Below are 135,068 nucleotides of genomic sequence, written 5' to 3'. Positions count from 1 at the left end.
CTATGAAATTATGCAACTTTGAGATAAAAAAATTCAACGACTCTAAAATTATATTGAATATTTAGATGTGATTATTCAAGTTGCAATAATATTATTTTATGATGTATATGAATTTTGGAATTTGAATTTTTACCCTAAAAATCTATTGTTGCATATTTTCGGAATAATAATCAATTGGTTGAAATGTATAATGATTATTGATGTGTAATTATTATTGGACTTGTTTTGTGATTTTTCAATTTATAATAACCGAAAATTGAATAAGTATGAAATTTGAAAAATAATTCTTTGTTATAAAATTTTGAGAATATTGAATTTTTCTAGTTAAGTAACTAAGAGAATGAAGAAAATAAAACTGTCAAGTTATTTTTAAACCAAAGAACATATATCAAAAAATAACGGGCAAACATCAATTACAGTCTATGAGTGAATAAAATATCGATTTCAACCAAAATAATAGATCGAAATGAATTAATTTCAAAATTTGGTTCGGTGTTGAGGTGCAATAATTATCCCTACTAGATAGAGCGATCGAATAAAGTTTACAAGGATATAAATATTATAATTTCTAATAAAATTTATTATACAATAGTACTATATTTAAAAATATTTTTTAAATAAATAACATTTAAATTTATTTAATCCAATTTTTATTTAAAACACGATTATTTTAAAAAAAAATTCTAAAATTTCGGTTGATTGTGTTACTGATCGAAACAATCGATTTTTTCGATTTGGTTTGTTAGGTTTTCGCAGTAAAGTTCGGTCGGTTCGGTTTGTTAGAAAAAAGTTCGGTTAATTCGATTTTAGAATATTCGGTTCAATTTTAACTGAATCTATTATCTTTTAACACATGATGGAGCCAGCCCCAGGTATTTAAAAATCCTGGCTCCGCCCCTGATCATATGTTCTTTTCTCAGCTGAATGGTGGAATGAGTATGGTGAAGAAGCTCCCCACTTGAGAAAAATTGCAATTAAAGTCCTTAGCCAGACATGTTCATCTTTTGGTTGTGAAAGAAATTGGAGTACATGGTCTTTAATACATACTAAGCTTCGCAACCGTTTGGCAATGGAAAAGTTGCATAAATTGGTATATGTCCATTACAATATGGGATTAAGAGTACGAAATTTGATGCATAAAAGTGGAGATGATGATTACTACAGTCCTATAGATCTTGATCACATATTCACAGATGATGATATTTTAAATGAATGGACAAGAGATAATGAACCCTCTGTTTTGCAAGACGATGACTTAGAATGGTTAGATCAAGGCCATGAAATTTCAAATGCCCAAGAGCACAACAAGACACTTGCTGGTCAAAGTTACTCTAAGAACAAAAACAATGAGGGCAGCTCAAGATTATCAAAAAGCCAAGGAATCATATTGAGTGAAAGAGATGAAACTGAAGATGACGACAAAAGTGACGACAGTAATGATAGTGGTGATGGGAACAATCGAGAAAGTGGCAAAAAACATCACGATGATGATCAAGAACGTCAAGATGATCAACATGATAATGGCATGTCATGGGCACGGGGGAAAGAGAATTATTATGCCACACAGGACACTGATCATGGGTATCGCCCTGGGATAGAGGAACAACGTCGTTTTTTAGCAAGTTTGTAGAGTGCTGAAGATGATGAACATTTTAGTGGATCTTCACATTCATATATGGCTGTCGAAGAGCATATAAAAAATCTTGGCTTGGGGGGGACACCATCAATTTCAATTTGAAGGGTATTCTAATAGTCGACGAAATAGATATCGTAACCCTCAATCACCCGCAGCAACTGGTATTAGACATGATGACCATAGATACACATCTTCAAGTGAGGCTAGTAATTCTTTGGGATATCAAGAATTTGGAGGCTACCATCGTTGTGACGAAACCTTATTAAATCCACATTCATTACACCATGTCCATTCCGTTTCAATCCCTTATTCAATGAATATCCACATGGGCAATTCAACACTTATTTATATCAATAACCATATGGTGGAGATCAATTTTCTCAACTGAATCCCGATGAAGAGTACACTGATGATTTCGTTCCTCCACGCCATTCTTCATGGTATTAATCTGTATTATATAAAATTTACAGGTACTTTTCTATGTAAATATTATTCTTCATCAGCTTATATTTAATTTATTATTGTTATTATATTCTCGTATGATATGCATAATTTAATATGTTTAACATTAATTTCAGGGATATTGGAAAGCAAAGCACATCGATTGATGTAAGATGGTGAATCTCGAGTCTTCTTTCCGCTTCATTCATCAATGGAAGATTAATAAAGTAAAGACTACGAGTAAGCTATTTCTATTGAGAAATTTTCATTAGAAAGTGTGATAAAAAATAAGTTAATTCTAAAATATTTGTATTATAATTGATGTTAAATAATCTTTAACACTATTTTATGTAAGATTTTAATTTCTTATTTACATCAAATAATCTATTTAAATGATATTCATTTTAATTTTCATATTTCTAATTATTTTCCAAAATCTTCAATTTTTATATATTTATAATATTTTAAAAATAAAATCCGTTCCGTGACCGTTCCTTGAAATGTCATCGGAACTGGAACGGTGGACTCCGCGCCGTTCCCCGCGACGGCGATTGCGAACCATGGTTAGATCTGATCTTCCATATTAAATTGATCGAGTGTTGCAGCTGTAGTAGTCTCTGGTCGAGGCAGGGCATCACCTTCACATTCATACAAAGCCCAAGAGCAAGAGCATCCATCTCGAGCTGACTTATCACGACTACATCATCTCTGGTTTATGGACTGTGAGGATTAAAATTCTCTCTTCTTGTTCAACATAATCCACAGAGTACTTTCTCGCATCCAAACTGTGAGCTGAAACACATATAGACAAGGATACGTGTGCTAAATATTTGAAAATGTAAGGAGTTAATGTGGGGAACCGGACGCTAATCATATTCTTCATCGTCATTAGGATCAATATACTAAAAGAGTAATTAGGGTCATAAAATTTTTATTTTTCTAAATTATATGAGTGCGCAACGATGAAATAAATATTATTTCATATACAAAATCAATATTCAGATCTAAAGTACAAATCTAGTACAATAAGTATTCAAACTAATACTAAGGTTCAACTACTACAAATCCAGAGCTGAAACCTATCTACATCGAAGTCCGGAATCACCACGCTAAACTCGTCTTCTCTCATCTTCTTCATGACCCTGATCCGGTCCCACCTTTTGTCATGCACACATACAAACAAGACAACAGCCGGATAACTTTGGTGAGAATTAAATTCCCAGTATAAACCAAGTATACATGCAGTCATATAAACAATATAAAAGCATGCATCAGATATACATACATGTATCTCAATCAAAACATGAATCAATACTCTAAACAAGTACCAAAATCAGGAACATAATTCAATAGCAAATAAGAAATCACACACTGTGGCTCTCAGACTCAAACTCGACTCATTTCTAATCTAGGGATCCCGATCTGAATAAGAACGCAACAATCTCCCACCTACTTTCCCGATCGTGGTGGCGGTACGTTCTTATTTACGGACTTTGGTCCTCTCTATATCGATTATCTACAATAGAAGTCGCTCTTCTTCTAAGCACATCGATATGACCAAACGTCCGGTGTCTTGGCTGTTCTGCCAAAGACTAGGTATATCTACCTAAACTCTACTCTGACAATGTGCAATGGGCCATTAACAACTCTGTCCTAATCTGGCCCTTCCGTCAGTGACTCTCACTCAATAGCTATCTACTACTCTATGCTTTTCTATAAATCAACACACAAAGCATATTCATTCAAACTATATAATTGTATGAAAAGCGATAACATACAAGTATGTGATTTAGGGAAACTCAAGTCCAATCTGACTTAAGTCGATCTCCCGATTCACATTGATTTATACCTTTATCTTCTCGATCTGACGAAGACGAAGTCTCGCACTCCAATCTGTCCATACCCAATCTGGCAATGACAATATCAATATGCACAATATCAATGTATAACTCAACTTACGACCTGTTCTGATCAATACTCAAATCACAATATAATCTGTCAATGTCAACAATATAACGAAACAATCTCAATCAATACCGAATCTGATCAATATCAATTTACGGATGTTTCGACGGCATAACAATACAGTCTCGATAACCCCGTCAATCTCAACATCACAGATATACTACCAGAACTCATACTCAATATCGGTATAATTCATACTCTCAACAATAATAGATCATACTCTCAATTCTGTACAATCTCTATCATAAAAGTTTTGAAAATCATAACAATTACAGACACAGTCCGTTCTTCGATCTGACTTCAATTATACGATGTCTATTGTATCAGAAACACCATATATGATTCTTATTCAATTCTGACAATATCATAATTTCAAATCATATCCAAACGTAACAAAACTTACGTCCATTTGTAGCCTCTGCTGATAGAAACACAGTACCGAAGTCGGATTCAAAATCAGACGGACGGATCGAAATATAAAGGCGTAAGGATTTTCTTCAATCCTTCCTCGATTCCTTCTTGTTTCTTCGTTTCTTTCCTTTGATTGCTGAAGAAGGAATGTTATATATATATANCTTGGACTGATCCGTCTATAATCACATCAATTCAAAATCAATAATCTCAGCTTAACAGAATCAAAACCTCAGGCCTTACAGTTAATAGATCATTTTTTTTACATGACAGATTTTTAGCAATCTCGAGATTTCACATACGTAAATATTATATGCAATTAACCCTAATAATTAATGATAAGGCCATTGTTATAGATTACAAAATGATTTAACCTATAATAAGTAGTTTAGGAACTTTAAATTATATTAAAAAATGCTCAAAATATTTCATTTTTGAAAAAAAATAATCAAAGTTTAAAATTGATCATCCAAACAGAAACGTTTAGGTTTGTGGATTTGGTTTTTAGTTCTTAATAAAATTTTAAACTTGCTATTCATTAAAACAGATACTCTCACTTTAGTTCGAATTTATATATATATAAAAAAAACAACCAATCAACATTTTCGTGTCCCAATCAATATAAAGTAAGGAGTTCTACGAGGGAGTAGAGGAATCAATGAATGAAGTGACAGTCATATATTAGATGTACAACATGAATAATGACGTTTATAATGTCACATCAGTAATCTCGATGAAAAATGACTAAAATTTCTATAAATAAGAAAATATATGACTAAAACAGAAATTTAATATTATATAAGACCAAAAGTCGCAAAATAACAAAATTAGGAGACTAAAAATATGGTTTTCCCATTAGATTATTGTATGATAAGCATGTTCCGTCCAGAACTTATTGAATCTAGTTTGAATGAGCGTTGTTGCCTCATAATACTTGGGCGTTCCTGTGTATTACATAAAATTAATTTTTACATAGAATTTTTTTATTTAAAAAATATATCAACAAAAATATTGATTTGTAATTTTTTATTTTAAAAAAGTAATATTATTGGCTCTTGTCATTCTTTTTATAAGATATTATAATTTATTTAAATAATGTTGTTTAAAATAATAATAATGAAAAGTAAGAAGATATATTATAAAAAATATCAATAAAAGATCAATTGTTTTGAAAAAATTGAAAATAAGGCACAACTTAAAATGATGAGTTTTATGAATAATATTAATACTTTATATTTGTGCATTTTTCTTTATTTACGGATTTAATGAATTTAAATATAATTTGGAATACCTAAATTTTATATGAATTATTCTCAAATTTTAGAATAATTCATAAATTATTAAATTTACTAAAAATTAATTAATAAAAAAATTATTAGTGGCAAAAAGAAAAAAAATAATATATATTAGAACACTTTCCATGAAGTGGACTGGCCCATAAAGAGAAGAAGAATGAAGGCTCAAATACTAATCTTGCAGCCCCTCCACAAACGACCCATCCCAAGTATGGATCTTGGGTCGTTCTTGTATGCAAATTCGAGCCTACAATTTGACTGAATCCTTGTGAAAAATGAGAATGATATCAAGGGTTTATGGTTTTGCTTAGCTCTGTGGAAGAATTTTTTGAGGTTATTTTCCAGGTACGAAAGATTTTTGTTGAATTTGAATTTCTTTATCTATATATGTTAGCTCTTGGAAATGGTACTGCGTAGCCTGTTGTTGTATAAAAATGTCGGGCATTCAAGAAACATATTTCAGCAAAGTCTTGTAAAGCTTCGATTTTTACCGTTTTGGAGTTATACCAGTTCAAATCCATCGTTGGTCTCAATCTTTTTTGGGACAAGTGAGCGTTATTACTGTTCCGGGAAGCGTGGTGGTGAAAAGCCCAATGAGTGGACGGAAGAAATAGACTATTTGGATGAATCGGGCAGTGTTATTTACTCTGGTAGGGGAATAAGGTCTGTTGAGCCTCGTGTTGATGACCATGTGATGGTAGGTGGATTGAAAAAACCCATTTTGAACGTCTCAGCTGTGGCTAAGATTGTTGAGGTTGTGAGAAGGTGGCGGTGGGGGCCGGAAATGGAGACACAGTTGGATAAGCTGCAGTTTGTGCCAAACATGACACATGTTACGCAGGCTTTGAAGATAATCGATGATAGTGATGCTTTGATGAGTTTGTTTAGGTGGGCCAAGAGGCAATCTTGGTATTTTCCCAATGATGAGTGCTATGTTATGTTGTTTGACAAGTTGAATTTGAGCAGAGATTTCGATGGTATTCAGTCAATTTTTGAGGAAATGGTTAGTGATTCAAGTGGAAATGGGACACCGTCTTTTGGTGCATACAGTAGGGTGCTTCAATATCTGGCTAAGGCTGAGAAATTGGAGGTTACCTTTTGTTGTTTCAAGAAAATTCAGGAGTTGGCTTGTAAACTTGATACTCAAACTTATAATTCCCTCATAACTTTGTTTCTTAATAAAGGGCTACCTTACAAGGCATTTGAAATCTACGAGAACATGGAAAAGGATGGGTGTTCTTTAGATGCATCCACTTATGACTTGATGATACCAAACCTTGCTAAGTCCGGCCGCCTTGATGCTGCACTGAAGCTTTTCCAGGAGATGAAACAAAAGAATTATCGACCAAGTCCTGGGATTTTTGTTGCCCTTGTTGATACAATGGGCAAGGCTGGGAGACTAGATACATCGATGAAAATTTATATGGAAATGCAAGGTTTTGGGTTAAGGGCATCGGGATCCATGTTTGTTTCTCTAATTGAATCTTTTGTTAAAGCTGGAAAGCTGGAGACAGCACTAAGACTCTGGGATGAGATGAAAAAAGCTGGATTCAGACCTAACTATGGACTGTACACATTGGTTGTTGAATCCCATGCTAAATCCGGGAAGCTTGAGATAGCTATGTCCATCTTCTCAGACATGGAAAAGGCTGGTTTTTTACCTACTCCATCTACTTACTCCTCTCTCTTGGAAATGCATGCTGCTTCTGAGCAAATGGATGCTGCCATGAAGCTCTATAACTCCATGATAAATGCTGGTTTGAGACCTAGTCTGAGCACTTATACAGCTCTTTTGACTTTGCTGGCAAAAAAGAAGCTAGTGGATGTGGCTGCAAAGATTTTGCTTGAGATGAAGGCCATGGGTTACTCTGTTGAGGTGAATGCTAGTGACGTTCTTATGGTTTATATAAAGGATGGTTCCATTGATCTTGCTTTGAGGTGGCTGCGCTTCATGGGTTCATCTGGCATTCGAACAAACAACTTCATAATTAGGCAGCTATTTGAGTCGTGCATGAAGTGTGGTTTGTATGACTCCGCCAAGCCTCTCCTTGAGACATATGTTAATGCCGCTGCAAAGGTGGATCTTATTCTTTACACATCAATTTTGGCTTATCTTGTAAGATGCCAGGAAGAGCACAATGAGAGGCATTTAATGTCAATTTTGAGTGCTACAAACCATAAAGCTCATGCATTCTTGTGCGGACTCTTTATCGGACCTGAACAGCGGAAACAACCAGTTCTGACCTTTGTGAGGGAGTTTTTCCAAGGTATTGATTATGAGTTGGAAGAAGGAGCTGCTAGATACTTTGTCAATGTCCTCCTTAACTACTTGGTGCTAATGGGACAAATTAACCGTGCTCGGTGTGTATGGAAAGTCTCTTATGAAAACAAGCTTTTTCCTAAAGCTATTGTGTTCGATCAACATGTTGCGTGGTCTCTCGATGTTAGGAACCTGTCTGTTGGAGCAGCTCTTATAGCGGTTGTGCATACACTTCATAGATTCAGAAAAAGAATGTTATATTATGGTGTTGTTCCAAGACGGATTAAGTTAGTCACTGGACCAACTTTGAAGATAGTTGTAGCACAGATGCTAAGCTCCGTGGAATCTCCATTTGAGGTCAGTAAGGTTGTCTTAAGGGCTCCGGGTGATTCCGTGCTAGAGTGGTTTAAGAAACCAATTGTCCAGCAATTTCTTTTAAATGAGATTCCATCAAGATCCGACATTCTGATGCATAAGCTTAACACCTTGTTTCCTTGTTCTGCACCTGAAATCAGATCCTTGTCCCCTCCTAAACCGCTTCTTTCCGGAAAGAAATTGTAACAGTGAAAGCTAATGAAAATTGCTTTCGTGTGTCTAGCAAAATTGTTGGACAAAGGACATTTTTAACCATGTGCTTCACATTTCTGTTATTGATAGGAACACCGTTGTATCTTGATGTCTCTGGAACACCCAGAGTTTCTTGTTACATCGGGTGATCAATCATTTGATGGCTTGCCATGTGTTATATGTTTGTTTTACTATATAGTCTAAGTTCTTTCTGTTAAGCCGTTTTTATTTGGTCTGATATTGCATCGGAGGGGCTTATTAATCCAAGCCCATCCAATGTTTGGATCAAATTAAGGTCAATACGCCAAACCGTTTGGCTGTTCATGTTCACTTTGCATCGGTGATTTGACATCCCTGTTTTATTAAAAGGAAACAGTGTGTGATCTATGGATGAACAGGTGCAAAAAGAAAAAGAAAAAAAATCCTAAATTTCCCTTTGAAAATCGGTTGCAAAACCATGCCATCTCGTTCTAACATTTCATTTTCAGTAGCTCTAGGTGAACATTCCCTTTTGGCTTCGCTGCATTGTAGTGATGTTTCATGGTCGATTTGCATCAACCTGTGAAGCCATGGATTCTTATTCGGTGTCACTGAGATCTCCTAACCGCGGTGATGGAGGAACTATTTTCAGGCTGGTAAGTACGTTCATTGTTTGAGGATGTTGAATCAATTGTTGCTGAAGAAATAGTGCAATCCGAATGGTGTGGGGATATGTATTGTTTGTGCTGATCAGTTGGAACCACTGCTCTTAGCTTAAATATGATATATTAGTTTGTAATGATATGAATATTTTGCATTTCTTGTTTCTTATGCTTTGCCAATGATGATATCGAGTGTTCCAATAGAATCTCAGGCACATTTGCTAACTTTTAAGTATTCCCCCGATGAAGCGATACCAAAAATCATTCAATTCATGCAGCGTCCCTTCGGTCATTTTAATATTAATGTCAGCATCTTGCATGTGGTATTTGTAACAACTCGTTAGGTGAGTACAAGTGATACATACAGACCGAACCAAGTTGTTTTAACTCAAGGTAACCAACATTTTTCCGAATAAACCAAACCGACCGGAGTTATTCATCTAAAACTGGATAAATCGAACTGAACTAAAATCGGCACCAACTGAAGCCTAATGTTTTTGTGCATCTTTGGGTTAAAAAAATCAAATATGCTGCTAACATATCAAAAAGCGCCATGTAAATCAAGATATTCCGAGTCCGATCCTAGTTCCCGGTGGGGGTGGTGACGAGTCAGTGAAAAGTGGTCATTGGCCTGATGATCGTCCAAAAGGTAACTTGGTAACCAGTTATGTGCTTCAAGAGATTCTTCAATCATACTTTAGATTATTGAAATGGGAGATTCAACTTTGGGATGGTTTTGAAAAAGGCACATGAATGGCGGTGGGGACTGGAATATCTTTTGTGATATCGTTGGAATAAAGGATTGAAACATATTGGAAGCATATGAAATGATGAACACATTATGACAACATTTTCTTGCTCTTGATTCCAAAAATATGCACTGTATTTATAGGGAAGTTATTAAGGCCTGAGAGATGCATCCATCAAGATCCATGCCTTTAAGCAGCTGTTGGAAAGACACAGCAGCTAGAAGAGCCTTTACTTTACCTGGGCTCGTCGACGCCCCGAGGCAAATCCCGGTGATCACCGATCGCACCACTATTCCTGGTTCCAGAACCTACATTATCATCCAACCAAGATCCAGGAAAAGAAGAAAGTCACTCTCCCGAACACTTGCTACATGTCCTCGACAAAGAAACTCAAGGTTAGACATCAGTCTTCGACAAGATATGAAGGTCATGTCATGGACATGTAGGATCAAGACTCAAGAGTTTGTCGTTTTACTAAAAGTTATCATTGGTCGCAATAGTACTAATCATGCTTTGATCGCTCTTTCAGTAGGAGCGATTATTCATTCCCAAGAGGACGGGATGACAGCTCCATGAGCATGTCTATGTGTTTGTATTTGTACACGACCTGCATTCGTGATCATCTTGGAACACCACTTCATCCATGCTCAATTGCTTGGCCTTGCTAATACGCACTTTCTTGTAAAAGGTGGTCGCAACTGTATCTGTCATCCATTTATCAAAGGAAGCCACATCGCCATGAATCCCGTAAACCAATGTTTACTCCCATGGATTTGCATGAAGGCAATGGAGATGTCAAGATGCGGAATGTGACAGGAAGGATGCTAATACATCCAGTTACTGAGATCACACCACCAGTGGCAAATGCCTTGATCATGAAGAATTAGTCATTTTCAGGCCTCAGAGCTGCAAATCTTTTGCCTAGAAATAGGACGCTCACTCCAAGCCAACCTGCAGCAATAACTGAGGCAATAGCTCACAATTTGTATTTGAGAGCTTCACTCTTGTTGCCTTGTGCAGATTCATTGCCACACTTGCACTCTCCCTAAACTTTTTCCGGGATCGAAACCAAGATGTTAGAGGATATTATGATCTTATGAACATGATTAAGAAGATTAATCATGATGGAACTAAGGGAGAAAATAGAAGAAAAGCTTCTGGATTTCTGAGTTGTGGAGCTTGTGACCTTTATAGGTTCATATCTACATGAAAGGATATCTATGTGTTGGTTGCACTTAGTCCATTAGATGAACACATTTGTGAGTATTTGTATGTAAATATTGTAGCAAGTCTAACGGTCTTGGTGCATCTGATACAGATTTATCCGTACAAGAAATAATTGGAAAAAATATTCTCATATTTTATTCCAATAGAAATTGCAACGCACCTGACAATTCTATATGAAAAAAATTAGTTAACCTTGTAAATGATAGTGATAATTGAATATTCTTACTATTCATATATTACATACTCAAATGCCATTTACTTTTCACAAACAACATATTTTAAATTTTAAATATGTTAGTTTTTGCTTGCATATTTTTAAATTTTTTTTTTTTGCCTTTTTTCTTTCGATGAATATAAATATTTCGATCATATTTAGATTATGTTTGACAGAGTTTATAAGTTCTCCACACAACTTATAAGATATTTTAGAGCTTATAAGCTCTGAAATGTTTTTTTAAAAATAATTTACACATTGTTAAAATAAGTTATTCGATAATTTATAAGCTATTTCAAAATAAATTGTATACCCTCAACTTATTTTTTAAGATCTTATTTGAATATCTTCTAACCAAATTATATTTTTATATTTTATAATATATCGAATTGTTATAATTACTACGTCTACTTATATTATCATTAATACTATTACAATTGTTGTTAATAATAATTAATAATATTACTATTACAATTGTTGTTAATAATAATTAATAATTATTATTGTTACTATTATTACATGATTAATAATTTATATATTTATTGTGTTATACTTTATTCTGTTTTGGTAATTATCATAACAAAAAATATCTTATAATACAAAACACGTCAATACCTTAAAGTTTCATTATCTTATTTTATCTACACATTTTAATAACTTATTTTTAAAATAATAATATCATACAGCTTATGTAAATATCGTCAAACACCCTCTTAATCTCACTCATTGTACTTTCTTGGGAATCAATGCTATTCATCTCTTTTCTATTTGTCACATTTGATTTTCAAAACATTCATAATTATTTTTCCGATGTTTCAACATGATATCTCATTATATATATTTAGTTAGTTTACCTACTTTAAATTCTTGTTTGTAATAAAAAAAAATAATTGTTAATTATAAATTTGAATTTGTAAATGACTTCGCTGACTATGATATGATCTTCACATATCATTCAAACGTCAAATAAATCAATATATTATTATATTTCTTTATTGGATAGCCAATATGAAAAATAAAATAAATTTGATAATTTCATTATCTATCAAACCACTATCGCATGTTAGATTACTTTGTCACTCTATTATCTTTGTATTGTTGCCATTATTCATTCAAATTCTCTCTTTTTTTCCCATTCAAATGCTACACATCATGATAATATATAAATGATTCTCTTTTTTCGTTGTGATCACTAACAACATCATATCTACATATATTTTAGTAGGTGAGACGGTTCAATCCTGCTTCTAATTACAATAATAAATAATATTTTTGATATAAAAAAGTAATAATTTTTCATGGGTGATTGTAATACTCTATTGTAATTCATAATAATCGAACAAACGATCTTTTTAACTTATAATGCAAGTTCGTACGCATCGGTCTAAATGGTTAAATTCCATCTACACTAAAGAAAGCACTAATTGGTACAACAATACAATTGTATACAACATAGACTCCGCACGATAAAATGGCGTACACAATCAAGGTAAACAAATTAATAAACTGGAAAATAATGCCTGCCTGCATGCTCTCTTGAATGAATTATGAGAGGTTAAAATGAATGAGTTTACAGTAAAACAAGAATATTCAATTGTTCACTTGCCATGCTGATGCTAGCATTATTGGTCTCCCTTTCCATCCAAGCTGCAGGAAGCCCTTCTCACTTCCCACGGTATAACCATCACACCCATAATCAGATACCAGAACTTTAGCTTGGTTCAAACACTTCAATCCCACCACTTGGAAACCGGCACGACCGAGTTGCCGTCGCCATTGATCTGCCCTTTCATGCCTCTCAATCCTGTTAGAGCCTTCATAGGCTACAACATTTCGGATTTCCTCTGCGAAGTGAAATTCTTCGATCATGATCCTTTGTGGGCTACTTCTTGGGTAGCTGGCCTCGAGGGAATCAAATATGGCTGAATAGTAGTGAAGAGATTCCAAAAATCTTCCAAGAAAGAAAGGTCCATTGTGGTTGGCATCTTGCTCAACCACAGTGAGGAGGGATGGATTCAGTTTCTTGATTGATTGAAGAATGGTTTTCAAAGACCCTCTACTTTCCTTAACATGCTTGTGCAAGTGCATCATGGCGTTCACAAACAAGGCCTCGCCTTCTCTTAGTTCTAGTTTTTCTCGAGTCAACGACGATATCGACACTTTCTCTGCCAGCAAATGGTACTCAAGGCAAATGCCAAGAGAATTGGCTTCTTCACGAAGTCCATTCATACTACTTTCAAGATCCATTGGGTCTTGATCCCCAATGATACCTGTTATTCTGATAAATTTCGGGCCGCCTTCGCTTCGACGTGCCAAAGTTCTCACCAGAGAAGGCCATTGGAGATTATGCTCCATCCCTAGATCAACAATGTGCAAAGAGTCTTTTCCTATTGCTGCTTGAGATATAGCATCATTTGCAGCCAAGAAACCAAAACCGATATAAGGAGTCATTAGGTGTAACAAAGAAAAAGCGTCACTCTTTTCCTCTCTTGTAATCAAAGACACCTCACCAATTACACTCGTGAATGAACCATTCGGGTTAACCTTCTGCAAAAAAGATAGCCTAGAACTCAATCCCTTTGCAAAATAGTGGGAAACTCTCTGCAGAGAATCTCCCCAAGGATTAACACAAGGCCAAATCTGTGCTAATATCGAAATCGCTAGTTGTGTGTCCCTACACCCCACGGCCTCGGCACATGCTAATAGCAAATGCACCAGTTGTAGCCCTTGATCCACTCCATCTGTCATCTCATATCCTGCACTCTCACAAGGCACGAAAAGCCCGTAATCTTTGCTTTCATCTTCTTCAACCGTCAATGGAACATCTGCCTCATAACAAAAATCATCAAGAATTGAAAACTGTAAGGGACTCTCTTCTTGGAATCCATCAAAAATATCATTTCCTCCATCTGAGGACTTGTTGGCATTATCTCTTTCGAAGCATTCGACGTTAAAGAAAGTGTCGACGATTTCCTCCACCTCAGTTGGGGGCAATTCAATCACTCCATCCATACAAGTAAGCCACATATCCATCTCTTCATCTTGTGATATTCCTCCCCACTCTTCTCCTTGTTCTTGCTCAACTCGAGCAGGGCAAAACTGTCGAATGGCCGAATCTTGATCGAAATTTTCCAACGTAGGAAAATATTGCCATCCATTCATCATGGCTACCTATGATCAAGTCTTCTCTTTACTATGATGCTGATTTAAGGTTGCTATGGCTTGCACACTTTTAAAACTATCTCGGACGAGTATATTCTCTTCGGTTGAGGTGAAAGACTATGGAGGACAAGTTGAGGTCTTATGTTTTAAATAGTAATTGAATGTCGAGTTTTTATTAAATAATAAATTTTTAAATAAATAAGATTAATTTGCATACACAAACAAAAGACTGAAGTTTCTTATTTTATAAAATTATTTGAGTTCGATCAATAAATTATAAGACAGACTTACATGCATTGTCAAAAGTGAGTTGTATTTTATTGTGAAAGACCAAATATTAATGAGTAGGTCTCTTGTGAGACGGTCTCACTAATCTTTATCTGTGAGACGAGTCAATCACACTTATATTCACAATAAAAAGTAATACTCTTAGCATGAAAAGTAATACTTTTTCATGAATGACCTAAATAAGATATCCGTCTCACAAAATACGACCCGTGAGACCGTCTCACACAAGTTTTTGCCTTGTCTTAATTAATCTCCGGAAATAAATGAAAGACTTTTGAAAGAAAACGTTAACTTGACAGATTACAATTCGAGGAATTATTCCCCAATGTTTACATCTAAGCAACAACAATTGTTGTTGATTAAGTTATTATATTTCCATTCATTAGTTAAACCAAAAAGCGTTAGGTGACAAAATTCAAATATTACAATAGAAGCTACAACAACAAATATATCGTAAGAAGAACAATGGAGACGTGGTGTTTGGACTAGTATACAGACGTGATTCTATGTACCATAATCACCATATGTAGGTTTTCGTAAAACAAGAAATGTTCGATCTTTAATGGATATGATAAGAGTAACGTCGGCATACATATCCTTAATTTTTGCGAATGACATATGAATAAAAATAAAAAAAAAGGATTCCGGAAATGGCAATGGAGTTGAAATGAAAGAGACATTAGCCGGCCTTGAATAAGAGAGGCAAATCAATTGGTCTATGAGGAATTTTGGAATAAAAAGCAAATTAGTTTGCATGAAATAGTGGTTCATGTGTTTGTCAATGTCACAACTATCCAAGGTCGGCCAACAATAAATGAGACAACATTGGTTGGCCTATGCTTGACAAACTCCATATTGGCTAGCTGGATTTCTTTTTTTTTTTTTTCCNTTTAGCGACGGTTAGTTCATCATTTTCGTCGCTAATATTTTCGGTAAAATAAAAAAAATTACTTTTAACAATTTAATAATTCTAAAAAAACTTGTAATTTGAATAGACTAACAATATATGAGATCTTAACTAAAATTTAAAAATTTAACAAAAAATAAAACGAAAAAATTTACCCTAAGTCAGAACTAAAATCATGTAAGAAGAAAAATTTCAAGTGTTGTGAAGTTGTGTGTTAAAATGGACCGAATGAGCGGGTATTTATAGAAGATTCGCTTAGTTAAACTGTCGCTATTAGCGACGGTTTAACCATGAACCGTCGGATATTTAAAATTTGAGACGGTGTTTTTTGAACAGTCGCTAAATTTAGCGACTGTTTTGCTAAAACTGTCGCTAAAATTAGCGACGGTTGTTATTAAACCGTCGCTATACCGTCGCTAATTGAAAACATGCCACGGATTTATTTAAAATTGTTGCTTAATATAGCGAAGGAAATGATACTGTCGTTAAATTTAGCGACGGTTTTAGACGAAACCGTTGCTAGTTTTAAATTAACGACGGTATTTTGTAAACCGTCGCTAATTATAGCGACGGTTTTAGCAAAATTGTCGCTAAATACGTTGTAAATCACACTTTTCAACAAAAGTTTAAGAAAACCGTTGTCGATTGTCCAAAAAACACGCTAATAGACAACGTTTCTATAAATCGTTGTCTTTGACCCTAAAAAACGCTCAAAGACAACGGTTTTATAGAACCGTTGTCATTGACCCTAAAAACCGTTGTCTTTGACACCTAAAAGACAACGGTTTTTTTAAAATCGTTGTCTTTTATTTAAAAAATACACCTACGACAACGGTTTTCTCTAAAACCGTTGTCAAAATGCATACGACAACGGTTTTAGTAAAAACCGTTGTCGTAGTGTGTTGTTGATTTTGAATTTTCTTGTAGTGCGGGCTGACTCAGGAGGTATCTGAAGAAGTTGGCTCTCAGCCAAGTCCAGATGATGAGTAAGTCGAGGCACATCCGTCTCGAGTATGTTTTTGATCTTGCTAATCTTTTGCTTCTCTTGTCTCTCCTTAGCAAGTTGCGCCTTCAAAGTCACAATTTCCCTAGCTTGATTATCTAACGTGAGTTGGCGCATAGGAAGGGCAGCTTGAGCATGAGCCCGTGGAGCAGCCATTTCTTAGAATGAATCGAGGTAAATTATAAGAACTGTATAAAGGATAGAAAGGCACAAAGTTGTCGTGCAAATTTTGATACTAAAAATTTAAAGAATGATTTAAGGAGTTTGTCTTTGAGTTTCGAAGGAAATTTTGAGATGACGAAATAAGATGCGAATGAATTCGATGGGTGAGTTTACTGAAGATAGGAATGCACTAAGCTTTTGGCAAAATTTGGCCAAATTTTGCCTATCAAAATCCCAGCGGGATTATGAACCTACCGGCTCTAATACCACTTAAATGTCATGACCCGAGACCGAAGCGTCGGTGACATCCCACATTGTTTAACAATTACTTGAAAACAATAAGCCTTGTATCGAAAAGCCAAATAAACTAGTCTTTTTCATAAATAAAATATTGTCTTTTCAATTACAACATAATAAAAAAATACATCAGTGTTTTGTGGAAGCTAAACAAAAGAAAAGGTAAAAATCTTTATTCTTGTCGATCGATCACCATCCCCATGAAGCTTCTTGTTCCTCCTCATTCAGTTGCTCTTCATTCTTATCTGAAATTTGTAAGGGGCGAGTGTTTTGGGAGACACTCAGCAAGTGGGAGTCGATCGATTTCCAATGATACATATAGAACTTAATCTTTAAAGCATATTTTTTAAAAAAACTTTCAAAACTTATTACCTTTGACTTATCATAACAGAACTGAATCAAATATGAGACTAGGATTATCAGATGATTCAGAGCAATTCAGAAGCAAATCAGAAACAAATACAACACTATTACACATCTCATTTTGATGGTCAAATTGTCCCCAATATGTTAGTCCTCTAAGGGGCCAGACATAACAAAGTTTTATACCCACCGATGGGGGCCAGAACACGGTTTTATACCCACCGATGGGGGCCAGAAAAAATTACAATTATCGTTTCATATACAAATCGATTTGTAACAGTGTATTACAGAATTCAGATTTATCGAACAGATCTTATCAGAATTTTTGAACGAATACAGCGGGATCAAAGAATATCGAAAATCGAAGAACATATCATGGATCGAAATTTTAAATTATAACACACTGATTTTAAAAAAAATATGGAAACACATTCATGCATGTCATGTTATATATATCCAAGTTTAAAATTACAAATGAATATATATCAAAAACCCACTTACCAATTTGAAGCTGTGGTTCGAAACTTGCTTGATTCTTGAACGAAAACTTAGCCGAATAAAGACAACTCTTGGGCGTGAATTTGGTACTGTCTTGAGAAGGTTTTGGATGAAATTCTTGAGCAGAATAACCCCTTGGATATCCCTTAGTTTCTGCCTGAAACGGACTAGCACAACAGCTCCTTCCTTGCTTGAGAGTGGCCGAAATTTGGGATTTTTGTGGGAGCTTTTTGTGTGTCATTTCTCAACACATGATGGGATATTTATAGGTGAAAAAAATGACTCTTCCCCTACCCATACATCAGCCGAAATTGGCCTTCCAAATGCCCACAAGTGATGGTCCAAATAGCCTCCAAATGGTCAAAGTTTAACCAAATCCAAGGGTCACTTTGGTGTACTCAAAGGTCACTCCTTACACATTAATTATGTCCCATTTTTAGCTCCTCTCATGGCTGAAGTTTTGTCTTCTTTAGGACAAGCATCAATGAGCTTCCTTGAACTGAGGGTTTAAGCCCATGAGCTAGGGGTTTCCTCCCTGACAATCAATGAGCTTCCTTGAGCTGATGGTTTTATCTTATGAGCTAAGGGTTTCTTCCCGAGAATCAATGAGTTTCCTTGAGCTGAGATTTTTAGCTTGTGAGCTAAGGGTTTCCTCTTCCGAGCGACGTCCCCTCAATGATTAGGATTTTGCATTGCCTCGACTTCTTTTTGAGCTACTTTACGAGCTTTTGAGCTGAAAATTTACGTATATTGTTGAGTTTCTTTGATTTCATTGCTTACGTGATTTGCTTTGAAAATTTGGATCCTCACATCACACCCTCCTTATTGGAAGTTTTGTCCTCGAAACTTGAGTTTTCTTAATCTTTGAAAAGGTAGGGATACAGGGTGCTCATCTTCTCCTCTAGCTCCCATGTTGATTCTCGCTCAGTATGGTTTGACCATTGTACTTGTACATACGGAATGGTCCAGTGTCGTAACATTTGTTCTTTGGTGTCCACTATACGGATAGAGACCTCTTCATATTTAAGTTTTTCATTCATGTTGTCGTCGAGTAGCAGGGGTGCGACCTCGAGAATATGACTCGAGTCGAGAATGCATATTCTTATCTGCGAAACGTGGAAGACGTTGTGGATTCTTGACATGTCCAGTGGCAAGGCTAGTCGATAAGCTAGAGTTCCAACTCTTTCAAGAATCTCGAAGGGTCCGACGTTTCTTGGGTTTAATTTTCCGGATTTGCTGAAGCGGACTACTCCCTTCATAGGTGAAGCCTTGACATAAGCCTTTTCACCGACTTCTAACTCTAACGGCCTTCTTTTCAAGTCAGCGTAGCTCTTTCGTTGATCTTGTGATGCCATGATTTTATCCTAGATGATTACTATTTTATCAACAATTACTTGAACAGTTCATGTACCATGATAGCTTTCTCTAGGATTTCAATACTTCTACGATAATTATTGTTATCAAAAAATTCAATCAAAGGGGAGTGTTTACTTCAATTTTCTTTGAAGTCTATGGCATATGTCCTAAGAATATATTCAAGAGTCTGTATTTTTATTCTTAGTTTTGTCATCAGTTTGGGATTTACAAGCCGTGCTGATAGTGATCTTGGTACTCATGGCTTCCTGAAAATATTTTCCAAAATCGGAAAGAACTTTGGGTCTCTATTGGACAAAATTCTTGCCGTAACACTATGTAGTCCTTTTGGCTTAGCGCATTAGCTATCTTCTTAGCCTTAGGTCATAATCTTTCAATAGTTCGATCCATCGTCTTTACCTCATGTTTAATTCCTTGTGTGTGAACGGTATTTGAGGCTTTGATGATTGGTACATATCTTACGTTCGAAACCAAAGAAGTTGATTCTCCGGATCTTTGGCACAAATATAAAAACCAAAGCTCTGATACCAAATGGTATGAATCCACGTACGTAAGAATAGCAAACACAATTAATATAGAATCGCGCCCTCAATTCAATAACGAACAAGGAATCGTTGTTGTTGTCCCGACCTTTTGAATCAAGTATTACGTGATATTCACCTCTAAACTATGAAAAGTTTAGCAACAAATAATCACAAGAAAACAATCGACACTCGAACGAACCTTCAAAGAACTCGTCTTTGACAATCCGCATAAGAACAATCGACAAACACCACAAAGTATAAACTTTGATAAGTTTGATTTTGAACAAAGCAAAAGCTTCTATTGTTTGAGAGAAAACTCAAGAACAATTTTATAAACTCAATAATAATCTGAATTGTGTTCAAATTTTCATCCATATATTGTTTACAAAATATAAAAGATATCAAAATCTAGTTACCTAACTAAGTTGGACTCTAAAATAGGAAAATAAAATTTATTCACGCAGGCGGCGCGCTGGGGCGATGAAGTTTGGCCTCCCTAGCGCGAGGCGTTCTGGAATCCTGCACTTCGGCAGAATGTTTGGCGCTGGGGCGGTGAAGTTTGGGCGCCATAGTGCGGAGCTTGCACTGGGGCGGTAATGTTTGGCCGCCCTAGCGCTGAAGCTACTGGTCCGGAGTCATTTTCTTCATATTTTAGCACTTGAACCTCCTTCCACTGATGTCACGCCCCGAAACCGGGGTTGGTCGACATCGGCGTTGTTCATCAATCACACAATCGAAAAACAACCAGCCTCGTAGCACAGTGTAAACCGAAACCAGTTTATTTCATAAATTCGCAAAGTTTGGACATTGTCTTTACAACTGAAAAATAAAGAAATGCGGAAACGTTTTACATGAAAATTAAACTTCTAAAATTCGAAAATAATGAGAACATGGCCAAGACTAATCTCGAGATCACCATCCCCAGAATTGTTCCGACTCTTCTTCCTCAACATGTTCTTCTGATTTATCTGGGGAGGGGAGAGTAAGGGGTGAGTATTTTGGGAAATACTCAGCAAGTGGGTGCCTTTCTAGTACACAACAACATGCACATATATTTTCGAAATACACACACACGCACACTATGCATATTTGACTCATACCACATTCGTATCCTTGACCTGACACTGAGATTCCTCTACTTTCAATGGTTTACTGAATTCAGTCCCTAATTTTTATTCCTCTAAGGGGGCGAGGCCAAATCGGTTATATCCCCACCGTATGAGGGTCATATCATAGTTGGGATTCCCTCCCATATCAAGTTGAATCCTCACAGTGTCAACATAAAACCCATGCAGAAATCATAACCAGAAGGGGTAGAAAGAGACTTGTACTCGACCGAAATTTCAAGAAAACGAAAATGCATACACCGAAATTACACATTGAAAACAAGCCCACTTACCTGATCTTTGATGAGAAAAAAAACGTGAATAGAAAGGAATCTTGCACTGGAATTTCGAACCCTAGCTTCGGGTTTGGACTGCAGCAGCGCTTCGCTTCTTCGCACACGGAGAGAGCAAGCTCTCGAAAATCCTAAGAAAACTAGGAGAGGAACTCGAAAATTTGGAGTAGAAAATGGTGTGAATTTTCTAGTTATAGGTCCTCCTATTTATAGGGGTTGGCTGCTATCTCGATCGAGTTTATCCGCGCGTTTGAATTTGTATCAAATCTTCATCTAGAATCGTGATCTAATCTAAATCTTTATCCCTGGTCCTAGATAATAATTTCGAAATTTGGATATCCTCCTTGGATGAATTTCGAAATTATGCCTTGTCCAGGCTGCAACAATTTCGACTTTTGTGTCTAATTCTCAATATTCGGTAGACTTTTTATTCCCCAATAATTATATTTCTTAAGTCCCAATTATTTCCCTACCTAAATTCGAAATTCAGTGGTATTTTTCCAAGATAAGATTTTGATATTTTTCTTTTTTTTTTTAAAAGCCTGGTAGTTAAACTGTTAAATTTTTCCCAAGCCTGTATTTTATATCGTGTATACTTCCCTGTAGTGAACGATTTTCGAAAATCCATAATAAATTATCCAATAAATTCGAAAATTCTATGGTATATTCTTCAAGATTTTGGAATCCAAGATTGAGTCATCTTCTTGCTTAAATCTTTATCCAGGTATATCAAATATTAGGTCTATGTCCGGTGTATAACTCAAATTTTGAAAAAAAATATACACGATATTATTATCCACTCAACTTTTGAAAAATCTTGCAAATATTACATCTTAAAATGAGATAAATCCTAGTATCCAAAAATATACTATCCTGATTACAATATCTAGGATTTTACATCCCTCCCTCCTTAAGGGAAGTTTCGTCCTCGAAACTTGGGTTGGCTAGGTCTACGAAGAGGTAAGGGTATAGGTTCCTCATCCTTTCTTCTAGCTCCCATGTGGCTTCTCTTTCAGTGTGGTTAGACCATTGCACCTTGACGTAGGGAATGATTCGTCGCATTAGTACTTGGTCTTTGGTGTCCACAATCCTGATGGGAATTTCTTCNCTGACTCCCAAACTTGCTCCCGTGAATCACGAACCCCTCGGGACTTGGCTCCTTGCTTGAAGTTCTACTTGACTGCTCATGAGCCCATGCAATGCTTCCTTGAACTTCTTCATTCGCCCCTGTGTGATTGGTCCCTCCGGCAACTCTAAAGGGTCCCATGCCTTCTTCGGAGCTTGGATTTCCATGATCGCATCAGCTTCATTTTATTGTTAGTTGATCTTTTAAAGGTTCATTTAGGAAATTTGGTTAATTGATGATTTAAGATTTATTTTATGCACTTGAGATTTCATATGTTAAATTATTATGATTCATGATTATTTTAAATTATTTTATTTAGTAATTTAGAATTTATGATTTAAGATTATAAAAAAAAATCGAGGTCGTTTCAGCTCTGTGAAGGACTGAAGAAAAACTATGATCCTACATGCCAAACTGCTCATCTTGACCGATAAAATTTCACTCAGTTGGATACAGATTTGAGTTCTCTTCAAAGCAATGTAAAGTTCTGGGAAATGAATCAACAATTATACCTTTCAGTGGATTAGAAGAGCAAGAAATCGCACAGGACTTTACCAAAGAAAAATCTGCGCAAGGAGAAAATCCTGAAGAGGAACAATATGAGAAAAATTCTTCAGATCAAGTCTTGAAGGAAAATATTGATCAAACTGAACAAGACTCAAGCAAAGTTGGACCCTCAACCAGTTCAGTTGAGCTAATTTTGGACCAAACTGAACCTTCAATCACTCAAGCACCAGAAAGTCAGAAATCAACTGAACTAGTTGAGAAGATATCTCTAGTTAACGTTGTTGAAATCTTGAAAACAATAACTGAGGCCATGGAAGAGGTCCATGATTAATAGATTGAGAATGTTTCATCAAAAATGAAAAATGAGGAACAAATTGTAGATGCAATAGAAATAGTGAAGTCGGGAGAAGTTCAAATTCTTTTAGTTGAATTTCCTAAAAACAAAAAAATTTCTGCATCTATGAGGAACCACTTGGCTCCGAACCCTCCAACAGTTGAAGAGTCATTTGCAGCAGTGAACCAAATGGTAATTCAGGAAACTAAAACTGAAGTTGTTGAAGCTGTTGAACTAGTTGATGTTGCTGGACCGATCAGCCAGTTGATCATCTTACCCGATCCCATAGCGCATATGATTGTTGAATCACAATAATTTTACATAGGTGTTGATCTTCCAATGGAAAACATCATCTCAAATTTGATTGGTATAAATGCTCTTTTGTGACAAGTCAAGACAGGTTAGAAATTGACTGATTCTGATATTGAAAACTTCAAAAATAAAGTGGTTAAGGATCTAAAGAATCTATCCAAAAATGTCCACTCTATGTTCATCCAACTAGACTCCATGAGAAAGAACTGCGCTTCAACGTCACAACTATCAAGTTCTCATGATGCTCTCACTCAGAAGATGGATCTAGTTCATGAAAATTTGAATTCCAAGATTGATTCAGTTCATACTCAACTTTCAGCCAAGTTAGACACTATGTCAGCCCAGATGATTTCAGTTGTGCACATTATGAAAATATATGTGGTTGTTTCTGGTGTTGATAAAAAGGGGAAAAAAGTCTAAAGTTGAATCTGCAGCAAAGAAATCTGACAAGAAACAACAGATAGTTGATATTGTTTACAAGATTTATCAAAAATCGTTGGAACATTTTATTTCAGTTTATCAGTTTAACAAACTCAGTTTATCAGAATTGCTTATCAGAATTTAATTTTTCCTAAATTGGTCGTATTGCTTAATTTTGCCAAACATCACAAAGGAAGATATTGTTTGAACAGAACATTTATGTTTTGGTATTAACAAATAATTAAGACAAAACTGATTTGACCTAAACTTAAATCTAAACTAAACAAAACTGACTATGTCCATAAGCTAAACTGATATATATAAATTGGATTATTCAAGCAGAACTGACTCGGACCAAAACCGATGTATCTCTTATCAGTTTTCATCATTCAGTTTCAAGGAATTCGGGTTAAACCGGAGGGCTAAATTGATTTTTGGATAAGTTTTCATGTACCTTGCAGACATAGCTAGAATCAACCTTTGTATGGATGTCAGGAACGATGACTTGGACAAAAGATGCAGCAATGGCTACATTATTTGGAACAGATCATTTTTGAAATTTGTGACCGTTGTAGTATAGAAACTATAAATACAGATGCAGTTCAGTTGAAAAGTGGCTACCCAGTCTCAAGGTTATCAGTTACGAAGTTACAACCAAGTTTCTGGATTTCAAATTCAAGCAAAAACTACTCAAACACTAAAGCATACTTTACAAAGTATTGTATCTGATCATTGAAGATCATTTGATATGAATCCTCGTACGCAACAAAGGAAAACAAAATTAATTGGAATTGTGCCTTCAATTCAATAACGGTTAAGGATCCGTGTTGTGATGTTCCGATCTTTTGAATCAAGTAATGCGTGATTTTCACCCCTAAACTACATGGTTTAGTAATAAACAATCACAAATAAAAATCGACACTCAAACGAACTTTCAAAGAACTCAACTTTGACAATCAGCATAAAAACGATCGACAAACACCACAAAATATAAACTCTGATAAGTTTGATTTTGATGAACAAAGCAAAAGCTTTGAAAAAGTTTGAGAGAAAAATTAAAATATTTTGTATAAACTCAAGATCATCTAAATTATGTGTCAAATTTCATCTATATATTGTTTACATATCAAAAGATATTAAAAAAAATAAGTTCTCAATTAATCTAAGACTCTAAATTAGGTAAAAATCTAATTTTTGTGCTACAACGCTGGTCAAGTAGCGCCTAAACACCCGTAATTCGTGCTCCATTCGCAGACTCAGCACTACGACGCTTGTTAAGTAGCACCTAGGCATTAGATGCTTCAGCGACCCTGGCGCAGGCACTATAATGTAGCGCTGCGGCGCTTCTTCCTCGCCTTAGTTGAAACAACTTCGATTTTTTTTATACTAAAGCATAAATCATAACTCAAAAATACTAAATAAATAAACTTACAATTTCTAACAATCATAATAATTTAACAATGTTAAATCTCAAATGCATAAAATAAAATCCTAAATCATCGACTAACCAAAATTCCTAAATCTACCTTTAAAAAGATCGGCTAACAATAAAATTAAGCATAAAAATATCTCTAATAAAAATCCTTAACATAAACTTTAAATCATTTATCTATCTAGCTAGTGCGGAAACATAAAGGTCCTCGGGTGTGTACTGCTGCACTCGATCGACTCAATCGTCACCGCCTCCATAAATCAACAAATCCTGCATCATACAAACTTAGTGAGTCTAAAAACTCAGCACGTTCTAAACATGAATAACAAATAATACATATACATTCACATGCATTAAAATCATATTTTTATTTAAAATAGCTTTTAAATATAAATAAATCATTTAAAATCATTTTAATATAATTAAATCATAAATCGTAAAATCGTTTTAAAATAGTTTTAAGTATAAATAAATCCTTTAAAAATAATTTAAAATAAGCTTTAAGAATAAATAAATCATTTTAAAAATAGCTTTAATCCTCATCGTAAATCATATATCATAAAATCATTTTTATCATAAGCTTTCAATCATATATCATTTTGGGTGAAGTTTGATCCTTCAAAGTGACTAGTTTTTATCATTTGATCGACTGCAGTCTTAGCTCCACATGGTCCATGGGGGTGGGCACTAGGCTCCATAATGAAAATACGATCGTCGGGGCTCCCTTGAAGGCCTTCTCCCATAGACGGGCTCCCTCTGGAGCCTTTTTCCATAAATGGGCTCCTTCTGGGGCATTCTCCCGTAGATGGGCTCCCTCTGGGGCCTTTTCCCCTCACGACATCCCCACAAAATCATATATCATATATCATATCGTTTGTCACAGTCAATTCACATCCCTCAAAATATTTTTTCTTTTCTTTAAAAATCATAAAATAAGACAGCTTTCCAAAAATAGCATTTTAAACTGTAAAAATTACACAACTTTACCTTAAATCGTAAAAATACATATTATCATCAAAATAAATATTTTAAATCATATAATATCATTTAACAAGCATTATGATAATTCGAGACGCTGCCAAGCGTTTATCGTATTTTCTTAAGTGTAAAATTATCGTTTTACCCATGTATGTAAAAATTCTCCAATTTATCTTTTTCTCACTTTTAATAACATGTGATTATTTTAAATAATTATTTAAGTTTAAATATAATTTTTCATAATTTTATGAAACTTAAAGCTAGGCTTTTCAATTATTTATTTAATTAGCGTTTCGTTCGGCGATAAAATCTTGGATAAATCCAAAACTCAATATTTTGATCTCAAATTTTAAACATAGCATTTTTATTATTTATTCTACCCCTACAAGTCATGAGCGACACCCGTGGACCCATGGATTCAATTTTAGTTCTTTAATTTTCGAAATTGACACATAATCGAACCCACCGAGCCATCTCCCAAAATACTCGAGCCACGCCCGAGCCACCTCGAGCCAAACCTGAGCCAACCCATCTAGGAACCCTCTTGACCAAGCCCAAACCCTGGAACCTAGCCCAAACACGCTCAAAATTGCCTGGAACCGGACCCAACCTGCACATGGCTTGAACTCACGCCTATAGATTCTTAGTGACATTAGGACACCTCAAATCGAGCCACCACCGAGCCCACCTGACCCTAACCATCCTTGGACCATGCCCAGACCAGCCTAGCCCTTGGACCCTGCTCACGAAGCACCTGAATTCAGTAGACAGCAGCCGCGCTCCTTGGAGTAACTCACGCCTCTCACAGTTTCCATCTTCTCTCGAGCCAGCTACCAACCAAGCCACACCAACCCCTGCCCATGCCCCTAGGACCCTAATGAACCTACCCTGAGCCACCCAGCCCCAGTCGCCAGTTCCCTTGGCTGCTGTCACTTCCACCAGCCCGCGAGAGGAGTCCCTGCTCCACGGGACTCCTCCTATGCTACGCGCGAGGGTCCTACCCATGCTAGGACCTTTCCTGACCCATGACCAACACGAGCCCTCCTTGAGACCTAGTCGAACCCCTAAGCCCCATGCATAGTGATCGATCAACTTGAACCACAATAAGCACACACTCCTTATGAAAACTCTCGGCCCTTCCTGCTGTTCTTATTTTTTTCTCTCTTGTTCCTTCGGTTGCCCAGCCTTATAACCTTTAAATTTATCATGTTTTGACTATAATTCAATCATAATTTATCATGTTTTGGCAGCGCACTCGTTGGATTCAAAAACGTTTTCAAAACAAGCGTAAAATCGACGTATTTTTGAAAATAAACGTTTTACCGTAAAAATTATGGAATTCCTATTTTATTCAAGCATAAATAATTAAAACACACATATTATGATTTGTATGATGTTTGAAAGGGTTTAGAAGCGTTTATAACGCTCGAATATACGATCTTCGGCGAGGGTGTGACGTTGGACGACCGGACGACGAAGAACACAAACTTTTCTTTTCTTCCTAATTTTTGAAAAATCTGAATTGTATGTGCAAGGTGTTACACGGCTAATTGATATCAAATTGTGGTGTTTTTGAAAGCTTGGTAACTTATTTATAAATAAATTAACATACTAATGGGTTTTGATTTTGGGCTTGCAAGTTTAAGGGTAATTGGGGCTTCTTTAAATAATTATATTGTCCCAATAACACTTAATTAATTAAAACATAAAAGTTTATAAAATAATTCTCCAAAAATAATATTTTTGATATTTTAAAACTCCTCGTTTTCCCAAAACCGACTTCACGGGAAAAATCGAGCTCGACTCGTAAAATAATTCGAACTCCAACATTTTTAGAAAAATTAAATAATTTTTAAATCATATTAGGAAGCCTTGCCATTAATTAAATAAAAATATATGTTCTTGTCTTGGTCGTCTCGGGTCTCTTTTTCACTGCTTATTATCGAATATTCGGGTAAAATCCTTAATTCATGAAATCGTGTAATATTATCATTTAATCATGTCATCACCTATTTAATCATATAATAAAATAGCATGCAAGCATTTAAAAACAATTAAATAAAACAATTAAGCAATTTAAAACAATTTTGCATGCATGTGGTTTACGTAGGTTGGTTTTTCGGACGTTACATTACCGCTGCGAAGCTTCGTCCTTGGCTCTGCGACGTTAGTCCATCAACATTGCTCAACAATTGAATAACATTCATATGGCCTCCAAACTAACTCCCATGCATCACAACTCCCTCGAGGCTTAGAACCTTGTTTGCAAGCTCTTCTTGATTGTTTATGAGTCCATGCAATGTTTCCTTGAATCTCTTCATCCGTCCTCTCGTGATTGATCCCTCCAGAAACTCTAAAGAGTCTCACGCCTTCCTCGGAGCTTGACCTTCTTTGATCGCATCATCATTAAGTGCAAGAATTTCTTTGTAATTCATTGCATTCAATAACCGTTTGTATATTGTTTTTCCGTTTAGTTGAGTTGATTACGAGTTTCAGTTTTAGCAGTGTTAAGTCCAAACTGAACTAGGTTTTAGTACATTTCTTGTAAAGATCAAAGACTTCTAGTGCAAGCCTTACAAAAAGAAAAAATGATGACGTAGGAGCTTGTGTTCTCCGAACATCTAGGAACAAACGTGAGTACATTTTATCATTCAGTTTATCAATCAGTTTACCATTAAGTTTACATAGTCAGCCTATTATTTGAAGTGTTTTAATATATTAGTTTGGTTTCTCTTCTCACATATTTTATTAGTTAACTGACATTGACAATCGAAAATAACTAGTTCAATTTCTAACCAGATTTAATTATTTTTTAACAAAAAAATTTTAGAAAGTTTCTATTTAATACCTATTCTAAACATTAGAACTGATCTTATCGGCTAAAACTATAATTAAGGAAGAGTTTAATTTTAGTAAAATTGAGTGTTGTATACACACCTAATTCAAGACAAAATAATAAAATGCTTGAGAAAATATTTTATTAAACATATTAAGCTCTCAAAACCCTATTCACCTTTGTAAACATGTCATTCATGTGAATTTTTTGTAATCAATGTTTTCATGATTTTTGAGCACCATATTATATTATATTATACTTCGTTTCGATCGCGTTTTCAAGATGATATTAAATATCATGTTAATCAAATATATGTATAGTACCTATTTGAGGTAGAAAAAATTGGTTCGTGGACCTGGTAGACTGAAGGTTCGTGGTATCGATAAAGTCTACAGTTGTGGTATGATTGGGACAAGCTTCACGAACCATCAACGACATAGTTCGTGAGCATACTTTCCGCAAATTTTACTTTCAAATTTTACTTTATTTTTCAATTATATTAATGCAGTTGTCACGCCCCAAACCGAAGTGTATGACATCCAACATCGTTGAACAATTTAATATTGAAACAATAAGTTTCATAGATATTATATAACCAAACCATTCATTTTCATAACTAAACATTGTATTTACAATGATACAAAAACAAAATGCAAAATGCGTGGAAGCGAATTAGATATGAACTAAAAATAGAACTTTGGGATTGATCACCAGCCCCATAATATCTCTTGTTCCTCTTTGTCTACTTGTTCTGTGTTCTTATCTGGGAGGGAATGTAAGTAGTGAGTATTTTGTGAAATAATCAATAAGTAGGGGTCGATCAATCATAAAAAATAACAAAAATACATATGTATTTATACGATTTTGAAGAAAACCATGTCAAATACAAATCGGAACATAATGTAACAAATGACACTGAAAATCATATTATTTTTCTATGGTTAACTAATATAATTCCATAATTTTTAATCTTATAAGGGGTGAGACTATGATTACAGTTATTATATCACATTGCATCAAGGGGTCATATCATTTCAATTATAGGAAATTCTTTTTATCATTTTCAATGTAAATCATAACAATGTCCTTAATCTTTCAAACATGTTTTTGAAGGTTTCAAAAGATAACAACAAAACAAAGTGAAGTGAAGAAAAAAGATGACTAATCATATATAAAATTGAAATGATATATCAAGTCGATCGAATTTTCGAACACATACATATACAATTTAAAAGCATAAGCTCACTTACCTTTTTTTTGAGAAAAAAATGAAGAAACTTTTTTTGGAACTTTGGACAGAATGTTGCTCAACTTGGACAACACTTGAACATGGCTGTTGCTCGAAAAATGGATAGCACTTGGATAATAATCTTGCTCGGAAAATGTTGCTATAGCAGCTCGAAAATATGGAGAGAGGGATTGCTTTGGTGTGGCTTCTTTGTCTGGGATATGAGGGTATGTATAGGGGAGTTTGGGAAGTTGAATGGCTGTCTCTTCATGGCCATTACAGCCCTCTTTTAATGCATTAAAAGAATGATCAAATCTGTCATTTATTCCCTTTTCAAATTTCTAAAGTTGAAGAATTGCATGAGGCTATTTGCATTCTGAATGGTGTGAGGCTTCAATGCTTGGTTAATATAGTTCAAAGTTTCGAATTTTATGGCTGTCAAAAATTTCGAGCTCAAGGGTTGTGTTTCATGTTGGTCCTGTCTTGGTTCGTTGGTGCTTGTCTTGGCTCAAATGTCGGACCTTCACAGCAGCCACCCCCGCTTATTTTATATAAGCAGGAACTTGTGGGAGCCTTCTTGTTTAATTTCATGTTGTCCCTCCATCACAAATCTTGAATCTATTGCTGAATGTCTATAATACGTGAAATGATTAATTAAAACATATTTCTATCTTAATAATTTATGAAGGAAGATTGTTTATCTGAAACAATTGCAAAACAGAAAACATAATGACTACATATATATTCTTCAAATGGATTGTCAAATTGTATGGTAGTAGACTGAAAAACATGAATAATAGAATGATTTTTAACTCCCAACTAGAGTATAACTCGAGCCAACATCGAATAAAACAAGATCGTAAAAAACTAATATCTTATTCTTTTGCAACTATGCCTAAAAATAAACCTTGAATACATAGAATCAGAAAGAGTTGACGCTCTCCCTTGCAAAACCTGTGAGTGAAACCAAGGCAGGAACATGAAGTACTGCCTCAATAGTCCAGCAGTTCTCCCGTTCAAAAATATCGATTCTTGAAGTAGTTTTATTCCTGTTGGAGTAATAGAACAAGTAATAATCACCCCATGTCATCAATATATCCACATTTTCCAACACTTTGATAGGGGAAACAACATCAATGCATGTACCAGCAAGATTTGGTATCTTGCTGATTACAAATTCTCTAGTCCAAGATTCCTCAACACCATAATCCTTCGTTATCCAGACAACAATATTGTCAGAAGTGTTGTCGCATACGGATAAGCAATTCCTCAAAACCACCAAGCTCGCCAAACATTTGGACCTGTATCCTGGCAGAGGAGGAGCAGAGAAAGTACTGTACAGTTCTTTATCAAGATCCAAGCAAGATATCACCCGGGAATCCTGTAGATCTCCTACCAACCAATGAAGATTTCCATTTACAGAAGCTCCGATCGTATAGCAGGGGTAATGTAATGGAGGGCTAGAAGCAGTGCATCTCCACGTCCCAGCTGTTCCAAGCGTGTAAACATGGGAATCAGACCTTGGAATATCTCTTGCACGTACACACTCCTATCGGATCGCGCTCGGACTCCTGAAAAGTCACGACCACCTTGTATTGGCCACCATTCGTGCTTACCCCGAACCCGTGCGAGACTGTAAAAGGCAGCCGCGAGACCCTTTCAGGTGTTTGGAGCGAAATATACTCGTGCGTGATCGGATTGCATATGTAAAGATAATCAAAAGGCAGCCTGGAACGCAAGCAAAGGAAACCATTAACTGAGCCTACTATTACAGGACGTCCATGGAATATCTTGATATCAAAATTTGCAACTGGAATGTAGTTGGGCTCGTGGCATTCGACCTCGAGTTCATCTTTGAATCCGGATAAATTGAAAAAACTTGTCTCACACGACTGCAGTTGATGAACAAGGAGGCCAGGAGATGATTTAGAAAGATGGAGCTTGCCGAACTCGGGTGACTCGATTAACTCGAGCCATGGCTTGCAAACGCATTTGAGACGCAAGATGTTAAGGATCGGAAGTCTTGAAAGAATGTCGGAGATGATCTCTAATGATAGATCTGAATGCTTCATTTGGTGATTGCTTGAATCAAGTTTGGGGGATTTGGCCTTATTTTATTGAAGGATTCTTGATCGTGGACGCGTTATTGCATGTAAGTTGGAATTTTCTTTTTAGTCTTCGTCAACACTTGTCGGGAAAATTGAGTGTATTGACTTTGTTGGGAGTAATTTAGTGTATTACTCCAATGGGAAGGAAAGAGTTGAGTTGTCCAACCAGACAGTGGGGCCGGTCCGGAACCCACCAAAAGTCGTCGTTTGACGGGATATGGTGGCCAGTCATTTAGACGGGTTGGGAGATTGTCAATTCAACTCACTAAAGTCCCGTTTGGTTGAGTATATTAAATAAGGATAGATTAATAGTCAAATATTTATCGTTAAAATTTTAAGATGTTTTAATAATCATTTTGACTCGATTTAAGATCCAATTTTATGGATAACTATTTGGTCAATAGTATTAGATCTTAAATCGGGTCAAAATGATTATTAAAACATCTTAAAATTTTAACGATAAATATTTGACTATTAATCTATCCTTATTTAATCCACTCAACCAAACACACCCTAATTTGATAGGACGAGACGAGTCAGACCGAACAATTTTTAGTTATATTTTGTGGGTCGGAGTCGACCCTCAATTTGGACGGATTGATAAATTGTCAATTTTACGTGTCTATTTGGAGGATGTGGCGATTCGACGTGTCCAACCCATTTTTACGACTCCATATTTGAGGCACTTGTGAGGGTTATATCCAAAAAAAAANGATTGATATTATTTCGTTAACTACCCCGTATCCCGGATTGAAGGACAGGGGCGATGGAAGTAAATTAACAAGTCTAGAAATTCTTATGTCATAAGTAAATTCTATAAATTATAGATTATTTTTATAAATTTTTATTTAAACAAAAACTTGTTTATAAATTTAAATCACTTATATTATTTTTATATAAGAAACTTCTTTGTTTTTACAAAAATATTTTTTAAAAGAAATTCTATGATTGATGTGATTAGTTCCAAAACTATATTGACAACCATTTTTCATTGATTGAAATGGAAAACCCAAGTAAATCAATGGAGATTTGGGATAATTGCCGTAAAAATTGATAAATTGGGTTCTGAGAAAGAAAAGTGGTAGAATGAAGTTTGTATCGAAAATATAATATTGTGTAAGGTTTTTGTATATTTATAAATAATTATGTATATTTATTACATTTTCTATAATTATTTATTGTCATGTTATCATCTTAAAAGAGATTCCTAAAAATAAATGATTGATCTCGAATTCGATCGAATTTCATGATTTACGATATCGAATTTGATATGAGATATTGATTAATTATATATTAAATAAATATTTATTTCATTTCCACTGCAACTGTAGGTGGATTAATAATTATAATATCTTTTTTCCACATTTAAAAAAATAAAATTTAAAATGAATTTATAATCAGATATAATTAACTTTTATATTAACATGATTTAACCATTTTTATAATACATATTACAAATTGCAACAATGTTAATAACAGAGTAATTATATAACAAATAATTTCAATGATACCAAGCACAATAAAAATAAAAAATACATTAATTATAATACGAGTATCGACAAGACAATTAATTTGTAATAATAAACATTTAGACGTTCATTGATCATGAAAAAATTTAAAAATATTTTCAACGCAATATCTATCTTCTATCTATTTTATAAAAATTGAAACCATCGATAAAAACTCTTTTAGAGAATACCGAAATATTTTATTTTATAATTATTCTCTCTACCCACTGTTACACTAAAAAACTCTCCCACAAACCACTCCATGTTTTATATTAAAGAAAAATTTTCTTCTAAATGAAACATAATTTCGTGTTAATTTTTTACTATCATTTTATCAATTTAAAAAAAATAATGATATTATAAAATTTTGTGTACATGTCGTTTGATTTATACGTGATATGCTCATTATTTTACACACGTTGTGTGTGCGTCTTCTACAAGTATATAATAAATAAAGTGTTACATGAAAACAGTAGCGAAATTGTGAACAGAGTGCCCATTTCCTCTAAGAATATGTCTCATATAAGACGATCTCATGAATATATATCTGTGAAACAGGTCAACCTAGTTCATATATGCATTGAAAATGTTAAGAAATTATTATTACCCTAAACTATTAGTGATTGACAAAATCAAAATAATACCTAACTGTTTCAGGAAACAGCTGCAATCTTCCTTGTATAACAGGAACCATTTCAACCGTCTATATTGCAATCGCTTGGTCTTCGATCGCTTGAACTTCAAACCGCCTATCATTCAACAATTTGCAGCAGAAGAGGTTTAACCGTTAAGGAGCTTCCCAACCAGCTGTTATGAGACTTTAATTCAATCCATTAAAGAGCTATTTGTTGCTCACTTAATGAAATACATTATCTGACACGCTCAGGATATTCAATGGTTTTGCACCGCTGCAAGTCAACCATATCTTGCATGAACACCGATAAAGATCTGCATTAATGTCACTATCCCAGAATAGAAAGATTGCTTATACATCTTTCAAGTTCTAATGAAGATAACAGTCACCACAAAAGGATGCTCAGCACCAACTCTTCAAGAAAAACGGGATTCAAAGCTACACAAGCAAAGAGAACATTAAATTTTTGCTGAAGAACATTTAATGAAGTTGCAGCTGATAATGACACATTATTCCAGCACTACAAGTTTACGTTATACATCTTTTACAACCGTTGGGATGATAACTTATATAAGAAAAGTTAAAGAATGTAGAAAAAGGAGTTCTATCAATTAAGTTTTTCAACCACGCTATTGCCAGACTACTAAAACTTGCATACTCAAAGATCTGAGCGCCCTTAAAGTTCATATACTTCATGTTGGAAAATTTCATGTTCGCAATCTTGATTTTAATGTTAACAAAACTTGTTATTTTATTTCTGATGAATTTACTTAAGTGTGCAGAAACTGGAACTGATCAGGATTCGAAATGATCAGTTATCGAGACAAAACTGAAGCTTTCGAGAAGCAAGCTGAAAGTTTCAACTGATTACCCAAACTGAATCAGTCCAACTGAAGTATCAAAGACCAGTTCAACTGATTGTCCAGCTGACATACAGTTCAGCAGAAGACCTTCAGAAGCCCGACCAACTAATAAAGAGTTCAACTGATGAAGAGTCTAGATGAACAGTTCAACTGAAGCAGCGAAATCAGTTCAGTTAACAAGCCAACTGATTTCACCGAACCAGTTCAGAACATTAGTTAGGAATTAATCAGTTTGCAGAACACGACAAATTTATTCAATGGAATCCAGCTGTGCGCATTAAGAAAAAACTTTTGTCCAGTCAAATGACAATAATAGACGTTGCAGCAGAGCTTAAAGACAAAACATTCTAGAAAGGCTGTCGGAAAGTACAAACACATTTCGAAGAACGAATTCAAATTGAAACTATCACATTTGATGAGTCTTGGTGCACGGTCACATTGCTCCTATAAATATAAGACCAAGACCATCACCTAACAAGATGGAAATATACAAGTGTCTGAACAAGAGAGGAAACACTTCAACGTGTTATCAGCTTAGTATAAAAGCCATATTTCCCTCAGTGTGTGAGAACACCTTCGTGTGGTATTCATTGTTCAATTGTCACACACGCACACACAATCACTCAAAAATACAGAGAGTTGAGCTTATCGAATAGCTGAGTGAGTCTTGCACAATGACAATAAACTTGTGCATGTAGTCTTTGACACACAGACGTTAAACAAGTGTTGGCTGAAAGATGTTGCCTTCAGTCTAGACTAGGAGTTCAATTAAGGCAGTAGAGTAAGTCCTAAGTTGAGTAGGTTTGTACAAGGATTTGTATAAATGAAAGTCTTCTAGTATATCCTATCCGAGGAGGTAAAAAAGGTGACATAGGAGCAGTTGAAGTGTCCGAACATCCATAAACATATCTTGTGTATTTAAATGTTTAACTATTGTTTTCAAACTGATTTGATCAGTTAGAGCATCCGTCAGTTTATTTTCCACCATAACTGAACTGATATATGCCAACAACTGATTCTCTTAATTTTCAGTTATTCAGTTGCACAATATATAAAACCAATCAGTTTTTCTTAACGACGGATTACTTCGGGTGTTTTCCTCTTGATTATTAATCAACGAGAAAATTTTGTGCATTTACTTTGTTCTATTATCTAAAATCGAGCTATGAACTCTGATTAAACTATCTAGGAAATTATGTTGGAATTTGAATAAAAAAAACCATCATATTATCTGCAATTCTTAATTATAAATGCCACAAAAATTAGGTATCAAAGGATTTATTTCCGAGTTAGGGAAGGGGTTCATAATTATTGAATCTCAAACACAATAACTTTTCCTAAATCCTAAACTTGGGATCTTGGTATAAAATAGAGTTGTTAAGATGGGTTAGTGTGAGGCTCGGTTATTATAATTACAATTAATTATCAAAAAATTTTGATTTAATTCAAATTTGTAGCGAAAAAAGTTTAAAATACTTTAAAATGTACATCAGGGTATGGAAAAATTTCGGCATGACCTCCCTATCAATAGAATATACCAAAAATTTTAAAATATGTGTAAAAGAAAAAGACTCAAGGACAACGTTGCGTTATTCATAAACAATCACACATATGTGCTGACCAGGCACAAAACAATAATCACAAGCAGCAATTCAAATAAAGTCGGCAATGCTCAAATCAGCATTAACTAAATCCAAACACACCATGACAACTCCAAACAGTCATACAAATACACGGGGCATCTCTTCTGTAAAAAAAACTCTGACATAAAACTGATCAGACTCTAAAATAATAAAAATGAACTAACTTGGAAACTTCAACTCTGAAAACCGAGTAATCATATCTCAATCACGAGTCCCACTGGCAGACATTCCACCTGGTGCTGCAAAACTACTCGGGTGACCTATCATGGTGCCCAACAACTCCAAGTAGTCCCCCTAGTATAAAATACTCAGGTTAGAATTCTGGTATAAAACAGTTAAACAACAACAACGATAATCATAAATCATACATAAACACATAATAAAATGAAATATGCCATGTTGGAACATTTCATATTCGCAATTTTGATTTTGATGTTAACAAAACTTGATACTTTGTTACTAATGATTTATCGAAGTGTGCAGGATGTTGAAACTGATCAGGCTTCGAACTGATCAGTTAACCGAGCCAAAACTGAAGCTTTCGAGAAGCAAACTGATAATGCCAACTGATTGCCCAAACTAAATCAGACCAACTGAAGTATCAATTACCAGTTCAACTGATTGTCCAACTGACAGGCAGTTCAGTAGAAGACCTTCAAAAGCCCGGCCTGATGAAGTGCTCAACTGATGGAGAGCTCAGCTGACCAGTTCAACTGAAAGAGTGAAATCAGTTCAACTGACGAGTCAACTGATTTCACCGACCCAATTGAATATCAGTTCAGATGACCAGTTAGGTACATCAGTTAGTAATCAATCAGTTGCAAATCAAGACAAGCTTACCTAAGTGGATTCCAGCTACGCACAACGATACAAAAACTATTGTACAATCAAGGTATAATAATGGACGTTGCAGCAACACTTAAAGACAAAAGTTCCTACATAGATGTCGGAAAAGTCGAGACACGAAGCTCAAAGAACGCATTCAAGCTGCAACGGATACAATTATTGAGTCTCACTATACGATCAGTTTCTCGCCTATAAATAGAAGATCATTGAAGACCAAAAAAAAATGAGCGTGTGAAGATACAGAAAAGGGCACGCTTATTGCATATCAGCTTACTAGAAGAAATCAGTCCAGGGGGAACATTTCATCGTGTTATCAGCTTAGATTAGAAGCAATTCGCTCAGTGTGTGAGAACACTTTCGTGTTGTACTCAGAGATCAGTTTTCACAAACACACACCACCACTCAAATATACTCTTGCACAAAGACAATAAACTTGTGTATGTAGTCTTTGACACACAGACGTTAAACAATGGTTGGCTAGAAAGTGATGCCTTCAGTCTAGACTATGAGTTCAGTTAGGCAGTAGAGTAAATCCTAAGATGAGTAGGTTTGTACAATGTGTTGTATAGATCAAATTATTCTAGTTAATCCTACTCTAGGTGGTAGAAAGGGTACCGTAGGAGCAGTTGAAGTATCCGAACATCTATAAACATATCCTGTGTTATTTAACTGTTTAGCTATTGTTTTCAAACTGATTTGATCAGTTAGAGCATCCGTCAGTTCAGTTTCCACCATAACTGAACTGATATATGCCAACAACTTATTCTCTTAATCTTTCAGTTATTCAGTTGCACAATATATAAAATTTATCAGTTTTTCTTAACAAGGGATTACTTCGAGTGTTTTCCGCTTGATTTATAATCAAATTAGATTTAATTCATCGGTGTAAACATTCTTAAAACACGAGCTATTGCAGCTCATTGATTTATTGTGTTAAAAGCACATCAAAGATGTCGAGCACACGATCCATCATACCATGTATGAACACGATTCAATAACAACAAGAGAATAAGAGCCAATAAACGGTACGATAACAACATGAATAATACACGAGCAGTAACAATAGGAGAGCTACATCGTTATGTAACTAAAACGTTCTGCCAAGTATGTGAGGTATGTCGTGTTGTGTATAATAAACACTCACGACTCGACCTTTATACATGTGATAACGATACAACAGGAAGACGCAATAACGAACAACACATGATATCAATATTTCAAATGCATATCCTACAGAAAAAATGCATCAAGAAATAGACAATCATAACTTCGATATGAGGGATAATAACTCAACACGAAAGCCGTTAGCTGATTTCGAAATAACCACGTGTGCTAGGAGTACAATACATTAGGACAACAGTTAACAAGAACGATATAGCTCAACATGTATGTCATAATATCATGCCCTAGATTAAATGTCATAAAATTTGTCAAATAATTGAACATATAAGTCAACAAGGCATTTAATTTACATAATTCATATAACTCGCATAATTCACATAAACAAATTAAATACGAGTAAAACATAATTTATTATTTACCATCATATGTTACCGAACTCTAGCATACATATACCCCTCGAAAAAATTATAACGATCAATTTAATCTCCTTGACCTAACAATGATACAATAAGTCGAATAATTCCACAATTCTCGAAAAAAGCTAAAATAATCCAACTTATTTCCAAAAATTTCTAAATTTGAATTTATTTACTAAAATTCAAATGTAACGATTTAATTATCAAAACTTAATCTCAATATTCTACCGAGTCACATATATTTCCAATAATTCTCCATTTCAACATTTTTTATCCCAAAATCGATTAAAATCAACAAATAGTCCAAAAATTTGATTATTTTTTCAACTATTCAAATCAAACGATTTTACTCAACTAATTATCATTCCAATAACTCCCAACAACTCCGCAATTCAACATACTAACATTAAAATGTTACAGTAGATATCCTGTAAGCCAACGGTCGGCTAAGAAATTTATTAACTCAATTGTAATAAACAGTCTTTATTTTGATATAATTTATATTTCATGGTTTCGTTTTGATTTATCTGCATACTCATACAATCGACATAGATAAAGACCTTGATTACACTTTAATACAAATGATTTGGAATTCGATCTTGAAACTCATTTGTAAATATTGTATATTCTAAATTCGTTCCTAGTTGATTCAGCAGCTTAAAACAAGGATAAAGACCATTTGAGCTTGAGACTAGCATCTGTGATGTTGTGTACCGTATTTCATAATAAGGACATAGAGATGTCCAATCATGCAAATGGATAATCATATGATGATTATTCCGAACAACCCTCATCGGACTTTCCTTTAGGTATATCAACAGAACTGTAAGAAATTGAAAAGAATAATAGACATCGACCAAGCACAATCCAAGTTGATGTAGCAGGAAAGTATTATAGGATATGGATGAAACCAAATTCTCATTCCAATGAGGTAAAAACATGTCATGAATTTGGGGCTCTTGCCTCAGTTTATATTACATCACTCAGCTTCCCAGAAATATCAGCAATACCAAAATGGATCAGGAAGCTGTTAATGAAACATGGGCAAATAATTATTATTTGTCAAAAAGAGATATTCTGGAGCTTTAATTTTTTAGTGCAGCACCAGAACCAGCCGTGAAATACTCACATGAAGCCTTTCACTTCATCAACTTGAGAAGACCAGACATGAACGTTCAAAAGTTCATCAAGAATCCTCTGGATCATGAAACACTTCTTGTCACTGAAAAATCTCCACTAGACGAGCATGAAGATTATGAGTTTGTCTCACAGAGATGGACAAAGTTAAGTTTCAATTTAAGTCTTATCAAAATTCTGTAAATTAATCTTTTTTGTTAAATACCATAACGAGAAAAACTACAAGCTTTGCAGAATAAATATTCGAAAAGAAAAGAAATTTTTTGTGGAACATCAAGCTGTCGGGGAGTAAAGAAACTTGTCAAAAATTCTGCAATATGACTCATGTGAGAAGTTGGTCAGAGGAAATCTGGCTAGAATGTCCAAACCAGAAAGAACCAGCATTCAGGAAAGGTTTTCGGCTCAGATCTGACTGAAAAAAATAATGCAGAACAAGTCCGAGTGGTGAAGGTTCACACAAGTCACGTTTTCCACAGGGACCATACAAAATCAAAAGATTCTCCGACAACGTAAAGAATACATGTTATCTAACCACTCAATTAGTGGAGGATGGACCACTCAACCACCACAACATGACATACCACTAACTAGTGGTACACCAACTAAAAGATGTTGTCGGCAAAAAATGACAATGCAATTCACAAGTTTGAAGTCCGGATTTCAAATTCACCAACACTTCTATATATATCAAGACAGAAGGAAAACAGAGATATCATTTAACCTCTTCATTTTTCTTTCAAAAGAAAATTTATAATATGTTTATTTTATGTGTGTTATAATTCCAGCTACTAGTTTCTTATCCTCTACATGATGTTACTATGTAATAATATGTTGTATGTTTGAATAAAAGAACCAAGACTTACTGTCCCTCTCATTTATTATTTTCTAAATTTCTTTACTATATACCCTGAGGTAGGAAACGATACATGATTGTACTAAATGTTGTTAAATAGATCTATATCAAGAACCATCTATTGCGTCTGCGTGGTTAGACTGTGAGAAGCACTCTGTAAAACTGGGTAGATACAACTCAACGACATTCTGGTCAAAGACATAAAAATGTTTAAATTATTATATGAAAGCATGATGAGCTATTAAAAAAAACTTTTAATTTATGGTATATAGGCAAGAAATCTTGCGCAACCTTACATTTTTAAGCAAACTCGATAGATATATCGTCACATACCGAAAAGAGAGCTCAAGGATGATTTTGCAAAACCTTAAATATAATATGAAATTAAACTAACTTTTGATTGACAAGAAAGTAAATTTTATAAAAAACTAAAATACGAGGATTTATTTAAAATTTGACCAATAAATAATAAAAAATATTAAAATAATAATGATAATTATAAAAAAAAATTAATAAAAGAAAGTGATGGAGCTTACAATAGACCTCGTAAAGCGCCGTCTTGCCCACAAAAATCTCGCCCTAATTTCTTTCCCTCAGTGAAACCCATATTTTCTCGGGATTTGATAGAATGTCTAGCGAGGCGGCGGCGGAGGTGGAGGCGGAGGCGGTGGAGAAACAGCCGCACAAGCTGGAGAGGAAGTGGACGTTCTGGTACGACAAGCCGAAACAGGGGGCGGCCTGGGGCTCTTCTCTTCGTAAAGGCTATACATTTGACACTGTCGAAGAATTCTGGTGGTATGTTGTTATGTTTATCTATTGTTTTGATTTATGGCCTGTCTTCTTGCTAGCGGGTTTTCGCTGATGATTGGTCATTTGATGATCAAGGGCAAGTTCTTTTGTTTGGGAGGGTGTTCTAATGTTGGTGCATTGCTTGTGAACATGATTGGTACTTTTCTTTTTAAATATGGAAGCTCTTTATTATTGATGGATCCATGTTCCTCTAGAATTATCAAGCGCTCATTTCATATTTCTTTGAAAGTAAATTAATTGATCAAGTACTTATAATCATATATTTCAATTACTTCGACCAGACTAATTGGTATGACTTACAATTTTTGCGAAAGACCATTTAAATTAACAAATATTTTTTTCTTATTTATTCAAATTATAAAATTATTTACAGCATTGATGTACTTTCAAAACTATTTGATTAAATAAGTGAACTTTAAAATTATTCCAAAGTGGCTGAATTGGCAAAATGATGCGATGAATTGTTCAAATCGGTGGAAATAGTTGGATTCTTCTTTAATACATCAACAAAAAGAATTATAATGTTCTTCATATCATGAAACATCCAATGTGGAAAAGATGAGGGCGTATAACCCACAGAGGCACAGACTACCGTAAAATAGAGTATGAAATAAATTTAGTTTATTATCATCAGCATCATGAAGAAACAATTGACATAAAGTTTAAACACTTTCTATGTCGGAAAGCATTACATGTTGACATAAAGTTTAAACACTTTCTATGTTGGAAAGCATTACATGTTTGCTTGCGATAAACAATCAGAATGGCTTATGTCATAGTGATAATTTATTGAGAAACTATATATTACTGAATCCTTCTTTTTAATTGTGATTAGAATTAGACAATCACGTGGTATTTTTTTCTGTTCTATGACTATGACCATTTTCGTTATTTGGTAGAATGGATATCCCCTCAAAATGCAAATTGAATTAGAAAGCTTATTTTTAATAAGGGGGAAATAAGGAGGCAATCATCTGGCAGGCAGATATTTAATTACTCAATATCCTAAATTTTCAAGTTTTCATCTTTTTATGGGTTGTTACTAGAATCGACTACCCAAACTTCGGATTTCAGGATCATCAGTTATCTGAAACTGAAATCTTGGTGAATCCCTTGACAGGACCAGTTTGTCATAGGTCTTATCTTCTACTCTTAGTCATTGAACCTTAGGTAGCATTAGCCATTAAGTTCTGTATCGAAGGTGATCAATTCATAGTTGGATGCTTTAGAATTGCTATCCCCATTAATTCAATGAATGACCAATTAAAGTGTTTCTGGCAGAAGCTTTGATTAGAGAATCCTTAAATTTGACTTTCTTGGATCATACGAAAGTTGAGATGACAACGAGTCTTCTCAGCCTTATGTATTGAAATGTGAGCATGTTTACCAGTTTAACTAAGTTAATCTTTGTTTGTACTTTCCAGATGTGCATGCTTTTAATTTTGATTCAAAACTGGTCAAATTTATCATAACCATATAGCTCTAAGAAATCTGGCAGTGAGTTTTATGTGGACAAACTTCATCAAGTGCAATCCTATTGATGATATTTTTTTTCTCATGTTGAAACTCTCAAATAAAACCAAGCTATTGATTCTTGTCAAATTGGAATCCCTGCGCTACGCTGCTTGATGTGTTTAATTACTATGAGTTCATCTTTCAAAATCTGTGCAAGGTCTATCAATCGTAAAACAATGATAATTTTTGTCGCTAACATCCCAAAGATACTGAATAATTGGATCTTTTTAATAATTGGATTTTTTTTAACTTGTGATAGAAAAATGTATTAACTAGTGACCTGACAGAAAATGAAAAAAGAAATTTATAATTTTTCAACTTAATGCTGTCATCTACACCAAAACTCGAACTCCATTAATTAGAAACCATATGTTCTGTTTTGTTTTGGAATATAATTTGGATCTCGAATATGATATGCTTTTCAGTTAAATCTACTTTATGTTTGTGGTTGATGTTTGCGTATTAGAGCCATTTCATGTCAAAGGTAGAAACTGCATCTATTTCTAGCTCCCTAAATCTTTAGAGATGCTCACTGGATTCCTTCAGGAGGTTTGCTTACACCTATGGTCAAGTTGTTAAGGATTTGAATTTCTTCATTATTTAGAATTATACGTCTGAAAAATTCGGTAAGAAATATGAAATTGCTGTAAATTGTAACCCTTCTTCTCCACAGCCATAATTAGTTTTGACAGTTGACTGGAGATAGTTTTATCCCTTGTCTCATCCTTTCTGCTCGTGCATTTTGTTTTTGGCAGTGCAGCAGTATCTGAGTCCCTTATCCATTTGTCATTTTACTTTTTTTTGGCCTGACATAAAAAGTAGCTACTTCTTTGCCTGTATATTGTTTAAAAACCATCCAATTTCCTTGAATATTTTTCTGGCATCAGACTTATATCTTGAATTAATACTGCAGTATCTTGATCATATCCAATCTCATATAACAAAACAATTTTATTATTTCTAAGTATGAGGAAAAGCCGGAGTCAGGAAATAGCGATGGCATGTTGTGTATGTGATGAGATTTTCTTTTGAATAAACTTCTTAATTTAGATCTCTGGTCTTCAGAGTCATATTTTTCCTTGATGATTTCCATTCACATTTCAACCACCCTGGTTTAGTGTGATAAATTATACCTCATGAGACGGAAACCTGTGGTTACAGTAATTTTCAACATTTAAGTCATATGTCCTGTGTTCTGTTGGATTTGCTGTTTGTCAAATATAAATTTTTGTCAGGTGCCTGAAATGCAAATTGTTGAAGTTTTTATATTACTATTATATCTGTTATTAAAATTTTCATGATCACTGTTGCATGAATGCTTGAAATGTACCGTAATTCATAAATAATTTCACTTGAAGAACAATTCATTAAGGTCAGGTTGTATTAAACATCAGTCTGCATGAATATTTGTTTTATGCTTGTATTGAAAATGTGGACATTGTCGTAGATGCTCTCATGTTATCACGTCAAATTAAATTATGATTTTTCTCGCAGTTTGTATGACCAGATATTTAGACCCAGCAAGTTGCCTGGGAATGCTGACTTTCACTTATTCAGAGCTGGAGTTGAGCCCAAATGGGAAGACCCTGAGTGTGCTAGTGGAGGCAAATGGACTGTTACATCAAACAACACCAAAAAGGCTGATCTTGATGACATGTGGCTCGAAACTGTAAAAAAATTTAGTCATCCCTTCTTCTTAGTTTCTGGCATATTTATAACAACGATGCTGGAATTCATGGTCTTTTTTCTCAAAAATGTTGGTGTTTGAATCAATATTTCTTTTGTTAGTTAATGGCTTTAATTGGAGAGCAATTTGATGATGCTAATGAGATTTGTGGAGTGGTTGCCAACGTGCGCCAAAAGCAAGACAAGCTATCTCTGTGGACTAAGACTGCTGCGAATGAAGCACTTCAGGTATTTTTCTTTAAGTTAGTATTTAGAAATATAATTTTCCCCAGATTTGATTTGTTTGGCAATGATTGAATCAGCTAATGATGCCCTCAATTGTCGGTTTTACTGTTACTATTTATTGATCTATGTACCATTAGTTGACAAATTTATGTGGCGATACAAAATGAAACAATTCCTGAAGGACCTGAACAATGCAATAGCAGATCCTGATAAAAAAAGAACCTTAACCTGACACATCTTCAAAAATGAGTTGTGAGGTTATGCTTGCAATTCTGCCTAATTTTTAATAGAAGGGATAACCTTAAAATCATCCGCATGTGTGTCGATTTCTTAAGATGATGTTTCATCATCTATTTGGTCTGGCAACTTAGGTCAATGTAGTAATTTTTACAGTATATAAATAAATAAACAATGTAGGTGGTTTGATATTGAAATGTCTAAAATGAATGTTTTATATTTTCACCAAAGACTAATTCTTGTTGTAACTGGATCCAGTAAGGTTGTTTGGGTCAATAGCACATTATCCATCTAATGCTCATATACTATCATTTAATAAATTATATTTTCAGATATAAAGATCTTGATGAATGTACAAAACATTACAGTCCACTGGTTGGAGGATTCTTTCGGTTTTTTTATTTAAAAAAATTAATGTGCCAGAGTTTGTTGGTTCAACCTGTGGATTATGGCAAAGTTTGTAGTAAAAAAAAACATTTGAATGTTGGCATGACTGGTCACCAATACAAAATTTAAAAGATCTTTTGTCAATCAATCTCATTTGTTTAGCCAACATCCAATCAATTCTCTATGTTGATTTTCCTATAATATTTCATATCCTACGCAGTAGCTGTTGATTAATAATATTAATAACAGCAATACCATTCTTATAATATTAATTATTATTAATTTTTTTGTTAGTATCCATAATTTTGTAAGACATTGTGATTGATATTTGTAAGTCGTATAATAAAGTAAGAAGAGATGGGATAAGATATTAAAAATATAAGAATAAAATTACTTGATTTAAAAAATTATAAATAGAATATAATCTATAATGAAAATGAAAATAAAAGTAACAATTAGTTTAATGAATATTTTTTATTTCTATTTGTGTATTTTTCTACATTTAAGGATGCTGAAAATTTTAAATATAATAATTTTTAATTAATTAGAGTCAAGGAAAACTTCATTCAAGAATTGAGAGTGTTAATAAATTAATTTAAGAAAAAAGAGATAAGATAAATACCTTAGCATTTTTAATATATACTTTGATTATTTATGATTGTCCTTTTAAAAGATGGAGTGCAAATAACACTCTTTTGATGATAGTACCTCAAAGTTTCATCAGAAGGATTTAGGACATAAATCATATTAGAGGTTAGAAAATAAAATTGAAGGATTCAGAGAAAGAATATACTGATAAATTGTGGTGCATAGTATGTGGATAAGTATTGGAGAGATGAATGAGAATGGAGAGAGCCTGAAGCTGGGTTAACAAATGAGATTTACTTGTAGAAGAATTTTAAATTTATAAAACGTTACAAATAAATGAAGCAGCTGCTGCTGCCTCAAAGTTGCTACGCCCCTTTGTAGTTGTTGACCGGTTATGCCAACATCCAAATGCTTTAAGAAAAAACAAACAAACAAACAAATGGTGGATTATGGTAAAAACCAAAGAAACCGGTGGATTCTTATGTTTTTTGTTTATTCCCCTGAAAACCCCACATTTTGTCAAAAAAAATATAATTTATTATAAAAAAAAATTAAAAACCTTTATGATGTGTTGTTCTGAACGTTCTGTTTTTTTGTTAATTTATCTGCCATTTTAGAGATTATTACAAATAGTGTTTGCGTAGCAGGCATGTTACAAAATATTTGAAATTAGGGACTAAATAACAGTTGTATGCTAAAGTAGAAGATGCATCGGATTCCAAGTGACTGAAACAATGTAATACCAAGTTATTTCAGTAAGATGCGAGACTGGAGACGATTTGAATATTTTACCCTTTTCAAGTGACATGATATGTCATGAGCAATGTGCTAACCATGTGATGCATCTGTATTGTCAACATTATTCTCTGGAAATAATGTTAGTTTTAGACTCTTTTATTTAAATATAATTAGTGTGAATTTGCAAATGAGTATGTCTGAGGTCACCCCCTATACACACACTCCACACGAGCAGTTTTTCGCCTTGCGACTCTGGTAAATGCCTCAAAGATTACAGCACTGGTTTTTAAAAACTTGTGTGAATGATTTGACGATCATATGTTGTATTCTTGATCTTCATTGTGCTCTATTTGAAATCAAAGTACTGTCATCTCTAAAACTCTTAAGCATTTCTGTGCTCAGATGGGCATTGGAAGGAAGTGGAAGGAGATCATTGACGTCACAGATAAAATCTATTACAACTTTCATGTACGCTTCATTGCTATTCTTACTTTTTCTGTTCTGCGATAGTTGGTTCCTGTTCTTATTTGTTCTCGGTCGATGTAGGATGATTCGAAGAGAGAAAGATCAGCCAAAAGTCGTTACAACGTGTGAAAATTGATCCTCAGGCCATGAGGTTGATCTTTTTTCTTTCTGTTTCATGTTCGAATTGTCACCCGATAGAAAAATGCATGTACCTGCTGTGAGCTATTTTCGATACCGATTCTATCACTGATATTTTGTCCACCAAATAGTGCTGTAATATTTTTGAATCGATATCTTGAATTTGTACTATTTCAGTGATGTGATTTGTGTGGACTTTTGTGGCCTTCTTGATTGTGTGGATGAGATGGAGATCATTTAAGCTATTATGTCTAAAGTTTAGTGCAAACCCAATCTTCACAGATTCTAGTTCCATAATAGTTGTTGTGATAGCTGCATAGTTTTTCATGTCTATTAGGAGATAATTTGAAATCGGAGTTTTAGTAATCCTTTTGTACAATCATTTCATTTTTTTATAAAAGAAAAAACAGGGATTACATCTGAATACATTGATGATAAGGGATTTTCTATATATATAAACATATGAAATATTGGAGATGGTATTACTATTTTTAAAATTTTGACATTATGATTGTTTTTGCTTCTTTTTCGTAGGAGAAACTATTGTAATTAAATCTTAGTTTGGATTTGTAACATGGTGATAAACATGAGGTACTAGAATGGTGTCCGAACTAGTCTCTGTTGTGTAGTGATATCACCAAAATGGCAGAAAGTCTCGTTTTAGTGATCCCTTATCTGATGATGTGACGGATGAGCTGAAACATTTGAGAGCTCACCAGAACTCTCTTGAGTGGATCGTCGGACAATTCGAAGGAGCGTTGTCGTGGCAATTGATTTAATAATATTTGAGTTGCGGTATTGTCATCGATTATAACTTCCTATTGAGTTCTTAGAAATAGGTTGTTTGAATCATGGATGGTTCGGTACGGTATATCGAGAATTTTCGATCGCATCGAAATTTCATCGAGATTTCGATATGATACAAGTAGCATTTCGAATATTTGAGATACCGAGATGTTGGTATGATATCATCATTAACGGAAAAAAAAAAACCCTTAGTTTATAAAATGAAAATGAGGGCCGGAGTGGTTTTGATTTTTGGGAATAGCATTAGTTTTTAAAGTTGGTTCTCTTTGATTTTAGCTTTCTTATTTTATTTATAATTTCATTACTTAAAAATATTAAAATTTTAAATTTATAATATATACCGAAATTTTTAAAATTTCATATCGATATTGTACCAACAATTTCAGTAATATTATCATATCGTATCAAAATTTTCGATATATCGACAATATTTGTACTTTTTGATTCGGTAAGTTTGATATACCTAAAACCTCAATATTTTTTCTATCAGTATTTTCTTTTTTTTTTAGACGTGATAACCCCCTCTGGTCTTTCTTTATTGTATGGCCTACTGGTTTATTTATAATAAATAAATAAACACACACCGGTGCGCTGTTGAATTTCCTTGCGACCCTAAGCTCAAAAATTGAATACATTAAACGACAATCAAATAATTATTGTTCCATTAAATAATATTAACACCTATTTGGGTCCAAAGAACAATTCCTATTTTCTCATTCCAATAATGGTGCATGTATTTATAAAAGGGGAACTAAAATAAAATAAAATAAAACTAATCGTATAACTGTGACAGATGAAATTTTTGTGATGTATATCGACGATCATCAAGTTTGAGGACGTAAATTGTTTTTTTTTTTAATAATTAATTTTGGTTTTTCGCAACAATCTACTAATTTTACAAGTTAAAACTTTTAATTTAGGAATAAAAATTTAAATGATTTAACGGAGAATAAATATATTAAACTGGAATTGGTAAAAACAAAAAAAGGGTTCATGGTAAATTGATGGTATTAATTGAAAAGTAAGTCGCACAAAATTTATAGGATTAATCGTAATCATATATACGATAACCGATATTTGTGGTTCTTACTGAAATATCTTAAATTAAAATATTTCGTTATAAAAAAATTTATCTGGAAAAATAAAAATCTTTCTTGCATTACATAAATATTGTAATGGTGGAAATATATGTTCACTTGTGGCTTATATANTGCATTGTTAATCACTGCATCTTTTCTATGAATGTTAAGCATTAGAAGTGTTTGGATTTAATCTGTTGGAACGCAAACGACGATCCACTACAAGAAAACGCTGCTACTAGAGACGGTTTAAATGTGAAGTATTGGGCATAGGTTGGGTTGGATGTTATTACCACCAGGGTTCGTATCGAAATTTCGGTATACGTACCTACATGTACCTGTCAACCGCCACTGTTGAAGCATATTAGCCATAATAGTTTACTTCAAACATAGATTACATTTATGTAATGAAGATCCCTAGTCAACTTAAGACATCTACTGAAATTGTTTTCCAAACATGGGTATGGATATATAAATGCACTTAAAATGCAGTTCTTGTATGTATATGCCACGTTATCGAGTACCAATATTAGCACACTGCATGTTGGAGCTGATTTGAAATCACTCTCTTTGAGATTAAATTTGAAACAGCATCACTAGTCCAATCTTGTGTATCTTGTCATCCCAGAAAATTTGGGTATTGTCAGCCATGGTCTCTGAAAATGGTTGAAGCCACGGGTTTTGATTCTGAAACCAATTCTCCTGAACTTGTTGCTGAAGTTGTGTTTTCTTTCTAGGAGGCTATGTTTTGAGAAACTTATCCATTTTCTCATGCATTTATATCCTGCACAAGAAATTTTAGTTTCATCTGGAGTTTGAGAGAGAAATGTCGTGATTTCTTAGTGAACTTTTGCCTTACTTTTGGACTTTTTCTTAGCAATCTGCCGTTCTTCTTTTATTCCCACGTCCTGCAAGCGCTGCAACGGACAAATGATGCACAGTTCATGGATGATTCTTACAAAAGATATGCCCCAAGTGATAGAATCAAGAGTTGTTTTACATCTGTAGAGCTAGTGTATGTTGTTACCGGTACCTGAACCAAGCTTTCGAGACGCGTTCTCATCCTTCTCTGTATGAAGCTTTGTGTACTCTGTTTGAGACTTGGAATTAGCACTAGAACTTGAGCAAGATTTGTACATTATAGCTCATGAAATAATGTACCTTCACATGATAGTTCACAAATGCATGGAAGTTCAGTAATTTCCATACTGTCTTGTCCAGTTTCTTTCCTTTGACGTGCCGAGAAGTAATTTCTTCGAATATCATGCAATAGGAATGTGGTGAATTGTGAGCCACAACAAAATTTATGAGCTTTCAATGTTACTTGAATAAAATCTTGTGATTGTGTCCTGATCATACCAAAAGAAACAAATCCACCACTGGTGGTGAGGTCTTCAATAAGCTCTCCTCTCAACTCTGGAGGTGGGATAGGGGACCAAACGCAAAGTGGAGCCTTCGTACACACTCCTGAGTTTCCCGCATCCATAAGTTCCTGGTGGACAGATTTTGCCTCTTTCAGAAACTCGTATGTATAACGCTAATGTAAAATGATGACAGCTCTTTCCTTGGTATGGTTTGAGTTACCTGAAAGAAGGATGCCGCAATGATCGCATCTGTTTCTTCCTTGAAGTGCATTGGGAATATTGTGGTAATCTTTTCTAGCTGTCAAGGCGTTGTTCTGCTATTAGTGAGGTGAATAAACTCATTTTTTGCGGTAACATGCCGTGTGGAACCTAAATATCAGAGAAGCAAAGAAAAGTTTTCTTGGAAAACATGATAATGATGTGAAATTTTTCCTACGGTCTCTTCAGTTGTATATATGTTGTGATAAGCATGGAAAACATCGAGTGTGTCCTTTTTCCAAAATCACTGAACGTGTGTTATGATAGATCGTTTTATATAGGTTGCTTTAACTTTGAGGAATGACACTGATATGTTTTCTTGCTGTAAATCAACAGGTCATGAAATATTTACTCCTTTGATGATAAAAAAGGGCTCTCTCGGATAATAGACGAGTTTTATTGGTCGATACGTCCCTCGCGATCCTTTGTGCAAATCAGCATTCCTTAATATTTCTTCAAGTTGAGAGCTCAGGATCACTGCTCGGACTGAAGAAATCTCCGTTATCATCCTTATTGAGGCTGAAAAGAGGACATGCTAGCACACGTTAACAAGCATCGCCTTGACTAAAAAATACAATAACTTTGACTTGTAATTTTATAAAGAATATTACATATGCCAACCTTTACTCTTTAGGATTCTACTGAAGTTTAGCTTCAGAGTTAGTTGATACCCTTCTCTTGGAGGTTCAATGATCTCCATCACATTAGGACAAATTCCCTTAACCATTTCTAGTGTGTGTTTTGGAAGCTCCGGTGAGAGTTGCAGAACCGGCGTTGAAATCGATAAATACATATAAAAGGGATCCAATGCTGCGCTCTGTTACACAATAGATACATAGATAGTCAGCTTTCAGTCACACTGAAAAATTTCCCAAAAAAGGTGTTTAAAATATCAGATATATTTATGTTGGCTAGTTCTTGACTGACAAACAAGTATTTGGTACTTCTAAAGAATAGAATACATGTTGTATAGATATCAGTAGACGCCAGATAAGATATAAGAATCAGCGTTTTGCAACTCAAATATTTAAATCGCCCACATGTCACCTTTTGTTCATGACTTGTGACACAAAAATCAGTAAATCTTCAAAATTGTTCCTGATTATGACACTGACTGAATTTTCATTAATGGGATTTTTTTGTCTTTCCTGCCTACTTATCATGTGTGAGATTATGAGGAAATTCTGGATTTCACCGATCGTAATCCCACGACTTATAAATTCCAAACATAGTTAAGTTGTAATTTACCTGAATATGGTAGCGGACATCCCCAAATTCATGCATTTGATGATCTATCTCCAATGGCTTTTCTGATCTTTATCACACCAGAAATATAAGTGACATCAATATTTATGATCACATCAAACATATTAGTTAAATGATGATCCTCTGATAAGTAACTATCATACATAAATCCATGTTTTCGAAAGTTTTAAGCTCGAAAATTTATGATAATCTTGTACAGTTCTGATTTGTACAATCAATTTGTGATACATGGAGCAATGGTAAATATTTAGATTAGTTCATTGGTGATGATGTTCACTTTTTTGTTTAGAGTTAACAAGTTCTTCCTAGGCAACTTTTGGAAATTTAAATCAAATTTAGAGTTTAAATAAAAATTATGTCTCATGAATGTAGGAGTGTCTTTTGGCAATCCACATTCTTGAGTTAGTTTTGGCTTATTATTGTGGAAGTGTCTTTTGACTTTCCACATTCTTGAGTTAATTGAAGACTTTTGACTCTTCATATTCTTGAGTTAATGGGAAGATTAATTGAGTTAATTAATCTTGCATGACTCTTGGTGTGCACTTTGAGGATTATAAATAGTGTGTTCATTTTCTCATTTCACATACATGAAAATTTTATCTCTTTCAAACATTCTCTTACATTTCATATTGTTAGCTTTCCATTTTGTCTCTGTTAAATTTCGGTGATAGAGTAAAGGTAAGTTTTCAGTTCGCCGTAGTAGTGTCTCGTGCTGAGTCACTGCTGATTGTTCTGTTGTATCCTGAGAAACAGACGTCCAAGACGATCCTCGAAGTACTTACAGGAGGGGGACGAATATGTTTTAAGGACATTGTACTTCGTATATGCCTCAGTTTGGCTTACTTTAAGCTTTTCTCTACTGTGTTTTCTTCACCATTTAGTTCACTGGTTTTTTACGAAAGTTTACTGTACTTTATCATTTGATATATTGTGCAACAAACTTTAACAGAATCTCATTACATGCTTACTTTCATATGGCTTCTGAAACAAACGTGTTGAGGGAAACTAGTTTTGTTGTCCCTCATGCCACTGTGACGCCTCAATTTGCCCCATGTCCTGCTGTTGTTGCTGTGCCGGCTATTCACGGCGAAAAACCTGAGAAGTTCACTTGTGTGGACTTCAAAAGATGGCAACAGAAGATGTTGTTCTAATTGACGATGCTGAACCTGGCCATATTCCTCTCTGAGGATGCTCCTAAACTCGAAGAGGGTGAGGGAGATGTTGAATCTGTCAGTCCAGTGGATGCATGGAATCATTCTGATTTCTTATGCCGAAACTATGTGCTGAACGGATTGGTCGATTCGCTCTACAATGTGTTTTGCGAAAAGAAAATGGCTAAAGAGTTATGAGAATCTCTTGACATAAAGTACAAAACTGAGGATGCCGGGGCCAAGATGTTTCTTGTAGGCTGCTTTCTGGATTTTAAAATAGTGGATTCAAAGCCGTTTATCAGCCAAGTTCAAGAACTCCAAGTGATTATTCACGAGATTTACGGAGAGGGGATGACTCTGAGCGAATCTTTCCAAGTGGCTGCTATTGTTGAGAAGCTACCACCAGCTTGGAAGGATTTCAAAAATTATTTGAAGCACAAGCGCAAGGAGATGAATGTTGAAGAGCTCATTATTCGACTTCGCATCGAGGAAGAGAACAAGAGTTCTGAAAGACGATTGTTTTCTCTAGTTGCTGCCAAAGCAAACGTTGTCGAGCATGGCCAAAGCTCGAAAAAGAAAAACTTCTCTCCCTCTCTCCCTCCAACAAAAAGTTGAACCTCGGACCCAAATGAGACGTTTCAAAGAAGAAGTTTTCTAGAAAATGTTATAACTGTGATGGCATGGGTCACAAGGCATCTGAATTTAAGAAGCCAAAGAGAAACCGAAAGGTTAATGTGGTGGAGAACATATCTCAAGAGGTTTCAAACATGAATCTATGTGTTGTAATCTCTGAAATTAATCTGGTGGGTTCAAACCTAAGAGAGTGGTGGATCGACACTGGTGCCACTCCTCATGTTTACTCTGACAAAGAAATGTTTTCAAACCTTGAGGAATCCAAGAATGGGAAAAAACTGTTCATGGGAAATTCTGTTACTTCTGAGATCAAGGGTCAAGGAAAGGTTGTTCTAAAAATGACTTCTGGAAAAGAGCTGACTCTTAACAATGTGTTGTATTTGTCAGACATCCGTAAGAACTTGGTGTCTGGATCGCTTCTTAACAAGCATGGTTTCTGCATTGTCTTTGAGTCAGATAAGGTTGTTTTGTCAAAAAGTGGAATGTTTGTAGGCAAAGGCTATGTTAGCAATGGTTTGTTCAAACTCAATGTAATGGTCATTAAGCCTGTGATTAATAAAGTTAATACTTTTGCTTACTTACTTGAGTCTTTTTGTTTGTGGCATGGTAGACTTGAACACATTAAATATGATACAATTCATAAATTATTTAACTTGAAAAGCATCCCGCATTCCAAATTGATAAACAACACAAATGCGAAACTTGTGTTGAGGCAAAACTAACAAGATCATCTTTCCGAACAATTGAAAAAAATAGCGAACCACTTAAACTAATTCACAGTGATGTATGTGATTTAAAAGGTGTGCAAACACCAGGTGGAAATAAATACTTTATTATTTTTGTTGACGATAGCACAAAATTTTGTTATGTGTATCTTCTTAAAAGTAAGGATGAAGCAATTGAAAATTTTTTCCACTACAAAAGTGAAGTTAAAAATCAACTTAAAAATTAAGGTGCTAAGAAGTACTCGTGGAGGTGAATATGAATCACCATTTGCTGAGTTTTGTGCTCAACATGGCATCAAACACAAAAGAACCGTACCTTACTCACCTCAGCAAAATGGCATTGCAGAGAGAAAGAATCGCACATTGAAAGAAATGATGAATGCATTGTTATTAAGTTCTGGTTAACCTCAGAACATGTGAGGGGAAGCTATTCTAACAGCAAATTACCTTTTAAATAAAGTGCTCCGAAAAAAGTAAGATAAAAGTCCATACGAGTTATGGAAAGGTAGAAGTCCTTCCTACCAATACTTGCGAGTGTGGGGGTGTCTCGCCAAAGTAGCTGTACCCACTCCAAAGAAAGTAAAGATATGACCAAACACTGTTAATTGCATTTCCATTGGATATGCTCAAAACAGTAGCGTGTATCGTTTTCTTGTACACGAATCTCAAATACCTTATATTTACAAGAATACGATAATGGAATCAAGAAATGTTTCGTTCTTTAAACACATGTTTCCTTGCAAATTTAAGGAAGAACTAAATTCATCCAAAAGATTATATGAGACGATTGAAAAAAAACAGGAGCTTAACCAAGAAATTGAACCTAGACTTAGCAAAAAAGCTATGACTGAAAAATCATTTGGTCCGGATTTCATCACTTTCATGATGAAAAGTGAACATCAAAGCTTCAAGGAAGCAGTAAGTTCATCTGAGGGACCTCCATGGAAAGAGGCTATCAATTCCGAAATAGAATCCATTTTACAAAAACATACATGAGAATTAGTGAATCTTCCTCCGGAAAGCAAACCACTAGACTGTAAATAGATTTTCAAACGAAAAATGAAATCAGATGGAACCATAGATAATTATAAAGTCAGATTGGTAATTAAAAGTTACCATCAATGTGAAGGGCTTGATTACTTTGACACATATTCTCTCGTATCTAGAATAACCTCTATTCGTATGATACTTGCGATTGCCGCCTTGAGAAATCTTGAAATACATCAAATTGACGTAAAGACAGTTTTTATAAATGGAGATTTAGAAGAGAAAATTTACATGGAACAACATGAGAGATTTTCTGCGACTGGGCAAGAAAATAAGGTTTGTAAACTGGTGAAGTCTCTTTATGGCTTAAAACAAACACCAAAGCAATTGCACGAAAAATTTGATAAAGTCATGATACAAAATAGATTTAAATTCAATGAATGTGACAAATGTGTATACATAAATAATATTGGATATAAATGTCATTTTATGTCTTTACGTAGATGACATACTTATCATTAGTAACAATGATAAGATGATTAAATCCACCAAGAAGTTATTAAACTCAAGATTTTACATGAAAGATTTGGGTTTGGCCCGATGTGATACATGGAATTAAAATCCATAGAACATCTGAATGCCTAGTTCTAAGTCAGTCACATTATGTAGACAAAATACTTGAGAAATTCAATAAAGATGACTCTGTATTAGCTAGAACTCCCGATAGATATCAGTCAGTATCTATCAAAGAATCGAGGTGAGAGTATATCTCAATTAGAATACTCTCGAGTCATTGGAAGTCTTATGTACTTAATGAGTTGTATAAGACCAGACTTAGCTTATGCAGCAAACAAATTGAGTAGATTCACGAGTAACCCAAGAGTTGAACACTGAAAAGCAATTATCAGATTTCTAAGGTACTTAAGGTACACTTGTGACCTTGGACGACACTATACAAGATATCTCCCTGTTATTGAAGGATATAGTGATGCTAACTAGATATCTGATATGAAAAACTCAAAACTTACAAGTGGATTTATATTCACTTTAGGAGGTGCATCAATTGCATGAAAATCTTCTAAACAGACTGGAATAGCCAGATCCACGATGGAATCTGAGTTTATAGCTCTCGATAAATGTGCTGAAGAAGGTGAATGGCTCCGTCAATTCTTAGAAGATGTTCCAAGATGGGAAAAACATATGCCGGCTATATGCGTACATTGTGATAGGCAATCTGTGATTGGAAGGGCACAAAATAATATGTATAATGGTAAGTCTAGGCATATACGTCGTAGACACAATACCATTAAACAACTACTTTCAATTGAGGTTATCTCTGTTGACTATATAAAGTCAAAGGATAATATAGCGGATCCGCTAACCAATGGTTAAACAGAGAGTTAGTTGCGAAATCGTCAAGGAGAATGAGGCTCGAGCCTACATAATAAATTGGTGCGAAGGAAAACCCAACTTATGCTAACTGGAGATCCCAAGAACTAGGTTCAATGGGACAACCTAATCGCACTGATTTGGTAGATCACTGTGAGGGTTATCCCTAGTCCATTCCTATTATGAAACAGTGAATGTCGAGGATAAGCTTACGGCTTTTAATGATTCTGATGAGAAGAATATAAAATCACCTATGTGAGAGAAAAGTAGGGCCGCTTCGAAGAAATTGTTAGGCTCAATTCTTGACTCTTTCGCAGAACCAGGCGTTTTTTCATAGATCTATCAATATTATCACCATAAAGTTGTGTAGTGCTACTTCAAGAGCGTCAACATAACATTAAAAGTTGTGCTTCTTCAGGAGCGTCAATATTCTATAATTTGTGCTACTTCGGGAGCATCAATATTAAATCTAAATATTGTGCTTTTTCGAGAGTATCCATACAAGACTAAGAATAAATTATTTATAAATTTTACCTTGAAGAGTACTCGTGCTGATAACGTGTTGTGAATAGTAGAGAATATAGAGAAGAGAGAATGATTTGGAATACTTTATTCATCATTTGATACATTTATTTATAGAACAGATTTACATCGTTTGAATAGTTGCTAACATGGTAAAATACAAATCTTATCTCAATAATAATGTACAATATCTTATCTATAACAGATTATGGATTTTTCTTTTATAATTTTTTTCAAATTTGAAAAAAAAAATTTCATAATCATTTTTTAAAATATTTACAGACACTAATTTAGTGTGTCGAAAGCAATGTAACAAAATCATATTATTGTTTTCAAGATTATGGTAGCGTTTGTAATAGTTTAGTTTAAGTGTTTCTTATTTTTTACGTACAATTTTCAAATATTTCATTCGTCAGAAGCTTGGAAGTACTTAAAATAAGCTGTTGCAGACGCTACCTATATACACCAACAATATTTTGGAAAATAAATAAATAAAACAACAACATTTTGAAAAATAAATAAATATACCAATTCACTCACATATGAGACGTGTAATAGCTTTCGCGGTTGGGAGAGGTCGGCAAAATGTAGGAGCTTTTGGAGTTTGGAGAGGCCATTTCATGGATAAATTATTAATCTTTTTGGGATTATATTTTATGATTTTTTTAATTCTGTTATGTTTTGTTTTATTTTATTTTAACAATAAAAAATAATTATATTCTAGGTAAGGGGTATGTGGGCGTGGGGGTGGGGGTGGGGGTGGGTGAGGAATTTATATGTGAATGTTACCGAACGGATCGTGCCGGTTCCAAAGTGTGAGATAATAGAGTCAAATCAATCATGTAGCATATCGGATTCGGATTGGACCATATTCGATTGCACAAAAACGCACAAAAAATTCTTTTGAGACGGTTTCACGGGTCGTATTTTATGAGGCAGATTTTTTATTTGTGTCATCCATGAAAAAATATTACTTTTTATGCTAAGAGTATTACTTTTTATTGTGAATATCTGTAGGGTTGACCCGTCTCACATATAAAGATTCGTAAAACCGTCTCACAAGAGACCTACTCATTAGATTGATTGGATTAGAAGTATCGACCAATCATAATCCGAAACCAAATAGAATCAGATTAATACATAATTCAGATCAATAAACATAAATACGTTATTTATGAAACAAAGCAATAAAAAAATTAAATATATTATTGGATCGAATTCAAGTAGATCGGATTAGAATGATTTGATATCCGTTTTCAAGCAACCCAAACCAATTCAACAACGTCGTCGTCCGATTGATTACATGTATATTTTAAAATATTGATAAAATGAATTTTTCTAAGACAAATTTGTAGTTTAAAATATTTTGACGAGGGCCCTTTAAAAAAATAATAATAAAATTGATGATGGTATATTTGTAAATAAAATATTATTCGAGGGAAAATATCACTTATGAAACTTGGTTTGGTGATTATAACGTATCTCATTAAAATTAAATCAAGACAAATTTACCAAATGGTACTATCGAAAATCAAATATTTTCGTGTTGATCGGTCTATATTTGGAGTGAAAAGTAATATTTTGAATAAAGTCAAATCGGATATGAGATATGTCTCATAAAATTGAACTATAACACGGTCTCACATGTTTATCGTAATAAAATGTTTTTCAAGTTCATTTTGAAACTCCAAATATAAACTTTAAAAACAATCTAGAACTGAATTACAAGTAAAAAAAAAAAAACCCAAAAAAACATTACTATATAAAATTTATCAGTCGAAAAATGAAAGTTCATAGCATACGGATGATCGAGGAAAAAGATGTGAATTTGTGGTGAAAAGAGGAAAAACTTAATATTTAACATAATTACATTGGAATCATATATTTTCTTATTTATTAAAGAAAGTTTATCTCTTCTTCTATTTATAATTTTATCCCAATTTTAATTAATAAACTTAAAAACACAATGTTATTTACGTAAAACATTAGAAGCGCGAAAAAATAAGTTGCTTTCTAATAATAATTTTAATCTCGATCTTTATCAATCAAACGACTCAAACCAAACATACTATTATTTATCTTTTATTGTTTCGCGTCCTTTAAAATAATTTTAATAATCAAAATCACCAAATTAAATCAAGAATGGATTGCCTCATACATACCTGTGAACTTTGAGAAGAATTTCTTTCAGTGCTGGTGATGCCCTTTCAAAACATGCCATTTTGTTCATTTATTTTAAGTTTTTTTTGGTTCTTTTACTCTTTATGTCTATTTAGAGGCTGAGATTTTTGGTGGTTGAGCAATCTGTTTTGAGTAGAATTTAAGTTCTGTGCTGCTATCATTTTTAACACCATTTGAAGCAACAAACTAAGCCCTCTTTGCCTCACTCTATTCATCTACTGACACACCAAAAAAAAAATCCGGTGTAATAATTGTGTACGTTAAGAGAGCAATCAACATATGGCAAAAACTTGTGTGAGACGGTTTCACGGGTCGTATTTATGAGACGGATCTCTTATTTGGGTTATCCATGAAAAAGTATTACTTTTTATGCTAAGAGTATTACTTTATATTGTGAATATGGGTAGGGTTGACCCGTCTCACAGATTAAGATCCGTGAGACGGTCTCACGTGAGATCCACTTACGACGCTATGTGGTTCAAAATATTTGAGTTACAATATTATAACCAATTCTGAATTTTAATCAAGTGGCAAATGTTTGTTCTTACCGTTGGTTTCGATGTTACATGTTCGTTTCTCATTGATTGTTTGCAAGAAATACAATTATTCGGAGAGAAATTATTGGGTCGCAATAATTATATCTACTAGGAGAGACGATCGACACTTGGAGCTAGGATTGTTGGTAGAATGACAAGTGTTTGATCTTTAAAGAAAATTCTAGACCACCAATCTTAGAGCCAATTTGGTTTGAGAAGTCAATGTAGTAAAATCACCTTGTTAAAATAAACAAAGCATTTTTCTTAAAAAATTATAGTGTTTGATTACAAAAGAAGTTTTTTAAAAAAACACTCTATAAAAGGTGTTTTTTTTAAAGCTAGAATGCTTCTAATAATATTTTAAAATAAAAACAAAAGGATTTTTCAACATTTATTCAAAATTTCAAAACCGTTTCTGCTTTTTTAAAATAAAAACACTTTAAAAAGATGTACTTATTTAAATGTTTTTTTTAAAGTTATAGCTTTTGTATCCAAACTGGCTCTTATTATATGGAATATGATGTCGATTTATTTTGGCCAATGAACCATTTTTATGTTGTATATTGATCTATATAATATATAGGTACTATTTTATATATTTATAAATATAAAATAAAAAATGATTAATATGTAAATATTAGGGGATATCATAAAATACTTGAGATATAAATTTTTTGTTCAAATTCAAATGGCTTATTAATCAAATCTACATCTATGTTTATAGAACTGAAAGAAACAAGAAAATGAAATTAGAGTGGTAACCCCAATTCCTATGTCAATTTGTTACCAAAACAAAAAAAAATTAAAACGGAAAAACTCGATTTTGGAGGTCTAAATAATTGGATTTACCCAAAAAAATGTTTAAAGACCATGGCGAAACAAGTTGTTTTGTTCGTTGGCACGTTTCAATCCAAAAAAAAAATATTTTTGTTCAAATCTGAGATCGTCAATATTTTTTTTAAAAAAAATGATTAATTTATTTGACTTTAGAATAATCCCACAATGCCAAAAAGATTAATGGACCACATTAAATTTAAGAACAAAATACAAACAACTTATGTATATGTAACGGAAAACGGGCTCTGGTATATGTCTAAAAATATATATAGGAATTGTGACATTTGAGCATTTGATGAGGGATTTGATTGATCATCAACATCCAAAGGATGCTTTAAGATATTTTTATATTATTTTATAAAAATGACATCAACTCGATACTTATTGATAACCCTAGGGGATCGCTCGGGTCATGGGTATTGGATGATCTCGGGTCATGGATCAGGTTATGAGAAGTTTTGAGCCAATCCGATAATAGTCGGACAAATGACTGTTCGAGACATCATCTCCCGGCTGCCAGAAGCTGGGCTTCCAGATGAGTTCTCGGTTGATGGCTTTCTATCCGGGTTACCTCGATAATACCACATCACTCGAGTGCACAAAGATGAGATATCTTATCTTGGTAATCATTACTGACAAAATCGCATGGATTTGACAAGGTGAAAGGGACAGTTCGGCAAGTTGGTGTTAGAAAAGCAGGGTATGGACAACCATCTTGCCATAATTAGTAAGTGGGACACTGAAAACAAGGTCATCATAAATCTTCTTTCTATAAATACCATGTTTGTTTAACATTGAAAGATTCATTCATATATATTATGCCTCCATCATTTACTCTCTGATATACACCATTAATACATCATTTCTCCTTGTTACATTGATTTTCTTTATTTACCGACTGACTTAAGCATCGGAGTGGCTTCGCCGGACACCTCTCATCTCTCATCATTTTCATAACTCGACCCAGTAAAATTACTCACGCATATCATACTCATTTTTACCCGGTCACATCAGATATAGTTACGTTTTCGACTCATATGAGTTGCATATTGACATAATTATTGGATAAAAATATCGTTAGGAAATATTGATTATCTTGCGAGGACGAGTAAGTAAAGTAAATTTCCGTAGTTGAGATTTTATGATTTTAAAAAAATATTATTTGAGCTTTTGTTTTGCATATACTCTCATTATGTGTCAACCATGAGTAAAATTATTATGTTTAACTTCTCATAATCAATACACGTGACAAATTCACCTTCTATTCCCACCGTTAGATAATTGGGTCAAACACTTAGAAATGAGCAGAAAATAATTTTACTTTAAATTTGGACGTTTGGGAATCAGTTTTTTCTTAATTTAGAAAAATAATTACATTAAATTAATACATAGTTTTTAAAATTAATAATCCTTTTATGTCATATGAAATTATAGTTCCAAGTTGAATCGATTTGACCGATTCTTTTAGTTTATCAAATTTTGGTCAACATTTTCGTATTTGACAGAACACACACATTTACGTATATTATAATTTTAAATAATAATAATTAAAAATTAGATTTTGAGTGTCCTTAGTAGGGGCATGGGTATAAATAAATTGAACCGAGATGAATATTAGTAAAAATTTAAAGCTCAATTTCGGCTCGATTTATGTATATCAGAGTTTAAATTCTATTCGAATATCAAAAATTTTAAATTTGTTGGCTCAAGTTCAACTCGAAATATTTGAACTTATCGAATTATTACTCGAACATTAAGGTCTAATAATGAATGTTCGGAAGTTCAAAATATCCGAAAGACTATAAATGTGTGCATANGACTCGATTAATTTGAAAAAAATTCTAACATTTTCGAGTTTGACTCGAATCCAATAAATTAGAATACCAATAAGACGTTTATAGAGTCAACTCGTGAATCAACTCTATTTATGTACATCCTTAGTCCGAGTCCACTGGAATATTTCCAAATGAACAATAAACAATACTATTTTTTCTTAAAATAATACTACAATTTAATGCGCCTTATCCAATGGTATTTTTATATTAAAAAAAATTGAAGTATTTAAGATTATAAGTCATATATTTAATTCTATATACAACTAATACAAGGAGGGACAGATTTTTCCAGCCTGCCCAAAGTTGGTAGATTAATTCTTTATATTTTTTTAATTAGAATATCTTTTATGTAACTTTCTCATTTTGAAACCAAAAACAAAATTAAATTAATTCCCAACTTTCAACTATAAATCCAATTTATCTGAATATCTTAATTTTTCAACTTTAAACATGCATGTAATTTGATATTTTTGCTTCAATTTAATGACAAAATATCACATAATACGTTGAAATTTAGTTCAAGCACGATGTTTTAGAAAACAAGATTAAAAGTCAAGTATAAATAAAATAAAATAAAATAAAATAAAAACGATTTAATCGAAAGTGGAAGAAAACGACGTCGAATCCATGGTTGATCATGATAAACAATTAATGCAAGCATATGCTTATGTATTGTCAAATTAGTTAAAAACAACTATCAAATATAACTTTGATTCTGAAAATGGAAAGGAATTAATTTTTCGATTCTATTCCTTATTTAAAGGCATTTATATCCACACACATTATAAAAACTGGCAAAAACTTGTGTGAGACGGTCTCACGGATCGTATTTTGTGAGACAGATCTCTTATTTGGGTCATTCATGAAAAAGTATTAATTTTTATAGTAAGAGTATTACTTTTTATTGTGAATATGGGTAGGATTGACTCGTCTCACAAATAAAGATTCGTAAGACCGTCTCATAAGATAACTACTCTATAATACTATTCAATGGTAACGATATACCTTGGCAGCTTACCACAAAATTCAGCCGTTGGATTTTGTCAAACCACTTGAAAAAATTTGACCCCTTCCCAAGTAACTTTCTTAAACCAATATTTCTCAAAAAAAAAAAAAATTTATTAAAAAAAATATTTCTCTAATAAAAAAATTTATAAATTGATTAATTAATTATATCAACTCCAATAATCTATACTATTTACTTTGTTTGAGGCTTTCGCAAGTTTTGCAATATTTTTTTAATTAAATTATCATTATAAAAATACAAAAATATTCAATTAAATTAAATAAAAACCAAAATTGATTTAAAATATATTTATTATAGGTAAGTATTTACTATATAATATAATAATAAAACTTACCAAAAAAAATTGAGGTAATTTATTTTTAATATTTGGAAATAACAATTGTCAAATAAATGCCTCCACTAGTCGAACACTTCCATCTCAGGGTTCTCAATCTTTTTCCACCACTTTTTCGAAATCTCTGCCTTTACATAACCAAAATTTGCGATTGATGCCATCTGTAATCCATTGCATTTCTGAGGGAATAAAAAACCCATAATTTCTTTTTAGTTTTTTATAGGTTATATTTAATTTTGTTGTTTTAGAATTATTACGATTTCAGGTGTCCGGTCATTGTTTTACCAATCTTGTCGATGTGTTAGATTCGTCAATATATTCAAGAATATGGAAACTGGTGATGTTCAATTGGATCCAGTTGAGTATTGATTGGTGCCCAAATCAAACCATGCGTGGACTTTTCCTGGTTTGTGGTATAACTCCCGTGAAATCCTCGCGGAAAGATGAGATCTTTTGTTGTTTGGGATGCTGTATGATTGATTTTGAGAATTGGGTTTTGTGATCATGATATGTTTATGCGTTAGAAATGCTTAGAATTTTGATTGTTTAGTGTTTCTTTTTTACAAAATCGTTTTGATGGATACAAAAATCAAAGGTGTGGACAGTGATGAAAATAAGAAGATTTTGCATAGTTTGGGATCTGATGGTGTAATTTTGAATGGGGAATGTGATGTTGATGATGATTCACAGTTACTGTTGCCCTCCAAGAAAGGTGGGCTGTTGAAAAAGTCTGGGAAGCCTAAGAGGAAAGTTCAGTGGTTAGATAGGGATGGATCGAAGCTAGCTGAAATCTTGGAATTTCAACCGAGGTATTGTAGTTATTTTCGCAGTTTATAGAGCAACATTTGTGTTTATTGTGAAATTTGATTCTCAGTATTGTGTTTGTTACTGTAAATGAGTATAGTTATCTATTTCTTACTGTTTAGTTATTGTGCGGAATGGATTATGTTAAATATTGGATAGAAGGAAAGACTTGGATAATTTAGTACAATGGTGATCTGTTATTGATAATGTGTTCTGTTGAAAGATAATAGATCGCGTAGATGTTTCATTGAGATTTGATTTTTCTGAGTTATGATATAGTTAGTGGATTCATTTTATGGAACAAAGTGACTTGAGTGAGGGACGGATTGGGGGCGATTACACCTTCCTTATAGTCGAGTTAACAACATTTTATATGTTCATTTTAAAATGTAGCACCATGGTTGAATACAAAATAACATTTTTCGAGCATCGAACTTCAAGGTTAATCTGTGATACCTAAGAATTCTAGTGGTAACATAGACCTTGTGTATGAGCCAATGGAGTTATATGTGGTGGTTCCCTTCCCTGGCATAACTTTGATGGTAGAAATTGTCAAATGCTTTTCCGTTATAGATTATGAATGTTTTGAGCTTAAATGATAATGTATCATGTAGCTTAACCGAAACAATAGAAGAGGCATAAAAGCAATATGCTCAACTTTTACATTTCACCAACCAGGGTACACCGAGTAGAAACTGTTATATGCTCATCGTGATATTTTCTTGAAATCATAGTCTTACATGTCAACCGGACAAAACATTGCGATATCACTTCAGCTTGATAAACGAAGCTTATGCTTTCTACTGAACAGTTGTATACATTAGGATACATTTCATGTCGTTCCCTCAAACTCTGATGCAATCCAACAATTGAATTCTCTCTGGTACAACTCCATCCCAGATCCTATCCAAATAGGAATAACAAATATTTTTCTATCTCATCAAAGAGTTACATAGGATTCACTAGAGTTGACGAAATAGATGTTAAATATGTAGTTTTTTTTTTTCCCACACCATCTTCTCATGTTTGGCTCAATCTATTTCCCTGCAGTGATGTGAGTGACTCCGATGAAGAAGATTCAGATTCTTGTCTGTGCAGAATAATGTAAGCCTTATTCACCGCACCGTTTCTCAGCCAGTCCATGGAGCAGCATGTACGAAAGATCTGATAGTTTCCAAATTTCGCTGTTTCTTGAAACCGCGACTTTTTTTTATTAGAACAGTATCCTGAGAGAAGTCCTCCGCTGGCCGGTAGAGAAATTGTGTGCATTGTTTTCCATATCAAGAAATCGACTGCTCGCGGATATCAACCAAGAATGAAAGCTGACGATAGCAGGAACTCGACCTGCTGATAGTTATCAGAACAAATTATATAAATTTTTTCTATTGTGGTATATCTTAGTTATTGTCAGTAGTGATATGTATCGGAGCTTGTTGGGTTGTGGCGAAAGCAACATTAGGTTATATTTCAGTCATATGTGCATAAATTATTCAATATGTTCAGATAATTCTTGCTTGGATCTGGATTATTTCACTGTGCATGAACACAGAACACTTTTAAACTTTTATCACACCCGGTGGGATCGCCAAGCAATCGCTCATTTGTATTGACGAAGCCAAAATCTTCCTTAAGAAAAAATCACTTTTGCATATAAAGGATTGTTTTAATAGCAATTTTATACATATTTTATTTGAGATGAATTTGAAGAAATTGTTTGAATTGTATAATTTTCAATTATTGACGTTGATAACCGATTTAAAACAATTTGATTATAATCCAATACACGATGACCTAAAGCGATTTGATTATAATTCAATCTATGACGATCATGAGTGGAAAGTTCATATTCTTCGGTCAATGATAAATAAGTTGTTGGACAATATTACTTAAAACAACTACCACAAAATATACATATTCCAAAATCAATATTGTAATTAAGTAACCTGAGATGTATGTATCAATATTGAAAAGATGGTATCAGTTCTCTCATTAAAGAAAAATAATCGATAGATTATGCTTAAAAAAAAAAATCAGAGATATATCAACTGTGTGACGGGTTGACACGATTCACACATAAACGAAAAGTAATATTTTGACATAGAAAAGTCATACTTTTTATAGATCAGGTCATACAAGATATTCATCTTATAAAATAACTCAGGAAAGAAGTAAGTTTTTGTATATATACACTATATATTTAGTTACAAATAAATAAAAGATAAAATATGAAGAGTAATTCCTAAACACAGTTTATTCAAACAAAATGAAGTTTACATATTGCATGATAACACTAAAAAAATAAAATCCAAATTAACAAAAACTTTTTATCCAATTTATTCAAAACACCTAACTCGTTTTCCAGTCCCAAAGATCATCATCAAAATGCCAAACGTCTCCGAGAATCTCCTCTTCTCGTGCGTCGCTTTCCACAGATGTCGTCTGCAAATTCATTACAACAAATGTAAGGGCGAAAGTTCAAAAGTTTGATTCACGTTAAAGAATCAATAATTACCATGAAATAATTTATTTGGTCTTGAAAAGCATCAAGATTAAGCTCTATATTCGGACATGGAGGCCGGACTGAGTCTAAATCCAAAGCCAACTGTTTCTCTGATTCTTTGGCCACCTCCATCTCTTTTACTGTCACTCTCTCCAGTAGCTTTTCCAACGCTTCGCCGTACTCCTCCAATTCGTGCAGTTCCATGCCCTCATTCTCTTCGTCCCACCATAACTTTCTGTTGTCTTCGGTAGAGATTTCTTTCGCCGCGGATTCGATCCTCTTCTGCTCTTCCAATCGCGCCACGGCCTGGAAATACCCATTCTTAGCGTCTGTGATGTCTCCCTCTGAGGGACTGTAGTTATAGTAAGTACCCGCGCTTTCGTAATTGTGGATGACAGATTCAGCCGAAGGATACCCGAATGAGGAAATCTTTCCGGCCGGCGATTGCACGAGGATCGCGATCTCCGAACCGCAGAGAGCGGCCAGTTCCCCGGCTTTTCCGAACAGACCTTTCCGGCGTTTCGTGAATGTCACTTGTAAGTTCTTTTTGCTCTCTACTTTCTTCATCTCGATTTTGAGACGCCCCCGAGTCTTCTTCTTCGTCGAGTTAGTCTCCATTGATGCGCAGAAAAAGCAACACAAAACAATCAAGATTGTCTTCAAGAAACGAGACGGTACTTGGGTTCAAGGATTGTTCGAAAAATTAAAGAATATTGGAGTCTTTTGTTTCGAGAATTGATGGGAAAAATCCGAGGATTATATTGGAGTCTTTTGTTTCAAGAATTGATGGGAAAAAATCCGAGGATTATATTTCTGTGCTTGAAGAAATTTGGGAACCCACGAATAGAGGAATATGAATCGCAAACGTGGATTGTTGTTTATAAGATTTTATAACGCGCAGAAAATATGACCGTTGCGCGCCATCCAGGCGGGTAGAACAGAGATAATGGGCCGAGCCCATTAGGCTAATAATGGGTGGATTTTAGCTATGTTTATTTGTTCATTAGGCTAATCAATAAAAATTATGTGAGACGATCTCACGGGTCGTATTTGTGAGACGGATCTCTTGTTTGGGTCATTCATGAAAAAGTATTACTTTTTATGCTAAGAGTATTACTTTTTATTGTGAATATGGGTAGGGTTGACCTGTCTCACAGATTAAGATCCGTGAGACGGTCTCACATGAGACCCACTCTACATAAAAATAGGCATTTTGAATTCTAAAATAACCAATGATATTTTGAGATCGGAAATATTCTTTTCAATTATTGCATACCAATCTAGGCCTGAAGTTATTATGATAAATCCAAGGCCAAATAGAGAACCCAAATATTTTTGAAGCCTAAAGCATATTTTTAGGTTCAAATTTGTGTACAAATATGTTTTCAAGATAATAATGCAAATCCAAGCTATCTTTATTTTCTATCACAAAATATATATAGAAAATATATTTGATTACATAATAATTTAATTTATTATTTGAGATGGTAATGGAACACCACCAACTTGAACATGACTTTTATCATATTTTTCAAAATTTCATTTAAATCTATTAATTTCAATAATAATGAGTCAAATATTAAATTCTTCTTTCTGGTTAAATTATCCATTTCTTCTCTAACTTCAATATCGTCCATACATTATTTAAATTCAATTTCTCATATTATGTCATGCATTTTTAAGTAGTTACAAAATCATTAATATTTATTTAGATTTGGAACTTTATACAAAAACATATGTTCTTGTGTTATGAAACATACTAATTTTCGAAGTTCTAAACATGAATCCTGAGAATTATGAAAATGTCAAGTTCAAGCACTGCAAAAACACAAGAAATTATATTGAACCGTCTGACAACTAAAAATTTGTAAGACAAGTCTTTTACTCAACCTCACCATTAAAAAATATGACTTTTATGTTAAAAATATTATTTGTTACTCCAAATATGGATCAAGTTGATCTGTCTCATGAATATTGATTTGCAAACATTTTCATTGGAGATATACTCTTGCTATAAAAATATATTTATACTTTAGATGGTATTTGATAGATTTTATAAGCTATAAAACATATCTTATAAGTTGTTTTAGAATTTATAAACTCTCATATTTTTTCGGTAAAAAAGTTGCAAACAACTTATAAGCTGTCAAAATAAGTTGTTTAAAAAAAATTGGGATATCTCACCTTCTTGCATAAATTATTGTGGGACGTGCCATGCACGTGATCGTGTATAAGTGAAATGATCTGACTTCTATTATCAAATGGTGTGTGTCTATGACCGTTCGTTATAATTCATTCGTTATAAATTCAAAGCTAAGAATTTGGTTTTTGAGGAATAAGTGAAAATTGCATAAGGAATCCATTAACAATATCAAATTTAATTATACTGTTATGAATTTGAGCGACATTTTTACAAGAAAGCTGAACGAATGTCAAAAATTAAACTAGACTACTGGAAATTGAAAACAATCGAACAAATTATTGAGAGAATTCGCAAAAGCTTTTTATGTTGTTTGTTGATGAATTTGTCGGGACATATTATTATGATCCTTGTTGATCGTTTTTTGTTTAACTCCGTCGGGTAGTTTCAGCCAATTTCCACGATCATCGACCATAGGTCATCGACCAATTTTTCTAATCGTACAGTTCAACTGATTTCTTTATTATTTGGAAATTGGGCTTTCACATTATAAAGATCTCATTGTGGGCTTTGTAGAATTTGAGTTTTGAAAATTCGCGCTCAACAACTGCTCTAGCTAGTTTGGTTATATTTAAATTTGTCATGTGCTATTCTTCAGTGATCCACGAATGAGGCCCAAAGCTCAATTCTCAAAGTTGCATGAATAAATAACTTAATATTCAGATTCTTCCTTTCCTCCTACGCATTCACTTGTAGATTCAAATTCACACAACTCTTATCTCATCACACTCTTCTTTCAAACCTTTCAATCTCAAGTTTTTCCTTTACGCAGTATTCTTCTTCACACTCTCTTGTCTTTCTTTCAATTCTTTATTTCCTTCCTCATTCCACTAGCAAGCCGTCGTGCCACCACCTCTCTTCCCATAGCCCGCGACATTACCACCACAGAATATACCTATTCCACGTACATCCGTGGAACTCCAGGGAACAAGTAAACTCATTGTCTTTCTCATTTTTTCATGGCATATATGAAGCTTAAATTTTCAACATGTCTTCATCCACTTGCTTGTAAGATATTTGATACATTTTCTAAGATATAAATGTGCTTAAATATTACATACTTGATTATTCAAAATTTAGCCAGATATATTTGGTTAATTCATTAGCTTCTTGTTTGGTCATGCTTGTGATTCTATGTGCCCGCATCTAGACACAAAACTTCCAATTTTTAAGGATAAGCTTCATATCATAGATTTCGATCTTCCCCGATCTTTGCTGGCCATTCTATGTGATCATTGTGCTCTATAATTTTTGTTTTTTCATTGAGAACTTGTTTGCATTTATTTTCATGTAAGTTCGTTCAAGTATACAAGGTGCCTAATTGGCTTGATCTCGGTTTCACTGCGAAGAGAATCAATATCTTGTTTGTTTGATGTTGTTTGTTCAATAGTCATTACTTAACTATCAATTGAGGATGGTCTCTTGACCACTTTACTCAAGTGTATTGATTTATTTTGCTTTACTTACATGAATGGTTAGTTATCCTTCGTCTCCCAGCGCAAACCCTTCGAGCCAACTCGGATCTTCATTTGGCTGCCAAGACTACCTCTGTTCCTATGTATGTCTTCACTTTTTTTGGCTCTAAAAACCAAACCAATGTTTCTTTATTATGATATTTTTTCACACTTACAGGTATTCACCCGATTCTGCTGAATATTTCGACATGGTGGAAATTTTCAATCCAAGTTTTAATCTTTCCTACAGTCATATCCCTCTATCTTATGAAACTTTCAACCTATCGTTCCCCCTATCTCATCTTTCCAAGATTCTAGTTTCACTTCTCAGAAACATTGATACAACTTGGAAATTTCGAGACAGAAAGAAAGGTTGGATGGCATGATTTCTGAGAAGAAGGTCACCTTGTCTCTGATAGCCTCAAATAAAATATCTAGTGCCGCGGCAATAACATGTGAACCAAAAGCAAGCATATCAACAAGGGAAAGACACATTGAAAAGTGCTGAAGAAATTCGAGGCGAGTGTCACTCCAAATAGGAGGATCTACGACGCCTATATTTTTTTTGAGTACTTGTTTTCATCACCCTTGCAAACACGATTTATGTTGGCCTTTTCTATGATGTTTAGACCATAGTGTGATATATTTTCTGTTTTGTTGCCCTTATTTTCCATCGTTTGGCTTAACTCATTTTGATTTTTTGGATGCTGGAAAGAGGTTTGTAAGCTAAACTTTGCTGGTTAAAATATGTTGTTACCCTCATATCCGCTGCTTTGGATTTATTTACAAGTGTTTACATTTTTGGCATGTCATATTTCTAGGGAAAATTCTGCCAAAATTTATAAAAACTAAACAAACAGCAAAAAACATGTTTTCTTCAACATTAACACAAACATTGTTGATCAACACTATTTGTTACCAACCAACAGTTAAACAATATTTTTCAAATAATATTTTCCAATGTTTCAAGATATACAATAAAAAAACTTCATTTTGTCATCAACTTGGCCAACAAAAACAAAAAATATTCCTCTCAAAATACAAAACTACAGCGAACTCCATGAGCAATCATTTTTATTTATCCACAAGTGTCACATCATTATTTACAAACAAGTTCAGCAATGAATGATTTAAAGCATATTACTCACATATTTACATAATACATCACAAATGTTTATAAGTCAATATAACAAAATTGAACAAAGTGGTCATTCACCCTACTTTGTACAATACTTCTTACCTATTCCAACTTCATGAACTACCAGGTTCCGACACCACTACCCAACTGCTGGGATAATATTGCTTCAAGTACTTGCTATTAATGCAGCTTCTGTGTGGTTCTCCCTCAAGACTCTCCAACCTATCAATACGTGTTCTTATTTAAACTCGATGAATTTTAAATGACCCTTCCCAATTGGGCGATCAATTTTTTTGTCTTTGGACCCAAAGGGTAGAATCACCTTCCAAATTACATCTTATTCCTCGAACACATTCTTATTAACACGTTTATTGTAATTTCTGGCTACCTTGGCTTTCTGAAACATTGAAGTATTATATGTTTGCATTCTTAGCTCATCCAAATCTTCAAGTTCCATGATTATTGCATATGTATAAAGCTCTGGCTCCAACTCATTTTGTTTCATCACTCTCAAAGAAGGAATCACCACTTCCATAGACAACACTACATCATTTCCATAAGTCAAGGTGAAAGAACTTAAACCAGTAGTACTTTTCTTTGACGTCCGATAAGCCCACAAGGTTTTTGACAGCATTTGGTGCCAATCTCGAGGGTTATCTTCCATCATCTTTTTCAACATATTAATCAACACTTGGTTTGAAGCTTCAGCTTGGCCATTGGATTTTGGATAGTGGAGTGAAGTTTTAATCAACTAGATCCATATTCTTGAGCAAAATCTTTCATTTCTGACCCCACTAACATAATTATTCGGTCTGTAGTGATTGATTGTGGGATCTCAAATCTGTGAATAATATACTCCTTCACAAAAATAATAACATATTTTCTCTCCACTTTTTTCATTGGGAGTGCTTCAACCCACTTGGTGAAAAATTCAGTAGTCAAAATTATAAAAGAATAGATTTTAGATGGAGGAGGATATATCTTACATATCAAATCCATAGCTCATCCCTGAAATGGCCATGGCTTTACAATAGCATGCATTTCATCAGATGGTATCCTCTGAATATTCCCCTGATTTTGGCATTATTGGCACCCTCTTAAATACCTTATGCAATCCTTTAGCATCGATGACAGTAACAGTCTGCTCCACATATTTCTTCATGAAATTGATGCATCACTTTCACGACTTCTGGAAAACCCAAACATCGCAACAACAAGCCATCGTCCCATTTTCTATCAAGTTCATCCTCTGCCAAAAAAATAATTTATATTTATCATCTTCAAACCATACTGCAATTTCTATTCTAGCTATCTAAACGCTTCTTTTATCTCATTCATCCAATCATTGGCAAGATCAGCATCAATATCAAAAGTGTCTACTTGTATTCATTGCTAATGAATGGAGGAATGCTTTCGCTTTCGTACCAACAACGATTTGTGAGTAAGTTTGGGCGACATCTTCAAACCAGAAGCAATATGAGCCAACTCGTCAGCTTCCTAATTGTCTTGTCTTGGCACATGTTGGAAAGTCATGTCTTTGAAGTCATCAATGAATTTTGAAGCGGCGGTGAAGTAAGGCGCTAATGCCAGACTTCAAAATTTATACTCCCATGACATTTGTTTGAGAACCAACTAAGAATCTCCAATAATTAAAAATCCTATAGAACCCAAATCCTGCAAAACCTCAAATCCAATCACCAATGCTTAATATTCTGCTTGGTTATGGTGCATGAGAAGTCGAGATTAAATGAAATTATCACAATTTCAGTCCCTGATGCTCTCTCTGTACTAGAACCAAGAAACTTCAAAGTCCATTGCTGATTAGCGTAATACACTGGGATCTTAACTGGTACACTCCATGCCACTTCGACCATATGCCTGTGAAGCATATATTTGACAAGATTAAAATCACATAAACTCCCGAATAGATCAAATAATGTCTTAATTTCTTACACGAATAATATAATTCCAAACAAAATTTCTCTATGACCGAATACCCTACCTCTGCTTCTGTAAGTGTTCGAATTAAATAATAAATGGCATACTCATGATTTTATTGGTTTTTTTTTACCAAGAGACACCCAATAGATTCTTGAGCGGTCGATATATACAATTTGAGGGGAAAACCTTGATTTGGGGGCATCAGCACAAGGGGTTTATACAAGTATTTCTTTGTTATATCAAAAGCTGCGTGTTGGCATGCTTCCGATTTAAACTCTTCAGAATCTTTTAATTACAACAAAAAAGAAAGTTCTCTGGTCTTACCTGCCAAATTAGAGATAAATCTTCTTAAATAATTTACATGGCTGAAAAATCTTTGTTGCTCCTTATTATTATTTGGTGGCATAGCCTCTATGATAGCTCTGGCCTTGTTTTTATCCATCTTCACTCCCTTTTGGTGAACTACAAAGCCAAGAAAATTTCTGGCATGCACACCAAAATTACACTTTAAATGATTTAATTTCAAATTGTGTTGTCTCATTCTTATAAAACCATAAATGATATCAACTAGTTTTGTCACTACATCAACAAGCATATTAGCTACTAACATGACATAAACATCTTTCAGTGTGGCACAATTCAAGTCTCTGAAATCTATTGTAAGGTCTAAAATACAAAGACGTAATCCAACTGCATGCAAATCTAGGGAAAATAGAAAATGACTAATTAAATGGTTTTAATGACATAAATGAATTATGATATGCATGATTACATGTTTAAAATGTAGTTTTATTTTAGAATGCATAGTTTTATACTAGGTTAATGGGCCTGATCTTGCACCATGTGTTTCAATTAAAATATAAAGCTAATAAACCTCCCCAAAACCCTCACAACTCTATCCCTTCCCCCTCAAAATAATACTAGGACTCTCCTTCACAAACCACACGGCCACACACCACACGAATTGGAAGGTAAGCCATGCAATCTTTGAAGGAAATTCAGCAAGGGTCCATCTCCGCCAACGTTCCTCGCATCGCCAAATTGTTTCGCGTGTAATAAATGCAAAGGCACGCCTTAATCTTCTTTCAAATATATTTCACACCATATTATGTATGTTTAATTGTGTTTGCATGAGGAATATGATGCACCACTTTTATTTTCGTTTTTATGACTATACATGCACAAACTATAGTTTTCTTTTTTTGAAACTCTTCCTAATGATGCACAAAGGGGCTGTCGTGTTAGGGATACTTGAAGGGATATTTTCCCACATGTTTAAGAGTCCATATAAGCACGATGCAAGGCTGGAACGTGGGAGGCTAAGGGCTGCACGAATTTTGGGGTTTAGGGTAACTAGGGCTCGACTTTTGGGAGGTTCAGGAAAGGGGTCGTGCATGGTGCTTTCCGGGAAAAGAGCTGGGCTCATGAGGGTCATAGCATCGAGCCATGGTGGTCCACGCAAGGCTGGATGGGCAGGAAGAGAGGAGCCGCACGGCTAGGACTCTTCCTAGCTGCGACCGAGTGCTTAGGATGAACCATGCGCGTTTGCATGCATGGGCCATGGGGGCTGGTCTAAGAGGGTCATAAAGGGTTTGTTCTAGGTCCTAGGAGGGTTGGTCAGGGACTGGTCCAATCGGTCAGGGTCTAGGTTCGAAAGTTTTGAGGATGACATGAGTGAGGGTTCGGTCCACATAGGCAGAAAATTCAGTAACCGATTTAGGCTTGTTCATGGTTCTTGATTGGCTTGATTTGAGTTATATATGGTATAACTAGGTGTTATTAAGTTATGGTTCGAGTTTGGTTAAGTTTCGAGTCTATACGAGTCAAAATTGGGATGTACATCTAAGTTTAAAAGCGAATTTAAAAATTAGTCGAAAAGCCTAAGTTTATGTCTAAGAAATAATTATGGTTGTATTTTAAGGTCATATGTTAAGTTTGGATGTATTTGGGTTGTTTTTTTAAAATCTAAGTATAAATTGGGAAAGTTAGAGTTCCAGGGGCAAAACAGTCATTTTACACCTGAAAAATGGTAGACGACCTGGCAGTGCCCTGAATGCTGTAAATAATATTAAAATGTTTATGGAATTTTATGATGAAATGTTAATGCTAAAAGATATGTTACGTACTTGGTTTAAAAGAAAATTGATTTATATTTACATGAATTTTTGTAAGTGATGGAAATATGAAAAGTAGAAGGAGGTGAATTGATTTTGACTAATATGATGATACGATGATATGTAAGGCCAAGGCTCAGTTGACGGGTGAGAGTGTCGCTGATGTCCCTGCTACGCAGTACCGTGGTAATACGTAGATGGATCCATTGACCTACAGCTAATACGAAAGTCACAATTGAGGATCTGAATTCAATAAAAAGGAAAACATATAGGTATATGATGAAAGAAAATATGATACGATATGTTGAAAGGAAAATGTTAAAGTTATGTTCATGAAAAACTACTTTGAGTAAATGTATTTTTTTTGTTGCTTGTGAATGTATATGTATTACTTGTTATCATGGTTCAGGTTTGCTGAGTCAATAGACTCACTTGGTGTGATTGATACAGGTGAACATGAGATTTATGTTAATGGAGGTTTTGATGGTTGACCTTGCTCGACTGAAGGTGCACACAACCCAAGGACCGTCGCTAGTTTCCGCAAAATTATGTTTACGATTTAAGCTACTTTAAAGATTTTATGAATTATGATGCTTTTGAGAGGTTTTTGAGAGGATATTAGAGTTAAGTTTATTTTTAAAATAATGTTATTTTAGGTTGGCTGACGTTTACGATGTTATGCTTGAATTACTTTCTATTGGATTTTCAAATAATTAGTTTGTGAGTTTTATTTTAAATGATATCAAAAATATATATATGTATTAGTTAGTGGTTCGGCCGAATGCATGAAAAAAGAAAAAAATTTCTAATATTTTTTTAAGAAAAACGAGTAGCAGACATTTCATCTATACAAACTCAAAGTTTTCCATTCTTTTTTCGTAACAAGGACTATGTTTGCTAGCCATTATGTGTATCTCATTGGACGGATGAATTCAGCTCTGAGTAATATTTCAGTTTCTTCTTTTACTCCTGAATCAATTGCTTTGGACATCATTCTAGCCGACTGCTGGTATGGTTTAAAAATATCTTTAATTAGCAATTGGTGCTTTACCAATTTACGCTCTAGACCTGGCATGTCTTCGTACTCCCACACAAAACAATCTTTGAATTCTTTGAAAAGTTCAATGATTTTTCTCTTTACCTCTTTCCCCAACAAACTACTGATATATTTAGGTTTGGGGCATTCCATATTTATCAAGTTCACTTCTTCCAAGGGATCTTGAGTCTCTGGATGTCGATCTTCCATCTGCGTCAGATGTAATATTAGATCCTCCAATTTTAACTATATTTCGTCATTACCTCCACTTTCTTTCTCGAATATTATTTCAGCTTCATCGATATTCCACAACTCCTGAGATTGCTCTTCATTCACCAAGTGCTGCAATGTGACTTTCCACGTGGAAGTTGTAGCCCCTTCCATCTTTTCTTTAGTGAAATTTTTCATTGACCTCCTCAATAATAGGTCAAACCATGGGTCTAGGAGAAACCATGGCCATGGATTTGCAAATCTTATCAACTGTTTCTTTAACTTTCTGAGTATCCATGTACGCTGCACATGGTTTTCCATTCTTCTTGTTGTTACGAAACTTAATAAAACCAAAAGTTTCATCATAATATATAGCCTATACAGCATTGGATTTAGATTGATACAGCTGAGAATCAGCCTGTACCACCTCTACATCATCTCCTTTCCATATTAACTGTAATCGGTGCATGGATGATGACACACAATGATTGGTATGAATCTAATATCTCCCTAACAAAACATGAAAGCTAGCACTGGAATTGACTGCGAAGAAAGCTGATAGATATGATCGAGACCCAACAGTGGTATTTGCTGGTAAAACGCCCAAATTCTTTGTAGACTCTACGGTAAAAGCTACCACAAAGACTTCTATATGAATCAAGTCTTTCACACTCTTCCACAACTTCTGAAAAATCTTGTAGGATATAATATTGACGGTAGAACCATTATCTATCAATATCCTATACACAGGCTTTCCATTAACATATACTGTGATGTAAAGTGATTTAATATGTTTAATCATCTCACAGGAAGGTTTCCTCGTAACCACTATTTTCTTTTCATCAACAAAAATTCCAGCACAATCCTTCAAAATATCATTTTGAATGGATTCTATAACCTTTTTATTTTCCACGGAGACATCATATTCAAACATCATTTTGCATTTGAACTCATCTGGTAACATCAATGAGCCTGTGGTGCACTCAAATGAGACAAGAATATGCCCCACCTTGAATGTAGCTTTTTTGACTATATCACTGTCTTCCTCTGATAGTATGTCATCATCTTCTTCCTCATTATCCTCAACAGCCATGCTCCCAAACTTCATCTTCTCTTTTAGTGACTAATCCATATGCATTCCGCAGCCTTTTCTCTTAACAACCTTCACTATTGTGTTCAAAAAAGAGACTTTGGAAACTTTGGATGTTCTTTATACCTCCATTGCTCATTGGGGGACTTCATAGGAGGAACAACAAAACGGGGATTCTTTTCATATTTTTATGACTATCCAGGAGTGGTGACCTGTGAAGTACCTTTTGGAATGACTATTGGTCGTCTCTTCTTTCATAATTCACGGCCTTAGTAGACGAGCTTCCTCCAAGGTAATGGTTCACCGGCCTTTTGGCCATGGATCTCCCATCATACTTTGTATTCCTTCTTCTGTAAAACACATTCTCTTTACTATTATGATAATTTTTTCATGGTAAGTTTTTGTTCTTCTGTCCTTAACCTCAAATATCATCTTAATATGTACCCAACATTTTGTTATAACAACTCTCGACTTGAAAAATCTATTTTCAACAGCATTCGTCCTCCATTCATTTATTAGAAAGTGCAAGTCAGTGTTATCCACATTCACGTTGGTTGTCGAGGGAAAATGGTCTTCATCCACTATCATTGTTTTTTTTTTTCCAGGGAAATTTCAGAATCCCCTTATTGATTCTTTCTTGTAGGACATTTTTAAAAGCCCAACAAGCATTAGCATTATGGTTGAAAAAATTATGATACTTACAGTAGTCTCTTCCCTTTATCTCATATCTGGTTGGTAACTTATGATCTGGGGGTATAAACTTTTCCTTCACCACGTGGTCAAAAATTTCTTCTGTCTTTCACACATCAAATATATATGGTGTTGAACTGGAGAAGCATTCTTTCTAAAAAATTCTTCAATATCGAGACCATGCATGATCTAGAATTTGCCACTTCTGCTAAGGTGATTTCCTCAACTTTCTAGAAGTAAGGGCCTATAATGGATTTTCTTTTATGACTTTCTTCATGCAATAATTCTTCATAATCTGATACTTTGGCAGCAAGCTTGTAAAAATCACATAATTCCATCTCTTGGAATTTTTTCTAAGTTCGAAATCAAGTCATTGTTCTGTCATCTTCACATACTCTGATTCAAGAAGGAAAACTTTGCAACTACCCCTCACTTTCTTGAACTTTCATATGGAATCATTAACAAATTTTCGCAGCTTTTGGATTACCTTTGATAATTCCGATATACTAATATCAAGCATTGTTATAAAATATTTTGTATGGAACTGACATTCCATGTCATACCAAGTCATAATGGAATATTGAGGTAGTGTTGCATATCACGTAAAAGCAGTCGTGGTCAAGGAATTAAGGAACAATTGTAGCTTGTAGTTTGTAAAATTATCCAAGTTTGCGATTCACCACATTGTGTCGTAAAGCTTTCTACATATTCCATGCTAGGCTGACCATCTTCCCCCAAGAAAGTGAAGTCTGGAATGCGGTATTCTCGTGGATAAGGATTATCACGATCAACAACATCAAGTTATGACTGGTGAAACTTTGGTCCGTTGATAGCCTCATCTCTGGGTCATACAACTCTTGAATAACATCACGTACAGTCTCAAACTCCAAGACTTGAGTCCGTCTTAATGGGTGTGGAGGACAGTTTGCCCCCCGAGAGTTCTTCCCTGAATTTGGCACTGAATATCCACGTATTACCCCATCATAATACATCCCCGGATGTATGTTGGAGAAGTCATAGCAAACACATTACCGACCACTTGTTTATTATTACAGCGGTTTTGTTGTCTCAGCAACAATTCATCCTCTCTTTTGTGCGGACGAGTATACTTGTCTTCCTCAAGAGACACAAAAATTGGTGATTCCTCCAAGTGATGACATTCTTGAGAATTCCCAAGCCTTGACCTTGATCCACGAAATGTTTAGTCTCAATGTATTTGAATTTGTTATCTGCTGATGGTTCATTCCTCTCTTTTGCACTTCACTCTCTCATATCTGTCATAAAGTTTGTCATGACAGTTGTAAAGACTTCAGTCATTCTTCTGAGTTCAATGCAACTCCGTCTTTCACAGCTTCATCTTCGGACTCATGTACAAGTTGTTCGACTGATCTTCCGCCACCATTAGTATCTTCTAAATGTGAACGATGGTCCTTATCTCGAGACTGGGGAACTCTTTCATGCTTCTTAGTATGCTTTGGAGGCATTGGTTCCACCGGACGTGCCAAATCTGTTTGCACAGAAAATTTTGGGGCGTTCTAGTTATGTGATCATGCCAAATGTGAAATGATATGACTGCTATTATCAAAAATTGTGTGTCCCGATTTGACCATTCGTTATAATTCTCTCGGTATGACATCAAAGCTAAGAATTTGGTTGAGAAATATAGTGAAAATTGCATAAGAATCAATTAACAACATCAAATTTAATTATGCTGTTATGAACTTGAACAACTTATTTACAAGAAAAATTGAAAGAATATGTCAAAAATAAAAAAAAACTAGACCGCCACTTCTATGATCATCAACCATAGGTCGTTGACCAACTTCTCCAATCGTGCAGATCAACCGATTTTTTTATAAGCTGACAACTAGCCTTCACTTTATACGAACCATACTATGGGTTTTTATAGAATTTGGATTCTGCAAATTCAGGCTCAATACCACTTTTTTCAAAAAGATCTTATTTTAATATTTCACGTATAAAAAATATCCTTATATATCTTCGTAAATCCATACTTCTTAAATCTTCATTATATCACTTTGTTTTTTTTTTTTTTATATCGAATTTAAAACAAGGTTTTGCTCTATTTTTTTTTTATTAAAATGTACAAAAAAAATTTATTGAAGTTTTATAGAGTAAATTAATAACTACAATTTTTAATCAACATTTTAATTGCACACGTTAAAATAATATTAAATATTTTTTTCAAAAGAACAACAATTTTTCTAAATATTAATATAAAATATTTATTTTTTTTAATATTAAAATTATAATATATATATATATATATACATTTTAACAACCTTTTTTTAAATGAGACTTCATAATTTATAAATTCATAAAACAACTGGTTTTTTCAAGAGAAAAAATTAAATTCTTTAAAAACCAAATATTCTTAATATTTTATGTTTTTGTACAATATATTAGTTTATTATATAAATAATATTTATATTATCTATACCTTTTATACTATATTTTATTATTGAACTTGAGATCCTTATATTAACATAATCATTTACAAATTATACTTAGTTGTCAACATTAAAATTGAGCACTTAATTAGATATTAAACATATTTAATACCATCAATCATGAATTTGACTTTTTTTTTATTTTCATCAAATTTTGAACATTTGGATAATTATTTTAATTTTTTAAACAATAAAATGTTTACATAAATAATTATTTTAATTTTTTTAAACAATAAAATGTTTATTTTTCTTTTTTAAATAATTTTTATATTTATAAAATATAAATAAATTGATTATAGACGGAGTAAAAATTCAATATCACAGGAGCTGAGATCTATCCCCATTAATCTCAGTCAGATGGATTTACAATAAATCTCCAGTTTCGTTGCATAAGTAACGAAATCCCTCTTAGCTCTACCCGTAAAAGTCTTGTGTCCGTTTCAATCTCTCAATTTTCAATTTTGTTCCCATTTTCTGGCGATGTAATATTGTCTAAGTTTTCGTTTCAGATCTGCCCATATCGATAATTCGATCTAGTAAGTATTTCTCTGTCGTGATCTTATTGTTCTTCCCTGGATAATTTAGCTTGATTTGCGAATTCAATCCCATACTGATGCTGGGAAATGAATTTTTGTGTTTTGTTTTGGAGAAATGAAATGCTATTAAATAGGTTCCCGATGTGCTTGTTGATAATGCGGATTGTGGGTTGGGTGTGTAAAGTTTGGGTCTTTTGTGTCGTAGATCTGAATTCTTGGAGCTGTGATTCGGCTCAAATTATGGAAAAGATTAGTTTTTGTCGCATGAAAGCATCTGGGTTTTCTGCGTTGATTCTATCTTTGGAAAGTATTATTTTACTTTGAGCGAGTAAGATTTACTCGGATAAAGGGATGTACTTTGTACGGCACTCATAACAAGATCATGCAAAATCAGACACAGATCTATGTAAAATTCATGTTGATATAAGTATTTAGTTATCTAAACAGGAATTAGCTCACTTGTTACTCCACTTCCGACAGCAGAGAATGAATCTCAAACAAAATGGAAACCTCTAATTTTTTTGTCTATTACATAGCAACGATAATAAATTCTGTATTTTTTTTATCGTAATATATGAAGACTTAATCATCGGTTTTTGTCTGTTACATAGCAAAGACAATAAATTCTTTGTTTTTTACCGTAATATATGAAGACTTGATCTATCGATATTATTTTAATTACTATAGATGAATGCAAACTTGTTATTAAGTGATTGATTTGAAGAATGGCTTCTTTTTAAGCACAATCTTGCTATTCTTATCAGCAATGGATTTCTATAACGGTGATTGATTATAGCCATATGGTTAAGTTAGGAGATCATTTTCTTGAAGTTTGTGTTATGCATAAACTGAAGTTCAAAAAGTTGACTAAATTTACCAGATCTAAGATCTTAGAACAATGATTTTCCCTCTGGTGTGATTATTCTCTAAGTTTATTGTAAACTAAAGGATTGTAGTTTTTATTTACTTTTGTTAATCAACCCAAAAACTAAAGTTGACTAAATTTACCAGATCTAAGATCTTAGAACAATGATTTTCCCTCTGGTGTGATTATTCTCTAAGTTTATTGTAAACTAAAGGATTGTAGTTTTTATTTACTTTTGTTAATCAACCCTATCAACTCACTATCTTTATTTTATTTTTGTAGACTTTATTTCCTAATAAATCCAATCATGCATGAAAAATGAATTGTGTAGGTCAACATATAATTATGATTGGTTTTAGTGAATAAAACTTGATATCAAGTCAAGCTATGTCCGGACATTCCCTTTTACCACTGTCAATTTTTTGTGTCACTTAGTTTTCACTCTAGATTTCTCAACGATATAATCTGAAAGCTGAAATTGGAAAGTATGAAACATACTTTGTGCTTGAATAATGTGATTGATGACCATTTACATGCATTATGCTTACTGACATAGAGTTGCTGTAGAACTCATCCTGATGCATGGTCTACTGTTGTCACAGGTTGCTCCACAGTCAAGCTTTTACCGAGACATACCAAATCTAGTTACTCATCAAACTAAGCTCTGGAGTGTCAATCATGGGATCACTGTTCTGATAAAAAAAAACAAACTGAACTTTGACATAAAAATTAAATCTGAGGTTTTCAAGGATTACTGAAGCTAGATAAATGACGAGGGGGAGATCAGATGAGGCGCAGAAGAAGCGCTTGTTGATTTCTGTCTGTGTTGTTTCTGTATTTCTTGTTTTCTTGTATGTGTATTTTGGCTCAAAGAATGCGGCCGAATCTGCTTTGGAATATGGCAGCAGGTCTTTGAGAAAACTGGGGACATCTTATCTGGGTGGGGATGAAGATTCTGATCTTGGTGGAAAGCAAGATGAATCTTCAATAAAATTTGGGCTGGATGATGGAGAGGATGGTTATACTCCCAAAAGCTTCCCTGTAAGTCTATCTACGACATACCACTTTTTTGCAAACTAATATTGCTGGGCTCATCCATACAATGTAATACTTTTAAAAGAAAATGTCAGCTCCAACTCCCTGTATTATCTGTGGTCTTTTTCTTTGATTTAAATTTGATGACTACCAAGCGTAACCTCTTTTCTTTTGTAAGGTGTGTGATGATCGGCATTCAGAGTTGATTCCCTGTCTGGACAGAAATCTTATATATCAGACGAGAATGAAGTTGGATTTATCTTTGATGGAGCATTATGAAAGACATTGCCCATTACCTGAAAGGCGCTATAATTGCTTAATCCCTCCTCCTGCAGGATATAAGGTTAATTATAACCCTAATCAGTTGCCTTTCAATTTTCTTCGAGAAATGCATTATCTGTTGGATTTTGTAAATATTTTCAATTACACTTGTTCCTATTTTTTTTAAAAAAAAAAAATTTGTTCTGGTTTTTTAATTATTATTATTATTTTTTATGTATAGGTCCCAATCAAGTGGCCAAAAAGTAGAGATGAAGTTTGGAAGGCAAACATTCCTCATACACACCTGGCAAGTGAGAAGTCCGATCAGAATTGGATGATTGTCAAAGGCGACAAAATTCATTTTCCTGGAGGCGGCACCCACTTCCACTATGGAGCAGATAAGTACATTGCTTCAATGGCAAATGTAAGTTTATGGTGTTTGAGTATCAACAAGCGATCTCATGTTCAGGACAGAATCCCATAAACATCATTTTTTGAGAAACTCCCACCTTTATTTATCATGCTTTTATGGGCAGATGCTGAATTTCTCAAATGATAACTTGAACAACGATGGAAACTTGCGGACAGTTTTTGATGTTGGTTGTGGTGTTGCAAGCTTCGGCGGTTACCTTCTATCATCTGACATCATTGCAATGTCATTAGCACCAAATGACGTTCACCAAAATCAGATCCAATTTGCTTTGGAGAGAGGAATTCCTGCTTCTCTTGGTGTTCTTGGTACAAAGAGGCTTCCTTACCCGAGCAGGTCTTTTGAACTTGCTCACTGCTCTCGCTGTCGAATCGATTGGCTGCAGAGAGATGGTATCCTTCTTCTTGAGTTGGATAGGGTGCTTAGACCTGGAGGCTATTTTGCATACTCATCTCCAGAAGCTTATGCTCAGGATGAGGAAAACCTAAGAATATGGAAGAAGATGAGTGCACTTGTGGAACGCATGTGTTGGAGAATTGCTGTGAAGAGAAACCAAACTGTCATTTGGCAAAAGCCTTTGACAAATGACTGTTATTTGGGGAGACAACCTGGCACTCAGCCCCCACTTTGTCCATCAGATAATGATCCTGATGCTGTCTGGGGCGTACAAATGGAGACGTGCATTACCACTTACTCTGATCGTAAGAATCTTATAACATTCTTATCAGTTCATTTATTGCATATGTGCCTTATAATGCGAATAGATGATTCGTGTTGCTTTCAGATAGCATTGCCAGATCTGGTTAGCTAAACTAGCTTCTTTACTGGTTTTAAGCTGTGTTGATTCAGCACTTTTAGTAGTTGATATTGAATCTATTTATTCTTGTAATCTCCTTTGCCTTTGTTCAGACTCCTGTATGGCCTGGTCAAAAATGTGGACATCTTGCTATAGTTTATTGATGTACTTGTCTTTAAAATGAGTAGGAAATAAATGATATAGATGTTGTTATCTAGTTCTGAAATTTGGCTTCATAAATTCACTGAAGGAATTGGTATTTATTTATTTTTCAAATATACGCCCAATGTCACATGATTTCAAATGAGCCATGTCCTGATAATATTTAATGAAAAATGGAAGGAGGCCCTTGTATTTGATGAATAGGGACTAGACAGTGACACTACAATGCTGCAGAGTAAGAATGTGTTTGAAAAAAAAGGTGTTTAGATAGACCTGGATTTTTTAAAAAAGTACTTAAAAAAGCCAAATATAGAACTGCCAAATATAAAACTGATCCAGCTTTTTTTTAAAAAAAACACCTAATAATTTTTAAGCTAAGTGTTTCTGTATTCAAACTGGCCATAAATAGCTATTGGCCGTTCTTGATAATCAAACCATGTTTTCGCTTGGAGGCATGTCAGGAGTTTGATAATATCTCTTTCTTTTTGACATTATTTCTGTTTCATGGTGAGAGAAAAAAATGTATAGTCAATGCCACATTGGATTCAATTCAACTTCTAGTTTAATGCACAGATCATCTAACAAGCTGTTCTGAAATTTTTTTTCAGTTCAAAGCTCTCTTAATAGAAGTTTAGTTTTTACATTTTAAACTTTTTTCTGGCCACCAGTTGATCACAGAACTGGCGGCAGTGGACTGGCACCCTGGCCTGCTCGATTGACTACTCCTCCTCCACGTCTAGCTGATTTTGGCTATTCAAATGAAATGTTTGAAAAAGACACGGTAATTGGGTGTTTAATTATACATCTCTTTGTCTCTTCCCATACAAATCACTGCAGCTTTCTTATCGCATACATTTCAGCCTTTATGTACAAAAAGTTTTATGTTGATGTTTTTATTTCTGCTTGAATACAGGAAGTTTGGAGGCAGAGGGTTGACAGTTACTGGAATCTTTTGAGCACAAAGGTTTCATCTGACACCGTGAGAAACGTGATGGATATGAAGGCAAATTTGGGCTCATTTGCTGCAGCCTTGAAGGATAAGAGTGTGTGGGTGATGAATGTTGTTCCTGAAGATGGACCAAAAACACTCAAGATTGTTTATGATAGAGGCTTAATTGGTTCAGTTCACAACTGGTACGTGGGTAAAAAATTTGCTTTCATATCTCTAGTTTACGTGGGTTTTTTAATGTGTTTATTTCTTATAACTTTTACACTGGTTGTTCAATATGGTTTTATGAGGACTCTGGAATTCTTTAATTTGTTTATAAGCTGCCAATAGCCAGTCCTAGAGGTTGCTAGAACTTTATGTTATCCACTTTGTGTGATAGTCCTAGAATTGATCAAGTCCACATGTATGACCACAAAAAAGATTAAATCTAGGTCTTATTGTCTTTTATTGTTATTTTTAATTGTCATCTTCACTTGAGAAATGGACTCGCATAAATTATGGAGTTCATCAATTTTCGTTAAATGTTCATTGTCTTGTTCAGTCACATGAATAACTGAAGTCATCTCAGAATATAGATGGAGAGTAATATCTATATTGCTGTTGCAGCACTTTATAAGCATGTAAAGTGGAATATTTTTGCCCAATATAACTTCACAAGTAATATTTTCCTCACATAACTTTTAATGAAAGCCAATTCTCGACATTGTTTATTGACAGATTTAAAATCTTGATGACATAGATGAATCTAATTAAAACTAGCCATTGGAGGAACCATAGTTTTTTTATACTTTTCTTTCAATTTTTCAGAGTATCAATGAATGTTTCACTGTTTAATTTACAAGTTTTAATGTTTCATGAAGATGATGGAGAATTAAAATAACTTTTTTTTTTTGGCAGTTTTCTAACGCTTTAATATTTCCTGTTTTAAAATTATTTCTATTACCCTTAACATCTAAATGAAGTTCAGCATTAATATCCATAAAAAATAAATGCTCCTTGCAATGTGGAGAGAAACAAATTCCGACTTTAACAGATTTGATGTGATGAAAAACTAATCTAAAGAAGGCAAATCAAGTATCCAAGGCTTGAACAGCATGCATATAGTCGATGTGAAAATTTCAATATATTAGAATTAACTACTATGTATGCTAACAGGAGTTTTTGAAAAGCCCAACCAGAAGTTTACAACAGTGTGAAAGATTTAATGCATAAAATATCATATAGCTAAATAGGTATAGAGGTCATGCTTGACCTGTTAGTTGTCCCACATCGGTTGGATAAAATACCTGAGAATTGTATATATGTGCTTGGACAATCCTCCCCCCTTGAGCTAGCTTTTGGGGTTGAGTTAGGTCCAAGTTCCAATTTTAACATGGTATCAGAGCTCAGGTTCCACCGTTATGTGTTGGACCACCCGTTCTGCCCATAGTTGGGTCATTTGTAAACTTCACGCTCCAGATATTCGTTCCTGGGCGTGAGGGGGGTGTGTTAGTTGTCCCACGTCGGTTGGATAAAATACCTGAGAATTGTAAATATGTGCTTGGACAATCCTCCCCCCTTGAGCTAGCTTTGGGGGTTGAGTTAGGTCCAAGTTCCAATTTTAACATGGTATCAGAGCTCAGGTTCCACCGTTATGTGTTGGACCACCCGTTCTGCCCATAGTTGGGTCATTTGTAAACTTCACGCTCCAGATGTTCGTTCCTGGGCGTGAAGGGGGTGTGTTAGTTGTCCCATATCGTTTGGATAAAATACCTGAGAATTGTATATATGGGCTTGGACAATCCTCCCTCCTTGAACTAGCTTTTGGGGTTGAGTTAGGTCCAAGTTCCAATTTTAACATGACCAGGTTTTAAATCTAAAATATAATAGACTGCCTCACTACACCGCCTGTGCATTTTGATTATGTGTCTTTGGATTTTGGCAGGAAACTATAGTTGTAATTGTGCATAATATGAATGTAGTCGAATTGAATTATGGGAGAATGAAGATGGATGAAACTTTTCTTCTTATTATATTTTTGGTGTGGAGTGAGATGCCATTTTCCAGGAGTCTCTCCAAACACCAGTAATATGTGCAAACACTACTCCAAACTATGGCATTTATGATGAACTCATAGCATTTATTGTGAATCGACTTTTGTAAGAAACTAAGTAGAAGACACAAATAGATGATGTAATTTTCATAGTTTTCATTGACTTCATATATGAATTTTTATCAATAACCTGAATCTGAAAATTGAGTTTGAATTTGCATTCTAATTTTTTGTAGGTGTGAAGCCTTCTCAACATATCCTAGGACATATGATTTACTCCATGCTTGGACCGTGTTTTCGGACATTGAAAGGAAAGGTTGTAGTGGCGAAGATCTACTACTTGAGATGGACCGTATTCTCAGGCCTACAGGCTTTGTTATCATACGCGACAAACAACCTGTTATTGAGTTCGTGAAAAAGTATTTACCTGCATTGCACTGGGAAACCATCGCAACAACAGATCCCACTTCAGAACCTGGCCAGGAAGTAGATGAAATGGTTCTAATTATACAAAAGAAGCAGTGGTTGACAAGTGAAAGCATCAGGGAGACAGAGTAAACTTTTTGAACTATGCACTATCTGATTTTTGTCACCTTCCAGGATTCATTCTCATCGATTCTTTGGATCAAAGAAGCGTATCCCTGGAGTTTATGACAACTTATTATTGTTTTGTAGTCGACATAATGGTATTTATTTTCTCAGTTTTATATGTTTTCCCTTGTGTTTTTAGTGTTTATTTCAGTTGAACTCATGACAAGCTACAATTATAGGCTATTTTTATAATGTTTATTGTTGGGAATAATTGTAATCAAATAATTTTAAGGAAATATTTTGGTGGTACCGATTTATTTATAAATGCTATTTCTTTTTAGTATTAGTTTCTTTCTTTGTTATTGGTTTGCTTTTGCAGTGTTTTTACGTACTTCCATGCACCGACATTCAAGTGTTTCTAAAACGCTTAAATTCCCGTGAATATTTATTCCAGACTACATATTTAATTCTTTTGATATCTTGTTCATGGAAAAAATGGGCTGACTGAATAATGTTTCCGACGCATTGCCAGCGATTGAACTGGCCGACACAGCCATGTTCTGAATGTTATAGAAGGTGTTTGACGATGTAATTTATGGTTTGAGTTTTATTGCTTTTTATGTAAAAAAAAATATTTATTTTAATAATATTTACGATTTTATCTAATTATGACGATTATTTTATTTGTATATTTATGCAAGTGAAAATATTAAATTTTCTTTTAATATATACCTAGAAATTTGTCATGGTTCTCGATCATCTTTTTTCATATAATATCAAATATTATATTAAAACTATAATATCAAATATTATCAAATCATGTATCTTACAAATATGTCATTCAACGCCGTAATTAAAAATTAAATAAACACATTTATTTAAGAGTAAGTATCTTATGAGACGGTCTCACGAATTTTTATCTGTGAGACGGGTCAACCCTACCGATATTCACAATAAAAAGTAATACTCTTAGCTTAAAAAGTAATATTTTTTCATGGATGACCCAAATAAGAGATCTGTTTCACATAATACGACTCGTGAGACCGTCTCACACAAGTTTTTGCCTTTATTTAATTATTCAATTTATCAATAATTAAATTTCTTGTAAAACTCATTTTACTATAAATAATAAAAATCATATTTTTAATGTATTTATTTTATATTAAAATCTAATTATTTTCAAAGAAAAAATTATCAAATTTTCATATAATATTAATTTTGACAAATAATTTTTTAAAAAAATCATAAAATGTCACCCAGACCCAAAATTTTCGAGCTCATAGTTCAAGGACTGTCCGAGATCATCTCATACATCCTTTTTTGCCATATCCATTGCACACCTGCTGCCCAAAATTTTCGGACAACGCTGTTTCCCGCACTATCTTGTGGGTTTTTTTTAAAAAAAGTTTTAATAACGGATTTCAAAAAACTTACAGCTGTCAAATATGGATCGGTAAAAAATTTTGTCTTTTGAAATATTCATTTTTATTATATGAACGATATTTTTATCCTCGAAACTTCTCCGTTGTCTGATCGTCGATCACGGTCATATCGAGTTCACAATTATTTATTTAGTAAATTTAGAATCTACAATTAAATAATTATATTAGTAGTGGTGACTATTAAGTGCAAAATTCTCATAAAATATTCTAGAAGAGTTTAGAATATATTAATTAATTAATTGATCATTAAATAAAAATTATTTAATTTATAATTGATAATTTAATTATGCATGATATTTTTCAGAATAGAAAATACATGCATAAGATATTTTAAATAATAGAATAACAATGTCCTAATCCAAGTAAGATTTCTGATAAATCAAAACGTATAAATATTTTATTAAGAGTTATATGAAATAACATAACTTTTACACTACAAAAATTTTTCTCTCTCTCCTGCACACATAGAGTTTTCGGCCAACTTGAATTTTGAATGAAAAAATTTCGGTCACTTCTTGCACAATGCGTCGTCGCCGCTCGCCGGATTTTTGAAATTCCAAATATCCAATCTTGACGCAAATTTCATTTAGATCTCTAGCGTGATCTATGCGAGGAATCCAACCTTTGATTATGAACCTTATTTGACAATTGAAGAAAGAGGAAGATCCGCTCGTAAAGATTTATCAGAAGGATTAACTCCGCTAATCGCCGACTGATTTGGTGTCGAGCGTTAAATACACAAAGATAAATAGATCTAAACATCTTATGAATGTTTTAAATAATATGACGCTTAAATAATGTTTTGAACGTCAATTTTCTTTTTACTTCAATTGCGGTTTGGATGTTAGAAAACGATACTCCAACACTGAAAGAAACTTAGGGTAGTGATGAGGCGGCGGCTGCTGCTGCTGCAGCTTTGGTGGGCAACCGCGAAAATCGATTTGTATGAAATAACAGAAAAGATCATTGTAGATTGACTTCTAATAAAAAGATTTATAAGAACAAAAATCGAAATCATACAAATAAATATATATTATCAAATTTAATAATAAATGTTAATTATAGATATACCTGAGATTTATTATAATAATAAAAAAAATCAAAAAAGTATATATTTCTTTTTAGGTTTGTATTAAATTTGTATTTACAAAATTTTAACTTAAAAATTATGTATACCGCTTCTGAAATATATGGCAATCTTATAAATATCCTTCAAATATGAGTTTTCCAAAAATGAGTTCAATTTAGTTTTATTTTTATCATATTTAAGTAAAAGATTAACAAAAAAATTAAAATAAAAGCAAACAATAAATTTAAAATAGTTTAATTTGGTTTGATCGATTTTAGGTTTATAATACATCGATTAAAATATAATATTTTTGGTTTTAACATTCACAACCAAAATAAAAATGTATATTTTTTTATTTTGGTTTAAATTTATTTTATATTCATTTTTTTGTAATTTTTTTCTTAAATTAATTTTTAAATATCCATACTCTTTAACATTATGAATATGACAAGAAGTGAGAATTGTAACATACATACAAACTCTCAGTAAGTATAAGGGCATCTACAAACACCCATTTAACACCCCTCTCCATTGTGAGTGGGCGTTGAGAGAGTAAGGGACGTTCAATTGTTTGAACGCCCCTCTGTCAGTTGATTTTTTTAAAAACATTCGACATTTAGCGACGGTTTTTAAAAAACCGTCCCTAATTTGCGACAGTTTTCCATAAACCGTCACTGACACGCGTGTCCCACATGTTTTGAATTATTTTAATTTTGCTTTTAAATTTTTAACTTTTGACTTTCCCTTCAACGATAAGATGGGTTTTTGTATATTTTTTATTTTTTATCTTTTATTTTAAATTTTTAATTAAATTCGAATTAAATCAAAAAAAAATTTGTAAATACTATGTAACGGCTAGTTTCAATTATTTTCTATAGATACCCACAAATATGCACATATATTTTCATTCTTCCAAAAATGTCTCATGGGCGATTGTCAGAGGTCCAGCTCGTTATTGGTATAGGAAAAAGTTAAAACAAATCATATTAGCATGCATTATTTTGCATAACATGATCGTTGAGGATGAGATAGGTCACGTGACAAATTGGTACAACGATGAAGGTGACGAACCCACACAACCTATCCATGACTCAAACCGAGGATTTCAGGATTATCTTCGGACAAATTCTGAGCTACGTGACACTCAAGTTCATCACCAATTTCGTGCAGACTTAGTTGAGCATATCTGGGGGCAATACAACAACAACCCGTGAATTATTATTTTGTATGTTAGTTTTAATTTCATCAAAGGGTAGTTTATTTCTAAGTTATTGTTTCATTTCAATTTCATAATTATTTCTTTCGAACACCTACTTTATTTAATAAATATATTTTTTAAAAAATTAATATTATATTTTAAAATTAATAAAATTATTTTATTAAAAATAAGATGGTTTTAAAAATTAGAATAATGATTTAAATAATGTAAAATATATTTAAAACATATTTATTTAATATGAAAAAAATTTAAGATGATTGAGTGGACTGTGAGACCCATAAATAATGAGTTTGAATGTTAAAAGGAAAGTGTGTAAAAGAGATATGTTATTATAATGAGTATGTGGCAGTGGACCCCAGGCTTTTTGATGAGTTGGTGGGTGTTGATACTCTAAGTAATTTTTAAAGTTAAAAGATGATAAGTTTGACACTGAGAAGCGATATATGTAATTTTTAAAGGTAGTTGGATTTTTTAAAGTCATGATAAAGTTCAAGATGATATATATAATAAAAGTAGGTCTTTTATGAGACGGTCTCACGGATCTTTATTCGTGAGAATGATCAATCTTGCTTATATGACATGAGTTTTTGTGATATAATTAACTCTTAATAAAAAAAAATGTACAATTTTTTTTAAAAAAATTTGAGTACAGTTTAAATATTTAAAAATAAAATTTGCTCTCGTTGAGAGTCGAACTCAAGACCTCCCGCTTACTAAACGGGTGCTCTAACCAACTGAGCTACGAGAGCAATATGGCAAGTAAATCTTGTTTTTTTTTTATATATAATATATTCAATAATTTAAACAATTCATTGAGTTATATTCGCCATTTGCACCCTACCCTCTTTTGACTCTTCCGTCAATCTCCTCCGTTCTGATTTCTGTGTAATCATGCAGGTAAAATCGAAATCGCTTCAAACCCTAAACCCTACTTTTTTCTTCATTTCAAAGATTAGTGATCTGAAACAGGCTTGCTGTTGAACTATTTCTTCTTCTCCTTTCTTTTGATGTAGGCTAGTGATAGATTCAATATCAACTCGCAGCTCGAGCATTTACAGGCCAAATATGTCGGTACTGGACATGCCGATTTGACTCGATTGTAAGGAGAAAAACTAAGTTTCTGTTGAAGTATTTTGTTAATTTTCTTTTTTAAGAAACATTTTCTGCTTTACAGTGAATGGGCTGTGAATATTCATCGAGATACTTACGCTTCGTATGTTGGTCACTATCCGATAATGGCTTACTTCGCCGTAGCTGAAAATGAGTCCATTGGGAGAGAGCGCTACAATTTTATGCAGGTGCCCTTTTGCTCAAATTTTGTCTTTCTGCACCTTTTGTAATTTGTAATCATGTTGATTGTTTTTCTTGCTTTGAAAATATTTCTGGGTGTTGGTCTACTTGCTTAGTCCTCTAGTTGTGATATTGAGTAATTTGAACTCGGTAAACTCTTTGGGCTTGTCTTTGATTTTGTCCTCAAGACGAGTACCGATAACTGGTGTATTTAGGAGGCTGTAGGATTTCTGTGTTTTATAGGACATTGCACGATCTTTATTTGGATGGTATGGGCTGCTATGTGTATTTGACTTAGTGCGCTGGCATTTGTTGATGTATGAAAATGATAGGGGCATGTCCTTGTGGGAAAATTGTGAACTTTTCACCGTTAATTATCGTCTATATTGTCTTCATGTACTGTGCTATTTATGTTGTCCAACAATGAAGTGCTTATGATGGATATCTAGGCTATCTTCATGAGGTTTTGGTAACTTTTTTCTGTTTCATGAGGGCAGTCTTTAGGTTTGCTAGCTCTATTGAAGAATGAAAGTTACAGTCTGGAAACTAGGATTTGATATATGATATATTAGTCGAGTTGAAACAATGGTGGAATAGAAACTATGTTGTCAACACACTTCTGTTGATGCCAAATTTATGTGAAACAAATTTATCTATTTCAACAAAGTCACGAGTTATGTAATTGTAATCCACTTTCATGTTTAGTCAGCTTGTTAATTTGCATTTCTTGCATAGTTGTCAAGGACGCAAGGTACACCGAGGCGCACACGGGCTCTGGAGCCTGAGGCGCAAGGCGCAAGGCGAGGCGCGCGCCTTACCGAAGCAAGGCGCACATTATTTATTTTTTTAAAAAATATATTTATCTTAGAATAATATATTAAAATATGAAATAATTAAGTCACGACGTCACACAAAACAACAAATAATTAATAAGTTCATTATAATAAGTAACACGATTAAAATTCTTCAATCATCCAAATCAAGTTCATCTTCTTCCATCGAATCATCAGAGTCCCTAGAACTGATACCTGAGCTTTCTTCAATAAATGGTTCTTGGCCTTTCTCTTATTCACGCTGTCACGTTGGCTTCTGTAATTCTGTTGCAGTCTGCACACTTCTGCTCTTGCCGCCTCATGATATTTAATTTGTTAACTGAGCTGCTAGGGTTTAAGGTTGGGTTGGGCGGCCTTTTACATTTTAAGTTAATTAATATTAAAAAAAAAAACAGAGAAGTTGCATTTTCAAATGCAACTTCTCTGTCACTCAATTTAAAAAAAAAAGGCAATCTCAGGCGTGCCTAAGCGCGCCCGAGAGCCCTTCCAAGGCGAGCCGAGGCGCGCGCCTGGGCTCGCCTTTGTAAATCGTTGCGCCCGGGATTTCCCGAGGGCGAGAGGCGCTCGCCTTTGACAACTATGATTTCTTGGATCTTGTAACATATAAATTTTAGAAATAGAAGTGAAAAAATTGAAGATGCTATAGGTTTTGCTTTTCCGAGGCATTGCTGCTTTGATTTCCTCAGTCCCTCTTTGATTATGGGTCGGTTTGGATAGACTATAGAGAAGCTGGCTTTTAAAAAAAATTCACGACGCTCGGTGTTTTTTAAGTGATTTTTTTTTCCTTTTTTTGAAAAATCCAGAGGTGTACATACATGATTGATTGGAACTACTGTTGAAATATGCTTGTCTAAGGAAAAGCTAAAGCAAAAGTTAGAAGCCGCCTTTCCGATTTATGGAAGTGTGTTTTTAGCATTTTAATAGATTTCTAAAAAAAATGTGGGTTTTTTTTAACAAATAAAGCTTTGTTGATGATATTGTTTGTCTTATTCAAATGCAATCGATATGTGCATGATGAATATCATGAGGAAATGGCATGTATTGTTCTTTTAAACTTGCATGCATTTGTCATACGCTTGCACTTTTGAAATTTTTACATATTATTAACTGTGTGGATCTCTACATGACATAGCTCCTGTTGCAGCAACACAACTTTGAATAGCTATCTTCCCCCTTCTGTAGCATAGACAGTGTCATTTGCATTATCTGGTAATGACTGATATTTATCGTCTTCCTTGTTTTATACCACAAGATGTTGTGCATGACAGACCCAAGATCTCAGTCTAGAAAATGAAATGTTTCACAACTGGTCTGATTGGTCAGATTAATGGTTGCCTTAACTCTTTAAGATTTTGTTTTTATCCGTATACAGAAAATGCTTTTGCCATGTGGTCTGCCTCCCGAGAGAGAAGATGAATGAAGGAATCATCCTTCGGAGATCATGGCTGTTGGAAGTTGAAGTTTGAACTTTTTTGATCTTTCGAAAATTGATTTCTACCTACTGAAAAAAGCTTAATCTTTATCAGAGTTATCCATTGCTCTGCTAAATTAGCTCGAAGAATTGTTGTTTTGACGCTTTTGTCCAAATTCTCGTTTATTATGTTGTGTTTCTTTAAACTAAATTTTCTAATGGTTAAACAAGATAGCATGTCATTTGTGTACTTCAAAGTGCCATAGTTTTGTTTGTGTTCGATCTGGTGGTAGCTATGATTAGGTGTGCGTGCCCATGAGCCGAGTCGAGATCGAGTAGCTCAACTCGAATTTGATCGTGTATGCAATTTTAAGTTCGAGCTCTACTCGTGAAAATATCAAGTGGATCGACTCGAATTTGATCGTGTATTCAATTTGAAGTTCAAGTTCGACTCGTGAAAATATCAAGTTATTCAAGCTTGTGCTCGAAAAGATAGAAAGTGTTTGTAGCATAATTTTGAGGTTAAAATTTTTTTTTTTCACATGGACAAAAAACCCTTAAATTATGTATCTTTTTTAAAAAGTTAATATATATGTATTCTAGTCACTCGCTAGTTACTCGAATAGAAAGAATTAACACTCGAATTCGATTCGAGTGTATGTTCAAGCTACTCGAACTGAGTTTGATGAAATCAAGTTCGAATCGAATTTTATCAAGTCGTTCATGATCTACTCAGGAGTTATTAGATTCACTTACATTTTTTACCTATCAGTAGATTAATGACACAACTTCGCGAACACACACACTCTACATAGATTATATTACAAGAAAAATTGTTTTTTTCTCTATTTATATTTGTCTCTTTACGAGTATATATTATATAAAATAAAAAAAGATAGCAAATTAAAAATGTTTTGATAATATGTACAACTAAAATCGTAAAGAGATACATTTAAACGATCAAATTTGTAAAATGTTTTCTATATCATATACATATATATTAAGTCTTTTGTTAAACGGTCTTACGTATGATTATTAATTAGATTGGTTAACTATGTCTATATTTATAACGAAAAATAATACTTTTAGTATAAAAATTAATACTTTTCATAAGTAACTCAAATAAAATAAATGTCTAACACAATTGACCCGTAAAATCGTCTCATGTAAATTTTTGTGATACACATATATGCATTTGTATATGGATAACAATTTCTCCGAACCCATTAGAGAATCTAATATCCAACCCGAATAGAGGAGGTAAGGAGTTATTTATTGGGTAATCAGATATGAGGATTTCGGGTTTTGAGATAGAGGCAGGTCTGACAGCATCTAACCAATCCCCGAATCGAATATATGATCAAATTATAAAATATATTATATATATATATGTGTATATATTTTTTTATACATATTTATTTATTTTTATTATTAAAGACAATGTAATTATAATATTTTTTTGTTGAATGATGACAATTGAATGAAATGAAGAAAATTATTAATAAAAAGATTATGTTATTTTATGTAGGATATGACTTTGTAATAAATTATTTATAATATTTTGTTATTTTTTCTATGATGTTTATTTTTCTAATTTTTATCTTTAATATTTTTTCTTATTTTTCTCATAGGAATTAGGTAAATATGCATAGCTTAATCGAAATAATTCAAATTTAGAAAAATGAAATTGTAGGTGTATGAGGATGAAGTGATGATGAAAATTGAATACCCGACATGAGTGAAGATGTGGATGAAGATGAATATAATAAATATATTTAGAGATGAAGAATATAGAGTTATACCTTAAATGTTACACATTATCATTCCTACATCTGTACATAGAGAATCGAAAATGGAATATAGATTACCATTGGGGAACAAATTTGAATGGGTGCACTATTCCAGGACGATTATATATATAGGTTCTAATGAATATGTTATATTAAAATATAAGATAATTATTATTTTTTTATGTAGCATAAACTTACCTGATCACATGCAACGACAATGAATTGTTTGTTAAGATTTTTATTATTTATTACAATTCAAAAATTTCTTAGACCCACTTTGTGTTATTTATAAGTTATTTAAGATGTATCTATTTCCTTAATATCATATTGGTCAGATGTGACATAAGTGATGTGTGTTCTATGTTGTTTTTATTTTTTTAAATGAATATTAATTGGACAGATTTCGAATAAATCCTCAAACTCTACTTTAATTCAGAGTTTACCCTCTTGTTCATCAAAAGTTAGTTTAAACTTCTTACTATATTTAAAATTTTGCAAAATCATCATTGAACCTCTTTTTCAGTACGTGACATTGTTATACATATCGAGCATGCTCAAAGACATAAGGCAACACAAGATTTTCAGCATATATACTATGAATTAAGGATTTTTTAAATAGCTCATTATACTTCTGTATGATAAATTAAATCTTTACCACTTTGACCAGAATGTCGTCGGGTTGTATCCATCAAGTTTTATAGACAACTCCTCACAGCATAACCACTCAGTTGCAACATATGGTTCCTGACATAGATCTTTTCAACAACACTTAGCACAACCATGTATCGTTTTCTACCTCATAGTGTATAGTAAAGAAGTTTAATTATGAAAATAATACATGAGAGAGGCTGTAAGCCTTGTTTCTTTTATTCAAATATACAACATATTATTACATAGTAACTTCCTCTAGAGAAGAAGAAACTCTGGAATTACAACACACACAAACTATTAATATTACAAATGTTATTTTGAAAGAATAATGAAGAGATTGAATGATATCTTCATCTTCCTTCTGTCTTGATATATATAGAAGTTTTGACGGATTTGAAATCTGGACATCAAACTTGTGAATTGCTTTTCCAATTATGACACACAACATCTTTTAGTCGGAGTACCACTAGTTAGTGGTCTATCATGTTGTGGTGGTTGAGCGATCCATCCTCCACTATTGGAGTGGTTGGATTACATGTCTTATTTACATTTGTTGGGGAATCTTTTGCTTTTGTACTGTCCCCGGGGAAAACCTGAATTTGTGGACCCTCACCACTTATACTTGTCTCTGTATTATGTTTTCGGTCAGATCTGGACCAAAAACCATTCCTGAATTATGATTCTTTCTGGTTTGAGCATCCTGGGCCGATCTCTTCTGATCATCTTTCCACATGAGCTATATTGCAAAATTTCTTACAAGTTTCTTTACTCCTTGATAGTTTGATGTTCCACAGAAGATTTTTTTTCATTTCAAATATTATTTCAGCAAAGCTTGTAGTTTTTCCTCCCATGATATTTAACAAAAAAGATCTATTTACAAATGTTTGATAAAAACTTAAATAAAAACTTGACTTTGTCCATCTCTGTGAGACAAACCCCTAATCTCCATGCTCATCTAGAGAAGATGTCGTCTTCAGTGAGTGATGAAACAAGAGGTATTTCATTCTCTGCAGGATCTTTGATGAACTTCTGGATGTTCATGTCTGGTCTTCTCAACTTGATGAAGTGAAAGGCTTCATGTTAGTTTTTCTTGACTGGTTCTGGTGTTGTACTAAAAAAAATAAAGCTCCAAAATATCCCATCTTGACAAATAATCATTATTTGCCCATGTTTCATGAACATCTTCCCATATCTTTTTTGGTAGTGTTGAGATTTCTGGGAAGCTGGGTGATATAGTATAAACTGCGGCAAGAGCTCCAAATTTATACCATGTTTTTACTTCCTTAGGATAGGAATTTGGTTTCATCCATATCCTAGGATACTTTCTTGCTACATCAGCTCGGATTGTCGCTGGGTTGATGTCTATTCTTGTTTTCAATTTCTCCTTGTTCTGTTGATATACCCGAAATGGAGAAATTATAAGCTCGTTAGTATCAACCTTAGATTTTTCTTTGTCAGTTTGAGGTCTAAGGCTGATCCATCCCTCTTCAATTGTTGAGGTGAAGGGTTAAGTTGAAGGCTCGATATAAGGATCCAGAACTTCAATTTTTGCTTTGTCCGACTCATTAAAAATGATCCTTACTTAGCATTTGTGATGGGGGTAATTGAATCCCCTACTCTAGGTATAGAGCTATGTATTCGAAAACTCTCCATTTGAGAAACTAGTGGCTTCTCCATAGCCTGGAGGATCAACTTTTGCAATACCATCTATAGCTAAGTATAAGCCTGTAAACAACCTATTATTCGATCAGAGATAGTGCTCTTATCAACTTGTTGTATCCTACCCGTAACTTCTGCATTTAGGTCAAATTTATTGAATTCGGTTTGAAGCATTTCAAGGTATTCCCTCAAATACCTTTGCATTTTCATGATGCCATTGACATTAGCGATGTCCATCTCTTGTTAAGAAATTTGCAAGAATATTTTCATGAGATTTTAATAATAACAATATCAAAAATATAATTTTGACACAAAGTTTGCCATCTTAATATTCTAGCCTTCTCGTATTTAGATTCAATTATATTTTTCAAGAAAATTTTTACCTGTGTATTATCCGCTTTGAAGGTAAATTTCTTTGTAAGTAAAAATAATTGTCATTTTTCAAAAGCCATTTTTACTGCATAAAATTCATTTTTGTTGATATATCATCGTATGTCTTCTGCATCTGAGAATAATCTACTGCAATATCTACATGGTTGTTCTCTATCGATTGTGGGCTTTGTAAGAATCGCTGCCCACCATTGATCACTGAAATCTATATATAATGCCAGATCATTTTCATATTAAAGAATAAATATTTTTGGAAGATTTTTACAAATCTCTTTTAGTTGGTTAAGTCTCTTTGTATGTTCTTTTGTCCATATAAATCTTGCATATTTTTTCAATAATGGACTAAATGTTTTTCTATGTTTTGCCAGGTTTTTAATAAACATTTCAGCAAAGTTAACAACTCTTATTTGAAGTTGTTTCTTCTCTTTTAGTTCATCTGGAAAATTCTTCACTTTTTTCACTATATGTTCTTGCAGAATTATTCTTGATTCATCTATTTCTTTTCCAAGGAATTCAATATTCCTTGTTGCAACGACTGCCTTATTTTTGGATATGACTAGTCTTTTTTTTACTAATCTTATAGAAAATCTCTAAATGTTTTGTAACGTCCGAAAATCAGTCCACGTACACCGCATGTATGAAAATTATTAAATTGCTAAAATATTTTAATTAAATAATTTTGGATGCATGAATGATATATTTTGAGTGACTAAATGATTAATTGTGTAATTTTGCTCGATTGCATAATTTAAAGATTTTAAGACGAATATCGATGTTGGCCGGGGACGGAGGACTGGAGACGATTAAGATGTTAAAGATTTAAAGCTAAATTTTTATTTTTAGTTAAAAAAAATATTTATTTTAAATATTTTAAAAATTTTAGCATTTTTAAGGTCAAATTTAAATTTATTAGTTGGAGCAAGGAAATTATGTATTTGATAAGGGATTTTTGGAAATATGTATTTTAAATCTTTTAAATTTGAGGCATAATGATTTTATTAATCTTAATGGACCTAATTTATTAATTAAAAATTAGAGTTAATTAAGATCATTAATAAATACTTAAGAAGTCTTTTTGTTTTTTTAAATAATTAACCCAAAGACCCTAAAAACACACACACACCCCTACACGCATGCACGCACACATTCACGTAACTTGAATTGAAGGGAGCGGCCGAAACATTGAGTTCTAGACAAGAGAAGTTTTCGAATTTTTTCTTCCTCGTTCTTCGATTTTCTTCCTCGTTCTTCTTTTCAACAACGACCACCCGACTCCCTTGCATCTCAAGGTGGGTTTTCGGTGTGGTTTTGACAAGAAAAAAGGGTAGAAAAAAATAGAAATCGTTCTCCGTTCGTCACCGACGTTCCACCGCTTTGGTATTCGTATTTCGAGCGTTTTAAATGCAAAGGCATGTTTTTAAAACCTTCGTTATACACCATTCAATCCATAATATTGTATATAATTGATATTTTGTGAAAAGTTTATAAAGATGATTGTTTTCAATCTTAATGCATGTGAATATCTTGTTTCCATCAAGATCTTTCTAACGTTTTGAGAATTGTTGAGGGAGAGATGCAAACCGAGGGATTCAAGGGTTGGTATAGACGCTATAAAAGAGAATTGAAGGGACAAAAGATAAAACAAGGAGCCACATGGGGCTGTTCAGCCCTGCATGCAAAACTGCGTGCAGGCCGTGAGTGCAACGAGGGGGGGCAGATTGGGTTCAAACGGCCATGGGGACTGCATGAGACCCTAGCCGTGGTCTTGAGTGGAGGATAAAGGTCCTAGGAAGGTCTAGGGAGGGTTTGGTCAAGGATTGGTTGGGATGGTTTAGCACTGGAACCAAAACTCCACAAACATGCTCTTGTTGGGATGTTTTGGTGCATGTGGTTCCTAGGGCTAAAGGGATGGTGTAAGGGCTGGACCAGGGGCTGGGGATATGCCTTAGGGTCCTTGTGAGGGGATGGTATGAGGCAAGGTGCGAGCCAAGGACTGGGACAGCAGCTGGTGCGCGAGGAAGCTGTGGTATGCAAGAGGATGCATTTGTGTGCTGCTGGAGCGAGAGCTTCAGAGCTTAGGGCATCTGGTCTGTGTCCTAAAGGGCTTGATCATGGTCTTATTTAGGGTCTAAGTAAGAGGTCCATGGCCTGGTTCGGGTTCTCTTCGATCCGTGGTCCGTTCGGGGTCGTAATTTGTCTGAACGTGTCAAAATAAGGACGATTGAGCCTAGGTTAAAATTTTATTTCCAGTTTCGGTTTTGGCTTGGGTTTGGGGACTTCCAATAGCTTAAATTGAGTCTTGGGATGTTAGTAAGGTTCTGGTATTGGGTTGGTTCAAGTCAGAAGGGTAGTTTGGTCGTTTGTTTAACCAAAAACGCGAAAACGGTGGTAATCGAGTCATCCGGTAAGCGAATTGAGTCGTTTTAGAAGCATAGGTCTAATGGATCCGTTCTCACACCTGCGAAGGTGCTTCAAATGCAATAATCCCAATGAGCTTCAATAGCTCGTGTTCTGATAATGTAAACACCGATGAAATAAATCGAGTTTGGTTTTATACGAAGCGGAAGACACTCGAAATAATCCTTCGTTAAGAAAGCTGGCTAATTTGAAAGTCATTTAACTTGTGTAAACTGAATAACTGAAATAAGAGGGATCAGTTCTTGCATATATCAGTTCAGTTATGATGAGAACTGAACTAATAATACCTCGAATTGATCAAATCAATTTAAAAACGATAGTTAAAAAGTTAAGTACACAAGATATGTTTATAGATGCTCGGAGACTTCAACTGCTCCTACGTCACCCCTTCTACCACCTTGGGTAGGATCGACTAGAAGAATTTGATTTATACAATTCTTTGTACAAATCCACTCAGCTTAGGACTTACCCTATAGCCTAAGTGAACTCCTAGTCTAGACTGAAGGAAACACCTTCTAGCCAACACCGGTTTAACATTTATGTGTTAAAGGCTACATACACAAGTTTAACGTCCTTGTGCAAGACTGACTCAGCTTTTCCATACGCTCTACTTTCTGTACGTATGTGAGTGATGGTGTGTGTGCGTTTGTGAGAACTGATACACCGAGAGAAAAGTGCTTCTAGTCTAAGCTGATAACACTTTGAAGTGTTCCCTCAAATCTGTGCTGATTGCTTCTTGAAAGCTAATATGAGTTGAGCGTGCCCTTTTTCTTTTCTGTTCTTCACACACTTTTGTTCTTTTTTTTTAATGTTGATGGTCTTGGTCTTGTATTTATATTGGCTACAAGACCGTTCATCAAGACTCATCAAATTTGTCTGTTGCAGTTTGAATTTGTTCCTCTATATTTGTTTCTTGTCCTTTCTGACAGCCATTCTGGAACTTATTGACTATAAGCTCTGCTGCAACGTCCATTATTGTCCTTTGATTGGACAATTATTTTTCATTAATGCGCACAACTGGATTCCACATAGATAAACTTGTTGTGTTCTGCAAACTGATCGGTTCCTAACTGATGCTTTGAACTGGTAAGTTGAACTGGTTTGGTGAAATCAGTTGGCTCGTCAGCTGAACTGATTTCACTGCTTCAGTTGAACTGGTCAGCTGGGCTCTTAATCAGTTGAGTTCTTCATCTGCTGGCCTGGCTTCTGAAGGTTTTCTGCCAAACTACCTATCAGCTGGTCAATCAGTTGAACTGGTTCAGTTTTGGGCAATCAGTTGACACTTTCAGTTTGCGTCTCGATAGTTTCAGTTTAGGCTCGGTAGCTTTCTGCGCACTTAAGTAAATTTTATTAGAAACAAAATAACAAGTTTTGTTAACATATAAATCAAGATTACGAAAATGAAATGTTCAAACAATCTTCTCCTTTTTGATGATCACAAAACTTGAGCAATTAAAACGTTTTTTTTAAAAAAATTAATACTGATTGTCCCCTTTTGTGAGAATCAATAAACATTTAAAATATTTAAACGAGAAAAAAAAGAAAGAAAATTTCAGTTCGAGGGATAGTTAAGGAAAACTCCCCTTCAAGAACTGAATTAAAAACGAGTTTAAAATCTTTTCAGTTCGAGGGATAAGAAAGATCACCCTCAAGAACTGAATTAAAACCTCCCCCTTAAAAATATAATCATTTACGCGATTTAATGAAGTTTAAGCATCTTTTAACATTCAAGTAGTTTAGGCAACAAATCTTGAGATAACAGTTCAGTTACATAGAAATCAATTGGATAAACATGATGTTTATTTAATCAAATAAGCTTCCATTGTATCATACATTTAAGCACACCAACATGTGTAAAGGAATTGCTACTACAATAACGAATTTTAAATAACATCAAGTATCAGTCAGTTTATACATAATAGAACTGAATATACCAATTACTGGTTGCCTTGAATGCTTTGAAATGCTGCATCGATCTTGAGTTTACTTTGCCAGAAAAGCAGCTAATTTGCCACGGACTTGAGCTGACTCAAACTGGACTCAACTGATACTGGACCGCATTGATCATCTATTTTGATCTTATATGACAATGAAGCGGCGGTATACTGCTGATGATTAAGCTCTTAATCATCCAACATTTCAGCGTATCTGGGTTTCGTCTGTTGATCAACTGAACTGGTAGGCTGAAAACTGAAATCTTGTCCGCTGATCAGTTTAGCTATTATGCTGTCAGTTTGATCTCAAAACCCTGCAAGTTGCTAAAGCAACATAATACGGAGTTGAGAGAAGTGGTTACAATGTTAGTTGCAGATCCAAAAAACTTCTCTCTTCTCACAGTAAACTCATATAAAAATTTTAAGAGAATTTTGAAAACCATTTTAAATAACATTTTGAAACATATTTTAAAATATCAGTTTTCAAATGTTCTTCTTAGAACAACTAACTTTGATACCAATTGATTGATCGGTTCTAACACTTGTGAAGGTGCTTCAAACACAATATTCTCAATGAGCTTCAATAGCTTGTGTTCTGAGAATGTAAACACCGATGAATTAAATCGAGTTTGGTTTTAAACCAAGCGGAAGACACTCGAAATAATCTTTCGTTAAGAAAGCTGACTAATTTGAAAGCCTTTTAACTTGTGTAAACTGAATAACTGAAATAATGGAGATCGGTTCTTGCATATATCAGTTCAGTGCTACTACTTAAATTATAATTCACCAAAGTGTAGGTTGTCTGTAAGTAATATATTTCGTAAATACGAGATCGATCCACAGAGATGTTATTTTAAGTTTAAATTTATTAATTTATAGATTACCAAATGCAAGAACGAAGTTTACAAATTATAAATTTTGTCAAGGCTCGAGGATTTATTCTTGGTTTATGCAATATTGTTTAACTAAAAGTAAAACAAAGGAAACCACCATAAATAATGGTTCCAAGAAAATAAAAATATTTAAACACACACCTAATATAATATAGTTCCCACTATAGAAAATATCGAATTCACCGATATTTTATATATGGTACCTATGATTATATATATATATAACTATATAAATATATAACTGCATAAAATAAATGTTAAATTAAATCATTATATTTCATTTAGAACAACCGGCAGAGCCACGCTATTGCCTAAATGAAATATATGATTTAATAAGTTAGTTGCGGGAAAGAAAAAGTTAGTTGCGATAAAGTAAAAGTTAGATGCGGAAAGTAAAAGTTAGTTGCGATAAAGTAAATGTTAGATGCGGAAAGTAAAAGTTAGTTGCGATAAAGTAAATGTTAGATTGTTAGATATCATAATATTTCATTTAGAACAACCGGCAGAGCCACGCTATCGTCTAAATGAAATATATGATATAATTATATATATATATATATATATATATATATATATGTATAATATAACAATAATAATTGATGAAATATTTATTGTATCAAAATTAAACAACAAATCAAGATAACCACTTAAATGGTATCAAGCATTTGATGTAAATTGATAACAACAAATAATTCATTTTTATACCTACAATAAAAAGAAATTAGCAAAATGAAAAGAAATAAAGAAAGAATATACAAAATATAAACAATCTTACTTCACCAAGAATTCATCCTCTTCACCTTGACATAATAGATTTAGCTTTCCATGAACTTACTTTTGATCAACACTAAAAACATCACTCATAATTTGGAAAATGAAAAATATATTGGAACTTAGAACTTTTATACACACTCACACTATATTTTACAATGAGATAGAATGATTCTCAAGCTAGCACAAGGCCTCTATTTATAGGCCAAATGAGAGAAAGGGTCAAAAATTCTATTAATGCAATGTAGTTGTAATAGTAGTCTTTGTCTCCTCCAACTTCAATTCCATGCCCCTTCTTTCAATGCTTTGTTCCACGACTTTAATCACCGAATTTGACTCAGCTCAAAACAGCAAACATGTGGGGAATTGTCTGTAGATGAATTTGGCCACTTGGTTCACCTCATTTGGTTAAATATTGAAATAGTTATGATTTTTTTACTATATGCTGGTCATGGTGAAAGTAAATTTGTCCTCCTTTTGGTATTTTCACAATTTGATCATCTTAACCAACTTTTTAGGCAATCATGTCTTCTGCAAAGTTGTAGATAATTTCTCAAGGATTTCAAAAATATTTGAATCACCTCCATTTGAATTTTTTAGCTTGAGTTATCATTATTTTACCAACACGTAGAAAACCTGAAAATAAAACATATTTAGTAAGACATTTAAATATAAACACACAATACTAAAATAACATAATTTTATAATTTTAATGAAACTTAAATTTTAAAATATAGGTTTTAACATATAATAAATTATTAATTTTAAGTTTCATCATTCAGTTATGGTGAGAACTGAACTGATAATAGCTCGAACTGATCAAATCAATTTAAAAACGATAGTTAAATAGTTAAGTACACAAGATATGCTTATGGATGTTCGGAGACTTCAACTGCTTCTACGTCACCACTTCTACCACCATGGGTAGGATCTACTAGAAGACTTTGATTTATACAATGCTTTGTACAAACCCACTCAACTTAGGACTTAACCTACTGCCTAACTGAACTCCTAGTCTAGACTGAAGGCTACACTTTCTAGCCAACACTTGTTTAACGTCTATGTGTTAAAGACTACATACTCAAGTTTAACGTCTTTGTGAAAGACTCACTCAGCTTTTCAATACGCTATAATTTCTATATGTATGTGAGTGATGGTGTGTGCGCGTGTGTGAGAACTGATACGAAAGTGTTTTCACACACTGAGGAAAAAGTGCTTCTAGTCTAAGCTGACAACACTTTGAAGTGTTCTCTCAAATCTGGGCTGATTGCTTTTTGAAAGCTAATATGAGTTGAGTGTGCCCTTTTTCTTTTCTGATCTTCACAAACTTCTGTTCTTTTTTTTTTATGTTGATGGTCTTGGTCTTGTATGTATAGATGCTACGAGACCGTTCATCAAAACTCATCAAATTTGTTTGTTGTAGTTTGAATTCGTTCCTCTATATTTGTATCTTGTCCTTTCTGACAGTCATTCTGGAACAAGACTTTAAGCTCTGCTGCAACGTCCATTATTGTCCTTTGACTGGACGATTGCTTTTCATAAATGCGCACAGCTGGATTCCACTTAGATAAGCTTGTCGTGTTCTGCAAACTGGTCGGTTTCTAACTGATGCTCTGAACTGTCAGTTGAACTGGTTTGGTGAAATTAGTTGGCTCGTCAGCTGAACTGATTTCACTGCTTCAGTTGAACTGGTCAGCTGGGCTCTTCATCATCTGGTCGGGCTTCTGAAGGTCTTCTTCCAAACTACCTATCAGCTGGTCAATCAGTTGAACTAGTTCAGTTTTGGGAAATCAGTTGAATCTTTTAGTTTGCGTCTCGATAGTTTCAGTTTAGGCTCGGTAGCTTTCTGCGCACTTAGGTAAATTTTATTTAAAAAAATAACAAGTTTTGTTAACATCAAAATCAAAATTGCGAACATGAAATATTTCAACAAGGTCCTAAGATTGAATTTCCAGCAAACTACTGGATATTTTATCATTGGTATTTTCAAAGGTTTGAAATCGAGTCGTTTTCGTTAAGTCAATGTCCGTGGTCATCCGGGTATGTATAGCGTTGAATAGTGAACGGTCGGTTCGAGGAAAGTCGAGGGCGGTTTGCAACTTTCTAAAACAATTACATATCCTGTTAAATATTTTTTTTAGAACTTTAAAGTATATGCATGATATATGTTATTTTCAAAAGTTTTAACGTATCTGCATGTTTATGCTATTTTTAGCAGTCTCGACGTATGAATGATATAAGCCATTTTTAAAGAATATGAAAAATTATGCATGTTTTTATGAAATGATAAAGTAAAGGAAAATATTTTTGAGAAATGTGAATTGATCGTGACGTAAAAGTAGTGTGGGATCCGTTGAAAACGGGAACAGTGACCTTGCAATGAAAAGGGAGTGAACCGTCGAAAATGGGGGGCGAAAATCTCAATAATAATGGATCCGTCGAAGAAGTGAACGGTGAAGTTATTTTATGATAGTTGGAGGGATCGTCGATGAAGTGGACGTTGAACTCGGCGCCCTAGTACTATGGTTTATAGATTGATCAATCGACTGAATGTTGTCACAATCGAGGATCAGAATTCACCTAAAAATATCATTTTGTGGAAAAGGTTATATGTGTTCATGATTTAGAAAGTTATATATATTTTTAGGGTTTCGCATTTGCACGAAAAATCTATTTTTATTAAACGTAATTTTTACGCATGTGATTATATAAATATGTGCTTGCTCTATCAGGTTTGAGCATGCTGAGTCATTATACTCATTAGGTTTGAATGGTTGCAGGTGAGGATGATGTTGAGAAAAGCACTGACGATTGAGTGGATCGGGTTCGGCAGTACATTCCCAAGGGTCTTTAACTTTCGCACTACTAGATTTATATTTAAAGTTTGTAAGCAAACTTTTGAGGATTATTTTATAATGATTTTATGCTTGTTTTGAAGTTTTGACGTTGGATTCTTTTGGAGTTATTGTGCGTTTTTACGATTAATGATTCATGGAGTTTTTATGCATTTTCAATTTTTGGATGTTAAAATATTTTATAAAGGTGATAGTTTCGGATTTTAAAGGAAAATTTATATATATAAAAAAATTAGTAGTATTTTAAAGTTAAAAAAGAAGGGATGTTTCATGTTTAATAAGTTCGTCCATATTTTTTGATGTTATTAAAACATCATCATTAAAACAAACATTAAACTAAAATAATCTTTAAATAGATTATTCATTTTTTTAAATATCTCGGGTGCATTAACCAAACTCATCGGTAATACTTTTCAAATAAAGTGACCTTGTACTGTGGTGAAAGCTGTGAATCTCTTGCTTTCTCTTTTCATCCGAATTTGATAGAATCTAGACTTACAATCAAACTTAGATAATATTTTGGTGTTGCGTATACAACTGATTAAATATTCTCTACTGAGCATAAAATTTTTATAAAACTCGTGAATTTTATTAATTTTTGATAATTAATTACTAATATGAGTTTGTTCCTTTTTATTTGACCATGATTTCTTTCCTGAAAACCCGGACCGCTATATGATGATATTTCCACTTTGATTAAACCAAGGTTTAAATGTTCTTTGATAATAATCTGCATATTTTTTTAATAATTTATGTTCATTGGATAGGCTTACATCTGACGAACTCATATTCATGGCATTCCTTAATTTTAAGGCTGGTTTGGAGTTGGTTTATGTCTCACCATGCCAATGGATCTTTATTGTAGACGAGTTATAAAAGTAAATATCTCTATTGTTTTCAAAACCATGACCGCGACCACTTCCACGTCCACATCTACGTCCACGACCACGACCTCGACCAAAACCTTGTCTTTGACTTTGATTTTGGTTTTCAGGTATAAATTCATTTTTACTTACAGCATTTAATTCTTGAAATGTTGTTGATCTTGTAAAGGCCTAGAAATCCTTACTTGAAAATTTACGGAAAAATTAAAAATTTTCTTTTATACTATATGAAATATCCAGTTTATAAAATAAACTGTTAAATAATGTATCATGTTTAAAAATAGCAGCGGAAGAATTTAATGTTGTAAAAATAACTGTAAAAATTTTATCCAACGTTAGGTAAAATGTTTGAGCGATAACAATAATAAATGCTGAAAAGTGAGGTCCTCGGGTCCCACTACTGCCGACTCGAGCTGGCTCACTGATCCCCGCCCTCGGTCCCGACATCATCAGTACCTACAACAATCAAGTCTAGTGAGTCTAAAGACTCAGCATGCATATATCGTAAATAACAAGTAAATAAATAATAAAGTCGCATGCAAGTGAAAATATCCTGTAATGAGGTGTAACGTAGAATATCATTTCAAAGGTAATTATAATACGTGCATAACTGAACTGAAAATATCATAGTGAAAATGTTTGCTCCTTGGAGCCCTGTAATGAAATAACTTGTAATAATTTTCTGGTGAGATTATGGTCTATGCAAGTGGNTAACGACGCGGCGCGGCGGAGACGGAGTGCTCTTCACGTTCTTACTTTTTCTCTCTTAATTCCTTTAAACCAAACATGCACCATAATTATTATAATAGCTTAAAAATCATAAACGTGATGCATTAACATTTAAAAATATCATGATTTGTGCTCAGGGCGCTGCTAGGACTAAAATCTCACCCCGGGTGCAAAATAACCATTTTGCCCCTATAAACCCAAAAATTATCGTTTCAACCCTGGACCTCTAAAATTGACCCGAATCTTACCAAACTCTTTAAATTGTCCCAAAACATTTTTAAAAGCATTCTTAGACGTAAACTCGAGCCAAAATCGTAATTTAATCGATTCATTTTAAAACTTGGACCGTGGTCCCGGTTTTAACCCGAATCAACTCGAAACTTAATCAAATTTTTCTCAACTTTTTACACTCCTAATAAACACTAAAAAGTCATAAAACAATGTAACCAAGCCCCTAAACCCACGGCTGAAAATTCCAGAAAACCACCTACAGTTCGGTCCATTCTTTATTGCACTCTAGCACCCTCATCTTCCCAAAATTCACGCACTAGCCAAACCCGATGTACCAGCCATGAACCAACCAACCATGGACCTAGACCAGACCTCAATGAGCCTACCAGAACCAAGGAATCAGCCACATGCACAAGAGAAAACGCGATCACTCCCTTGCCTCCAAAGGCCACCGCCCGCGACCGATTTCTCTATCACAAGCTCGCTCGGTTTCAGTGATGGTTCCAGCAGTGTTCGAGCTACCCTCGGCCTTGGCTCAGCCTCCACACGGTCTGGTTTAAGCCTCGGATCACCCTTGCACCGACGGTTCCAGCCCATTCACCCGATCTCCTTCAACCCACACCTTACGCAGCAATCATCCCTCTCGGCCCTTCACACTACAACCCCAGCACACTTTCTAATCCGGGAAACAGCATCCTGTCATCATGAACAGCCTCCTAAAAACCCAACACAGCAGCCCCTTGCACGAGTCACCAAAGAAAACGTGAGCCACAACAAAAAGAATGAGGGAAACATAATAAATCAGAAAGATTTTCCTCTTTGTGCCTGGATCGAAAGAAATATCATGCAAAAACACATTCCACAAAATATATGACATGTATGATGCGAAAACAATAGGTACAATGCGTGCCTTATGTGTTTGATGATCAACAACGAGGAAAGGAAGGCTTCCTTTGCAAGAGCAAGAGAAATCGATGGGGCCTCTAGCTGCAAGTGGTGAAAACGAGAGGGAGATAGGTGCTTTGAATGGGGTGTCGGCTGGTACAAATATAAGGTTTAGGGTAAATGGTGTTTAGTAGCTTAATTATATAATAAACAATTAGTTAATGAGCCCTAAAATTTTTAGTTAAAAGCTAGGAAGAATTTTAGGCCCAAAAAGCTTAAAAGTAGGCCCATTAAATCCAAACACGCTCTCGAAAAATATTTCGTGTTGAAAAGATTTTGAAAATATTAGCCGAACCATTAAAATATCCCCCGATTCGATAAAATTTGCGTACCGTTAAAAATAAAATCATGCGGGTAAAAATACCCAAATAAAATCCTATTTTTTAAAAATACACTTAAAAATGCTTTAAATTAATTTATAAAAATAAATCGTGTAATAAAATAATTTTCCTTAAATTCTCCGATCTCCGTTCCTCGATCGAACGTGAAATGCACCTAGAAACCCTAATGCGTGAACTTTTAAAATTTCATGAATTAAATCCTATCATGCATGAATTATGCAATAAAATGCATAAGAATAATTAAACACAATTTAATGAAATAAACATGAATTTAATGCTTTAAAACAATTTAATAAAGTACCAAAGAATTTAATAACTCGCATGCATGTGGTTCATGTGAACCTTCAGATTTTCGGGACGTTACAGATCTAGTGGGTCGGGACTGATGATTTCTCATTAGCAGCTCGTTGTTCTTTTCCGCCACAAGAAGATAGGCGATAAGTTCAGAATATCTCGCAAATCCATGCACTATATATTGTTACTGTAAAGTTATATTTGATGCATGAAACATGGAAAATCTTGGAATCTTAACATATTCCATTCATCACGGGAGGTCGGATGTATAACTTCCTTTATATGTTCAAATCTTTGTTTTAATCCTTTCCACAGAGCCATGAGATCTTTTTCGATGAGATATTCACATTTTAAACCTTCATCAAGATGTCGACACAAAAATATTATAGCTTTTGTTTTTTCTTGTTATGAAGAGATACCATTTTCTTTAATAGTCTCGCTTAAACCCAATGACTCAAGATGCATTTCTACAACAAGAATCAATGGCATATAATTTTTTCCCGTAATGTTGAGCGACAAATTCGAGATTTGCCAAATTTGACATGGGGGTACTATAAAAATAACAATGCATTTTATTAGTTAAGTTATAAATTTACTAAAATGACAATGTAAAGTAACATATAAATTATAAGTACAATCATTCTTAAAAATAAAGAAAAAACACGAGGCGGATATTCTCCGATAAATACAAGACTAGTGAGTATAATAACGAAAATAATTATAAAAAATAACCTTTAAAGAACCTTGTTAGACTTAATTTAATTGTGGTGATGAGAGTCAAAACCAGTAGATAGTGTTAGTAAAACCAGAAGACAGTACATAAGTAGAAGTTTTCGTATCGTCTTAACAAAGCAGCACTCTTCGTGTACTTATCAGCTTAGATAAACAGAAGCAGAACTTGACATTTACTAGAATCAGAACTTATCGAACATATATTAAATGTTAGCGTTACTTTACCTGGTAAGAGTATTAAATGCTTCATTAATGCTGAACAAAGTTATTTAATACGTTTTACCAATTTTGGTATGAAAAAAGACTGATTATTCTGAAGCTTTCTGTATGAACTTTTTTCGGTAATAAAGCTGATTCTATCAGAAGTCAAAGAAGCCGTTTTGTTTATAGACATTGGAATCAAGACTTCTACAAATACACAAGATCAACGACGTTTATACGTTACCCTACCTGAACTCAACAACGAACACATTCTCTATTATACAAACGTCGATTTGAGCACTCAGAACTACTTATCATCTTCAAGCTCAATATACAGAAAAGTAGCACACGCATCATAGTAGATATCTAATCTTTTGAGATTATATTGTGATGACTGTTTCTTACTTTCTCTACAAGCTATTCACGTTACTATATCTTTGAGAAGAGTTTGTAAATTGGAAAAGAGTCTTTTCCAGTACTTTGCTGTATTTGTTTTACTGCGTTGTGTAACTAAGAGTTTCAGTAGGCTAAGGTTAAGCCCTACTGAAGTGGGTGTGTACAACTGTTGTAATGTAAAATCCAAAGTCTTTTAGTGATACCTTCTGGAAATAGAAAAAGGGGAGACGTAGAAGATTTTATCTTCGAACTTCCAGAAACAACCACTGATCTGCTGCCTACTGTTCTATTGTATTTCACATTACTCCATCGGATCGTTTCTGCACTTACTTTTGTGATCTGGTGCACTTGCTTTCAAGCAAGATAAGCTATAATCTCTAACAGGATTCTAGCACTCTTTGCAAAAGCACCCAACTAAGAAAAGTGTTTATTCATCCCCCCTCTAAACTCTATATCGAACCCCAACAAGTGGTATCAGAGCAGATTTTTCTTGTTCTATATTTACAACAGATATGGTTTCTCATGTTTTCAAAAGAAGACCTTGATGACTGGAAGATCCGGATGCAAGCTCACCTTGCAGCTCAAGACGATGACATGTGGTTTGTCATCACAGATGGTCCTTTAAAGATTTTAAAGCCTAACACTGCTACTGCTGTTACTGAGGGGCACCCCAAATGGTTGAGAAGCTGGAAGTTGCCTTTGGAACTCTTCTGCTGAATCAGACTCTAGAGAAGACTCCGAGAGAATACTTGTATCATCCATTTGTTTTTATTTGTTATTTGTGTAAATGACTTAGTTTCTGAACTTGCAGGTATTTATAGAAAGCTTCGGAGAAGCTGATAGACATCCATCTACTCAACCTGCATGAATATCAAGAGTCACCTGTCTTTCCCTCAGATCTCGCATCTTCGCATTTATTAGTTGCATTTATCGAGGGGGAATTATTATTTCTTTTACTGATATTCGCTTGTTTTGTCAGAAGCAAAAGAAGGTTTGTCTTTTCGATAAAACAATGTGTCTACTGGTTTTTATCAAAGTGTTGGTTATACTTCAGTACTTTATGAATTTCAGTAGATATTATCATAAGACGACAAATCCTCTTCTGATTTTCTTTAATAACAACATGGACAGCCCGCCTATTTTAGTATATTTTAAAATTTTGTCGTACCTGACACTCTGTTTAAACTTTTCAAATTCAACCGCAAACATATTGACACATGTCCTTATGTTTCACTTACGGTTGTACATTTTTTAATATTAACCGCCTCTTCCATATCATTTCATTTTTACGTTTTCAGACTTTTGATTTCTAACTACTGCTTTCTCTCGCACTGATCTATTTTACAGAATCTACTTCGAACTCATTCTATTTGCAGAAATGACTGGAGCATACACACTGAATGCTTATCAAGTTAACTTTGCTTCAGTTCTGACTATCAAGGACGAGAATCTTGTTCGGATGTTTAAAGCAGTTGAAAAATATGGTATCAGAAAGTTCTTGGAATCACGCACCATCATCTACAAATCTACTCTCTTGGATTTCTATGCCAAATCCACTGTCGAGGAATGGAAAATCATCTATTCCCAAGGAGATGCATCAATATTCATTGATGCTGCATTTTTGGGATCGACGTTCTTCCTCCCACTCTCAGGTACTTCTGAACTTTCAAGTATTTCTAAGGAAGAGATGTCTACTGCTCTCTCTTCTTTCTCAGCTACTGGAGAGGAAATCTCTCCTTCTTGTTTCAAGAAGCTTCTGAAGATGGAATACCAAGTGCTTGCTGACATTGTGGCAAAGGCACTTCTGATTAAGGCCGGTACTTTTGATCGGCTGACTAAAGAAAAATTTCAAGTGATGACAGCCATCACTTCTGAAATCAAAGTGGGCTGGAGTCGATTTTTGTTCAAAATCATGAAGGATATGATTGTAAGGAGAGGTATTGGCTTTGCTGTTAAGATTAGCACAATGCTTAAGGATGCTGGTTTTTCCTTCACTTCAGAACAGGATGCTTCTTATGTAACAATGTCCGATGCCGACAATTTACTTGCTTTGAGGCCAAAGCCTACTGTGGCTGAATTTATTGCTCTAAAAAAGGAGGTTGGAGATGCTCAGACTGAGGTTCAAGGACCTCAAAAGAAGATCAAAAGGAAAAGAGTGGTTATCCCCACTGATTCAGATAAGACAGTATCTGAGGAGTCTGCTGTTCCCACCAAAGCATCACTCCCTGCCACCTCTAGCAAGAAGAAGCCTCGCACGGCTCTCCGCATCAAGAAAACATCAGCAATTGTTGATTTAGACACTGTCCTTTTGAGACAAGTGTTTCCAGAAGCCACCTCTTTCAAACCAGAATCTGTCACTGTCACCAAACCAGCAACCAGTTCTACTGCCACCACCTCAACTACTGCCCCGACTTTCAGAGCCTTATCTGGAGTCATCGTTCGGGAATCTACTGCAGGGTCTTCTGCATTTACACATGTGCTGCCTGTATCTTCTTCAGATAAAGGCAAAGGAAAACTCGTTGCAGAACCACAATTTCACGGCGCCAAGTCATCCGTTTTAACTGGTATTGATCTTTACATTGAGGAGATTGAGAAATTCGCTCGTGAAAGCATGACTTTCTTTGATGAATGGCATAAGGTTCGAGTTTTCTATCCTCTCACATATTTCATAACACCAGGTGCATTTGGAAAAATGGTGAAAAATGAGAAGAAAATTTTTGACTTTGCCAAAACTGACAATGTCATTGAAGCCATGAGGAGACGAAGTTACATTCTTGACCAGCTGAAGTGTCAGAAGCTGGAATCTGTAATAAAGACTCTTAAGTCTAATTTTGATTCATTGATTCCCACTGCTGCTCAAGATCAGAATGTCAACCAAATTCTGACCGAAAGAATGAGAATAATGAGTGAGCTATTTCTTGCTCAAGAACAGGAATTTGGAGAACCTGTTCGGTATCAAGTAGGCTTTGTTCCAGACTTTATTCAGACTAAGCCAGTTGAGGAAAGTACTGTAGCTCCCTCAGAAGCTAAGGTTTCTAGTACTCCTGCATCTCTGAAGCAGCCTACTCAATCTTCATCTCTCCTTTCTGTTCGAGAATTGGCTTCAGTGGATGAAGTCATTCAATCTATTGCTCTTATTGTCTCTACTGCACCAAAAGCAGTTCAAGCTGATGATGTGTCCCAACCAGCAGCTCTATCAGCAGATCAACCCTTGGCAGAATCAGATGATGCCCCATCTCAATCACTGCCGAATTTAGAGATTTTTTCTGCTGAACATCAAGCGGAAATGGTTTGTTGAAAGTTCAATCTGAATCCATTCCAGCCGCTGAGCAACTAGAGGCCATGGAAGCCGCTGAGCCAAAAGAAAGTGCAGCTCCTGAACCATCTACTGCTGCTGCTGGAACTTCTGCTGATCCGTCCACTGCTGTTACTTCTGCTCCACCAGAACTTGATTCCTCTACTGCTTTGATTGTCCCTCCTACTGATTCAGTTGTCTGCATTGCTCAGATTGCTGATATCAAGCAGCGTTTAATGGAAAGATCTCTATCTCCAGATGAAGAACACTTTGATCTTGAATCTGAGATTGACACACTGAAACGGAATGTTGACAGACTTTCGGAGATCATCAAGACGTTATCCTATGAACATGCTGGTGAAGTTGATGCCACCAAATTCTTCCGAGAACGCGTAACGAAATATGTTATTAACACGGCAGAATCGTTGGCAAAGCTTGAAGTTGAATCCAACCTCTTCAAGAAAAATGTTTTGACTAGTCACGCCAACATCGTTCTTGGTCAATCTGATGTTCTTCGAACTGTGTCTGATCATGACTTGTCTCTTCGCTCAATCTCAACTAAAGTTGAAGCTACTGATTCGAAACTTGAGGCCATCGAAGCCAAGATTGATCCCAATCTCAATCTCTTCTAGCCATTAATGATCGGGTTTCAAATCAAGTCCCATTTCTAAAGATGATGAATGATAGCATTATCCATCTTACTGGGCGAGTGGATGAATTACTCACTCGCATTGATGCCAGAAAAGGGGAAGCAGTAAGTAGGACAGAAGGAAGGGCAGAAGAAGGTAGATCTGGAGGACAAGCAGAATCTTCATTCAGAAGCCAAGATCCTCAGGATGAGGATACACTGTTCAAGGATATCGGAACTGATGACTAAAATTTCATGATTAATACTCTTTTAAGTTCTGCTTTACTGATTATTCACTTATCGATTATTTGGTTATAATTGCTATCTGCTTTCATATTCATCGTAACTAACTTCTAGGTTTTGGCATCACCGCAAAGGGGAAAATTGTTAGACTTAATTTAATTGTGGTGATGAGAGTCAAAACCAGTATATTGTGTTAGTAAAACCAGAAGACAGTACATAAGCAGAGGTTTTCGTATCACCTTAACAAAGCAGTATTCTTCGTGTACTTATCAGCTTAGATAAACAGAAGCAGAACTTGACCTTTACTAGAATCAGAACTTATCGAACATATATTAAATGTTACCGTTACTTTACCTAGTACGAGTATTAAATGCATCATTAATGCTGAACAAAGTCATTTAATACGTTTTACCAATTTTGGTATGAAACAAGACTGATTATTCTGAACTTTTTTGCATGAACCTTTTTCCGTAATAAAGCTGATTCTATTAGAAGTCAAAGAAGTCGTTTTGTTTATAGACGTTGGAATCAAGACTTCTATAAATACACAAGATCAACGACGTTTATAGATTATCCTACCTGAACTCAACAACGAACACCTTCTCTATTATACAAACGTCGATTTGAGCACTCAGAACTACTTATCATCTTCAAGCTCAATTTACAAAAAAGCAGCACACGCTTCATAGTAGATATCTAATCTTTTGAGATTATATTTTAATGACTGTTTCTTACTTTCTCTACAAGCTATTCATGTTACTATATCTTTGAGAATAGTTTGCAAACTAGAAAAGAGTCTTTTCCAGTACTTTCCTGTATTTGTTTTACTGTGTTGTGTAACTAAGAGTTTCAGTAGACTAAGGGTAAGCCCTACTGAAGTGGATATGTACAACTGTTGTACTGTAAAATCCAAAGTTTTTGAGTGATACCTTCTGGAAACAGAAAAAGGGGAGACGTAGAAGATTTTATTTTCGAACTTCCAGAAACAACCACTGATCTATTGCCTACTGTTTTATTGTATTTCACTGTACTCCATCGGATCGTTTCCGCACTTACTTTTGTGATCTGGTGGACTTACTTTCGAACAAGATAAGCTATAATCTCTAACAGGATTCAAGCACCCTTTGCAAAAACACCAACAAAGGAAAGATTTTATTCACCCCCTCTAAACTCTATATCGATCCCCAACAAAACTTCTTCTTCTTCTTCAAAAATTTTGATGAAGAAAATATTTAGGGAGGAACAGTAAGTTTGGTGTGATTGAATGTATTTGTGAAATCATATTTATAGGGTAAAAACTAGCCGTTTACGACCGTTTATGACCGTTACAAAAAAAATGTATGTATATTTAAATTTTATGGTAATAATATGATGTATATAATGTTAGTCATGTTTAAATAATTATATATATCACATCACAATATTATAATGAGTTGTCAGATACTCCTTTTATATAATATCGTGACATTATACAAATATGTATATAATTATTATATAACACAATAAAAATATATAAACAATGAAATAATTATATCACGTTATTATAATGAGGTGTCTTAGACTCCTTTTATATAATAACATAATATTATTCAAATATATATACATATACCATAAATAAATAGTAATCACAATAAAATTATATAAGCAGTGTAATAATATAATCATATCACGTTATTATAATGAGGTGTCATATACTCTTTTTATATAATAGCATGATGTTATATATTAAATATATACACAATAAAAATAAATAAACGGTAAAATAAATATTCTTACTTTTGAATATTGTTACCTTTCTCTTGTAATTTGGATCTTGGAAAAATATGGAACATGTTAATGATAAAATTTTCTCTCTAATCAATTGTGATTTTCTTCACAAATTGATAGACATATTTATAGAATTTCTTTTGAAATAATCCAAAAATAAATACATTATTACATACATAATCACACACTAATTTTCAATATTTACAAATCTTATTTTCGACATTCAAATATTTCGACTCTTATTTTTCAACATTCAATAATTTTTTATTTTCAACAAATACACCATTTTGTTGAATACCCAATTTGTCCTCCATTGCGGTTTTGGTTTGGTTTCCTTCAACCTCTGTAAAACCCTCCACAAAAGCTCTGTTCTTGCGGACACGTGAGAGTGCCTCAATGGCCCTCTCTCATCTCCTTCAACCCAAATCAAGCCTCCCCATTTGCTTAAAAAGTAAAATGGCCTCAACGTATTTCGCAGATTTATCATTATTCTCGGATAATGTTTTATATTTTATGCAAAATTTGTTGTTGATTATGCTGATTGTAACTTCTTTTTGCAGGATTTTCGACGAGAAAAGTGTGTTTTTATTCTTCGTTTTTCTCTACTAGTGACAGTGGCGGGACACCTCAGTTAAAGAACGATGCTGCTGCAGAGGAGAATCGAGATATGACGGTTGAGCCACTTGTAAACGAGTAGGGTTTTCTGTACATTTTAAGAAATTTTGAATTTTTTAATGGATAGGGGAGAATCAGCAACTTTTTTCTGCAAAATGATTTAGTACATGTTTTATGGACCAAAATGGTGGAAATGATCCGTTGCAAACAAGATGGTCCATTTAATAAATAAGTTTGTGTGACCTTTCGAACTTATTTTTTGTCATTGTTCAGATGATGAAATTTTTTGTTAGTTTTGTTCTTGACGGGAATTGGGAATGGGGTTGGTCATTAGTATTTGTCTGTGTGTTTCACTTAATGTCCATTCTTTTCTATATTTCGTTAACTTTTACGATCATTGAAACTCTAGGTCTGCTCATACAAAACCTGACATCGTATCAAGAGCATCCGGGAAGGAAAAGGGAGCACCATGGTACATTTTAAAAGATGTCGTTGATATCCTAAAAGATAAGATGCTTGGCAATAATCAGCCACAAAATTATTATGCTATTGATGCATCAACACATATGGATTGTACAGCTTCGGTGGTGATCCCTTCTAGTAATGTTCTTGTTCATGGAAGTGGTGAACTTCAAGATTCTGAGGCTACGACCAAACTCCAAAATGACTTTATTTTTAATGACGAAGAGGTAAACGTGGACCATGGAAAATCTTGTATGGCAGGTGAAGTTTATGAGGAGCAGGTAAATGGAACTACCTCTGAAGTAAATCAGATGCTTAATTTTCCCCAAGCTGCTGAAAATGTAGATAAAGATGCATTTAACACAACGAGAATGCGTATGTCCCCAGGTATATCATCTCTAAGTAGTGGTGAAAACTACTGCGAGGAAGCAGCCCGATTAAATAATTCCAAACTGGTTTCCAAAGAAGCTGAATTTCTGAAATCTGACGAAGTTTCATCACCCATATTTTTGGATCTGGAAGTGGATCTGGTTTCAAATCCTGAGAATTCATCTTCTCTACAACCTCTAACAATTAGTGTGAATTCTACTGAACGCGTAAATGTGGAGAAAAATGAAATTATTATTGACAATGTATCTGTTGATTTTTGGTCTGAAAGAGGAGCATTCTCTGGAATATTTGATGGTCCAAAGAAGAGTATCAGATTAGTGGATCTATTCCAGAAGAAAAATCATGATCAAACATCTCCTGAGGCCATAATTGAGCAAACAGATCCCGAGGAAACTCTGTCTGATTTGCTCTTAAAATTTGAAAGAAAAAGGGTGTCACAGTTTAAGCATTCTTCTCCCGCTGATGACTTATCGCCAGATGCAGCAACTTCTGATTCAGAGGCCGATAAGTTCAAGGAAATTTCTCTCATTGGACGTGAAAACAAACTGCAAGAAGACAAAAATGTCAGGTTTGAAGGGGATCAGAACTCTTCTCCATCAAAGGGTACTCAAAATATATTTGATCTAACAGATTTGGACACGAAATCGGTTAGTGATCAAATAGTTGATGAAAATTTTAAGCCCAGAAGTCTGACGTTTACTCAGTTCGAACACTCAAATGAACATTGTGAGGTGGATGCAGAAAAACTTTCCGACATAAAAGACTTGATTGACTTCATTAAATTGCAGGAGGGTGTACCATACACTTCAACCAATGATAATAGCGACACAGGTCGCATCACAGAGAACCCATCAAATTCTAATTCACAAAGACCTATCTATGATGATCTGTTGACTGCATCAGATTCGGCAACTGAAAAATCTAAGCTTGAGAATCAAAAAATAAATGGTATGCATTTTGAATCCCTTGGTGGTACAGAGTTAAAAGCAACCTTTGATTTTCTGAATCCGACTATGAAGATTGATGAAGAGAAATTGAGGAACAGTGTTTCGTCTGAGTCTTTAAATTCTGATTCTCAGAACTTGGTTGACAGTAAGAGGTTAAATTCAACTGATTTCACGACTGTGAAATATAGGATTGAGGATGAGGAAAGGGTTGATTTGGATTTTGGATCCCTTAGCTGCACAGAGTTAAAAGCAGGCATGGAAGTTCCAAATCCCACAGAGAACGTTGATAGAGAAAAGTTGGAAAACACATTCTTGTCTAGCAAAGAATCAAATGACAACAGAGTTGTTGTGAAACTCCTGCGTAAAGCCGCTACCGTAGAGCATATAATAGAAACTTTTAAAAGATGCGGGACAATTTCAAATATTGAAATTCTTGATGTTGAAGGACCTTTGTTTAAAACTGCTTACATTCATTTTGAGGTCAGTAATTAGCTGCCTCTCATCATTTATTGTTTTCATTCTCAATTGATTATGTATGTAAGGATCAGATAGAAGCGCCCAATGTGTAAAACGAGGCCAAAAACAGCATTGTGCTGACAAGAGATATTCATTTATTTAACTCTGTTTTAGTGCAGACAAGAAAAGGGTTTCAAAGAGCTATTGGCCAAATTGATATGCTGGGGCGACATGGAGTTGTAACAGTGAAATCAGCCACCTCAAATAAGAACGTGACAGTTCCCGTTCCGAATTTGATCGGTGACCCTAATGTTCCGACTGTATTAATAAAAAATCCTTCCCGGACAGTAAAGATAAAACCTTTGACCCCTGCCGTAAGATTACATCATATTGAAGAAGCTTTGTCCTTCTGTGATAGCAACGTATCCGGATATTTCTTGGGTGTCAAAAATTCTGTTGGTTTTATTGAATTCGAGGTAAACCTATTGTTGCATTTCTTGGATGGAGTATTTATAGCTAAAATGTTTATCTTGTTGAATTTGAATCGCCGACCCATTTGTGCTCTTTCATCACCTTATGCATAGTTCCAATATCTTATATGATCTTCCACATCAACAATAGCTATAGCATCTCTGCTGTGTTTCACCAATCATTCATTGTTTGGTAGGCACCAGCTCTTCTCGTACAAACGCTATAAATTTGGTCTTTTTTGTTCTGCGTAATCGATTTGACCCGATCCTGCTTTTGCATTGTCTGGTTTAACGTGAGTAGTGCAGCCTACCGAGTTAATTTTTCGACTTCTGTCAGTACAAAAAACACAAAAACTATTCTTCCTATGGCTTTTCCTTTAAAACATGTCCAAACATCAATAGTTTGAAACCTTTATTTAATCATTTAAACTTTGAAATGCTATTTCCAGACAGAAATTGGCAAAGAAAGGGCGCTTGTGAAACATTCTATCAATGTGTTAGGAAAGCAGTTGGCCGTGCTAAGAATCGATGTCCCAAGAACAACGGTTGTGAGGGTTTCGTACATAGATTCCATTCCACACGAGAATATCATGTCAGTATGCAGCTCATTTGGAAAAGTAAGGGTTCCAATTATAAGATGTCCGGGAATTCTTGACGTGCATTACAAACTTACTGAATGGCCAAACATGTGGAATATACTAAACAGGTCAGTGCATAAGAAGTAAGCATGCATATGCATATAATCCCCAGCATGCATAAACACAAGACTATATATATTTATACTATATCAACGTTCCTTTGATTTTAAGTAATCAATATACATAGTTCTTGATCAGTTCATTTTACATACAGATTGAATGGTGTCCAGATAGAAGGTAGGCGATTGAGAGCTGAGCCTGCTCCCGTCTTTCCCACCGACATACTGTCAGCTCTGTGGCATCAACCAAAAGAAAGGAAGGGTGTGAAAAAAACAGCATTGGCTTTGTTGGAGAAACTCAGGAAGAATATGCGAGGCACGGCTGAATTAGATTCTCTAGAACAACTTTTTGAGGATAGATTTTAATCAATGAGCAAAGGAAATAATAAATGTTTTGCTAAAGATTTTGTTTCATTAGCATATTCTTTTGCATATCAACACATTATGTCATCTGATGGGAAAAGTATATAGGATGCGGTCTCTTGGTTCAGTATAGTCGGTTTAATGTAGTCAGAGCAGGAACAGTCAGACGCCCTCTCAAATTAAAATCACAGTATTATATTCTTGGGTTCGTCATCTTTCGTTTACATATATAATCTTATATTTAAGCTTCGTAGATAATCGAATGTACTATGGTTTAGATGAAGCCATGAAGGCATTCTTTTGCCTCATTTTACCTTTTTTTTAATATATATATATATATATGTATATATACATTCTTTTGTCTCGTTTTACCCTTTTTTAACACACACACACACACACACATATATATATATATATATGACTTCGGATTGTAATATAATCATTATCACTTTAACATACAATATCATAAGCGTGTACAATATTTTATTTTACAAAAGATGATAAAAATACGAATTCAACAGAAATGTCATGATCTTGTCAAGTTAATATTTTCATTTTCTCAATTTCTATCTTATTTGGAGTACTAAAATCTTATATCTTGAATTTACAATAAATAGAAAAAAATAGAGGTAAAGTCTTTGTGGACTTAACAAAGAAATAAATCTGGCTTATATATAGTTAACAAATCGAAAGATAGTATATCAGTATAATATCTCGATATGAGATTACGTGTATCAATAGTAACATATCGTCACAAAATATATTGCCAAATGAAAAACAATGACTATTCGGGACTCTGAAGTGAATATCGTGTGCTAAAGAGCCAATGTGAACTTACATTTCCGGACCGAAATCGCGTTGTTCAGATGAACCATATTCAAGAATATAAACATGTTGTTCAATCATAATAGTCAATCGGTAAACATGTTGTTCGTTAGAGAAGCCTCGCTTCGTTAGTTTACTTTTTTGTCTCTGTTTCAATCTCAAACTAAGATAATTTCCTATAAATATAATTTGAGTGATTTTACATTGGTTAGGATATGTAATATGTGTATGAATATTTAAAAAATCATTTTTATACAAAACTTGTATAGGATAGTTTCTATTAACACTTTAAAAATTCATAACAATTAAAATAGACGCTCAAAAATCATCAAACTTTCCGTAAATGCCTAAAAATAGTTCCGAATCATTTGGAAGTCAGAAATTCCCTGAAATAAGTCGGCGAGTGGCTGAGCTTCTACCGCCACGCGTGCGTGAAAATTTACAGTGGATATGTCTGAAACCGATCTACAACTTTTGTTCAGAAAATATTTTGAAATTTTTAGCCGATTAATAGTAGATTTCGAAAAACTATATAATGATCAAGCTCGATTCCGACGACCAAAACTGTATTTCCAGTGACTTTAAGGACGATCGATGCGCACCATTGTAAACTAGAAAATATTTTAAATACTTTTTATTTCAAAACCGAAGAGCACACCATTCAAGAAATAGGAGTAATATAGGCTGCAATAGCTACCTTAGAACATATTTTCTGGAAAATTTTCAGAAATATTTTTTTCATGGTTTTGAATTTTTTGAGAGGATTTCGCTTGTGATATTATTATATGAAGATTTTTGGGTAAGAAAGGAGTTTTCTATAAATTTTTCGAAATTTTTGTTGATGATTTGATATTTTTTTCTTCTATTTTGCCCATTTTATCTCACTAGTTTCTTCCTCAATTTTTTATCTCCAAACTCAGGATTTTGTACACTTTGATATGATAAAATGTGTTTTATTGTTAATAGGAGAATCCCGAAACTTTTCAATCTATTTCTATTTCATATTATTGTTAATATGTGTATTATTAACAAAGAATTTTAGATTTTCTTAACTAAAATCATGGTTGTATTATTGACCAATCTTTATTGGTCTAATTTTTTTGAATATAGAATATCAGTTTTATTTATTTATAAAATTAGGAGGAGTAATTCACAATGTCCTATATGTTTTTATTCACAAAAATTAGTGACAATATGCTAGGTCAAAATTCTAGTTGCCCTAAAAGATTCTCGATTGGTATGATCACTTTTCGGGTGTTGGATTGACATCTTCTTCTTTTCCAACAAGTGTGTGGGGGAATTTTGGGTTTTGATGTAAGTGGCATTTTTTTCTTCTTAATCGGATAGTCACTTCCACGTACCACACATTTTCCATGCTTTCTCCGGCGTCTTTTCTCACCATGGTTGGGGTTACCGCAATATCCACATTTCTTACAATAGTTGACGTTTGAGTTTTCTCGAAACTTTTTGCTTGAGGATTTATCATGTTGTTCCAGTTGAGTCTCTTTTTCATTACTTCTTTTCCGACATTTGGTTTCAATAGAATTAGGGATCCCGTAGTTTTTTTTACCTCCTCTTCTAAGTAGCACTTTGACCTTCTCCTCTACTATCAGTGCTTGGTTGACAACATAATTATAGTCTGAGTCTTTGGCAGATAAAGTTGGCCAACGAACACAAGGTTGAGGCCTTGGAAAAATTTCTTCGTCTTTCTTGCCTCATCTTCCAGGTAACGAGGAGCTCAGTGAATCAAACGGTGAAATTCTGCTTCGTATTGTGCTACAGTTAAAGAACCTTGAAGTAATTCCATAAATTCATCTTCTCATATGTTGAGTATTATCTAGATGACGTATTTTGCCTCAAAATCCCTCAGAAAGTTAGCCAATATTTTTAGAGTGTTGTTTTTCTTTTACTGGTGATCAACAACAATCCATCAGTTATGTGTTGCTCTCGAACTGATATACTGCAAAGCTCACTTTTTGTTCCTCCGAATAGTTGAAAACGGAGAAAATCTTTTCAATTTTAATTACTCATTCTTTGGATTATTGTGTGTCAGGGGTGCTGTAAAACTTGGGTGGGTGGAACCTAAGGAATCTTCCAAGAGTTTTATCGTTTGTTTTTTCAAATCTTCGAAGAACTCGATTATCTCCACCAAAGTTTCTCGCCGGTGGTTGTTGACAAAAATGCATGAACTGCTGAAATACATGAAAATGTTTCTTGGATTATGCTCTTGATGTGTGTTGGAACTTTTCAAGTTCGCAATCTTGATTTTGATGTTAACAAAACTTGTTAATTTGTGTTACTAATAATCTACCTTAGTGTGCAGAAGCTAGGATCAGTCACGAGCTGTTTACATCGCAAACTGAAGACCTAACTGATCGCACAAACTGAATCAGTCTAACTGTTACGTCAATTGAGTAGTCCAGCTGATTGTCAAGTTGATAGGTGGTTCAGCAGGAGAACCTCAGAAGCCTGGCCAGCCGAAAGAGTGTCCAACTGATGAAGAAACTCAGCTGATCAATTCAACTGAACGAGAGTGAAATCAGTTCAACTGACGAGTCAACTGATCACCAGCCCAACTGAAGATCAGTTCATCTGACCAGTCCGAAGCATCAGTCAGAATCTTTTAGTTGTAGATGAAGACAAATTCTTTCAGTGGATTCTAGCTATGCGTGAAGGTACAAAGCCATTGTCCAGTCAAATGACAATAATGGACGTTGCATCAGAGCATTAAAGACAAAACGTTTCAGAAAAAGGACAGTCGAAAAATTGAGACACAAAGTCCAAGAAAAGAATTCAAGATGCAACGGATACAATAATTGAGTCTCACTGTACGATCATTTTTCCCACCTATATAAAGAGAAGATCAGTGAAAACTCAACAACAACAATAAAAACAGAGAGAAAAAGAAAAGGCACACACATTGAAAATCAGCTTTCAGAAGCAATCAGCTCAGAGGGACACTTCAACGTGTTATCAGCTTAGTATATAAACTTATATCCCTCAGTGTGTGAGAACATCCTTGTTCAGTTCTCACACACAAACACTCTCAACCACTCAAATACCGTCTTGCATAAAGACATTAAACTTGAGTATGTAGTCTTTGACACATAGACGTTAAAGAAGTGTTGGCTGGAAAGTGCTGCCTTCAGTCGTAGTTAGGAGTTCAGTTTAGGCAGTAGTGTAAGTCCTAGCTGAGTGGGTTTGTACAAAGAGTTGTTTAAATCAAATTCTTCTAGTGGATCCTACCCGTGGTGGTAGAAAGGGTGATTAAAGAGCAGTTGAAGTCTCCGAACTTCCATAAACATATCTTGTGTATTTAACGGACTAACTTTTGTTTTCAAATTATTTTTATCAGTTAAAATATCTGTCAGTTCAGTTGTCACCATAACTGAACTGATGAATGCAAAAATTAATCTACCATTTTTTAGTTATTCAGTTTACATAAGTTAAAATGTTTTCTAATAACAGTCTACTTCACAAAAGATTACTTTGAGTTTCTTCCGCTTGATTTTAAACCAAACTCGATTTAATTCATCGGTGTTAACATTCTTAAAACACGAGCTATTGCAGCTCATTGGAGAATATAGTGTTCGAAATGTCTTCAAAGGCACTAGCACACTCGATCCTTCAATTGATATCAAAGCTAGTTGTTCTAAGAAGAGCATTTGAAGAAAATAGTGTTTTAAAATTTGTTACTTTAAAATAATGTTAAAAGCTATTTAAAAGTATTTCATAAAATTTTCAAAACTATTTGAAAATATTTATATGTCGCTCTTTAGCAAAGAGTTGAGAGGATTGGTTCGTCAACTTACGTTGTAGCCACTTCTCTAGACTATTAGCTTTGGGGTTTTAATCAGCCTGCAGCGGACTGAGAATCATCTGCTAAGATGAACAGCTAAACTGCTCGCTGAACAAGATTTCAGTTACAAGCCTACCAAGTCAGCTGTTCTTCAGACGAAACTCATCCATGTTGGGATGTTGGTCGATTTAATCACCAGCTGAATTCCACGTGAGCCTAGTCAGAGTCTGCTCGATCAGTTGAGTTAGCACAGAGGTCAAGTTCAAAAGCAGCTTAACTCGTTTCTCTAACAAATTGAATTCACAACCGATGCAGCATTTCAAGCAGTCAAGCAACCAGTTGATGGTATATCCAGTTTTGTCGCATAAACCAACTGATATCTGATGTTGTTTAAATTATGCTATTGTTGTAGCAATATTTCCTTTTCAACTGATGTATGTACTCAGACGTAAATACAAGGAAATTTACTTAATAAACATCATGTTTGTTCAGATGTGTTTCGTTGTGACTGAATGGATATTTCCATATTTCTTGTCCACATTGCTTGAATGATTATAACATTTGAATGAATGACTAGATAAATATCTTTCAAATACGGGTTTTCATTCAGTTTCTGAGGGGGAGTTTTTTCCCTCAAAACTGAAAACCGCTTTGTTTAATCAGTTTTAAAATTCAGTTGTTGAGAAGAATTTTTGTCAACTGAAAAGTGCTTTCCTAAATTTTTTTTAATTCAGTTTTGGAAGAGGAGTTTTTCTTATCCTCTATCTCTAAATGGTTTTCAAAACTTCTTTATTTCAGTTATTGAGGGGGAGCTTTTAACGATGTTTGAATGTACTAACCCTTGAACTGAATATATTGTGCTTAACTACTCAAGTTTTGTAATCATAAAAAAGGGGGAGATTGTTGGAACTTTTCAAGTTCGCAATCTTGATTTTGATGTTAACAAAACTTGTTAATTTGTGTTACTAATAATCTATCTTAGTGTGCAGAAGCTAGGATCTGTCACGAACTGTTTACATCGCAAACTGAAGACCTAACTAATCGCACAAATTGAATCAGTCTAACTGTTACGTCAATTGAGCAGTCCAGCTGATAGGTGGTTCAGCAGGAGAACCTCAGAAGTCTAGCCAGCCGAAGGAGTGTTCAACTGATGAAGAAACCAAGCTGATCAATTCAAATGAACGAGAGTGAAATCAGTTCAACTGACGAGTTAACTGATTTCACCAGCCGAACTGAGGATCAGTTCAGCTGACCAGTCCGAAGCATCAGTCAGAATCTTTCAGTTGTAGATGAAGACAAACTCTTTCAGTGGATTCCAGCTATGCGTAAAGGTACAAAGTCATTGTCCAGTCAAAGGACAATATTGGACGTTGCATCAGAGCATTAAAGACAAAACGTTTCAGAAGAAGGGCAGTCGAAAAGTCGAGACACAAAGTCCAAGAAACGAATTCAAGATGCAACGGATACAATAATTGAGTCTCACTGTACGATAAGTTTTCCCGCCTATATAAAGAGAAGATCAGTGAAGACTCAACAACAACAATAAGAAACAGAGAGAAAAGAAAGGGCACGCACATTGCAAATCAGCTTTTAGAAGCAATCAGCCCAGATGGACACTATAACGTGTTATCAGCTTAGTATAGAAGCTTATATCCCTCAGTGTCTGAGAACATCCTTGTTCAGTTCTCACACACAAACGCTCTCAACCTCTCAAATACCGTCTTGCACAAAGACGTTAACTTGTGTATGTAGTCTTTGACACATAGACGTTAAAGCAGTGTTGGCTGGAAGGTGCTGCCTTCAGTCGTAGCTAAGAGTTCAGTTTAGGCAGTAGTGTAAGTCCTAGCTGAGTGGATTTGTACAAAGAGTTGTATAAATCAAAGTCTTCTAGTGAATCCTACATGTGGTGGTAGAAGGGTTAACGTAGGAGCAGTTGAAGTATCCGAACATCCATAAACATATCTTGTGTATTTAACTGTCTAACTGTTGTTTTCAAATTGTTTTGATCAGTTAGAGTGTCCGTCAGTTCAGTTGTCACTATAACTGAACTGATGAATGCAAAAAATAATCTACCTTTTTTCAGTTATTCAGTTTACATAAGTTAAAATGTTTTCTAATAACAGTCTTCTTCACGAAGGATTACTTCGAGTTTCTTCCGCTTGGTTTTAAACCAAACTCGGTTTAATTCATCGGTGTTAACATTCTTAGAACACGAGCTATTGCAGCTCATTGGAGAATATAGTGTTTGAAATGCCTTCAAAAGAACTAGCACACTCGATCCTTCAACGTGTAATACATTGTTCCTTTGCTTGGTTTTTGCTTGCCTCCGAGCGATGGTCTTCTTCACAATTGGAAGGGTTGATTTGAGATTGACGATGTTTCATATCAGTTCCTAGCTCGTGAACTATTTCTTGACAATGTCATCCTAGGAAATAAAATTTAAATTGTTTTTATTTTACAACGAAAGTTGGTAAGAGATATAAATCAATATCAGTTTAGAAGGAATTTCGTACAATACTACCAACACTTTTTTTTTATTATCATTATTATCAAAACTTGCTGATCACGTAATCCTTAGTTTTTGGGTCAAACTAAGGCTGATATTTTATCTTATTTTATTACTCATTATCCGGAAAGTCCGCATATAACGATATATACTAGAGACTTTCACTATATGTTATAGTAATAAAAATCCCAAAAATATAAAATCTTATGGATTTGATTCTATAAACAAAATTATCATGATAAACCTTAGACGCTTTGATACCATCAGCGAGCTCTCGAATTGTAATATAATCAGTATCACTTTAATTTAAGATAACATAAACTTGTACAATCCTTCCCTTTAGAAAAGATAAAAATACGAATTCAACATAAAGCCAAAATTTTCTTTCTCTCAATTTTCATCTTATTTGAGGTCCTGAAATCCTATTTTAAAATTTATAATAAATAGAAAAAAATAGAGGTTAAGCCTTTGGGGATTTAATGAGGAAATAAACTAGGTTTATATATAGTTAAAAAATCAAACGATAATATATAAATGCGGTATTTCAATATGAAATGACATGTATCAGTAGTAACGTATAGTCACAAAATATTTTGTCAAGAGAAATGCAGTTATTGTTCAGGATTCTAAAGTGAATATCATGAGTTAAAAAAGTGGCTCTCACCAATATTCGGTGTAGTATTTTTCTCACGTACTCAAATAGGATTTATACAATCGATCATTTACGAGTCAAGATGAACTCATATTTTCGGACCGAAGTCATAAGTAGGAGAAATTTAGACTGCAAGTAACTACCATAGAACAGATTTTTTGGAAAATTTTTAGAAATTGTTCTTCATTTTTTTCTGAGAAGATTTCGTTTGTAATTGTTACACCTCCAACACAAGATGATTTCTGGATAAGAAATGAGTTTTGTATAAATTTTTCGGAATTTTTAGTGATAATTTTATTTTTTTTCCTATTTTTCTTCTATTTTGTCCCCCCTTTTTTTCCACTAGTTTCTTCCTCAATTTTTTTTCTCTCCAAGCTCATGAAACTTGTTTGCTGAAAACCTAAAATTTGACAGTTACGTTATTTATTAACAGATTTCAAGCATATTTTAGCATAATTCGACAAGTGTTGGCTTAATTGGGTGACACCTATTTATTATTAAAATTAATTAGTAATCGAAATTAATAATATAATATTTTATCATCTTTTATTTATTATTTTTGTTAACAAAATTAACCTAAATATGTATTTTGTTTGTATTTCCATACCTTTTATTGAAATACTGTTATTTCAAATAAAATTTTCTTAAATTTCCTTATTTTATTTACTCCGTATTTTTATGTAAGTTATATTATTTTAGAAGTCATTTTATATGTTTGTAGTGTTCAATATAAATTTATTTAAATTTCATTTCTAAGATAATAAAATTTATTTCATTAAAGTATTATTGTTTTCATTTCAACTCCTTTAGACATTAAGTAAATTGATGGATATGACATAGCTAGACTAAATAATTTTATTTATTTATTATTTAATTATTATTCTCATTATTACTATATTAATTAATTATATTTTGATTAAACAA

The 135,068-nt window shown here is 34.1% G+C and overlaps 11 protein-coding genes, 1 non-coding gene and 1 pseudogene across 14 annotated transcripts; 6 read left to right on the top strand and 7 right to left on the bottom strand.

The window, feature by feature from the left end:
• The first annotated feature begins 5,906 nt into the window (after positions 1-5,906).
• On the top strand, positions 5,907-9,472 carry LOC140961533 (pentatricopeptide repeat-containing protein At1g79490, mitochondrial). Of its 2 annotated transcripts, XR_012172369.1 has the most exons (2): positions 5,907-8,720; positions 9,064-9,472. XR_012172369.1 is itself a non-coding variant. In XM_073420112.1 (1 exon), the coding sequence occupies exon 1, from the start codon at positions 6,152-6,154 to the stop codon at positions 8,567-8,569; it is 2,418 nt and encodes an 805-aa protein (XP_073276213.1). In that variant the 5' UTR covers positions 5,907-6,151; the 3' UTR covers positions 8,570-8,742. The 2 variants fall into 2 exon arrangements, 1 of the variants encoding a protein (XP_073276213.1); XM_073420112.1 differs by lacking the exon at positions 9,064-9,472 and having other exon boundaries at positions 5,907-8,742.
• Positions 9,473-12,842: 3,370 nt separating this feature from the next.
• Positions 12,843-14,652, bottom strand: LOC140962185 (GRAS family protein RAD1-like). The gene has a single exon (XM_073421076.1). The coding sequence runs from the start codon at positions 14,569-14,571 to the stop codon at positions 12,997-12,999; it is 1,575 nt and encodes a 524-aa protein (XP_073277177.1). The 5' UTR covers positions 14,572-14,652; the 3' UTR covers positions 12,843-12,996.
• Positions 14,653-18,943: 4,291 nt separating this feature from the next.
• Positions 18,944-19,441, bottom strand: LOC140961718 (uncharacterized). Its single transcript, XM_073420382.1, has one exon. The coding sequence runs from the start codon at positions 19,439-19,441 to the stop codon at positions 18,944-18,946; it is 498 nt and encodes a 165-aa protein (XP_073276483.1).
• Positions 19,442-31,330: 11,889 nt separating this feature from the next.
• Positions 31,331-32,682, bottom strand: LOC140961711 (F-box protein At3g07870-like; annotated as a pseudogene).
• Positions 32,683-42,225: 9,543 nt separating this feature from the next.
• Positions 42,226-48,655, top strand: LOC140960677 (eukaryotic translation initiation factor). The gene is made up of 5 exons (XM_073418917.1): positions 42,226-42,481; positions 45,506-45,680; positions 45,800-45,925; positions 48,275-48,340; positions 48,419-48,655. Exons 1-5 carry the CDS (start codon positions 42,315-42,317, stop codon positions 48,464-48,466), a joined length of 582 nt encoding a protein of 193 aa, XP_073275018.1. The 5' UTR covers positions 42,226-42,314; the 3' UTR covers positions 48,467-48,655.
• Positions 48,656-50,601: 1,946 nt separating this feature from the next.
• LOC140961162 (actin-related protein 2/3 complex subunit 2B) lies at positions 50,602-60,929 on the bottom strand. Its single transcript, XM_073419472.1, has 10 exons — positions 60,819-60,929; positions 53,232-53,298; positions 52,605-52,800; positions 52,336-52,502; positions 51,946-52,023; positions 51,721-51,853; positions 51,523-51,614; positions 51,395-51,451; positions 51,221-51,278; positions 50,602-51,145 (listed from the first exon to the last, which is right to left on the bottom strand). Exons 1-10 carry the CDS (start codon positions 60,884-60,886, stop codon positions 50,958-50,960), a joined length of 1,104 nt encoding a protein of 367 aa, XP_073275573.1. The 5' UTR covers positions 60,887-60,929; the 3' UTR covers positions 50,602-50,957.
• Positions 60,930-65,467: 4,538 nt separating this feature from the next.
• On the top strand, positions 65,468-67,738 carry LOC140962182 (uncharacterized). 2 transcript variants are annotated; one of them, XM_073421073.1, is made up of 3 exons: positions 65,468-66,215; positions 67,261-67,314; positions 67,433-67,738. In XM_073421073.1, the coding sequence occupies exons 1-3, from the start codon at positions 65,983-65,985 to the stop codon at positions 67,527-67,529; spliced, it is 384 nt and encodes a 127-aa protein (XP_073277174.1). In that variant the 5' UTR covers positions 65,468-65,982; the 3' UTR covers positions 67,530-67,738. The 2 variants fall into 2 exon arrangements, with proteins under 2 accessions (XP_073277174.1, XP_073277175.1); XM_073421074.1 differs by having other exon boundaries at positions 67,428-67,738.
• A 720-nt stretch (positions 67,739-68,458) lies between these two features.
• Positions 68,459-69,558, bottom strand: LOC140962126 (agamous-like MADS-box protein AGL62). The gene is made up of 2 exons (XM_073420996.1): positions 68,723-69,558; positions 68,459-68,649 (listed from the first exon to the last, which is right to left on the bottom strand). Exons 1-2 carry the CDS (start codon positions 69,326-69,328, stop codon positions 68,557-68,559), a joined length of 699 nt encoding a protein of 232 aa, XP_073277097.1. The 5' UTR covers positions 69,329-69,558; the 3' UTR covers positions 68,459-68,556.
• A 4,281-nt stretch (positions 69,559-73,839) lies between these two features.
• Positions 73,840-74,166, bottom strand: LOC140961717 (uncharacterized). Its single transcript, XM_073420381.1, has one exon. The coding sequence runs from the start codon at positions 74,164-74,166 to the stop codon at positions 73,840-73,842; it is 327 nt and encodes a 108-aa protein (XP_073276482.1).
• Positions 74,167-83,363: 9,197 nt separating this feature from the next.
• LOC140961223 (probable methyltransferase PMT3) lies at positions 83,364-90,997 on the top strand. The gene is made up of 8 exons (XM_073419606.1): positions 83,364-83,590; positions 85,058-85,496; positions 85,669-85,833; positions 85,993-86,175; positions 86,288-86,882; positions 87,808-87,920; positions 88,053-88,273; positions 90,357-90,997. Exons 2-8 carry the CDS (start codon positions 85,224-85,226, stop codon positions 90,676-90,678), a joined length of 1,872 nt encoding a protein of 623 aa, XP_073275707.1. The 5' UTR covers positions 83,364-83,590; positions 85,058-85,223; the 3' UTR covers positions 90,679-90,997.
• Positions 90,998-95,056: 4,059 nt separating this feature from the next.
• Positions 95,057-95,130, bottom strand: TRNAT-AGU (transfer RNA threonine (anticodon AGU)). The gene has a single exon. It is a non-coding gene; the product is annotated as a tRNA-Thr (tRNA).
• Positions 95,131-95,208: 78 nt separating this feature from the next.
• LOC140960900 (uncharacterized protein At4g14342) lies at positions 95,209-98,183 on the top strand. The gene is made up of 4 exons (XM_073419222.1): positions 95,209-95,278; positions 95,395-95,480; positions 95,556-95,679; positions 97,877-98,183. Exons 1-4 carry the CDS (start codon positions 95,273-95,275, stop codon positions 97,922-97,924), a joined length of 264 nt encoding a protein of 87 aa, XP_073275323.1. The 5' UTR covers positions 95,209-95,272; the 3' UTR covers positions 97,925-98,183.
• A 24,092-nt stretch (positions 98,184-122,275) lies between these two features.
• LOC140961568 (uncharacterized) lies at positions 122,276-126,489 on the top strand. The gene is made up of 6 exons (XM_073420177.1): positions 122,276-122,413; positions 122,523-122,655; positions 122,987-124,856; positions 125,012-125,308; positions 125,752-126,008; positions 126,155-126,489. Exons 1-6 carry the CDS (start codon positions 122,359-122,361, stop codon positions 126,363-126,365), a joined length of 2,823 nt encoding a protein of 940 aa, XP_073276278.1. The 5' UTR covers positions 122,276-122,358; the 3' UTR covers positions 126,366-126,489.
• The last annotated feature ends 8,579 nt before the right edge of the window (positions 126,490-135,068 follow it).

Source organism: Primulina huaijiensis, chromosome 16, assembly GCF_012295235.1.
Source record: "Primulina huaijiensis isolate GDHJ02 chromosome 16, ASM1229523v2, whole genome shotgun sequence".
Classification (NCBI taxonomy): Eukaryota; Viridiplantae; Streptophyta; class Magnoliopsida; order Lamiales; family Gesneriaceae; genus Primulina; species Primulina huaijiensis.
This window is presented reverse-complemented; position numbering and strand designations above follow the sequence as displayed.

Excerpts from the sequence above, each read along its gene's own strand:
- LOC140961533 (XM_073420112.1), top strand. The coding sequence starts at position 6,152 with ATGGTACTGCGTAGCCTGTTGTTGTATAAAAATGTCGGGCATTCAAGA.
- LOC140962185 (XM_073421076.1), bottom strand. The coding sequence starts at position 14,571 with ATGATGAATGGATGGCAATATTTTCCTACGTTGGAAAATTTCGATCAA.
- LOC140961718 (XM_073420382.1), bottom strand. The coding sequence starts at position 19,441 with ATGGCATCACAAGATCAACGAAAGAGCTACGCTGACTTGAAAAGAAGG.
- LOC140960677 (XM_073418917.1), top strand. The coding sequence starts at position 42,315 with ATGTCTAGCGAGGCGGCGGCGGAGGTGGAGGCGGAGGCGGTGGAGAAA. Across the intron at positions 42,482-45,505 it reads ACTGTCGAAGAATTCTGGTG|TTTGTATGACCAGATATTTA; the intron begins GTATGTTGTTAT and ends TTTTTCTCGCAG. Across the intron at positions 48,341-48,418 it reads AAATCTATTACAACTTTCAT|GATGATTCGAAGAGAGAAAG; the intron begins GTACGCTTCATT and ends CGGTCGATGTAG.
- LOC140961162 (XM_073419472.1), bottom strand. The coding sequence starts at position 60,886 with ATGAACAAAATGGCATGTTTTGAAAGGGCATCACCAGCACTGAAAGAA. Across the intron at positions 52,024-52,335 it reads CCTTTTTTATCATCAAAGGA|CTAGAAAAGATTACCACAAT; the intron begins GTAAATATTTCA and ends ACGCCTTGACAG. Across the intron at positions 51,452-51,522 it reads TTGTGAACTATCATGTGAAG|AGTACACAAAGCTTCATACA; the intron begins GTACATTATTTC and ends AGTCTCAAACAG.
- LOC140962182 (XM_073421073.1), top strand. The coding sequence starts at position 65,983 with ATGGATACAAAAATCAAAGGTGTGGACAGTGATGAAAATAAGAAGATT. Across the intron at positions 66,216-67,260 it reads ATCTTGGAATTTCAACCGAG|TGATGTGAGTGACTCCGATG; the intron begins GTATTGTAGTTA and ends ATTTCCCTGCAG. Across the intron at positions 67,315-67,432 it reads TCTTGTCTGTGCAGAATAAT|TATCCTGAGAGAAGTCCTCC; the intron begins GTAAGCCTTATT and ends TTATTAGAACAG.
- LOC140962126 (XM_073420996.1), bottom strand. The coding sequence starts at position 69,328 with ATGGAGACTAACTCGACGAAGAAGAAGACTCGGGGGCGTCTCAAAATC. Across the intron at positions 68,650-68,722 it reads ACCAAATAAATTATTTCATG|ACGACATCTGTGGAAAGCGA; the intron begins GTAATTATTGAT and ends ATGAATTTGCAG.
- LOC140961717 (XM_073420381.1), bottom strand. The coding sequence starts at position 74,166 with ATGGAAGATAACCCTCGAGATTGGCACCAAATGCTGTCAAAAACCTTG.
- LOC140961223 (XM_073419606.1), top strand. The coding sequence starts at position 85,224 with ATGACGAGGGGGAGATCAGATGAGGCGCAGAAGAAGCGCTTGTTGATT. Across the intron at positions 85,834-85,992 it reads CTCCTCCTGCAGGATATAAG|GTCCCAATCAAGTGGCCAAA; the intron begins GTTAATTATAAC and ends TTTTATGTATAG. Across the intron at positions 88,274-90,356 it reads ATTGGTTCAGTTCACAACTG|GTGTGAAGCCTTCTCAACAT; the intron begins GTACGTGGGTAA and ends AATTTTTTGTAG.
- LOC140960900 (XM_073419222.1), top strand. Across the intron at positions 95,481-95,555 it reads CATGCCGATTTGACTCGATT|TGAATGGGCTGTGAATATTC; the intron begins GTAAGGAGAAAA and ends TCTGCTTTACAG. Across the intron at positions 95,680-97,876 it reads AGCGCTACAATTTTATGCAG|AAAATGCTTTTGCCATGTGG; the intron begins GTGCCCTTTTGC and ends ATCCGTATACAG.
- LOC140961568 (XM_073420177.1), top strand. The coding sequence starts at position 122,359 with ATGGCCCTCTCTCATCTCCTTCAACCCAAATCAAGCCTCCCCATTTGC. Across the intron at positions 122,656-122,986 it reads GTTGAGCCACTTGTAAACGA|GTCTGCTCATACAAAACCTG; the intron begins GTAGGGTTTTCT and ends TTGAAACTCTAG. Across the intron at positions 126,009-126,154 it reads ATGTGGAATATACTAAACAG|ATTGAATGGTGTCCAGATAG; the intron begins GTCAGTGCATAA and ends TTTTACATACAG.